This window comes from Telopea speciosissima, chromosome 8 (genome assembly GCF_018873765.1).
Source record: "Telopea speciosissima isolate NSW1024214 ecotype Mountain lineage chromosome 8, Tspe_v1, whole genome shotgun sequence".
NCBI classification, from domain to species: Eukaryota; Viridiplantae; Streptophyta; class Magnoliopsida; order Proteales; family Proteaceae; genus Telopea; species Telopea speciosissima.
In genome coordinates, this window is record NC_057923.1 from 11,782,178 (window position 1) to 11,910,677 (window position 128,500).

General features: G+C 39.0%; 9 protein-coding genes across 18 annotated transcripts; 5 read left to right on the top strand and 4 right to left on the bottom strand.

Moving 5' to 3' along the window:
* Positions 1 to 373: 373 nt before the first annotated feature.
* On the top strand, positions 374 to 31,130 carry LOC122671662 (serine/threonine-protein kinase BLUS1-like). 4 transcript variants are annotated; one of them, XM_043869020.1, is made up of 21 exons: positions 374 to 483; positions 727 to 934; positions 3,387 to 3,641; positions 4,139 to 4,263; positions 4,420 to 4,464; positions 4,567 to 4,648; positions 4,719 to 4,787; positions 4,868 to 5,038; positions 5,139 to 5,204; positions 13,875 to 13,943; positions 14,071 to 14,214; positions 14,957 to 15,030; positions 15,285 to 15,554; positions 22,906 to 22,994; positions 23,128 to 23,201; positions 27,428 to 27,556; positions 27,636 to 27,678; positions 27,770 to 27,825; positions 29,813 to 29,874; positions 29,966 to 30,017; positions 30,610 to 31,130. In XM_043869020.1, exons 2-21 carry the CDS (start codon positions 767 to 769, stop codon positions 30,670 to 30,672), a joined length of 2,106 nt encoding a protein of 701 aa, XP_043724955.1. In that variant the 5' UTR covers positions 374 to 483; positions 727 to 766; the 3' UTR covers positions 30,673 to 31,130. The 4 variants fall into 4 exon arrangements, with proteins under 4 accessions (XP_043724955.1, XP_043724957.1, XP_043724956.1 ...); XM_043869022.1 differs by having other exon boundaries at positions 29,966 to 30,005; XM_043869021.1 differs by having other exon boundaries at positions 27,779 to 27,825.
* Positions 31,131 to 35,172: 4,042 nt separating this feature from the next.
* LOC122670510 (probable inactive poly [ADP-ribose] polymerase SRO2) lies at positions 35,173 to 39,172 on the bottom strand. Of its 2 annotated transcripts, none has more exons than XM_043867416.1 (5): positions 38,546 to 39,172; positions 38,169 to 38,410; positions 37,911 to 38,047; positions 37,707 to 37,802; positions 35,173 to 35,637 (listed from the first exon to the last, which is right to left on the bottom strand). In XM_043867416.1, exons 1-5 carry the CDS (start codon positions 39,148 to 39,150, stop codon positions 35,590 to 35,592), a joined length of 1,128 nt encoding a protein of 375 aa, XP_043723351.1. In that variant the 5' UTR covers positions 39,151 to 39,172; the 3' UTR covers positions 35,173 to 35,589. The 2 variants fall into 2 exon arrangements, with proteins under 2 accessions (XP_043723351.1, XP_043723352.1); XM_043867417.1 differs by lacking the exon at positions 35,173 to 35,637 and adding an exon at positions 35,680 to 36,079.
* Positions 39,173 to 55,531: 16,359 nt separating this feature from the next.
* LOC122670482 (proline-rich receptor-like protein kinase PERK12) lies at positions 55,532 to 62,380 on the top strand. 2 transcript variants are annotated; one of them, XM_043867376.1, is made up of 9 exons: positions 55,532 to 55,646; positions 56,808 to 56,884; positions 56,976 to 57,446; positions 57,550 to 57,636; positions 58,821 to 58,891; positions 59,014 to 59,090; positions 59,553 to 59,700; positions 61,067 to 61,228; positions 61,684 to 62,380. In XM_043867376.1, exons 1-9 carry the CDS (start codon positions 55,606 to 55,608, stop codon positions 61,933 to 61,935), a joined length of 1,386 nt encoding a protein of 461 aa, XP_043723311.1. In that variant the 5' UTR covers positions 55,532 to 55,605; the 3' UTR covers positions 61,936 to 62,380. The 2 variants fall into 2 exon arrangements, with proteins under 2 accessions (XP_043723311.1, XP_043723310.1); XM_043867375.1 differs by lacking the exon at positions 55,532 to 55,646 and having other exon boundaries at positions 55,907 to 56,884.
* Positions 62,381 to 63,465: 1,085 nt separating this feature from the next.
* On the bottom strand, positions 63,466 to 64,553 carry LOC122671882 (transcription factor ABORTED MICROSPORES-like). 2 transcript variants are annotated; one of them, XM_043869353.1, is made up of 5 exons: positions 64,531 to 64,553; positions 64,276 to 64,456; positions 63,950 to 64,168; positions 63,651 to 63,839; positions 63,466 to 63,545 (listed from the first exon to the last, which is right to left on the bottom strand). In XM_043869353.1, the coding sequence occupies exons 2-5, from the start codon at positions 64,420 to 64,422 to the stop codon at positions 63,489 to 63,491; spliced, it is 612 nt and encodes a 203-aa protein (XP_043725288.1). In that variant the 5' UTR covers positions 64,423 to 64,456; positions 64,531 to 64,553; the 3' UTR covers positions 63,466 to 63,488. The 2 variants fall into 2 exon arrangements, with proteins under 2 accessions (XP_043725288.1, XP_043725287.1); XM_043869352.1 differs by having other exon boundaries at positions 63,651 to 63,827; positions 63,935 to 64,168.
* A 16,869-nt stretch (positions 64,554 to 81,422) lies between these two features.
* On the top strand, positions 81,423 to 82,233 carry LOC122672028. The gene has a single exon (XM_043869537.1). The coding sequence runs from the start codon at positions 81,688 to 81,690 to the stop codon at positions 82,231 to 82,233; it is 546 nt and encodes a 181-aa protein (XP_043725472.1). The 5' UTR covers positions 81,423 to 81,687.
* Positions 82,234 to 86,524: 4,291 nt separating this feature from the next.
* Positions 86,525 to 90,412, top strand: LOC122638327 (universal stress protein A-like protein). Of its 3 annotated transcripts, none has more exons than XM_043831233.1 (4): positions 86,525 to 86,792; positions 89,223 to 89,344; positions 89,633 to 89,751; positions 90,135 to 90,412. In XM_043831233.1, the coding sequence occupies exons 1-4, from the start codon at positions 86,606 to 86,608 to the stop codon at positions 90,241 to 90,243; spliced, it is 537 nt and encodes a 178-aa protein (XP_043687168.1). In that variant the 5' UTR covers positions 86,525 to 86,605; the 3' UTR covers positions 90,244 to 90,412. The 3 variants fall into 3 exon arrangements, with proteins under 3 accessions (XP_043687168.1, XP_043687171.1, XP_043687169.1); XM_043831236.1 differs by having other exon boundaries at positions 90,179 to 90,412; XM_043831234.1 differs by having other exon boundaries at positions 89,262 to 89,344.
* A 12,327-nt stretch (positions 90,413 to 102,739) lies between these two features.
* On the top strand, positions 102,740 to 104,277 carry LOC122670578 (dof zinc finger protein DOF5.6-like). Of its 2 annotated transcripts, none has more exons than XM_043867518.1 (2): positions 102,740 to 102,924; positions 103,057 to 104,277. In XM_043867518.1, the coding sequence occupies exons 1-2, from the start codon at positions 102,874 to 102,876 to the stop codon at positions 103,984 to 103,986; spliced, it is 981 nt and encodes a 326-aa protein (XP_043723453.1). In that variant the 5' UTR covers positions 102,740 to 102,873; the 3' UTR covers positions 103,987 to 104,277. The 2 variants fall into 2 exon arrangements, with proteins under 2 accessions (XP_043723453.1, XP_043723454.1); XM_043867519.1 differs by having other exon boundaries at positions 102,741 to 102,925; positions 103,064 to 104,277.
* A 5,853-nt stretch (positions 104,278 to 110,130) lies between these two features.
* On the bottom strand, positions 110,131 to 114,086 carry LOC122671345 (serine/threonine-protein kinase ATM-like). Its single transcript, XM_043868505.1, has 4 exons — positions 114,016 to 114,086; positions 112,036 to 113,959; positions 111,060 to 111,855; positions 110,131 to 110,878 (listed from the first exon to the last, which is right to left on the bottom strand). Exons 2-4 carry the CDS (start codon positions 113,887 to 113,889, stop codon positions 110,307 to 110,309), a joined length of 3,222 nt encoding a protein of 1,073 aa, XP_043724440.1. The 5' UTR covers positions 113,890 to 113,959; positions 114,016 to 114,086; the 3' UTR covers positions 110,131 to 110,306.
* Positions 113,924 to 114,957, bottom strand: LOC122672029. Its single transcript, XM_043869538.1, has 4 exons — positions 114,835 to 114,957; positions 114,361 to 114,546; positions 113,985 to 114,315; positions 113,924 to 113,943 (listed from the first exon to the last, which is right to left on the bottom strand). Exons 2-4 carry the CDS (start codon positions 114,541 to 114,543, stop codon positions 113,924 to 113,926), a joined length of 534 nt encoding a protein of 177 aa, XP_043725473.1. The 5' UTR covers positions 114,544 to 114,546; positions 114,835 to 114,957.
* Positions 114,958 to 128,500: the final 13,543 nt, after the last annotated feature.

Sequence of the window (128,500 nt, forward strand, 5' to 3'; positions counted from 1 at the left end):
GAGATTTTGATCGTGGCCTATTACTTGATGAAGCTCACTGATTCTAGTACATAACCTTCATTCAATCCATTTGATATACTGAAATTTCTTTGCAGTCCCATGATTAACATGCTGCAGAATTCATATTGTTGTTTTAGTAAGATTATTACTTTTATTTCAACCTTGTTTTGTTGTTATTAATATTGAATGTAACTTGGTGTCATGGACAATGCTTTCTAACTCATGATATTCTTTGGGTTGTAAAATAAGCCACTATTGTTGTGCCTGTATTGCTTTGTCAGCTTTTGCATGTCCTTAACATTCATTTATGTGTCTATCTGAAGGAGATTTAGAAATTCAGAGTTGGATAAAATTGTTGCGATGATTTTGCAGATTAGATTGGAGACTCTACTGTGTCTCCCTTCTCATGCATCCAGTTCTCTGCAGAATGCTTCCTGAAGTACTGAATTATGCTGGATGATGTTCCTTCTCAGGACATGCCTGGTATGATGGTTAATCAAATTCAGGATAAATAGATGGCTCAGAGTATTTTCAGAGTATTTTTGAATGCTTTGGCATGAGAGAAGGATATAGGCGGAGAAGATCAACAGATGGAGAAATAGTTTCATATTTTTTCTTTTAATTTTGTTTTGAATGGAGGTAAAATGCTATCGTTTTGGCAGAGACCTCATGTTAGCTTAGCTATAACCTCATTTTTTACGGTCATTTATGTTTTTTAAAATACAGGAGTACAGAGACAGTTAATGATGTGCTATAAAAAGGAAACATGGAACATATTTCAGACAAGAGATACCCAGTCAATGCAAAAGATTACAAGTTGTATGAGGAAGTTGGCGAAGGAGTCAGTGCTACTGTGTACAGAGCTCTCTGCATTCCATTCAATGAAATAGTTGCTATCAAGGTTCTTGACCTGGAAAGATGTAACAATGATTTGGTATGTGGGATTTTTTGCGGCTAGTAACTTAAGATATTTAATTTAAACATGCATTTGGTTGGTATATTTTTGTGTAAATTTTGTTCAAATACTGGTTTTCCCATATTGATTAATGTTTACTGGCTCTTATTTTTCTTCTTTCTATATTTTCATGCACGCTTTGTTTATAAAGCAGGCTACTGCTCATCATTGAGTTGCTTTTCGTGGTAATTATTCAATCACCCGATTCACCCCAAGCTTTGGGATTGCAATACACTTCCTGTCGCAGTGTTGATTAAGTTATTAATGCAATCTGAAAAATCCAGATTATGGATCTCAGATGCAAGCAGACGATAATCAAATTTGTGATCAGATCTGAGATAAAAGAGGCAATTGCCTTGTTAAGGATAGAAATCATATTGATGAAGGGGAGGGAGGAGAGATGAGATTGACCATCTTGGGATGAAGAATAAGAGACGAAATCGGGTATGTGATAGTGTGATACCAATCCCAGGTGCATTGCTCAACAACACCAGAACTCTTAAACTCATATTCTTTACTCAAATCATCTCTAATTCATGTGGTTGGTATTACATATATAAGGACCTAAAATTCCTAAATTGTCTCTAAAAAGGAACTCCCAATCACAAGCACACATTCAATAAAATAAATTAACTCAAAACAGAATTCTATCTAGCTATTAAGTATTCTAATTCAACTCAAACACTTAACTTTTATCCCCACTGTATGGGCCTAATTTTTAGGCCCATTATAATGAAAATCAAAAATAAAAAAATAAAAGGCCCAACCTATAATATAACTTCCCGAAGGTCAATTTTAGTCCATTGAACTGCCACCGGCATCTTATGGGCCTCTCAAGTTTGCTTATAGGCCTTCATACAAGATTACATGGAACAAGAACTCGGCTAGATCTTGTAATACCTTGCTTTTTTGGAAAGACGAGACACGATGAGTGGCGAAATGGCGGGTTTACTTATCTCGGCCGAGATCTCGGTTCACTTATGTTCTTGGCCCATATAAAATGTGCAGATATCGACTGAGTCCAGTTGAGATCTCTCTACTCTTGCTGGTCTCGACAAAGAACCCCAAAAAACCCAATTTGCATGGTTTTGATCCCATTTTCCGCCGAAAATTCGTCGGATTGCATGGAGTAGCTTCATCCAACATCAAATTTGCTACATCTACAACAAATCCAAAGAAGCTCAGGATGAGGACATGAGTATGAAGACCATGCTTGAAAGTTCCGGAAGCATGAGTATAAATACTACTAGTGAGCATCAGTCATGGCATGCATCTCAGTCTCAGTATGACTATGAGTATGACCATTAGAGCACCGGTTCCAAATATAGTGGCTATGGTTAGTTTGGGCAGCCAGAGTTAGTGCACTCTGCACATGAATTCGACAGTCGGAGCATTGGGTCAGGTTTTGTGGACAATATATTCATAGTCCCAACCCAGCCATACATGCCAATAGTAGTTCAACAGTCTAGTGGCAGTAGCAGTGGATCGATCTATCGTCACTGCCTCTTCTATAGCCTAGGATTGGTACCTTCTGTTAGTTGATGACAACACTTATATGAATTGTGTGGAAGACTATGTGCGACTCTTTAGCAGCACTATGACATGGGAATCCTATGTGGCACGTTCAAAGGAATACTTCATTCGGCAATATGGCTTGGGATGATAGATGTATATCTTGAGATTGATGTATTTTACACTTTTACATTTCTAATGCTTATTTAAGTTGTTTTATGTTAATTGTATGCTTTGATTGCTTTCTATTACTAAATTATGTATAGAATAGGGCCTAGTAGTACATCGTAGCCTACCAAACTAGGGTCCGAAGTCAAACTCTTATTTGGATTTCGATTTTAGACAATCTGATTGTGCCATTGTGTTTAAATGATCCAAAATAGGCTGTATACCAAGTTTCATGACCAAACTTGGTCAAAATCCACCGAAAGCATCTACCAAGTTCAAAAAAAAAAAAGCACCTACTCACCGAGATCTCGGTCCAACTTGGTTTTCTGGCTGGGTGAAACCAGTACCGAAACTGAGTTCTCGAATCATGCTGGATTAATAGCTACTCCAACTGCATCAGTTTCTGTTGGTTGCTACACTAATTTAATGTTTGCTTCCTATTAATAGTGGGAAAGTGTTCTTTTTCCCACTCTTGAGTCAATATGCCATGCTTCTAAAAGTAATTACTTGGAGAATCTTGCATCTCTCTGTAGATGAGAGAGAATATTTATTTCACTAAATCTAGTAACAAGCGCATGTATTTTATGTTTATTTCTCTAAATCTAATTTTATGTTTGCTGCCTCTTGATTCACTCAGATAATCAGATTTCAATTAATATCAACTTTAATGTTACAATTAGTGGATGCATAAAAGATGGTTGGCTTACTAATAATGGTTGTTTCATTGCTTAATTTTTTTTAATTAATACAGGATGGCGTTCGTCGAGAGGTACAAACCATGAGCTTGATTAATCACTCGAATTTATTAGGAGCACATTGCTCTTTTCCTAATGGTCGAGACCTTTGGCTTGTGATGCCATACATGTCTGGGGGATCATGTCTTCACATAATGAAATCTGCTCATCCAGAGGGTTTAGAGGAACCTGTTATTGCCACACTATTACGTGAAGTTCTTAGTGCTCTTGTTTATCTCCATGCCCACGGGCACATCCATAGAGATGTTAAGGTATCACATCTAGTTATTATGTCATGATACATTTAGTTTCTGCATTTCATCATCTTAAACTCATAAGTAATTAGTTGGGTGTTGGTCTGCCCTAAGAATGTCCACGTCTGTTTTGAACACTGAAATTTCATGAGGGGAATGTACCCAACTTACAGTGTGTGAAAGGAAGCATTTTTTTATATATAATATTGAATGTGAAGAAAATATTTCTTTGGCTTTTGGGAGATCATTTTTACCATATGCTGTTTCTTGTGAAGTTTAAGTTTTTCTTGAATAGGAGCCCATTTTGCTTTATGTTTCCTTGTTTAGGATACAAATGTTATGACAAGTTCTGTTGGCGGTGTGTACCTGAACCTGGCATTTTGAGATACTTTAATGTCATTTGTAGCATATGGCGTTCTGTGGTTATCAGAAGTTCCTTCTTTCTTCTCTCTTCTATTTTGTGATGCATTCCATTCTCTTTATTTGTTTTAACCTTTGAATCTATACCTTTGCAGGCTGGAAATATATTAATTAATTCTAGTGGTGCTGTCAAGTTAGCTGACTTTGGAGTATCAGCATGCATGTTTGATACTGGAGATAGACAACGCTCAAGAAACACTTTTGTTGGAACTCCATGCTGGTGCATACATTGTTATTTTTGTCTCCCCCACCCAAACTTTTCTGCTTACTAAGATCCTATTGGAGCCATGATGGATGCAGATTTGTTTAAATTAAACTTGTTTTGACAATTGACTTGCTTCCCCCGCCCCCCTCTTTTGGTAAATATCTTTTCTAGGATGGCCCCTGAAGTAATGCAGCAATTGCATGGATATAACTTTAAGTGAGTGGGTGACTCGTCTGATCTGTAATCATTTTACCTTTATTGATATGACAAACTTGTTATTTGTAAGTACTCGTTTTAAGATTAGCTTTATGTAAACAGAGCAGATATTTGGTCGTTTGGAATAACAGCCCTTGAACTTGCTCATGGTCATGCCCCATTTTCAAAGTATCCGCCAATGAAGGTGAATCTCTAGCAGTTCTCCATATGCTTATTGGGGGAGCTCAATAAAACTTAGTCCCTTTTCTTTGCAGGTGTTGCTGATGACATTACAAAATGCACCACCCGGTCTTGACTATGAAAGGGACAAGCGGTTCTCAAAGGTTTGGGGTTTTCAATTGAAAGTTGAAACTACCTCAAAGAAAATTATGAGTATTGTTTTGAAAGTGTTATGTATTTGCAGTCTTTTAAAGAGATGGTAGCTGCTTGCTTAGTGAAGGATCCAAAGAAGCGTCCCACTTCAGAGAAGCTTTTGAAGCACCATTTCTTTAAAAATGCACGTTCAAATGAGTATCTTGCACGGACCATTCTTGATGGCCTTGCTCCACTTGGTGAACGTTTTAGAATGCTGAAGGTGCTCATACTGGTTGTAATGTCTGATTGATAAGCTCTTTTCATTTCCCTAGTTTATAACTCTTATGCGTGCTATGGTTATTTGGACTATGTGTTTGCAGGCAAAAGAGGCTGATTTTCTGGCACAGAACAAGGTGATGAATGGAGATAAAGATCAATTATCACAGGTAAACAACCCAATCTTCTCCACGATTAGTTGTCAAAAAACTCACTTTGCTTAAGAAAATTGTATTAGATATTTCTCCTTCATTCTTTTAGCATGTGTGGCTTATGATTGTCTTCGGTTTGGCTGGTGGGTGTCATTTTTTATGATCTCTGTGTATCGTTCCAGCACTAATGCATTGGATCTGTGAGCGATTCTCATTTGTCTCTCAAATGAAAAATAAACAGGTAAAAACAAGAGAGACCTGCCATTCTCCCCTGACCTTATTATATTAAATGAATTTCCTTGCCGTAAAATCTGGACTTTGAAATGTAACAGAAAGGGACATGCAATTGAAATTAATCTTGAATCAATTTGCCTGAACATCATGCGAGATGGCCTGTTGCATATGTCAAAAACATAGTTTAACTAATTTAAGCACAGGTGTCCTAATTTCCGTTATACCAACAATTCCCTTATATAAGATTTGTAGTGCCAAGAATCTAGTGTAAGACTGAAACCAGTCCCAAAAAAACCCGCAAAATACAGAAAAGAACTAGGCCAGAAATTAGAAGGTTTAGGGTTTAGTCAAACCAGCCAACAGATGTACACCTCCTTTGGATCGAAGGTAGAGAGTGCTAAGGAAGAGCTGCCTTCAAAGTTCGAATCGATTCTGGTGGCCTGATGTGAGGATATCAGTGAAACACCAAAATAGAAGGTTAAGGAAAAAACCTTCCAAAATAGGCTGTGGATGTTCCCAGCTGCAACTGAAGGTAATATTTGGTGTGGTGACTCCTTCCAGCAAGTTTGGGTCGATTGTGATGGGTGGATTGATAAATGGAAGGGTGGAATGAAAACAGAAGGTGAAATCAGAAAATTAGAAAGTGTGTGAGAATGAAAGATTGAGACAGTGAGATGGGAGGAAGATGGAGGTCGATTGATGGTGCTGGTAGGGTGAATGTGTTCTCCAAAAATCAGCCTAAGTTGATGGCTGTTGGGAGAGTTAAGGATTCCTCAAGTATAGCTTCAAATCTGGAAACACTGGCAGCAAGGAGAACTTGAAATCTGCAGCAGAGATTCAGCAGCAGCAGCAACAATAAGGGTTCGAATGGTCTTCTGAACAAGGAGAAAGTCTTCACAGGGGCTGCAGTAAAAGAACTCGAACAGGGAAAGGAACAGAGGGATAGAAGGGGAGAGGGGTAAAGATAATTTGGCACTCTCTGCCAGGTCCCTCGACCCTTCAGTACTAGCCTGAGAAAAGACTCAAATTGCTGAGCAAATTGCTGAGAACAGCCTGTAAATTATATAGAGGGCAAAGCTTGCTCCTCAAGAAAAAACAAAAAATAGAAACTAACTTCTTAGAAAAAAAATTGACTTATTTAGAAATAGTACCTTCTAAATACTGGCTACTAATTTTAGGAAATAGAAACTAGCTAGCTAACCAAGTGGGGACCACTTTCAATTACTAATTTGGCCCTCACTGGTATTACAAAATCTTGCCATTGACTGGACAAGTATGCCCCCACGATTCTGGGTTTGAGAGACCCAGCAACTCCTAGCCCAGTTGGGCTGGCCCAACTTTAAGTTGGTTGGCCCTATGGCCCATTGGGTTGTTCCACCGTTTGGTGAAGTGGACCAGCCCTTCTCCCATGCGTCCCCCTCTTGTACTGCTGGCCAAACAGCTTGGCGCTTCTGCATCAGCTCCCCTCCTCTTAGAAACATTCATCTCCGATGGATGGAGGAAGGACATGTAGCACTAATATAGTTCCAGGTCAAGGCGCTTGAAATCATCCGCGTCGACCCATGTGCTGTCCTTGTTTGGGCGATTCTTCCACTTGACGAGGAAAGAGTAATAACCCTTACCACCCCTCATCATAGTATACTTGTCATCAATTACTTCTTCAATGGCAATCTTCTGTAGGGGAGGCAAATTGGGGCAGCCGTAGAGCATGGGCAGAATCTCCTTCGTCTGAATGATGCCCAAGATAGAGAGTAAGGTCTGCCACGTTGAACACGTTGCTGATCTTCATGTCGAGTGGCAGTTCTAGCATATATGCATTGGTTCCAATGCGCTTCAGTACTTTAAACGGCCTCGTTTTTCTTGGGTGCAGCTTGTGATTAGCACCTGGAGGATATCTTTCCGCCACTATGCGCACCATGACCATATCACCTAGTTGAAACTCAACATATCGACGATGGCGATTGGCGGCAGCTTGGTACCCTTCATTGCTGATTGCGATGCGGCGTCGAACTGCTGCTTGCACATCTGTAATAAGCCGTAGAAACTCATCAGCCTCAATGCTAACTCTCGCTTGAGGTGGCAAAGGCACTAGATCCACTGGTTGCTTGGGCTGCAATCCAAGGACTATCTCAAATGGTGTTCTTCCAATCGTCCGGTTAATAGAGTTGTAAGCAAACTCAGTTGTGCCAAGGATAGAGGGCCAAGTCTTCTCATGATCACGAACTAGGCAGCGGAGAAGATTCCCTAAGCGCCTATTAACTACTTTGGTCTGTCCGTCCGTTTGAGGATGGAAGGCTGTTGAAAACTTCAACTTGGTGTTTGTTTTCAGCCACAAGGTCTTCCAAAAGTAACTCATGAACTTGACATCCCAGTCAGACACAATGGATTCAGGCAGGCCATGAATACGCACAACTTCCTTGAAGAAAATCTTTGCTACGTGGCTGGCATCCATGGTCTTTTTACAAGGGATAAAGTGTGCCATTTTGGAGAAGCGATCCACCACGTCAAAGATTGAATCATATCGCTCATGGGTAGGAGGTAGACCAAGGATGAAGTCCATGCTAATGTGCTGCTAGGGAGCATGAGGAACATGCAATGGTGTGTAGAGGCCGGTGTTCTGCTTATCACCTTTGGCTACTTGGCAAACATGGCATTGCTGAACAACATGCTGCACATCACGCAACATATATGGCCAGTAGTACAAATCAGCCACCAGTGCATAGGTTTTATCTTTGCCAAAGTGTCCACCCATGCCGCCACCATGGAGCTCACAAACAAGGTGCTGCAGCATAGAAGTATTGGGGATGCAAAGGCATGTCCCTAAGAATAAATATCCGTCATGCAAAGAGTATTTAGCATCTTGTCCACCTTGCTGCAATTTCTGAAAAATATTAGAAAAATCATTATCAGCAGAATACTCATCTTTGAGATGCTCCATGCCAGTGCTGTGGGCTGCAAAGTTGTTCACCATAATGACTTTCCTGCTTAGCGCATCCGCGATCTGGTTTTCTTTTCAAGCCTTGTACTTCCAGTAAATTCTTGAAGGTAGGAGATCCATTTAGCATGGCGATTGGTAATGGAACGTTGAGAGTGAAGATATTTCAAGGCCTCATGATCTGAAAATAGAATGAACTCCTTGCCAATCAAGTAGTGTCGCCAATGCTCTAGGATAATGAATCTCTGGTAAAAAGAAGCAAGGCCATGAAAGCTGCGAACTTTGGTCAGGGTCTTGGGGATAGGCCAATCTACCACACTTTTAATCTTCTCCGGGTCAGCTTCAATGCCTTTTGAAGAAATAATAAATCCAAGGAAAATTACCTTGGCGACGCCATGGCGTCCACTCCGTCCAGGCTCCTTGGTCGCCTTGGACGCCTTGAGCGCTATGGTGGTGTCGCCTTGCTTTTTGACCCTCTAAAACGCCATGGTCGCCTTCCCGCCTTGATAACTATGGGCAGCATTAAAGAGCATTTCTTGAGGTTGATGTAGAGCTTCTCATCGCGTAGCACTCTCATAACTCGCCTCAAATGTTCAAGGTGCTCTCCTTGGTTGCAGCTGTAGATGAGTATGTCATCAAAATACACCACGAGGAACTTGCTGATGAAAGGCCGTAGGACTTGAGTCATTACCCTCATGAAAGTACTTGGCGCATTGGTGAGGCCAAAGGGCATAACCCTCCACTCATATAGCCCATTTTCCACTCATCGCCAGGACGTATACGGATTTAGTGGTAGCCGCTCTTCAAATCTATCTTCGAAAAGATAAAAGCTCCGGTCAACAAGTCCAACATGTCATCCAATCGTAGAATGGGGAACTTGTATTTGACTGTAATTTTATTTATGGCGCGGCTGTCAATGCATATTCTCCAAGATCCATACTTCTTTGGCGTCAACAATGCCGGAACAGCACAAGGATTCATACTTTCAACAATGAACCCTTTGTGTAGCAGCTCATCTATTTGTCTCTTCAACTCCGCATGCTTACTTGGACTAAGGCGATAAGTGGGCAGATTTGGTAGCACCAATCCAGGCACTAAGTCTATCACATGCTGGATACCTCTCATGGGTGGTAACTTAGGCAGGTCCTTTGGCATGAGATCTTCAAAATCAGTCAACAGGTCCTTTATAGGTTTAGGAACCTTCACTTCTTTTGCTGGTTCCACTTCTGTTGCAACAATAGCTAGGATCAGGCCTGTCTCTTCACTTGTGGATAGGAATTCACTGTGGGGAAGTGCCAAAAGTTTCTTCTTTCCAGCCTGCTGTCCATTATTTTGATGCGCCTCCTTTTGTAGTTCTTCCTTGGGTGGCTTGGTGGGGACTTCAAGATTTTCTGCCTTTTTATTTGGGCTGCTCTCAACTTTGGTTTCATCATAGGAATGTTAAGGGGGTTTAATACCAATGGCTTCCCTTTGAAGTCAAAGAAGCATTGGTTCTTTGTGCCACTCACCATAACATTGTTGTCATACAACAGCGGGCATTAAAGCTGCATATTGGTGAGCACCATAGGAATCACGTCGCACCAAACATCCTCCTCGTAACCTGAAATTTTTAGAGGAATAGAGCAGCGTTGGTTAACCTCTAAAGTGTCACTATTAAGCAAGGATACCTTATAGGGCTGTGGATGTGGCTCCACTTTGAGTTGTCCCTCCACCACAAAGGCTTGTGAAACAACATTTACACAGCTGCCACTGTCGACGATGACCTGCACTGTGGTTGGCCCGCTGGTCATAAGTGTATAAAAGATATAGTGGCGCTTCCAGTCCTCACCCTTCTGTTCAGCAACCAGAATTCTTGTGACTACATTAACCTCATAGAGGTTGTCTTTCCCTTCATCATCCCAAAGGGCTTCATCATCGTCCCCTTCTTGGCCAGCATCGGCAGCCCATATGTGATCAATTTTGGGCTCACAAATAAGCATCTCAGGGTTGTTCTCAATCTCTGAAATAACAGTGTTTGTTTTACTCTTCTTGGGGCAGTACTTGGCAACATGCCCTATGCCATCACAATGAAAGCAACGTGTAGAACTTTTTTCCCTATTAAGCATAGGGGCCTTGCCTTTTTCTTGAGCAGTGTAGGTCGTGTAGGCTGTCCACTAGGCCGTGAAGGTGTGCAGGTCTTCTTTAGTTTAAGAAGCTTGTGCATTGTAGCGTCTTGGGCTGCTTTCAACAAATCCTCAGCTTCAAGGCCTTTCTCAAAACAGTCATTGAGACCAGTGATTGGTACTACTCCAATTTTGTCAGGAATTTCAATTTTAAGTCCCAATTTGAAACAGGACAGAAGCTGCTCCTCCTCATCAACTCCAGTGCAGGAAACCAAGTTATTGAACTTGTCTATATACTCCTCAACTGACATGGTTTCTTGTCGAAGGGTGTTGAGCTGATCGTGCAACCTTCTACGGAAGGTGGAAGGTAGATATTTTGCCCTTAGATGGTCCTTCATCTCCTCTCACGTAGTAGGCTCATTATGTTGGCAGTGCAGTCTGTCTTCGGTGTTCCTCCACCACTCCCTTGCTGGTCCAATTAGCCTTGTACGGACCAGCTTGAGCTTACGTTCCTCCGTCAACGTAAACCAATCAAAGTAATCGTCAAATGCACATAGCAATCGTAAAACACAACAGGGTCAGATTTCCCGTTGTCTCGCAGCTCCAGCTTGACCTTGTGTTTGTCGTCTCGCTGTCTAGCACCATAACCACCAGCTTCTTCATCATCCTAGTATTGGTTGCATGGTATTCTTTGGGGCAGACGAGGGTAGTTAGGATGAGGTGGGTGTCTGCCTATAGTAGGTTGACCTGACTGTTCTTTCATCTCCTGCATATCAGTTGTCAATTGTAGAGTAGTCCTCTTCAAGGTTGCCATGTCTGCGGTCAACTGTTGAATAGCTACAGCCAGTTCATTATCAGTCAACGGAGCATGGAGAGGATTGTTGGAACTCCCCTCATCACCCATAGCTCTGATACCACGTACCGTAAGATTGAAGCCTGTCCCAAAAAAACCCATAAAATACAGAATAGAACTAGGACAGAAATTAGAAGGTTTAGGGTTTAGTCAAACCAGCCAACAGATGAACCCCTCCTTTGGATCGAAGGTAGAGAGTGCTAAGGAAGAGCTGCCTTCAAAGTTCGAATCAATTCTGGTGGCCTGATGTGAGGATATCAATGAAACACCAAAATAGAAGGTTAAGGAAAAAACCTTCCAAAATAGGCTGTGGATGTTCCCAGCTGCAACCAAGGGTAATATTTCTTGTGGTGACTCCTTCCAGCAAGTTTGGGTCGATTGTGATGGGTGGATTGATAGATGGATGGGTGGAATGAAAATAGAAGGTGAAATCAGAAAATTAGAAAGTGTGTGAGAATGAAAGATTGAGACAGTGAGATGGGAGGAAGATGGAGATCGATTGATGGTGCTGGTGGGGTGAATGTGTTCTCCAAAAATCAGCCTAAGTTGATGGCTGGTGGGAGAGTTAAGGATTCCTCAAGTACAGCTTCAAATCTGGAAACAATGGAAGCAAGGAGAACTTGAAATCTGCAGCAGAGATTCAGCAGCAGCAACAGCAGGGTTCGAATGGTCTTCTGAACAAGGAGAAAGTCTTCACAGGGGCTGCAGTAAAAGAACTTGAACAGGGAAAGGAACAGAGGGATAGAAGGGGAGAGGGTTAAAGATAATTCGGCACTCTCTGCCAGGTCTCTCGACCCTTCAGTACTAGCCTGAGAAAAGACTCAAATTGCTGAGCAAATAGCTTCAATCTTCATTCAATAAATCGTGGGGATGGCTGAGATAATAGAAGAGTTGGTAATGTCCAAGCAGTTTTAGACTGTAGTACGTGTAATGAGGCGTGGCTGGATCAGTTTCAGAGGTGCTACCAATGAGTCCTTCTTTGGTGCTCGTCAGATCATTGTTTGCCATATGTGATGATATTCCAAGGCCAAAAAATACTTTGTTCAGAATGCAGCAGTTTGGGGAAGATCATGAAGACATTTTGAGGTGGTTCGGATCTCTTATGATGTTCCTTTGAGGGGATCTCCTATTTACGTTGTGGTTGGAAAATTGAAGCAGTTAAAGGGTCATTTAAAGGCTTGGACTAAAATGGCTTTCCCATATGAAGATATTGCAGTAGTCAAATCTAAAGTGGGTCTGGAAGATATCTAGGAACCTATTAAGATTGTAGCTCTTGCTAGTGTGCTATTTGACATGGAGTCTGTTGTCCGATTTGAGTATTAGAAGGTTTGGGCTGAAAAGTCAAGAGTTAGATGGTTAAAATTTAGAGATTGCAATTTAAACTCAAGGACAACCTTATCTGCAATACCACCGTTCAGCAACTCCTGGTCTGAGTGCAGCAGTCCCTTCTGTTGGGTTAGCTTCTTGTAATAACTTGAATCAAGCGCCAAAGACACTTCATCGTCGAGGGACATGAGTTTATCATCTCCTTCTAATATGGGGCAGACGGACTTGAGTGATTCGGCAAAACCCTTGTTGATGTTTTGGTCATTGTAAATTCTAGAGTGAAAATTGGTCCACCTTGCAAAGCCGATGGTGTGTGCCCGTCATATATGGCTCACATAAAAATAGTTAACAACAAACCAAACCAAAACATGCATATATATATATATATATATGGTGGTCTGAGTGAGTAAATATATTATATACCTGATAGAGCCACCATATCAGTCAAGGTTAGGCCTTTCACTTGGAAGTTGGAGATGAGTTTCTCCAAACTGAAAGATGGGCCAGGCAAGTCGGACACTGCTCCTGAGACATTGGCAAATGCTGAGTCCCTCCTCCCTAGAAGTACAGTCCACCTTGGTCCACCCAACTGAAACAAACACACAAGAAGAAAATAATATCATTGTTTAATGTTGATAATACTATTGAGCTAGGGATCAATATCAAAACATGAAAGAGAGATGTAATTAAAAAGATAAAACTTACGAGCGCAACCGATTCTGTTGCAGCAACAGTGAATATGTCGGCACAAGATATGACACCTGGACAGAGAGACTCCAGCTGTTCTTTGATATTGTCTATGACTTCAACAGATAGGTTGCTTTCCCTCTGCATTGGGCATGTGACAAATTATGGGCACACATCAATCCATTGACTCACCATTTAGTGAATTATTCCTTAGAATTTTCAGTCATTAAAATCAACTGTTTAACATTGATTTTTCATCCTGCTTTATAACTTAAGTGAAAAAATTCTTTTGCTTACCTGATGAATATAGGCAATGGTGTAGACATGTCCACAAATATTTGGGCACCTACTTAGCCGCCTCATAGTAGACTTGAAGGTCATGTAGATGAGTTTATCTTAATGGTTGATGAAACGAACACTTGTCCACAAACGAATGCGCTTTCCTTTTTCTAACAAATTCATTTAATTTTTACCTCTGATCATTGTGTAAAACATGCTTTGCACCGACTTCCTACTAGTCCATAAAAATACATCTCTTGGTCACCTTGCAGCAAGAATATATACGAGGAATCAGTGAATGGAAATTTAATCTGGAAGATTTGAAAGCTCAAGCTGCTCTTGTAAGTAGGTGTATTTCCTAGTTAGATGTTAATCAATTCAATCAATGACTAATGGGTCAAAGATGTTTTCATTGGTAACAATGGCATTTTATTTTTTACTGTTTCACTGGAACTGGATTTTTTGCAGATTGAGGATGATGATGGGATTTCCAATATGAATTATCCAGATGCGAGCAGCAAACAAAAAGAAGGATATGATGATGCAAGTTCTATGCCAGAAAAGCCATCACCTGAAACTGTGAACCATTATAATGCTACACCTGTTCAGGAGGTATGGTACTTGTGTTCATAATAGGCTTTCACCTACGGAGGGTGCTAATTTCAGAGAGAGTGACCATTAGGAGTGCTGGAGATCTGGCCTGAGTGAAGCCCAAGCAAAAAAGTTTTAACCCTGGGCCATGCTCAGGTTTATGAAAACTTAAAGGGCGTACCCAGTACACGAGGCTCCCGCCACTGCGGGGTCTGGGGAGGGTCATAATGTACGCAGCCTTACCCCTGCTTTCGCAGAGAGGCTGTTTCAGACTCGAACCCGTGACCACTTGATCGCAATGGAGCAACCTCCCCGTTGCACCAAGGCCTGCTAGGGTTTATGAAAACTATTGAAAATAATTTCTGGAACCTATGTAACACGCATGTGGAGAACTATCATACCTGTCTAAAGTTAGAACTATTATCCCCCCTGAAAAAAAATCTGAAGTTCGAACAATAATGTCCTGAAAAATCACAAGATATGTATGTAGAATTACTTACTGTTTGTATTGTTCGTCTCATAATAGAAGTCAATACTATATTCATGTATAATTTCATATTTAGAAGATTTGGAAGGGTTCAGGTGACCTAAGACCTGAATGCAAGTCAACCTGGAGTTTTGTTTTCTTCACCTGGCCCTCTTAACACCTGAAAAGTCCAGCCAAAGCACCGGTTTTTTGGCCTTAGGCATGTTTGGGTAGACTAGCTCAAGTTTACACCCTGATTCGTAAATGGTAATATAACGTCTCCCTTGTATGTTCCAGGACGGGCTTAATGATCTTCAGGATGTGGAAAACTCACTTGCTTCATTTCCTATCCGTCCTCTTCAGGCACTTAAGTATGTTTATTTTTTTTCATTAGTGTGTTATAGATATCCATTTCTTGGATGGAAGTTTTTTTATACTTTACACAATAGTCTCATGAATGATTTGTTTTGATGAAAGTAACTTGATATGGTCTTCTATGATTCTGTTTGGGTATTTTTAATAACACACTCTGCCAGTGATTCAAGACATGCATATGGATGGGATAAGAAGAATCACTATCTGAATTTTATGCCTATTTTATATTAATGTTTATTAATTTATGCAGAGGTTATTTTGATGTTCGTGAGGATGATATTACCACAAGCAGCCCAAAATGGAAAGATGCTATCCAATCCAATTCTGATCAACAGTCTCAAGTGCAGTCATCATCAAGGGCAGAGGACCAAGATAGTTATAAGTGTGATGGTGAGAATCTGGAAAGAAGTAGTTTTTTACCAAAATATGTGATTCCTGGACATCAGAAGTTCTTCAGTGGTTCTATGCTTCCGGACAATGTTCTTTCCCCCCATAAAAAAGTTAGTGGGGATGGAGACAGGTAATGTTAGTACATTTGAAGATCCACTGTTGCAATCAGCAGTTGTTGTAATCTGTGTACTTATTATTTAGTTTTTAATTGTTTACAGCAGATCATTTTTTTTTTGGGTACAGCAGATCTTCAATTGTTGACATGTTGAAGAACTAGTGATCATGACTTGCTTTATTCTTCTACCCTGATTCATACAGTCATTAAAATCGTTCACTTGCATCCTGTGCAAATGCAATAGAAAGAAAAATAAGTGTGAAGCCAGTCATTTTTTTTTTTGGGTGAATTATAAAATGTATTAAAGTCCCAAAAAGGGAAATAAAAGTCCATAAGGACAACAATACAAGCCCATAAGGCCAGCAAGAAACTAGATGACAAAAGCCCACATGGGCATGTCCAAAGCAACACAAAAGCCACCCCACATGGGCAAGACCAATGCAACACAAAAATCCACATGGGCTTAAAATAAGAGCAATGAAGCCCGAAAGAAAGAAGAGGGGCAACAAAGATAATTCCAGTAGGGTCCCCCAAACCCTAGACAACTGATCTCAACACATCTTCTTCCTAGCCGCCAAGAGAAAGTCAGGAATCACCGGCAAGAAGGCAACCAAGGAGGAGGGGCGCTGGCATTGCGGAGGGCCACGGCCAAACGAGCAGCTGGCCTAGCGAGGGAGACCGCCATGACGGAGGCCGCCGGCCTTGCGGAGGGCAATGACGAAGAGGCTGCCAGCCGAGCAAAGAGGCAGCCTTGTGGGCTGTGGCCTTGCAGCTGGCAGTGAAATGGCCGAAGGCCGAGCGAGCCAGCGGAACCAGCAGGAGGGAGGCCAAGCGAGGCTGGCGGATGCAAGACTGCAGGCCAAACACACAGGAGACCGATCAGCGAAAGGTTGCGAGCGCTGGTGATGCAGACGACGACGGCGGAGGAGCTGACAAACAAGGGAGAAGCAGGGTCGAACAAAGTTGACGGAGAAGCTTGACCAGCGAAGCGGATACCAAGCGGGTGCTGCCAAATCGAGCTTGGGATCCAAGGGAAACGGCAGGCCTAGCAGAAGAGGCGACCTGCAGGGCGGCGACCTTACAAAGCGAGCGCCCAGAGACAACAGTTCGAGAGACTTCAACTTGCGCAGTTAGTACCGAACAAAGGAAGAAAAGTGAAGAAAGGGGGAGGAGGAGGAAGAAGAAGAGAGTGAGGAAGAGAGAAGGAGAAGGGAGAAGGTGGGGAGCAGCCCAGCCATACAGCCAAGCTGCTCCAAAGCGGCGGCCAAGGGTTTAGAAAAATTCTCGGAGCGTTAGGGTTTCCTGCGTTCGGAGGAAAGAAAGAAAAAAATAAGCCAGTCATTAATCATTATATCTTTAAATTAAAATTAAGAAAGTATGCTGATTCAAACCGATTGATGGAACCTTGTTAAGCAAAAATATTGTGCTATCTAGATCCATTTTACCCTCTTAAGGTTATCATGAAGCCTCATGCATATTTCAATGACATGCTTTCACTTGTGTAAGAATGTTTGCTGATTCAAAGTTGTTGATGGAACCTAGTTGAGTAAAATATTGTGATTTCTAAATCCATTTTCCCCCTTGAATTTTGTTTCTTTCTTAGTTTCTGTTAGCATCATGAAGCCTCATGCGTGGATTATTATTAGTCCTCTCAATTGCATGATGCAAGCGGATGAGCTACTGATGCAAATCACGTCCGGTGGAAGGAGTTGAATTTTCGGATTTGGGTTTCGTTCAGTTTTTTTTGGTCAAGTTGAATCCGCAGTTCAATAAGTTAAGTCCCCAATGGGTTGTGGGCTAAGTAATTTTTAGTTTTCTATTGTAACAGGCCTATTATATAAGCCCAAATATTAGGGATTTAAGGCCTATACGAGATTAAGTATTTAGTTTTGTTTTCTTCGTTTCTAATTCCATGTAATAAGTTACTTAATGGTTAAGATAGATATTAAGTAGAAGTTTCTAATTTTGTTACTTTCTATTTTGTAGGTAATAACTATTGATCCTCTATAAGGATTCCATCTTTGTTTCTATTTTATATGCTTTTTATTTTCCTTGTAATAGCTAAGGATCCTTTCCAAAAGGATTCCTTTTTAGTGTTTGTTTGGCAGCCAAGTAGCAAATATAGTTTCTATTATTTTAATTAGTTCATTGAATCATTGGTCATTATAAATAAAGAGCAAAAAGCACACTAGCCCACAGATTTGATGTTTGAGAAAATTATACTCTATGTGAGTGTGTGCACTGTGGTGAATCAGTCACAGCCATAGTTAAAATCTTGTTTCGGTAGCCGGTAGGCCATTTCGGCCTGACTGAAATATCCGAAATACCGAGATTTCGGCGAAATTTCGGCGAAATCTTGTCCTTTTTCTCATGATATTTTGGTTGGCCGTTTCGGTGGGTTTTTTGGCCAAATTAAGGCTTGATACTTCATGGAAACCATATTTTAGGCTATTTAAACATATATAAATGTTCATATTGCAAAAACAGTCACCCAAAGTGGTGTTTTGGATTTGCAGCCTTGATTGGCAGTATACGGTCAAATCCTAATGTTTATTTACACATTGTCTAAGTAATAGAAGATATAATAAGCAAGTTAAACAAGTAAATAATACAAATATATAGTCAATGAAAATAATTAATTATTGGCAAAAAATTATGTTCGACACCGTTAGGCCGTAGATCGGCCAATGGTGTTTAATATATATTTAATTGATCCCCATCCAATTTACATAACCCCTAATTTTTTTTTTACAGTTTTGTTGTAGGAAAATAAAAAATTTGAAGCAGAAAAATAAAAAAAATAATATATATATAAAGAAAAAAAAATTCGACACCGTGAGGTTGTAGATCGGCCTCCGGTGTCTAACATATAATAAATTCATCACTAACCAACATGTATTGATCATATGTTTTTTCAAAAGACATTTTTGGAGAAAGGGGTTTTACCTGAAATAATGGAGCATGCTTCAATGATGTTTTCCCAAGTGATTCCGGCGTTGAAGCGGTGAAAAATTGAAGAAGAAATCACAAAACAGCAAAAACAAGCTCAAAAAGTCGAAATGGGAGCAAAAACCAGTCTAAAGAGCTCCTGGTCGAGAGTCACGAGACTTAGTTTTTTTATACTTGGAGTTTGTAACATCTGTCCGAAATTCGGTGAGATGCTACAAACATTTGAAATTTCAACTGAAATAATGCATTTTTCTATTTCAACATGACATCTTGTCTCGGCCTGGCCGAAATTCACAAAATTTCCGAAATTTGGCTGAGATTTAGCACTATGGTCACAGCCCTCGTGGTGAAGCCTTGGAGGGAGGGTGGTGATACCCAACCGCAGGCCATAGGTGGTGATACCTGTTGATCATATCCTTTTCTTCTTTTCTCCCTTCTCTTTTGTGTTTTCTTTTCTGTCATACACTGTTCCGGCAAGCATTCTAGCAGTCTAATACTCTAATTCCTACCGTGGGTATCCCTAGGTGAGTTGCAACCTTCTACTTTGTTAGTACTTAATCTCTAACACTGCTACTTAGTCCTGTCATATTCTGTTAGTTGGTTCCAGCACTGTTATGTCTGTCATATTCTGTTAGACAGAAACCTAATTTGAACTTCAGCCGATAGATTGCAAGAATCTGTCCATCAGTTTGGGTTTATATTAAACTATGTTACTCTCCTCCATCCCTACTCCATTCGACATAAATCTGGTGTTCATCGGATGGCTGGTTAGTGAGTTATCTCAGTTTTCTCTACTTCTATTTTACTGTTTTTGTGACTTACTAATTTCTGTCCATGTCATTTTCTCATCATCCATCCGTTAGAGTCCTTTGTTATTTTTACCACCTAAGCAACCTCATAGACATCAGATTCATCGTTTTAGGGTTCTATTTAATCAAAATTTCTGTTGTGTTTTGGTTCACTGCGATTCTGTTTCTGTAGGTTTGTTAGCGTTGATTTGTTTTGGCCTACCATACCTCATCAGCTATTTTGTAATGTGTTATATCCTCTATTCATGTCTATCAAGGTGAACTCAGGGTTGAGGGAGACTTTCAATGAGAGGGAGACTAGAGGTGGGCTGTGGAGACTTTAAGTTGCCACACTTTCCTGTTGACAATAAGGGTCTGAAGATTTCCTAGTAGGAATTAAGTGACGCTGTCGAGACTTATGATGTCTTACACCTTGCTCATTTGACTTTGGATTTTCCCTAGATAGTGGCAATGAATAAGCGTATTCGTTTGAGATAAGATGCATATGTTTCATTCTTTTTTGTGATGTTTTATTTCTTTTTATTTTCATCTAAGAAGGAAAAGAAACTAGAGCAGCTTCTGCTTGACTGTGGTTAATCTATTATATTGCAGCAAAAACTTCACATTGGGATTTGAATAAGCGGGATCAAGTTTCTCCTCTTATAATGGAATCAATTGAGCTTAGTCCCTCCTAGTGCAGGTTCCACAACTTTCAGATGCTGTAGCTATAGGAACCCTCTGATGCAGGTGCACTATCTTGGGCCGACCCAAATGCATTTGGGTATCCAGATGGAGATGAACCAGGTCCAGTTTGAGTTTTGGATCTAGTAGGATTTTAGGAATTTACGTTATTTAGGGAAATAATGTCTTTTAGTTTATTTTATTCTGTTTATTTAGAAGTTAGCTACATAGGGTATTTGGTTTCCCAATTGTTCTTAGTTTCCTTATTTGAATAAGTTTCCTAGTTAGAGAGTTAGTCTTTATTTTTAGGAGTCTTTTATTTCTCTTTATATATGGTGTAATCCCCCATCGTTGAATAGATTGAATAGAATGGAATAGTGAAGTGTTTGTGAGTGCCTGCGTGGCCAAAAGTGCTTGTCCGATCTTCTTCTTTCCCGCTCCCTTCTTCTTGTCCGTTCCTCTCTCCCCTGCAAATCTGATTTCTTCTCAGATATTCCCTTCCTCCACTGGCCCTCCACCAATTTTGGTATCAGAGCCAAAGGATCCATCATCCTTCCCCATCAATCTCTTTCATTGCATTCCCATTAATTCTGTTTTTACTTTACCAAGAATTGAAACCCATCCCCTTCCTCTATACGATCCATTTCTTTTCCCCTGTAATCTCTCCCCATCGATTCCCACTGCAACAACACCCCACCCCTTTTGTTTTCCCTGTTGTTACAGCGAACAAAAAGACAAAAAAAAGTGGGAACTTCGAACCACTGAAACCCCATCCCCTTCCTGCAGCAACCACTTCCTTTTCCCATCTATCGCTGAAACCCTACCCCTACTCATCCTTTCAATTCCCAGTTTTCCACTTCACAGTAGTTTCGTTTAAAAAAAAAATCTACTGTTGGAAAAACAGCCTCAACCCTCCCTTTGGCTCCAGCAGTTAACCCCCCCTCAATTCCACAGCCCATTTCTTCTTCGACAAAACCCAGCAACCCAAAAAAAAGAGAGAGAGAGAGCGAGAAGAGAAGAGAATCGTACCTGGTTGCTCCTGGATTCCCGCCTCTACTCCCTCCTGTTTTCCCTTCGTGTTTTCTCCATCACTAGGCCTCTTCGCATCGCCAATAGCAGCGCCTTCCTTGCAGTCTCCCTCTCTGGTTCGACAGAATCAGACTCCCAGTCAAACACGGTAAACTTTCTTTTCCCCTTCTCACGTCTGCCTTTCTTATCGATTCTACCTTGTTTTTTTTTTCCTTTCTGATTTACCCTTCCGTATTCTGGTTTACTCCTTTTTTTCTTTCACTTATTGGTTTCCAAGATTACCCTCCATCCTTCTCTCATACATATTACTACCCCTTGTGTTCCTTTTTGAACTTCCATATTACAGTTTTGCCCCTATTTAGGAACTTCTACTTATTTACAATTCTGCCATTATTGTCATAAACTTCATCAATTTACTGTTTTGCCATTAACTCATGATTTGATTATCCTTTTATTTGTGTACCCTTACCGATTCCGAATACAAACATGGCCATGGACTCCTTTGTGTTCAAGTTTAGAGTGCACTTGCCCAATGGAAAGCTTGCTATGTTGTTTATTGATGAAGGGCAAAGCTACAATTTCGTCTCACGATCTGTGGTGGATATGTTATCGAAGAACGGCCAGATCATTATTCACTTTGCGGATTATGTATTCGTCAAATTCTTCGTTTCTTATTATTGTGACGGTGTGTATTATGATTTATGAGGTGTTCGATTCTCCTCAGCGTATTATTAAATTGGGTCGAGAATAGTTGGGAGAACAAAAAGGCATCGTTGATCGTGCCGGAAACTTTGCACCCTACATCCTTTTCACATACCCCAGACAGTCATTCTTCATGGGTTAGTTGATGATGTTTGTTCCAAGCCAAAAGAGGCAGCACTAGGGATACAACCTCAACCCGAACAACAGATGTGGCAATAGAAGACGAGATGATTGTGGATCAGTAACAATGGACTCCAGTGCAGTGAAAGCTATTCCACATCATGAGTTCGTACTTCCCCATGATTTTTCAGCCATGGATGCACCCCCAAAGCTTCATATTTTGGATTTTCTTCAAGTTGTAGACTTGGAACCTATAGCCCCCGCTTGTGAGCTTTTATTTCTACCATTCTACAAAAGTCGCCCACGAGTTTTTCTCAACATTGGGGGAATTGATCCAGGTGCACTACCGACCCAAATCCATTTGGGTATCCAGATGGATATGAACCGGGTCCAGTTTGAGTGTTGGATCTAGTAGGATTTTAGGAATTTATGTTATTTGGGGAAATAATGTCTTTTAGTTTATTTGAAGTTCGCTACATAGGGTATTTGGTTTCCCAATTGTTCTTAGTTTCCTTATTTGAATAAGTTTCTTAGTTAGAGAGAGTCTTTATATTTAGGAGTCTTTTATTTCTCTTTATATATGGTGTAATCCCCCATCGTTGAATAGATTGAATAGTGAAGTGTTTGTTAGTGCCTGCATGGCCAAAAGTGCTTGTGCGACCTTCTTCTTCCATCCTCCCTTCTTCTTGTGCGTTCCTCTCTCCCCTGCAAATCTGATTTCTTCTAAGATATTCCCTTCCCCCACCGGCCTTCCACCACTCTCTGCCTAGAGAGAACTTTTGCTCCTATTCTAAAGTGAATATGATGGTGCTTGAAATGTGTCTTACTAATACCTCATTCTCTCCATGAAAAGCCTAAATGTTTTTTTAATGATCCACGTAGTGGTATTTTGATAGTTGATAATTTAGTGAGTTGTCTATTTTTGTTTCTTTAGAGGAAAAGCTTTTAATGCATAATGATACCATCTAAACAAAAGGGCGTACCCAGTGCATGAGGTTTCCGCCACTGCAGGGTCTGGGGAGGGTCATAATGTACGCAGCCTTGTCAACTGCTTTCACAGTGATAACATCTAACTTGGGTCTTGAAAATTTTGCAAGGGAATATGGACATCTGAAATCTCAAACTGAGCGGAACTATAGTGGTCAATTATATCGTCAAAAGAGAGACATGGATAACCTTCCATATGGTACGTCATACTATGTTCATTAATCAGAAAGTAATTTTCGAATCTTGTCTCATTATTATCTCATTTATTATAGATTATTCATAAATGATAATGCATAACAAATATATTCCTAATTGTACATCTATGCATTCAGCGGAGGATGCACCAGGAGCAGTCGTCCAACGTAAGGGTCGGTTTAAAGTAACCTTGGCCGATCTCAGTCAAAAGGTATACTACCTGAACTGCTGCATCAAATGTTAGAATGCTTATCTATAGTGCTAGAATCACGTTCAACATCAGCATTAACATTGCTTAATGCACTTGTAAGCCATGGTTATTTAGTTTTGTTAAGATTGGTCCTGCATGGAGTAAAAATTCATGGCGGGTTAATAATAGCTAGTAAAGAAGGCCCAGCTCCAAGTTTTTCAGGAACAGTGGCATCGACTCGACCCTTTGCCTTAGGATTAGTCAGTTCTATTTCTCAATGAGGGCAGGGAAGGGATATAACTCAGCAGTAGAGTGTCACCTTGACATGCTGGTAGTCATTAGTTCGAGCCTGATTATCCCTAAACCCAATGTAAGTTTTTCTATTTTGACTTGCTCCCCCGCCCTGATCGAATGATAATGGATAAGACCATAAGAGGATTCTGAACTATTTATTATGAATGTCAGTGATATGGTAATCCTGTAACTTCTGAGATGATGATCATAGTTGTCAAGGCGTCCTAGGTATCCAGGCGCCTTCAGGGTGTCAAGGTGATGCCTCACCTTATTGGGTGTAGGTAAGGCGATCACCTTGGCCACCTGGGCTCACCTTGGTCTGCCTTGGTGGCTGGGCAGGCGCCTTATGCTGTTTTATGTTTTTTTTTTTTTTTTTTTTTGGTTATATAATATAGATTCTTTTCCTAACCTTTGTATTTGCACTTTTGCAGTGCACATGATTATAATGTTGCGATACATGGAATCATTGAATCTTAAACCTTGTTATACTGTTGTATCTGGTTATGCTGTTATATTTTCATTGCTAGTTCTCTACTAGAATCAATTCTGATCCTATCTGATATATCGAATATCATTGAACTAAATTACTAAATATCTTTTTTGTTCAATTTATATTTAACACTGGTTTTTACTGCTAGTTTGTTGTCAATGACCGGTCAGTGTTACAACAGTTTTTTTTTTTTTGGGGGGGGGGGGGGAGAATGGAAAATTAATTGAGAAATTTTAAAGCAGAGTACAAAAACAGAGCCAAAAGGCAGGACAAATATGGGACCCCAATCTAATCACCAAAAACCAGCATAAATGATGATACATAAAAAAACCGGGATGGGGAGAAAACATCAATCAAAGGATGATACATCAAAATCCGGGGGAAGTAATGATTGGCAAAACATAAATAATGATGAGAATTGGTAAGACATATATAATGATGAAGCATCTCACAACGTGCCTATTCACGGGAACGGTCCAAAAAAATCTTCCTATTGAATTGGTCACTTGGGTGTATGCCACATAATGAATTCATACCATAGGGAGGGGGGAATCATTGGTTAAAGAGCTAAGCATCGTATGTTCTTTTCTTTGTACCAATGCTGGTCAGAGAAGAACAGAGCGGCAAAACATCAATAAAAGGATACACTAAAAGCTAGGGTGGGTGAAACACCAATCAATGGATGTTAATTTATATGCAACTCCTGGTTTCTTTGGTTGGCTGTTAATTTATTATGATGTTTATGATGTGTCTATACTAGATATATGGAATAGGGGGAAAAACACTAGGGCGTTTCGGCGCCCTTCCACCGCCTTGGTTGCCTTGGTGCCTTAACTATGATGATGATGACAATGATAATGGTGGATGATGGTAGTATGCTTGCCTAATTAAAAGTCTTACATATCTGCCTTATGTCACCTTGGATGGTACCTGAATTTTGTGGAAATTTTGTACACCTCACCATCTAATCTGGTAAGTTTCAGCCCAAATGGATTTTATTCATTTTGCAATCTTGCCATATGAAGTTGCTTGGAAATGGCTGAGAAGCAAACTTTGGAGATTTTGGTTAATGGCTAAAAATACAATGGAAAAAGTTCAATATATTGAAGTCCATGATTGAGGTAGGGTCAGGGAATTGTTACATGACCAACCCGGTGCATAACCTGCTTGTCTAACAGTTGGTGGACTTTGAAGGCAAACTTGCTTTCGTTAGCCATGCAAAGGTCGTTTCCCTAATATAATAATAGTGATAAATTAACGGGGTGTTTTCTACATGCCTTGTGTAGTAACCTTTTCCAAATTCAGTTTTCATGTTGTCAACATCGTCATCTAGTCATCTTGATGCAGCTCCAAGAAGGAAGAAGAAGAAGAAGAGGCCCTGAACTAAGGGTTTGAATAGGGAGCCGTACGTTAGGATTTATATTTTCCATACTTAGTTATTTTTCTGTTTTTTGGATTGAACCGGTTTAGAATTGGTTGCATCCAATTGGTTCAATGGGTTTAATTTAAGTGAAGTGTTCCTATTGGTTAATAGGTTCTTATATCCTATTGGCTAATATAGAATCTTCTTTTAAATTAGTTGTTTTAAGTTAGATTCTTTTATTTTAAGTTAGTAGGGGTAGTTAGGACATTTTATTAATTTAAATTAGTAATTTGAATGTGATTAGATCCCTTCCACGATTTAGGTGAGGAGGAGGTTAGAATGTATTAGGATTTGGCCTTAGGCCTTTATTATAAATAAAGTGGATCGTGGGAGGCTCCCCCACATTGAGATTTGAATTAAAAAAAAAGACTTTCTGCTGCTGGCCGAGTGCTACTGCTGCTGCTCCTTGGAGTGTTGCCTTGTGGATCTATCAAGGCCGAAGGACGGGTGGATTTCCTGTGACTCCTTACGCCGTGACGGCTGGGAGGTTCTCTTTGTGAAGGTGGTTCTATCCTTCAATGGTAGATTTGCTACCGTGGATATCTGCTGTAAGTCTACATTTAAATATCTGTTCCCATTCTTCTTTCCCCCCATTCGATCCCTCTTGTTTTTCTATTTGAAATTCTAAAACCCTAGATCATCCAAGTCATACCCAGCCATTATCCTACATCTGTTTCACACCAAAAATCAGATCACAGCCTCCCCGTACCAATCCCTCCACTCGACCAGACCTGCAGCCCATTCTAATCTGTCCAAACCCTAAAATCCCCCAACTCCATTAAACCCCCAAAACCCTAAATTTCCAGATTCAGCAATTCTAACCATCAAAACCCTTCCCTATTTGGATCGAACCTTCCCCTCCCTATTTAGTAAACTCGATCCCATTAAAAACCCTAGTTTTGGTTGTTTTTCCTAATTCTAAAACCCTAACCCTAATTCTACAGGAATTTAAAACTGATCCAAATCCAATTCTTTTTATCCTATAATGACCCCCTAGACCTGCAGACTAAAACCATATAAAACCCATTCCCAAATTCCCATCCTAAACCCTAAGTTTACCCTAAACAGCCCCTAATCAGCCCCAAACAGCAGGCTTAGCCAGAACCTGATTCTACTTGGCTCCTAGTAGGATTATTCCCTATTCTAGGACTACATTACATGTGTTTAATTTCAGATCAATATGACTTCTCTACATGTCATTATAATGCTTTGATCAAAATTTTTGGGGTTCCTTAACCAGTATATATTATTTATTATTTTATGATCTAGATTATGGATGATAGCACCAGTAAATTACATCTAGATAAGCTAGAGAAATATCAGTTTTTTTTCATAGTATTTGATTTTGCTTCCCCCCCCCCCCCCGCCACCCCCACAAATTTTATTTTTTTTTTAAATTTTCTTCTTCTCTCATCTTTCCCTTGTGTTTTTTTCTTCTCAGTTTAACCATGTAGTGAATGAGATTATATATTATAATTACAGAAAATGCATAGAAATATGAATATTTGGTAGTAGCATATATGCTTAGTTTTCTTTATTTTTACTAGAAATATTTCTTTAGAAATTCTGGAATCTTAAAACACTAATTTGTATGAAGTTTTCAAATGAAATATGTTCAGGGAATACTTTGGTGCTTTTGATTTTGCTTCCTTCGAATTAAACTCACTTGTACCTTTTTATTCAGAAAAAAGTAGTAAAATAAAGCATAATGATTAAGCCAGCTACTTCTGTTTCCTGGTTTGCTGCACTTCATTGCATCTTGTATGTGGGATAATTTACCTTGCCTGGACTATATTTTGCAGCCCTGGCCATTACTTTAATTTGCACTTTTTCAACATGGTTTATTGCATGAATTGAATTACTTTCGTATATTTGGGTTGTATTTGATCTTCTCCCTGGAGATGTAGCAGATTCATCATCAGGATATATCTGTATGTATATTTGTTATCTTTCAGATGCTGTCAGATGGGGATTATTAGCTCATTGTCTTTTACGCAATTGCTTTGTAACCATTGCCACTTTGTTTCCCTTCTTGTTCAGAATGCTTCTACAAACTGCTTGGTTAACCCAGTTTGTGGAGTTCCAAGCAGTTCCATGACCCCTACTGTTTCAGCCACTTCAGTTTGTCCGACGTTGCAATATATGTTGCAGCAGAACACTAGGCAGATGGTGTGCATCGACAAACTCTCCTCTCTATTTATTCACTTGATCCCTGCAGTTTACTGTGGTTTCTGGTTGATATTTACAGGAAGAAATAAATAAATTGATGAAATATGTGGAGCAATCATCTGGTAATTCTTGTCTTTGTGTTTTTGTCTCCTTCAAATCATTGGCATATGATCTTCATCTTAATCTTGGTATGTCTTTGTGTGCTTGTCATGCTCTTCACAGGCCATCAAGCAGAGTCTTCTGATGCAGGCCGTACTGACCTCCTACAGGTATCCACTGCTCTCCATGCTTGAGAACCAATAAATAAATGCTTCTACTATTTTTGTTAAGGAGCATTAGTTTGCAAAATCTGTTTGTTAAATGAGATTAGTGAATGCGATGGCTTATATTTCAAACCATGGTACTAAATCTCGTTTCGTTTCGGTGTTTCGGTCTGACTGAAATTTCCAAGATACCGAAATTTCATCGAAATCTCGGTCGAAATATGGTATTTTTCTGTGGGTGTAAAATGCCAAATGTCCGAGATTTCCGAAATTTTCGAAACGAGATGACCGAAATTACCGAGATTTCCGAAACAAGATGACCGAAATTTTCATCGAAATTTCCGAAATATTCGAAATATTGCATTTTTTCATTTCGGACTTGCGTTTCGTTTCGGACAGGTCGAGATACTTGAAATATTCGATATCTCGACCAAAATTTCGTGAGTTTTAGTACTATGTTTCAAACTATGGCCTTCCACTCTTTTGTATGATATGTTTCCCTCTTTTGAGTGTACAGTTATGTTCTCTGCGTCGTTAGCGTAAAATGTTCACCTAAGAAAAAACTGACATCACATATTTTAGTGCCTGTTAAACTTCTCTCTCTCAAATAAATAGAAGGAGGATGGAGCAAAAGTCGGGGATAGGGAGAAACAACAAATAAAAAGGATGATACATCAAAACCCGGGGGTGGGGGGAGAAATAAGAGGGGAGATCCCAAGAAGAGTGAAGATGCCTATTTCTCGGATTGTCTGGACTTGCAGTACGAATGGGCAGAAGCCTGTTTTGAACCTCAAAGAAATGGCTTGCCAGATTTGCTTAATAGTATGAGATAAGGATGCCCATCTTCTTTTATTTTTTCCCCACCAAACATGATGAATCACAACACCAAAGGCAAGCTTACCAATGTAGTCACAGGTTGATTTGCCACTTAAAATTTTCAAGCTCCACTTACATTCACTTTGAATGGGAATGATATTTCTATGATGGGGCCAACACTTATTGAGGACTCTTTTCCAAACTGATATCGAGAAAGAACAAGCGAAGAAGAGATTTCCACATTTTCTTGAGAGTCCCAGCAAAGGCAACAAGTGGAGATTGACAGGTTTCTTTTGAGAAGAAAAACTTGAATAGGAAGGGAAGAAGTCGATGCTCTCCAAACAGTCTAACTATGCCTAGGAATATTTGAGCTAAACCATACTAACTTGCACCAAGGAACTTTAGGAGCTTTGGATCTAATCAGATTCCAAGCAGAAGCAGAGGTGAAATTCTTCGAAGTGTTGGGAAGTCATTGGACAAAATCACCTCTACCAGTGGGTCTCAACAGGGAAGGAAAAAGATGAGGTTGAACCTGCTGATATCAGCTAGCCATGAATCCTGGCTGATTCATCTGAGTCATTAATGTATTTATTAAAACAATGGGTGGTTTATGGGCTAAGGATGCTTAAACTCATGAATTCCTTGAAACTAAGATGACAAGGTAATTGACTGCTGTTATCATTCTCAGATGAATCTTGGCTGGCCTGAGTCATTTATGTATTCTTATTAGAGAAAATGTGTAATGCCAAAAGGAGACTTGACATGAACTGTTGAAACTAAAGCCGTGTTTAGCAACACTTTTGTTTTGCTGGAGCACTGCTGCAAGAAAAGAGTATGTTGATAACCAACGGAAAAGAGAGAGAGAGAGAGAGATCAAATGTGGCCTAGAACGACTAATTGCTTGACCATTGTGCTGCACACTGTTTTATGCTCATAATTTTATTGCACAAGGTTTTCTGGACTACTGTCCTACTAGGCTTAGCAGGATGGGTGCTCAATCCGTGACATTGGTCAGATAGTGCCTGAAAGACTGGGCTGCCTGATTTGAGCTATGTGGAGGGCTGATATGATGAATCTGAACCAGTGGATTGATACCCTCTGGATTGTGGATTGGTTTAGTTTTCCTGTAAACATCTGACTGCTGTTAATATTATTTTTTTTACTACTGCTAATGCAGATATTTCCAGCTTCTGCTAGGGAAAAAGAATTACAAGCTCATGTGATTCATCTGCAGCAAAGGTATGAAATGAGCCCTTTTTCTTTATATTTTTTATTTTGCTTACCATTAGTTGGATTGCTCATCTTTACTGAAATTACTCTTCGATGTCAGCATGGAAAGTCTAGTTGAAGAGTTGCAGAGACTGAAGATAGTAAATGCTCAGGTTTGCTTCTCTCTGTTAGTGTGCAATTAATGAGTTTCATTTAGTGCTTTCCTAGAATGGATCAACGCTTGCTCTCTCCCTAAGTAAATGATGCTCATTAGTCTTCTCCTTCATTGGGTGGCTATGCCCTGCCACTTCAATGTTGAAAGCTAATTTTTATGTCACACCTGAGTGCACAATCCTTACCATCTTGTTGTGCGTTACCTTTGGAGATCAATAGAATCCTGTGCATTGCTCTATAAAAGGAATTGGAAATAAACTGCTCGTTGGGATGGTTTTTTGATGCCATCTGCCTGTCCCATAAATCAATTTTGGCTAATCCCAGAAACCTTGGTTCCTGAACAACTGAGAACATGCCATCGTTCAGAGAGGGTGCTAGGTCCCACTTTATTCACTCTGCTACGAACCATTTGAAGCAAGAAGCATAATGTAACATTGAGAATATTGTCATATTATGTCATTTTCTCCCTGTGTGTTTCTGTCATGTCTTTTCTTTTCCATGATTGGAAGTGTTCCCAATTGACTTCAGTATCCTAAGCTTCATGAGACATTTTAGTTGATGAAATATTATATGAATGCCTTTGTTTTGCAGTTAGAAAGACAATTGAATGCTCTGCAGAAGAAGCAGGATAAGAGGAGGATTGAGAAAGCATGAAGAGCAGTCATGAGACTCGTGACACTCCCAATCAATTTTGGTTTCCGGAGCGGCATGCCATTGATCCATCCAACTTTTCATGACATTAACTAGTCTTCATGCTCTGAAATTAAAGCTATCTACATCCCTGTGGTTTGCACAGCTAGAAAGACAGTTGAGTGCTGTGTAAGAAGCAAGAACGGGGTTGAGAAAAAGAAGAGCGGTTAGGACACTCTCAAGTCCCAACCCATCTTTCGTTCTTTTGTCGGAAATATCTTATTTGGAAGGGAGGGGGAAACCGAGTTGGTTTTCCAAGAGTCAGGCTTCATTTGCTTTAATTGTATTTTTATTGTACAATATAAGATCTGGGTGAAGTTTGCGCCCCCAAATTTTGAGATTGTATTTTGGTATCTAAAAGCTCCACATAGATACCCTTTGTAATTTAATGACTAATTATTGTATTTATACTATATTTTGGGGCAAACTCTCAATTCCCTCGACCCCCACTCCAATAGGAGAGAAGGTGTTGTGGGGGGGGGGGGGATTGGGAAATCCTTTGGATAGAGTATTTACTCTCGCGGAGAGGATCCGTTCTCTGGTGCAGAATCTTCGTGCGGATTCTTAGGCTCTGTTTGGTTACATGTGAGGTTAGTTAATTAAAATATGGTATGAGAGGAATCAGGTGGTCTGGGAAAGAAATGTTGTCCTATTCAGATCCTAGACAAGTTCAATTCTTGGACCTGTGAATGCAATTCATCAGTCAACCCATCACAGACCATAGTAACTTGTCTCATTCTCCTAATGACAAGATAACCCTCTCCATTGATAGGCTGAAACAGTTCCTTGATAGCTTGTGGACTTTAGATCTTGATAGAGATTGTGGCAAAGAGAAACCTATCATCATGGAAAGCTGGATGGTGTATTCTTCTTTTTATTGCAGGCAAAATTTAGCTTGAAGCTTGAGCAGGTTCAGGAGAATGTAGGTGCGCTATTGAAGCAGAACTAAGAAGAATCTGTCTAGCTCCTGAAATGGTGAAGTAAACAGAGTTTGAACATTTGTTAGTGGTCTCGGATTTTCCAGAAGGCCATTATTTCTCTTAACATTTCAGGAATGAGAGTGGTCATGGTCTTCTTCTTTCTTCACATTCAGTGAATCACAGTCACCAACGAGGACTTTTTTCCTGTTTAATAACTCCTCACTGTCTCACTTTTGTTAAAGCTACAATAGATGAAGGAAGCCACTGTTTCGCACGTCAGCTCTTCATCCAACCATTTTGCTTTTGATTTCTATGCACTATTTGTTGGGTACTGAGATTTTGGGGTGCTCACCGTAGGTTTTTTTTCCTCCGCATCCTCGCTGTCTCCTTCGTGCTTATCAACTCTGAATTTCTCGACACACTCCAAAAAAAAAAATAAAAAAATTACATGATTAGCTACTTTTGGATTTTCATCTACAAAACTGTCCACCCTATGTTTGAGTTAACATAAATATACAAAAACAAGTTTAGTTTTACAAAACTAGACAAAACAGTGACTCTCCTTCCTTCTTCGGCAGATCCCCTTTGAAAAAATCTCTTTTATTTTTCCTCTGTTACTTGGGGTAGCAGAGAATGGCGGTGGCTGGGACAAGGGTAGGGTTGTAGGGAACGGAGGATGTCAGGGTGAGAAGGCAATGACAGGGGTAAAAATATCTAAAAAAGTAAGTGTGGGAGGGAGAAACACTATTTTGTCCAGTCTTGTAAACTTTAACTTGTTTTTGTCTATTTTTGTTAACTCTAACATAGGGTGGACAGTTTTATAAATGAAAATCCAAAAGTAGCTAATCATGTAGTTTTCCCAAAAAAATATATACATATATATTTTTGTTATTCAAACATAACAATATATAGTGCTATGGGAAAAGGAACGCTAACCAGTCTGCAGCATAGCCGCAGCGCGTACTTATGTGGACTCGGCTCCTGTGCAGCACCCTGCTCGGGCTGCACGTGCAGCGCCAGAAACAGCGAGGCATGAAGAGACCAGGCAGGGGTGAGGCGGTCTTTTCATGTCTCGCTGTGTGCGGAATTGCACTTGCAGCCCCGGCAGGGTGCTGCACAGGATCCTTTTGGTACTTATGCACAGACACAGGCACGTAATCCGGTGCACCCCTGATCCTTTTCATCTTTTCAAGGGTGTTTCGATCATTTTGTGCACGACTGTGTCTAGGTGCAGATACACACTATGCTGCGCAACCGGTTAACATTCTTTAGCCATATTGTTATACACCGGGAGCCTAGTGCATTGGGCACGGCCATTTTTACTTGTCAATCCAAACCGCATTGTAAGAACTTGACCTCCAGAAGTGTAGGTGGAGAGGGCTGTTCCACAGACCCGTAATAGCCCGATTGGGCAGGCTGGTTTTCATGAAGGCTCTCGGGGGGGATGCGAGGCTTTATCCTACCAGTAATAGTTCGAGGCTTGTGAAAATATATCATTTCTTGATATGGAGCCCACAAGGGGGTCTTGGATATTACTGTCCCAACATCAAATGCTGGATATCTCACGCGTAGGCTTATTGAAGTAGTTCAACACATTGTTCCGTAGAACAAATTGTGGCCTTTGGGCTACGGGCAAGCTCCACTCTCCCGTGGCTGATAGCACTTCATTATTGGAGGGGTCCTATATAAGCGGTGGAGCATGCGATTTAATTCAATGCAAAACGAAGAATCTTACCAGGACTTAGAGATGTCGCGATTTTAGCTTTTTAATGGTGATTTTCCAAGATAATGTCAAGTTTGCAAGCTCTTTAATTGTTTTTTTTTTTTTTTTTTTTTTTTTTTTTTTGGGTAAAGAGTTTGCAAGCTTGAAAAGTAATATTTTGTTGTCTGAATAACTAATAATCAGGTCATGAGAAATGCAAAGACGGAGATAGTTTTAGATTTTTCTATGAGCTTGGAATGGATAAAGAATATGGGGAATAGGTGATGAGCTGAACAAAAACATTAACAATCTTCAAGAATCTAGATAAATCTTCAAATAAGAAACTTATGGAAAAGTCCTAAATTGTTATCTTGAAGGGGAAATGATAAGCACCGGGCCTATCCAAGGAATAAGAAAGGGAATAACATAGCAAAAGATGGTTTTACAAATAATCTATTGATAAAATCACCTATGCTACTTTGATATTGACAATGATAATCTGTACTCCTGCCTTTCCAAAGCAACCATAAGATAGTGAAGACTAGAATAATAATCCTATACTCAGACCATTCTATTCAAGGAAGCTCCTGTATATAATCTTTTGCCCTTAAAAGTAATCAAGCGGATTAGAAAACCAAAATAGCCTTAGAACAGTTGCATCCAAAGAAACAAATTATTAACAGTTTCTTCAGTTTTAATCTTAGAAGACCTCTATGATAGCTCAGCCCGAATGGGTAAAGCAGCAGTTAAGCATGTCCAAATGAAAATCTTAACTTGTTTAAGCTTCCATATTGCTTCCAGATGTGATCCATTTTCCCCCTTATACCCTACTTGAATGTTGAAAATTGAAACGTATCTGAACTCAATCCATCTATTTAACTTCCATTACTACAAGCACAGAATTAGACATTAGAAGGTGCCAGCTGATCCAGTTTGATTGTACCTGAATTGCACCCTCCTCTCCTTAGCAGCTATAGTTACAGCCCACCGTTCCCATTTGTATTAATAATCCTGCAGAAAGCAGCACCATTAAATCATCTCTTAAACATGTGAAATTGATGTTTAGAGAAAAAAAATTGAATGAGAATGAAGACAGTCAGTTCCTAAGCAGATTCTGATTTTATTTAAGCCATGGTTTATATCTTCCCACCATCATATTCAGGTGTTTTTGAACTTGATGAGTACTCAGTCATGTATCCTTAGGAACTTATTGGGCATTCACACCCAATCAAATAGTACTGATTGGGTCCCGAAAGCAGGACATAAGCAACCATTGCGACTTCCTTTGGGTGAGAATTTCCATCTTGAAGCAGATTCAGATATAACAAGAACTGTACAAGACTGTGGAATGGCGGATATACACAACACACACCAGACTCACACCCCCGATGTAGGACTAAACCCACACACCCCGTGCACATAGCATGATTTTTAACAAGAACCGTACTTGGAGGATCTATTAGCAAATCCCACTTCTCTGCCCGTCGTAAACACAAAACCAGCAACACACTTGTTCATTGTCATGGGAGCAGGGAACATGTTACCCTGGTTTGCAAGTATCTCTCTGCCAAATTATTTGTGAGAATGGATAGGTAGCCGCTACTTAGATTTGTCTATACACATCAGTGATTAATGTATTCTTTCATTGTATGAGGATCGGTGCCCCTCTATTCTTCCCACCAACTTTACAATCCTGCTTTGTGCTAGGATGCAATCAACCAAAGAAGTATAGGCATCAGCTCCATTTATGTCAAAGGAAGAAACCCCATGGAAGGCGGATATCAGTTTGTTCAATGAAAATTTCTTTCGAAACTTTAATCCTATTTAATTGTAAAAAAAATGTTACTCTGGAAACAATTCATTTCTTGGTGTAAAAAACCTCCAAATGGAGAGATTTGACATAACAGAAAATCCCCAATAGACAAACACCACCACTTCTGCTACATCTTTGGAACAAGATGCAGTGAAATGCCACTCGGGCATCAGCACTGCATTTATGTCAAAAGGAAGAAAAAAAAAAAAAATTTCCCCACCACAGCCCCCATTACATCTTCAGAACAAGTCGGAGTAGAATGCCCACTAAGGCACCTGCTTCCTTAAGCTGTTGTTTGTTAGCTGTTTAGTCAAAACTCAAAACCTATAGATCATTTCATTTGGCTGTACATGTAGCTGCCTTTTCTTTCCTCTTCCAAAAAAATTGTTTGTATTGATATAACAACAACCAGCCATGTTTCATGTGTATTCCAAGTGTCTTCCGCATTACTTTGAGCTCCTGCTTGGTGAACAGCCTCCTCTTGCTTTGAATTGCTGGAGTACCAAAAAAAAAAGAAAAGATATTGATCAACTCGCTTTGAAGTGTCAAGGAATAGATAACTCCAGAAATAAGAAAACCAAAAATTATAGTTCAACCGAAACATTAAAAAAATTATCACAACATATATATATAGCCAGCTAATCCTAAGTAGAGCTCAAACCTGTAACTGAAGATCTAACCTTTTTACCAGTAGTAATTCCTATTGGCAGGATCAGAAGGTCAGAACTAGCACCCACTGGATCACAGGGACTTAGGACTGTACTCTATCTAAATGAGGTCACCACAGTCCCATGTGTCACAGAGGACTTGGATCAATTCGATAACTGTATATTTTGTTGCCATCTTGAGACCTTAAGACACAATATGAAGCCAAAGTGGAGATCCAATTCACCTAATCTGAGTACTATGACCTAAGTATGACATCGGAGTGTCATGCTGCATAAAAAAAATTAAAGATCTACGCATGGAATTAGAAACCATAAGCTTAAGGGAAAAGCAATGTATCAAGCGCTAAGCTAGAAACAGACACTAGGAATAGAAGAATGTTAAGAGGAGCAAATGGAATGGACATATATGAATTCCAGCAGCATCCAGACCTGCTATCTTCCAGACTCTATGCAACTGGAACAGCTTTCCAATCAGAATACCCCCAACACACCATCACAGCATATTCCTCATCATCTACACTGGGAAATTAATATCCCTACATTATGATGGAACTTGGAAATCCTTTCCTACAGTTATATATATATATATATATATATATATAATTGGATAAATTAACGAAGTAATGAAGAAAGAAGGATCCTCTGGCTAAAAAGGCTGGAAAAAATGAAAAATACAGTAAATAAATTGCCACTGCTACAACTATTGAAAGTGGGATCTCAAATCAAACCCACCTACAAACAAATACAATTTCTTTGTTGAAAGGACACAGAATTTCCAATCTAGAAGCAAGTGGCATCACAATCTCAATCTAAATGAAAAGGGTATTTTCCCAAATTAAGTTGTCAGTACCTAATGACAACTTCATAAGATATGGCTCTTCTCATGGTTTGGTTCCCCCCCCCCCCCCCTCTCCAATTCTAGGAATTACATCACATACTGAAATTTAGTACTGTTAACCTGTAGTAAGAACGGAAAGAAAATTTATCAACCAATATTGAAAATCCTTCTAGCCTAGTTAAACCCATCCTATTTGGACACATGATGTGGATCGAAGCATGAAGAAGACCCCTCAAAAAAAATTACTGTTCATGTGAACAGTACCTCGTGACACAATGGTTTGGGGGCTGATATGGACTGCTGGCTAATAGTTATCAAGGCGACCAAGACGTTGGAGAGGGCACAAAAGCTAGGTGACACCAACAAGGCAGACCAAGGAGCCTGGACGCCAAGGCGACATGGCTGGCTTAGAGGAGTTGATTTTTGGTATTATTTTTATTATTAGACAATTATTTAGTTTCCTATTTGAGTTGTAATCCTAATTGGGAACCCTAGTTAGAGTCTAGTTTCTCTTTTATAGGTTTTATTAACTAGTTTCTTACTTAGATTAGGATTGGTTTGTTTAGTTATAAACACATGTATGTGGCTGAACAGAAAAGAGACGGAGATTGCAGAGAAGAGTTTTTGATAAGCTGTGAGATGCAGCAACGGTGAGAAACTGTGGGGTGAGAAACCGTGGGTGAGAGGATGATGGGCTGAGATAGCTGATCCTATACCCCCCCCCTTCTACATCCCTCTCTTCTTCTTTCCTAACCTTTGAAGTTCTTCATTTGTAAACAGAAAATAGCAATAAAAAAGAGTTTTAGTTATTTAATTTTATTCCTTTATTGTATTGGTCCTGCTGCAACTGATCTCCCGTTGGTTTCCTTGGTTCAAGGTCAATTTTGCATTAACACATCAATTAAATCACAGTTGCTACCAAGACAGCCAAAAGAGAATCCATAACCTAAGACAAAGTAGGTCCAGTAGAGAAAAATCATGCTTCATATCCATCAAACACACTGCAATTGAAAAACAACTCAAAATGATAAAGAGTGTTTCATGATAGGAATTAGACCTTGTTTCTGCAAGTTTTGATTACTGAAACAAGCAATTTGTCTCCAGCTATTTGCCTCACTCGCTGTATCAGATGCTGCCGAGTGATCTTCTTCTCCTGCACCAAACATCACAACATTTAAATACAAAAAAGAGAAAGGAGGCAGGGGACAAGTATTTTCATGATTGAAGACAAAAATGAAAATTCAGATGCGCTTTTGCTTACTCGGTATTCGTTGTGATACTTCTCAATGAAAGCAACGGAAGTGGGAGGCAAGAACCTCGAAAGTACAGATATTAAATTCGGAAATGGCATCCAAGCAGATGTGGGTTTTACCACATGCTCTTGTGTCCTTTGAAAACCTACACAGGCGGGAGTTACATACAAGATGAGCCAAAATGAACTTCTAAACCTTCAGAAGTTAAATAGGAATTACATTACATTCTAAACAGAGTATGCTACCACAGAGGTCCAACAACACACCTTTCAAGCAAGGAGGAGCCCTGAAACTTATGACGTATTCAGGCAAGATATGACTGTTCATGTGTGTACTCCAAATGATATATCTCTTCGGAGCCGACAGATTATCGACTCCAGAGTCAAACTCCTCAGAACTAGGATGGAACTGCTCAGAACCAGGATGGATTTCCTCCATATTTCCCAAGATCACACGACAAAGAATCACATGTCGCAAACCACTTTCATCTAGAACAGAGGCCATCGCACTGTGAACAGAGAAATAAATCAAAACTCGTACGGTAGGATTTTCAATTGGTGGTAAATGAAAAGGAAAGAGAACACATAGAACAAGTAATGGGGAAAAGATAAATTTGAGTAAACTCTGTTAATTTAACGCGTACCTCTCAATAGAAGAATTCTCCGGAGAAAGATAAAGACCACAGTCATCCAATCTGCTGTTCTCAGAGTTTCCAAAATGATCAAATCCATCGGAAACGATCCTATGAACTCCATTCCTCGAAGTTCCATACCAACCATATTTAATATTAGCATTGCCATTGCATTTCAGAGACATCGCTTCCGAGAAGATCTTGAACGATTGAAGTCGAGCTTTTCTGTGAAAACTAGAGAACAAATTCTTGTGTACAGAGACAACCTTAGTATGTCTTCCAAGAGATCCCAAACCCAATATGAATTTATTCTTGATAATGTCGTGCTCTTTATCTCCTTCTTCCAACTTGATCAGTCCATTTCCTGCGAAGGATTCGAATTCCGGAACGGTGGAGGTGGAACCAAAGACGCCACTTTCAGAATCCGAAACCGATATATCCTGCTCATTGGTGGTATCCGATACCGAATCTCCGATATCTTTTTGATCCATAACTTCATGTTTCCTACGTCTTCTAGAATGGTCAGAAACTGAATCCCTACATCTACTACTCTTAAACCTGCCATTCCTTCCCACAGCAAGAGGTGATAACTGGCATTTTGTTTCGCTAATCTCCATAACACAGCAAGAAAGGTAACTAATGAAAACCAAAAGCGCTTACTCAATCTTGAGATCCAAAAAAACAAGAACTAAAGCCTAAAAAGCCACAGAATTCCTTGGCATCTGAAAGCAACAACAACAAACAATAGAGAATCGAATGTAATTAAGTTTATCCAAATCAGATTCTTCACCAAACAATGCAATATTAATCGAAATACAAATCAAACTCGAAGAAATCCGTACAACAATTAAGAGATTCACGGATATCAAAACTCGTATAAACAGAGATCTGATTATAAAGCGAGGCTATAAACAAAACTAATATCAAAAGAAACAAGAAAGAATGAGAGATGGAGAACAGAAGAACATCTACGAACCTGTAATGAAGAGCGAAAGAACGAGAGAGAGAGAGAACAAATTCTGATTACTTGATGGTTAAGAATTTAGTTTTTTCTGAAGAAGAAGAAGTAGTAGAACAAGGAAGGAAGGAAATTGATTAGATAAGGAGGAAAAATAAAGAAAGAAAGAAAGAAAGCCGTTGTTATACAGTATAAAAACCGCCTCGCTCTGCCGTAGGGTTTACTTTGGCGGTGCGGCGCAAACTGATTTCTTGCCGTCGTTTATTTGTAGACCCCAAAAGAAAGAAATAGAAACAGAGAGAGAGAGCGAGAGAGAGAGAGTCGGTCGTTGTGACTCAGAATCAGACGTGGTTGGTAATTGGTTATTAACGTTTTCTTAATTTTTTGTATGGATAAGGAGTTTACTTTTATACCCTTGAGAATTGAAAGATAAACGAAAGAAGAGTTTCCTTAATTAAGGAGGGTAGGGGGTGGATCGGGTGGCTGACGCGGGTCAGAGGTAGACGATGACTTATTCGTGTTTAGTTTAAGGGTCAAAAGGGTTTACTTGGGAAAAGGTAATCCATTACTTGTCAGGCAAGTGTTTGGCGTGAACTGGAGAGGGATTTGGAGATGGAGCGACCGTCCATTACCCGTTGCCACCTACTCCTTCTGTCGGTATAAGTCAGCCCATGGGTTCACGTAACCGTCTTTTATGAAAAACATGTGCGTTGTGGTTAGTTTTATTATTACAACTAATTTAATACGTTAAAGTTTATATAATAAATATGAAGATTCACGTAGGTTGTGGTGTATTCGAACTGTCAGCTGTTAGATTGGAATCTCATTAACCCAATAATTATATATGATTTTATGCCGGATACAGACAAGGGTTCGTTCGTCTGGAAACAAGTAGTAAGTGACCGAAAGTAAGAACAAGGGAATTGGAAAATGGGTGAGAGATCGGAATCTGGTCGTGTAGTGCCTGCATCAGCACGGAGTTCAATGAAAATGCTTGCATAAGTACCACATGAGACATGATCGATTTTTATTATTGACCATCCATTAATTAATGTCTTGAAACTTCGACCCTCTCACATACATGGCTTACATAGTCGTGTATGAAAACTTTCTCCTTTATTATTTTATTTTCAATCAAATGCTCACTACGAAACTTCCGTTTTCTTTTTCATAATATTTTATTTTAGTTTAATATTAATATTTTATTAGAAATTGTCTTTATTATTTGGGTGACATTGAAAATGTCTTTCTTTCAGCCAGGGTGAATGGAAATCCATTCATGGGTTTAGATGCATGCAGGAGGTATCGGAAGATATTTTTTGGAACATACTAAACAATTATGAGAGGTTTCTTAACTCTAAGATGGTGGAGAGAAACTTAGTCCGTATAATATTCTTTTAATTGTCTTGTTTTATTCTGGAAAGTTCAAGAAATCAAGGTGAAAAAAAACATTAAATAAACTGAAAGTGTACTTATTAATATGTCATTGTTTTCCACATTTTCCGACTATACATGTAAATTAGTAAGATTTTACATTCAATGAAAGAAGTGTATTATATTAAGAGGGTTGCACACACTGCCAATATACCACAAGCTAGTGCCCCTTTTCTCTCTCTTTGAAATGACTTCCCTACCCCTCCTGTCTGATGCCCGATCATCCCATGCCCATAATGGTTTCACTCGTTAGATTATTGCATGTGGGTGGTGTGCCTTTCCCTCTCTAGTAAAAACAAAAAAAGAGAATTTTCATCCACCATGGGTGAAGGAGAAATTTATTTCACTTTAATATTTTATTGAAAATTGTCTTTCTTATTTGGATGACTCCGAAAATTGTCTTTCCTTCAGCCACGGTGAATGGAAATCCATTCATGGGTTTAGATGCGTGCAAGAGGTATCAGAAGGTATTTTCGGAACATACTAAACACCTACGAGGGGTTTCTGAACTCTAGGATGGTGGAGGGGAACTTAGTCGATATAACAACATTCTTTTAATTGTCTTGTTTTATTCCCAAAAGTTCAAGAAGTCAAGGTGACAGAAAAAAAATTTAAATAAACTGAAAGTCTATTTATCATTATGTCATTGTTTTACACATTTTTCGACTATACATGTAAAACAGTTAGATTTTACATGTAATGAAAGAATTGTATTATATTAAGAGGGTTGGGTACACTGCCAATATACCACAAGCTAGTGCCCCTTCTCTCTCTTTCTCTCTTTGAAATGACTTCCCTACCCCTCCTGTCGAATGCCCCATCGTCCCATGCCCTTATTGGTTTCACCCGCTAGATTATTGCACGTGGGTGGTGTGCCTTACCCTCTACAATAAAACAAAAAAAAGGAGAAAATTTCCATCCACCATGGGTGAAGGAAAAGTACATCCATCTAGGCATCTAGCATCTTAATAATTCTACTACTCCCTTATGCCCATCCCAAGGCAATGATACCCATCAATGAAGAAATTCATCCTTCACTACCTTTAGAAAATACAATTATAAATTATTTGACTACTTAAAGATTGTTAATAAGAAATTCCGATTATGATGATCGATTAATCAAATGTGCTCTATCTATCCGATGATTGGATTGGTGCTAGTCTAGAGAATTTTTTCGCTACAATTATGATGAAAAAGAAAATTGAATTTGTATGGTACAATTATGAATTATGAAGATAGTTTTCCTTAACCAATGGTTGTGGGTGCCTTCCGATGGACAAGAGGAACAATGAGGATAGGAGATTTTTTTTGGACTTTGTACAGTAGGGAGTAATAATAATCTTAGATGAATATATTTTTCTTGAGAAAAAGATCTCTGTCCGGGAGTGTGGCTTATGCCAGTACTCCCATGAGTCTATTTTTCTCCTTCCCATGTGAAAAGACACATCTATCCCCTTGTTTTAAGGAGGAGAGAGATAGACACATGTGAATGCTGGCGTAGGCCACACTCCTGGACAGAAAACTGCTTCCTATTTTTCTTCCACCTAGTGTAGAGGAAAACTTTCTCCATTTATTTTTGACAATAAATAATAGACCAAGTTTCCCTCCACCCAAGGTGAATTGGATCTAAGGGGCGGGAGAGGATAGTAATGAGTAAAGAAGAGTATTTTGGAACATACAAACACCCTAAGAAGGGTTTGTAAATCCTACGATGATGGGTGAACCATCCACTACAGGTGGAGGAAAACTTTGTCTGTAAATAATTACAATTTATGACTGAGAGTGAAATCAGAACTTTACCTAAAATATAGTTACCCGATTAGGTCTTACCTCCCCCAAAGGCCCAAACCCCTAATCCCCCACCAACCCCTAAAAAAAAGTTTAAGGGATCCAGAGTCACATGAGGTGAGGCTCCACATGCCTAGGTCACCTTGAAATGGTAAATTACTAACCTTTGAACAGTGTCTGCTTTGACTAATGCCATCTTTAGAACTCGCCCATTAAAACCAAACAGCATTGGAGGGTGGGACACAGTGAACCTTTAACCTTCTATCTTGTCCAGCTATTCTAATGGTGATGGATGAAAAGAAGCTTGGCCACTGTCCCATTTCCAAAGTCTTGCCTGAGAAACTTGACAGCCTGGATGAGTTCTCAAAATGAATTTTGAAAATTAAAAAACAGGTCTAAAGCTGTTTCACATTAAGTTTTGAGTCTAGAACGTATTTTGAAACGAGAAAATAAAAAAGAATTGGATTTCAGAATGCATTTTAGATCCAAAATCCATTTTGAATGCATAAAACACCGGTGAAGTACATTTGATTCAAAAGCCATTACAAGTTCCAAATGTGAACACAGATATTCAGCTAGTAAACCTGAAACTTAGCCAAACCAATTCAATTATTAGGTGCAGGTAGACTTGATAATCAGACTTGAATCGTTACAATTCATCAATAGATAAATGCAATCAAAATCACTTTATGCAATAAATTCAATTTATTGACAAATATCAAACATGGGAATTTCTTATTGTCACTCCTTAATCCTTAAGCCTTAAGCCTTAAGGTGTTAAATAATTTATAATTGTACTTTTTTGCCCTTTTAGTATAAGACAGTTTAATTTTTTTTATTTAATAAGGGTAAATACTGTTATTGTACATGTGTATTCGAAAAATGTGTGAGACAATGATAATTTTTGATAATGATATGATGACAGTTTTCATACACGGCCGCATAAGGCAAGTATGGGTCATGATACATCAAATATGGGGGGCATTTGGTCATTTTGACCCTCTATTGTGAGAGGGGGCATGACTGTACAAGTGTGCACGGTCATGCATGAAACTTTTGCCCTAATGATATAATGATAAATAATTTTCAAATTATTTTTGAAGAAGATTTTTTACCCTCGACTTAAAAACCGTTTGGAAATAAAACAATGAACAATCAATAGAAGGTGTCAAGTCTTAAATACCCCAATGAAGGTATCATTTAGACAATCCCATTAAATATATATATATATATTTTGATGCTATTTAGATACTCTAAGTATTTGGAATAGGTAGGGTCTCTTTTGGAATCTGGTTCATCCATATATAGAACTTTTGGTCAATCTCAACCATAGTTCCAACTTTCCAGGTTCAGATGTACGTGGAGATATTTTGGGGAACATACTAATAAAACCCTATAGGAGTTTGTGAACCCTATGATGGATCCATGGTAAATGGAAATCTATTCACTACGGGAGTTCAGATGTGTTGAGGGGTATCAAGAGGGTATTTTGGGAAATATACTAAAAGCCTATAGAGGTTTGTGAACCCTATGATGGTGTTGCGTGTGGAAACCTCCGATGCTTGGTTCGCCCACGGATGAGCCTGCAAAGACCAAGTGATGAGCACAAGAGAGCCGGTGTGGCTCCGGCCTAGGACTCTCCGATGCTCAAGTTAGATCACCAGTGCAACAGCGTAACAGCTAGTAAAAGTGAGATGAGCCATAGAGCTCCATACCTTAGTATTTATAGAGGGAGATGAGCCGGTTGGAGGAGTCCTAATATGGTAAGAGTCCTTGTTTGGTAAGGCTCTTCCAGCGGAGCGGAGTGAAGTGGAGAGTTTCTTTCGGGGTCGGACTCTTGTTAAGGTAAGAGTCCTCATGGGAGTGTGATTCGGTATTGTGATGAGATCGTGACTTGATTCTTATCCCGTGATTCTCGGGTGGTGCTGACGTGGCCCCGCGATCCCTGGTGGGATGTTATGGTAGCTTCTGTGGAGGAGGGCTCGGCCTGGGAGGTCAGCCTCAAAGCTCGGCTTAGGAGCTCGGCCCCGGCCTGTATGACCTGAGGGTCATCACTAGTTGTGTGAGCTTGGCTGCACTATGATGCTCCAATCAATACCGACCTGAGTAGGCTCGGACCGTGGGGTCTGCGGGCATGCTGCTCAGCCGCGATGGGGGATCTTTGGGTTGGTACTGGTCTGTCATACCGTGCGGCCAGAGATTGGCCGAAGAGCTCGGCCTACTAGGTCGGCTTCGTCCGACCCGTACGAGTTTGGCTCAGCGTCCGGTTGACTTGGATGTGTCCGACGAGCTCGGCCAAACAGTAAGGTTCGTCGAAGATCGGGTTGGCCCGATTTTCCACTGAACTCGATTCGGCCATGTGACAACCTCTGATTGGTGAGGTGTTTTATGCCTTATCAGATGGTGTGGTGAACCATCCCATTCTCCATTAATAATTGTCCACAAGATATGCTTGGATTGAAACTAACATATGAGAATGATGTGGCCATGTGGGCATCCACAAGATGTTCTAAGGACCTATCAAATGTCAAGTGGGAGCACTTAGAGATATGTTTTTTGGTAAATGGTAGCTTGAAAAGATGATTAATTAATTTCCTCAAATGTACACAAGGGAAAGAACTATTTATAATTATTTTATTGTAATTATTGTTGTGGTAAAAGTTTTTCAAGTATTATTCTTGAAATATTTCTAAGAAAATTGGACATGCACACCGGTGAGTTGAGTTCTTCTGTACATACGTTCACATACACATAAGTGTCAACACCTGTCTCTTTTGCTTCCATAAATATGCGCCATCTCGCTCTCTCTCTTGTACTCCCATTCGTTGGACGTGAAGATTCTATTACACGCTGATGGGCTTGACAACCTCCTCCACTGTTTTTATTAACTTTAAAGTCATGGAGGAAATGAACGTGGGAAGTTTTGGGCTTGATAAGGAAATGAGGAAAACCCACTAATGATGAAAGCGAACAGTAGTTTGTCAATAAGGGGCAAAGAGGAACAACATTATCAGTATCAAAAGGAGAGAGAAGATGTTGATGTAGATCGATTCCGCCCAAAGAACCTTTTCCCTCAAGGTATTTTAAGTATGGAAGTGGGGATAAGAAAGAACCCTCTTTAACTATGTGGGTTCTTGTCTTGGGGAGGAAGAAAACAAATAAAAGTGTACTGATAAAGGGAGGGGGGGTGTTTGGTTTGGTTGTGAAATGGCCAAATCAATCCTACAGAAGGAAGAAGATGAAAAATAAATTCTAGAAAAAGACTTTGACGTGTACTTTTGTTCTTTCTTTATCTTTGTAGAACTATATATATATTCCTTGGTGGGCTAACCCTACCGTATATTATATGTTCTAATAGATGATAATAAGCGACTCGATGCCCATGCGTTGTGGGTTCTGACGCATGAGCATATCTATATATGGATGATGAGATGGAAGAATCATTCTCTTTCTTCAAAGTTCAAACCCTACTGTGATTCAAAAGGCTCAAAAAGATATAGGTAGGGACTAGAGTCAAACCATACCAACCACAACGTCCACCGTCCGTCTTCACCGGATAACCTCCTTTAGTGGTGGAGAGAATGTACCTCCATGGTTTTAGTGCATGATATCGGTATGGGTATTGGTCAACTTAAAAACCGATACAGTATCGGATTGGCTGTATTAAATAAATTTGCCTTTGATCCTCTTTTAAAAATAGGTTTTTTTGACCGATTTATCCCTTATCCATATCGTAAAACCGATACAATATCAGGATTGACACGATATTGTGCAAAATCGATACGGATTGCCTGATACAGATGATCGGATAGCGATACTTACAAGTTACAACCATGCGTACCTCTGAGTAAGGGTATTTTGGCAATATATGAGGAATCCCTTTTTTCTTCCGATATATTTTTTTTTTCATTCTTTGGGCATTACACATCGGTTTTTATTTATTATGATTAATTTTATCCGAAATTTTACTTATTAGTGAAAAGAATCGCCACAACATCATAGTACTATATGCCTCTCGACATATGCAAGTTGATCCGGCATGTTTAAGGTGTGCAGATGCTATAGAATTAGGTGACCATTGATTTTCCATTTGCAAGGAGTGTGTGGTTTGGATGTCCATTACAATAATCCCGTCGATCGACGCTCACACTAGTTGCGCAGTTGGAGTGATCTATTCCGTCTAGATAAGAGGAAGACGCGTGATTCTCTATCTAGAGCTTCTTTTGTCTGTTGTTATCTCTGGCGAGCGCGTAACAAGCTAGTATAATGGTAAGTTGTGGACTCCATGGGAAGTTATATCAATGGTAGAGAAAGCTTACCTGGTTTCTAGCAACTCTAATTCGTCTGGAGTAAGTTTCCCATGCCAACATTGGGAGCTTTCATCTATTGGAGTTATAAAGATTAACTATGACGCTGCTTTAACCAAACAGTTTTTCAGGAAGAATCAGAGTAAACAAACAGTTTTTCAGGAAGAATTAGGTCACAGAATCAGGGTAACCAAACAGTTTTTCAGAAAGATTCACGTCACAGAATCAGGGTAACCAAACAGTTTATTTTTCCGAAATACAAATCCATAGAAAGTCCATCTAGAGATCCTCATTCAAAATCAATACATGCTCCCACAGATTTACGCAACCAAACACAGTGTTATGGGTCTCAACGGAAAGCTGTTTCAATTCCCCCCATCGACTTGGATCACTCACTCAAGGTGAAGTCCTAGCGATTCGCAATGCACTAGTGATGGCCATGGAAGCAGGTTTTACCCAAGTTCAAGTTGAGACTGACCCTTAGAGATGCCGTGGATTTTATTTTTGATATCTGATGTGCAAAGGCTCTCTTCTTCTTGCGCCTCCATTTCTTTTTCATATAGTCCACGGGCTTATGAATATTTTAGCAGATACCCTTGCTAGGAAGGCCTTGTCTCTTGTATATGTGACAGATTGGCCGCAATCTATTCTGTGGCTTCATGATCTTTGTGTAAAAGAAGCTATTGGTTGTATACACTTTCCATTTCAGTGAAGTCTTATTTTACCAAAAAAACAAGAAAAAAAAACACAAAAATTTGCATCACATGAGATTCTTTATTATTCTCTCTCCTATCAGATCATGTGGGCGCATATTGATGATACCATTCTTTGCACCTACAATGGTGGGACATACATATTCCCCCAATTGGATTCATGGGAAACCCTATTTATCCTTTTTTTTTTTTTTGGGTAATTAGGAAAACCTTATCCCTTTATGGGAGAAAGAACGCTACCAAGTTGCGTGCGGTGCGCGGCCACTACACTCAGACACAAGACTGCATGAAATGAGCACCGCACCCCCATAGAAAGGCAAAAATTCTTTAGGGCACGACGGTCATTTCGTGTGGCTTTGTGTCTGGGCACAGTGGTCACGCACCGCACGCAACTAGGTAGCGTTCTCTTTCCCCCTTTTTTTTTTTATTTCAAACACCATTATCCCATAATTTTATAGGAAGAAGAATATTGCTAGTTGACGTGAACCCTGCACTAGCGAGGGGCCAATGAGAGGATGCGCATGGGTGTCAACTATGGGCAATTTTTCTTTTTGTAGGAGGCAGGGTGATCATTTCAAGGTGGTTGTGTCTGGGCACAGGTTGCATGCGACCGGGCAACATTCTTTTTCCCTAATTCTATTTTAGGAAAAGAGAAGCACATGCCTCTAGAGTACAGATTCTAATACATAAGCTGTGGTGTCCAGATTGATATTCTCGATACCTGGATCTAAGTTTGAATCATGTATCTTCTCTTTTATTCCTAGAGATTTAAATGGCATCGTCCATTCCCTAGCCTGGAAGGCGCTCTCTTTGGCATGTAAGACAAAGTAGCCACTTTCCAGTTCCTGGCTCCAAGAAATTTGTTCCCAAGAAACCTCATGTTCCACATGCCCCCTTCAATAAATATTCTTTTTTTTATTTTGTGGTCAAGTGCCTAGTGCACTTGGTAGCTAGTGGTGCGTAAAGGCCCATTCCTACTAGGAGGTCTTGAGTTCAAGTATCTTGGTTCATATCCTACATCCCTCCCTACCTATCAAAAAAATATATATATTCTTTTTACCAAAAAAAAAATTGATATTCTCAATTATATGGGTGGGTCTCTTGTGAATGATATCATTCTCCAAACTCCCATTGCTACGATATACAAATTCTTTCTTACATAGACATGGTGGGAAACTATCTCCCAATTATTTTTTGTAAACACCCTTGCTCCTTACCCTTACCTTAACAGGAAAAAAAAAAAAGTATTTTCCTTAACGGGTTTGGTTTGACCAATCCAGTCCATAATTGATTTGAACGCTTATTGTAAAGCCCATAACCGCGTAGTTGGTAAGCGTTATGTAAAGCAGTGGTGGGTTGTGGGTTGTGGGTTGTGGGTTGTCGGTTGTCCCCCTCCTTGCTTGCTGGCCTCACAGAGTGTGTGTTGGGGTGGCTTTATTATATGCTTACCATCCACTTTGGATGGTGGATTCAGGTTTGATGGTTCAAAATATTGGAATCAGGTATTGGTCTTCATCGATTCCGATTCCGATTTGATTTCGATTTATAGGCGGATCCATTGATTCCATTTTGATCCTTTTTCTCTTTATGCTTGACTAACTTTTTTTCTGAACTTGTTCCTCCGGAATAGCACATCCACTTTTTGCTATGTTGTCATGTCAGAGGATTTTAATCCTTTCCAATTTGTAGCAGTGCTAGGTGGAGATGTTGACACCTGGTAGCTGTCGCATCTAACGATTCAAGCTCATTGATATGGACCATTGGATGCGACAGCTGTCAAGTGTCAATATCTCCACCTAGCATTTCCGCACTGCCACATTTTAGGAATTGGATGGGATTAAAATCCGAGGGATGCATGGACATACATAGGAGGGTATGTCATTACAATGGAGAGTAAGTAATTAACGAGATTGAGTTTTTTTTTTTGGTCGTGTAGTGCTTCGCTGTGTCAATCTCTCTCCATTTGCAATAGAAAGCAAATATAGCATTTCAAAGGAGGAGAGATAGGTGTTAGTATATACTACGCAGCTTGACAATGTTCTTGTTCTCATGATTAAATTTGAGTTTGAAATTTTAAATGTAGTCAATTCAGGCCATACCCTACATATCTGGAATTTAGAATTTTCAAATCACCCATCCACATGGCAAGAAGTATGTGCTTGTCCATAAAACCATTTGGATGAACTTGTCTAGAAGCCATTATTCAATCAAATTACTCACCTTGTATGCACTCATTACCTTGTATCTTGTACTTGTTTATAAATGTTGGGATTTTCTACCTGTCACCTCTTAAGGTATCAAATAATTTATGATATGATTTTTTGCCCTTATAAGACATTTTTTTTCAATGAAGGTAAATCCTATCATTTCATTTGTATACTCGAAATCTGTGCAAAGACAATGACAATTTTTTGATAATGATATGATGATAAGCATTTTATTTTTTTTAATATCTTTTTTACCCCAAAACTAAAGAACTTTTGGAAATAAGACAAATGGTCAGTCAAAAGAACACCACAAATTCTAAAAACACCTATAGAGGTGTCATTCAGACAATCCCATAATTGTTCATATGATTTCATTTATTTTAAAGGCAAAGGCCTTTTAAACTATCCAACTAGGAAGGTCTTCCTCCATGGTGACTTACTTTGCCATGTCATAAGGTGATGTGGTAATTCCAACCATTGAATAGATAGAACATTATGTATAAATTGACCACTGGTCACATTTCAAAACAAAATCCATCTGAACAATACTCATCTGTTTTGTTTTTTCACATATATTTTCAGTTGTCCATATGTTTTAAAAAATTACATATTTTCACGTATTTTGCAAAAGTTTCTTAAAATTATATTTTGTCACATGGGAAATTTCGTTAAAACTAAAATTTGATATGTGAGCAAGGGATTTTGGGCCTTTATTATTCACAAAACATGGGCCTAATTTGAACTACTACATGACAAATATTAGGGCTGTCTAGAAAGATCATCCTGCGTGGATCATGTAGGGCAATATAGTCTTTCGCTTTAATATGTAGAAGAGACAACATGTACTCAAACTTGACACATAAGTAGGATAATATGAGACTTTGCTTATTACTGGAATTGTAAATCATGCTTTTTGCACCAATAGAGGGAGGGTGACGAAGGTATGAGATCATGGGTGACATGCGAAAAGGCATACCCGAGAACCTGCACACTAACGTCGTGCGCTTCTTTTTCCTATTTTATTTTAAAAAAAGTCATGAAATAATAAAAGGTAGACTAAAGGGAGAAAACAACTTTATGAAATCTCTTTTATACGCCTTTTTTATCAGCACACGATGCGATAAATGTCAAACTACATCTCAAAAAGGCAAAGATTAAAGCTTAAATCTAGAAAAAAAGATTTTAGAAATCCAATCTATTATCCTTTCCTTGCTTACCACTTAAGTATGTGGTGACATTTTACCAAAAAAACAAAAATGTTGTGACAATACACACTGCATTTCTTTCTTTTGATACTCTATCGTTTGAAATACCATAAGGGATGGGGAATTTGTAAAATTAAAAAGACATGTGTCGTCATGAAACCTTACGTAAGCCTTCATATATAAAGAGCTAATCTGAACTCAAAAAAAAACTTCTTCCATGGATGGATGTCATGATCAGCCACCTTAGAAGATCCAAACTCCAAAATGGTTCCTAGACCTATTTCAACCGAGTTTTAAGGGTGATCAGTGAGTCAACTATGATTTTGTCCTAACAAATCTCAAGTCAACTCGGTCGATACGATCGATCTGATCTTGATCCCTAATTTTATAAGTCCCTTAGATTAGATTAGCTGACTCAAATGTTCTCGTAATATTTTCCCATTATTTTCTCAAATTCAATTTTGTGAAATGTAAGAAAAATTGAATATTCCCTCAAGTTTAACTCTTGGATTGGGCCTCAACTTTGCTTTCTCTGGTCCTAGGTGAGGCCCATGAATATTTCCTTACAGGCTGAAGCTAGGGTCCAAGCCCAGCCCATCAGAAGACCTTTGCATGCATGGCAGTAAAAACTTTTTTGAGCTAGCCCATTTAAAATCATATTTTGCTCAACACTTCGAGGGAAGAACCAGGGTTTTAAAAATTGATTGGAAGCGCTGAAATCAGCCGATTCAAGTCCAACTGAGTTCGGCCATGGTTTAAGGTATCGGAAATTGGATCAGGATCGGGATTGGTCTCAGTCGATATTGATCCAATACCGATTTGGATCACCTTGAATTGGTCCGGATTAGATGGAATCACCTCTGTTATTTAATAATTTTTTTCAAGAACTTTTTTACCCTTGGATTGTACCAGTGGATTGATGTCAAATTGATCAATATTCGATATCAGCCCTCGGCTGATACCGATCTATTTTACAAGTGTGCTTGTGTGTATTTTTTTTTCAAGTACACATGTAAAATGATTGAATTTTATCTTCATTAAAAAAAATGTATATTACATTAAGAGGGAAAAAAAATGATTACAAATTAATTGACACCTTAAGGGATGTCTTAAGGTGTCAATGAGAACATTCCAAAATCATCGGAATAGTTTTTATGTTTGAGCGCATCCTGCGAGGTGGATTCCAGGAATCCAGATCCGGATTCTGAAATGAATGTTTATTGTTATGTATATGCATCATATAATATAATAATTAAAGTCTATGTATTTTGACATCAAAGCTATGTTATGAATTTATAATATCTGATGAAATGACATCAATGCAAGTGAAGACATTGAGGCACAAAAATGGTGTTATGAGAGGCGTTGAGGCTTCAGTCAAAAAATGACCTGACACTAAAAAGGGTGTTTTGTGAGACGTTGAGACTAAGAAAGATAAAGAACATGTAACTTATGAGATGATGGAAATGATAAAAGAAACATGATTATTCATGTACAAAGGCAAAAGAATGAAATCTCATAAGTTATACATGTTGAATGAAAATGTTATGAATGTTAAACATTGAATGAATGACATGATCATACACCAAAATCTGATTCATATAATTTTTTTACTTTCTTATAATATGCAATATATGATAATTATACTTTAAATTAAACTACAATATATGGATCATCAGGATGCAGAGAATGCAACTCCTGTCTTATAGACTCTATATATACTTGCATTGTGCTTAGTTGATAGCTAGATAGAAAGGACCTCCCCAGTTGCCTTGACTAGTCTCCCCAAAACAGCACGAGAATCACCAAGGTTTGGCTATATAGAGGGTGTCACGGCATATTACACCAACCAAGCGGCAATATCCAACAGATGCAATTTGTGGTTTCATTGGCCACTGTTTGGTAACAAGAGAGAAAAACCCTTTTTTCTGTTGCTTGAAATCCCTTCTGTATCACATCTACTGACATGGCTTGCTACTCATAAGTAAACCTTGAAGGATAACCAATCCTGTAATATAGGATTGGTTATCCTTCAAGGTTTACTTATGAGTAGCAAGCCATGTCAGTAGATGTGATACAGAAGGGATTTCAAGCAACAGAAAAAAGGGTTTTTCTCTCTTGTTACCAAACAGTGGCCAATGAAACCCCAAATTGTAGCTGTTGGATCTTACTGCTTGGTTGGTGTAATATGCAATGACACCCTCTATGTATCCTATGGACTTGAAAATCTTAGTATTTTAATGGGATTGTTTGAATGGCACCTCTATAGGTGTATTTAAGAAAATGTAATTTTCTTCTGATTCCGAATAGATCTTTAATAAATGGTGAAAAAAAGTTAAAATAATTTGATAGTGATTTACCGTCATGCCATCCTCGAAAATTGTCATCGTCTCACATGCTTTTCAAGCACACATGTAAAATGGTAGAACTTGGGAGGTTAGATTTTATGTTCACGAAAAAGAAAAATGTATGTTATAATCAGAGGCAAAAAAAATGATTACAAATTAGTTGACACCTAAGAGATCGTGATCGTCTATGGCGCGCTGCCCGTAGCAGTCTGTGCGGCCCAAACACATTGTCGCGCTCATTGTCCGCCTTACCCCTGCCTCACACCTTGCCCGAGCAGGGGTAAGGCGGACATTGCGTGCGGCGATGTGTCTGGGCCGCACAACCGCTACGGGCAGTGCACCATAGAGGATCTGAATTGCACTTTAAGGGATGTCAATGAGAAAATCCCTATTTTACCCCCCCCCCCCCCCCAAAAAAAAAAAAAAAGAAGTGAAAATCCCTATTTTAAACTCTAGCGATTCAAGTTAGACAACCTAGATTTCCCAATGATCTAGATATGATTACGAACAAACGATGACGCTATCTTATGTGATCTGTGATCTTAGCCAAAACCCCTTTTTTTAAGGGTATCAAAACCTAGCCCGAACCGTTTAGACCGATCGAAAAAATCCAGACCGAACAGATCCGATCCTTATTGGATTGGTTTTGGACTGGGGTATTGCAAGATCGGCTGAAAATCGAATCACACTAGACCGACTAATAACAAATCGAAAACCGAACCAAATGAAACCGACAAAAAAAAAAATTGAATATAAGGTTATGAATAGGTAGATTGATTATCCATTGATTTCAATATTAGTGAGTAATCTTTTGGTTGTAAGGGGAATTGTTACAAATCAATGAGCATGAGGTTATGAAAAAAAGAAAATTGATTTATAACCATGCTTCTTCCATTGATCTCCTTGTTTACTATACAAAATTAGTTGGTTATCAAAAAATGATTTGATAGTAGGGTTCTTTTTGTGATTTTAATATTAATTATTTTCTCAGTGACTATTCATTGATTTCAATTTTAATTGTTTTTCATTTACAATTAATGATAAATAACTATATGATTTGTAACAATGATTTTGCTACAAACTCTATTTATCTATTGATTTAAATATTAATTATCTTCTATTCTTCTCCATATAATTTATTCTTCTTTGTTTAGATTACAGCATGAACTGATGAACATATCAAATCAAATTTTATTTTTTTTGGTTGTATACTTTTTTCGTTACTTGAGAAGGTGAATTGAAGTGTTTTTATTGAATCTTTCCTCACTACAAATTATAAATTTAAGATTTCATTATGGCTCAAACCTGAAAACAAATCGATTTAAACCGGTATTAACCTGATATTAAAAACTCGAAATAAATCAAAACCGCACCAAATCAAAACCAAAACCGATCGAAAATTGAAGTTTCTTAACGATTTGATTTTGATCTCACCATTCTCCCCAAATCCCCGTGATAATTTTTATGTTTATAGGTATGTCAGCTTAAACTACTGGGGATAAATTCGTCATTTGAAGTACCAACGGATCGTTGGAAAGAAAGGCGCGGTGTCTCAACGGTACGATCATTCAAATATTTAAAAAAGTAGTTATTTTGTTCCTTTTTAGTCAGACCAAAAAAAGAGCGCGAAACTATAACCGGCATTTAATCCAAAAAAAAAAAAAAACCAAACTATAACTGGCGCCGGGTGCGCACAGACGTGTTGATACTTGATACGATGATTACGTGGCCGCAACAGAAGGAACCACGCGAATTACACGCCCCCGCGCACTATAGACAAACTGTGATGAGACTTGGGAAGTTTGAACTCTTTAAGATTTATAAATCCTCGTAGCTTTGCGCGGTAAACCGAGAATTGAGGAGAGAACATTAAAAAACATACAAAGGAAGAGAGCGGCGGTTAGGGTTTCTGATTGTCATAGCTAGATTTAGAAATGGATAATCGAAAGGAGTTTGTTGGGTTGTTTCTAGTGAAGATAGACGCATATCTGGTGGTTCCGCCGGTTCTTGATAAGGTTACGCGAATAATTCTGAATGGGAGGCACCAGTTTTGCCGGAATCTTCAGGGAAAGGGAAATTTCGTTTGATGATGATGACGACAGACGATATGCGATGCAGATTGTGGGAATGTTAGCTCATACTACTTCGACCAGGTTCTGCATCTCATAGCAAAACAACTTAATTCTTGAATTTTTTGGATGATTAGAATTTCAGTTTTGGAGTTAGAGCTTTCCATAATTGTTCGATGATCTACCTTAAAGAAAATAGCGATATTTCTGTTTCCCAGGGTTACTTGGTTTGTTCTGTATGCCTCATATGTAGATTAAGAACTAAAAACGTAGGGAAAGATTCAGAAAGATGTTAGATAGCAGGGGAAAACTATAAAAAAAAAAAAAGAAAGAAAGAAAGAAAGAAAAGATGGAAAATCAAAATCCAGGGAGAATGTTGAACTCGGAAGAATCCTCGGGTTCCAAAACTGAAACTTCTCCTTCTCCCAATCAAAATTCATCCCCAGAAGATGACAAATCTCCACCTACAGATTCGCCTGCTCCACAAAAGTCACCGCCACCCGCCGAGGAACAGAATTCTCCCCCGCCTGAATCACCAAAGGCCACCCCTCCACCAGATAGCCCTTCATCTTCGTCGCCTCCAGCATCTACCCCACCAGCCGATTCCACCCCCTCACCACCATCGGATTCTAGTTCTTCACCACCTCCCCCAGCAGAGAGCTCAAGACCTCCAGCATCTCCACCCCCAGAAAGTTCAGGCGGCTCTTCAAAGCCTCCACCTGCATCGCATCCTCCCCCACCACATGAGTCTCCTAATTCACCAGTGCCACCTCCGCCGGTGCAAAATTCTGCTGCAGCTCATCCTCCTCCAGCTTCCCCTCATCACTCCCCTCCTCCGCCCAGCTCTCCTAATTCACCTGTGATTTCTCCTCGTCCTCCATCTAATTCACATAATGCATCCATACCAACCCCACCTGCTTCTAATGTACCTCCTCCACCAGCTGCAGAAAACTCGGGATCACCACCAGCACAAATAACCCCCCCTCCATCAGCTGAAAGCCCACCCAAGGCTGTCGCATCCCCTCCACCACCTGCAACATCAACCAAAACTCCCTCTCCCTCTAGTGTCCCATCATCTAACTCAACTACTCCAGCTTCCCAAACTCCAAATCATGTCCCAAAACTATCCCCTCCTAAAAAATCATCCCCTGATTCTTCCACCTCTTCCCAAAGTGGTGCCATTATTGGATTCACAGTGGCAGGAGTGGTGATCTTTGCGTTCTTAATATTCTTCTTTGTGGCAAGGAGGAGGAGAAAGAAACGAGAAGAGGCTTTTTTAGCCCAATACAAACCTGCACCCAATAACTTCTCTGGACAACCAGGTAAAACGCTGGCCATCTTAAGTTCCCCACAAACCTCCTCCCCCCAAATTCATGATTTTGATGGTCTAATGTTCAAGTATTGTTATTGTAGATGGGTATTACTATCACTCATACAAATATACAGGGGGGGCTTCTGGACAAACAGATCCCTACTTTGGTGGAAAACCCCTGGCATCTCCTCATGCACCAGGAAATAGTTATATAAGCAATGGAGGATATAGTCCCGGACCTCCAGAAGCAAATGTCATGGGTGCTAAGTCATCGTTCAGCTATGAAGAGCTAATGGAAATAACAAATGGTTTTTCTCGGAAAAATATTTTGGGTGAGGGTGGGTTTGGATGTGTTTACAAAGGTTGGCTACCAGATGGGAGAGTAGTGGCAGTGAAACAGCTCAAGGCTGGTAGTGGACAGGGGGAGAGGGAATTCCAAGCAGAAGTTGAGATCATTAGCCGTGTTCACCATCGGCATTTAGTCTCTTTGGTGGGCTATTGCATTGCTGAACATCATCGATTGCTCGTCTATGAATTTGTTCCAAATAATACTCTTGAACACCATTTGCATGGTAACTTGATTATTGCTAAAAAGAGAAATCTGTTTTTCCTTACCTGATATGTAGGTGTTATACTATCCTTTCTTATGAAATGAAATCAATGCATGCTTTTCAGGAAAAGGAATCCCTGTGATGGAGTGGTCTAAAAGACTTAAAATTGCACTTGGAGCTGCTCGTGGGTTGGCTTATCTTCATGAAGACTGTGAGTGACACCACTGCCACCATTCACCCGCCCTTTTTATAGTACTTCCTATCTAATGAGGAAGCTTTGTCTTTTCATATCATAAGAACATAAGGAATGCACTCTATACACTTAATGCTAAAGGTGTTATGAAAATATTATGTTGTTTTATTTAATTTCTGTAATGTTTATCTAGAAATTGCATATCCTATATAGGTAGTTCATTCGCTCACATCCTCAAAATCAGATGTGGCTCAACAAATCATCAATTTGGGGTTTCAATCAGGAATTGTATAGTTCAATCTGCCAAAGGATATATGAATGAATTTTACTTTGATGAATATTATTCTATTACAGCCGCTTATCCTAAAAGCTCGAGCTGTTACACAAGGGCACCAACAATGTATATCAACACCTCCTGCACGTGCAAGCCCACATATACACACCTGGCTCTGTATGTGACACTATCACGTGGTGGCCCCATCATGTGGCACCAAGGGTGCAAAGCGTAGCGGAACAACAACACACAACACAAACCCCTCATAGTTAACAGTGGTCGAACATCCGATCTCCTAGATCTGATACCATGTTATATTCCAACCAAAAATCTCAAACCATTAGGTAGATGGACCAACATGTATATGAAGTCACACCCAAGGTCCCAGGCAAACGATGTGGGACAGTAACTCTATAACTCCCAACACGTCCCACATGTAGGTAGAATGAGACGAAACCATACACGTGGAAAGACGCACGAGGGAAAGACAGCCAAGAGATTGCTCTGATACCATGTTACAACCACTTATCCTAAAAGTTCAAGCTGTTAAGTACATATTTGTTAAGGCGCCTCGGTTGCCTTGCATCCAGGCCCCCACCACTGGCTTGGGTTGCCATGACAACTATGGTTAACTAAGGGCAACAACAATGTATATCGACAATTTCTCATGATTAACGTGACTGTGGACTATGATTTTTCTTCTTTTTTTTTTGGGGGGGGGGGGGGGGATGGTGTGATGGAGTATAATACACCCTGTCTACAGATATTCAAATATCAATATATTTCCAATATTACTATGCAATGCAACTCTATATATGTTTTCTATGTAGGGTTTCCTAGGCTTTATGTTTAGTTATTTAACCATATGTAGATGCTAACACAACCTGATATTCTGATTACTTAAGCTGCTTCTCCAATATTTATGTAGGTCATCCAAAAATCATCCACAGAGACATCAAATCAGCAAACATACTGTTGGATGATGTCTTTGAAGCACAGGCATGCATATTTCACTGCGCCTTTTTTTTATTTATTATTTTTTCATTGTATGTGCTTCTTAACATGTTGTTATGTCTCAAATTTCAATTTAAATATTTGACCTGACACCATTTAAACTGCAGGTTGCAGACTTTGGGCTTGCAAAATTAACAAATGATACTAATACACATGTATCAACTCGTGTTATGGGGACATTTGGGTAGGTTACAGATTGTTTTTCAATTAGTACTTAAAGTAATTTTAATTGGTAAAAGCTACATTCCAAGTGATATGAATGATAACTAGAATAAGCATACAGAATACTGGGATATATGGCACTCATGCAGAGGGATAAAGGACCAACCAGTAAAATAGATCTCCCCTCGAGTTATAATAGATTAAAATATCATATAATTTGTTTGCAATCATCCAGAAAAGTTGGTTTTAAACTAGGAAGATCTCTAAGGAGAGACCCATCAAATGACAGTTCGTGCTCCACCTGCAGAATGTCTTTTGGTATTCCTGTTATTGATGGTAAATCTGGTTGTAATACAAAGAAACAACCTGTACTTTTTCTCTTTCCAGTTATCTCCAATTAATGCTTAAATAAATAGATGAGGTTGGTACTTTTTTCCAATTTTCAAATTGGCTCAGTTTTGCTTACCCCAAAAATGTCTTTCAGGTACATGGCACCGGAGTATGCGTCAAGTGGCAAATTGACAGATAGATCTGATGTGTACTCATTTGGAGTTGTGCTTCTAGAGCTTGTGACAGGGCGTAAATCTGTTGATACATCTCAGCCTATGGGGGATGAAAGTTTAGTTGAGTGGGTATGGCTAATGCAAGCAGTCATGCACAAGCTTGAATTACTCAATAAGAATCAAAACTGCACTTAACTCTAACTAAGCATAAAATAAGATTTGTAATACATTTAGCAGAGAACCCAAGATAGATGATGAGAACCCATTTCCTGAAAATGGATCCCCATGTCCGAAACTCATGATGGATATTGTCAGGAGCATAGTTTAAAAGCTGGACTGGATGTCAAATCAGAAAGAGGTCCAATTCCTTTTTTACCCCGGCCAGTTCCTTTTAAATGGTGCTTGACTGGTGGTCCAGTCTGTTCGTTAAAACTATGATGACAAAGCTGTGTAGTTTTAATCAATTCACCCTTTTGAAATGAACATTTGGATAAAAGAAAATTAATAAACCAAAATATTGTTCTTGTCATGTTATGCTGATATTATAAATGCAAATGGTACAGTTCATGTGTGTTTCCATTATCTGCACTTGATTTTAAATATTTCTTATTTTGCCTGCCAATTTTTTTTCCCCAAAAATATAACTATTAGTTATGATTATTAATTTTTTTTTATAGAGTGATAAACTTAAGTGATAAGGAGAAGCAATTTCCTTGAAATAGATCTCCATGCAAACTTCTGGGGGCCATGAGTGTTTTGATCAATGTTCCCTTTGACATGAGTATTTGGAAAATGGAAATGAATTTATCTTTTTTTTTTTTTTTTTGTGTATATTTGTAATGTGCTTCCATTTATTAACAGTGTTTTGCCTGTAAAAGTAGATGTATTTGTTATTTTTCATTCCAAGAAATATGACATCGGGTTATTAAAGTCTTATTCAAATAACTGAGACAGTGTTTTGGTAGAAAGGTGCTGTTTGCAGCCAGGAAGGTCCAAGAAGAAGCATGACATAATACCCTTGACTACTGATCCAGGTTCCAATTTTCGAAAGAGGATCTCTGAGTACTCTCTTGTACATCCATTTAAGCCATTTAAAACTTTAATAAATTCTTAAGCACGTTATACCCTAGTTAGCAAGTGTGCATATCATTTATTTTATTATAAGAAAACTTCATGTTTCATTTTAAAACATGCTCCATGTAGAGTTGGCTATTATGGTTTTTTATAGAAAATAAAAAAATATGTGACTACTACGGAACTTCAATTATGCCAAATCTTTGATATTGAAACTAAATTATATCTTATTTTTTCCCCTTTGATATTCTGTTATGTGCTGAATTTCCTACTGGGCAATCCCCTACATCTTTCTGTGTCCAGCTTAATTGCAGAGAAATAATTATCATTCAGCACGTACTTGGTAGTGATTTTTTGAACTACTTGTCTCCTACAATTCTACTTTTCTTCCTTTGAACATCTTTCATATTGATTTTGGCAGGCGAGGCCACTATTGAACGATGCCCTTGAGTCTGGAGATTTTGAAGAAATTGCAGATCCAAGGCTTGAACATAGATATGTGGAGAGCGAGATGTTTAGGATGATTGAGACAGCTGCTGCTTGTGTACGCCATGCTGCTCAAAAGCGACCCCGAATGGCACAGGTGATAAAAGCATATTACTGTTTTCAGCTTCGTCCTTTTTAACTTTGTTTGCAATTTTTTATTCCTGGCATTTAGGATTTGAAAGGAAATAAAAACCTATGAGACTAGCATACTCAATGTGCAATATGCAGATAAAGCTTCGTTTCAGCATTAAATACGTAAGGCTTGAATAAGTAGATTCTCCATGGCTAATCAGAATTGAAAGAGTGATTACGAAAAGCTGTAGTAGTAGTAGAGTGGTATAATAATAATAATAATAGTAATTAATATTTTATAATAATAATATAGTGGGATTGATAATAACAATGATAATGAAAATAATGACAACAGTGGCCACTTTGCATTTCAACTTGCTTTCCATTCACTTCTATGGTTCCTTCTACATTTTCCTTTTCTTTTGGCTTTGATGTGCATGAATTGGTTGAACTAACGGTCTATTTGTTTCCTTCTTTCAGGTTGTGAGAGCATTGGACACTGAGGGTGAGATGGGAGATATCTCCAATGGTGTGAAATTTGGCCAGAGCACAATTTTAGAGTCGGGCAAGCACTCAGCAGAGATTCAGAGATTCCGCAGGATGGCATTTGGTAATGGTGATAGCTCTGAATATAGCATATACAGTGGGGAGACCAACTCTAGAGAGGTGCCACACAAATCCCAAAGTAGTGCTTCGAGTGAGTACTCCAGTGGTGGCAAACTCATGCCATAAACCAACCAAATGTGTGGTGAGAAGAGTTCCAACAACGCACACTCCACCAATGAAGCTGCCATACTGCTTCTAAGATTCTACATCTCAAGGGGTACATACATTTGTGCTGTCCAGTTGCATCTGATTCAGGAGGTTCCTTGGGAGCAAGAAATTCTTTCCAGTAGCTAGAATTCTGGAACCACAATCTTCATCTCAGCATGTTGGATGTTCACAACAACCAATTGCTGTAAACCCAACTCACTTGACCTGATTAGTATGAGGGTTCTTTTCTCCAAACCTGTCTTTCAGCATTCTTTTTTGTCCTACCTGATTATCAGAGGGGGGGGGGGTTTGAGCTGGTAGAGTGGTTTTTTTAATTGTATTTATGAAAAAGGTGGCCATTCATTGTCATTTTATATCAGTGGAATATTATGTTTTAGTAAAGGAAGACCTTTTTTTTTGCTTCTCCCATTTGTTGTCTTGAGAAAGTTGTGGTGGTGAATTTAGTGTTTTCACTATGATTTGGTGGTACTGGCCTTGTCTAGTCTAACTTCCATTGGCTGATGCAGAAGCATATTATAGTTCTTAAAATTTCCAATTTGATTTTTTGAGGATCACTAACTCGGGGGTTGCTGTCAGAGTTTCTTGCATTTACCAATAACTGAGCCTACGCAACAAGTCATCATCAGGTAGAAGATTTGGTGCCCACACGATATTTGAAGATGGACAATATGTGGAGTTTAGTTTTATTGATGTCAGGGATTAACCTTTGTTGTTCACTTCTTACATTGTGAAATGCAGCCTACCTCCTGTGCCATCCAGTTTTTCAATGGTGGTGACAACAAAATGCAGGGATAAAGCATCTCAGAGCCTCAGGCCGTTGGTAGGTAGGAAAAAAGGAGGGGTAGGTAGCTGTGGTTGTATTCAGGAAAGAAAAAGGGCAAAACAACCACAGATGATTATTTCATGTCAATGCCTTCATCTTGGATGCTTTCTCCTGCCCCTGCTTTGGTGTGGTACCAGATGGGAGGTTTCTAAATACACTACTCCAATTTGTTGCAAACCTATTCTCTTCCTATTGCAAAATATTTCTTTTTTAAAATTGGGATTTGTTTTAATGACATCTTTATGTGTGTATTTAGATTTGTAAATTTCTTTTGATGGCCCCTTGTTTTATCATTGGGAGAGGATCTCCAGGACACCCAGTGTCGAGGGGGAATCTGCACGTCACACTAATGGCTGTCCTAAAAAAGGTATCATTTACATGGGGTCCATATATTCAAGAGCAGAAGAAGAAAACAAAAAAAAATATCATGTAAGAGGAAAATTGCATTCTCAATCTCAATCTGGGTTACAACCCCTTCTAAAGAACCAGGGGTAATACAAGGTCACAATTTTCTACATAAAGGATCTGATTAAGAGATTTTAACTCGCTCAAAATCAGCTCAAAACCAATGATCTATAGCCAATAAAAGAAATACCCAAAAGATTTCTGTCTTTAAGTTGAATCCATGGAGATGGTAATGCTGCCTCTGTAAAATGCATTCCATCTACCTACCTATTGGGACTGCATCTTATAGCTTGAGCAACATTTCTCTCACTTGGTGTGCTTGAATTTCCTCAGACTTTGCCTTACAAGTAAGAACAGTAGCTAACATGTCAGTTTGAGAACCAATTTTAATGGAAATCATCTCATCCCAAGGTGTTCTTGTAATAAATTTTAGACAAAATTTTACCTCTGCATTGAGAACACTCGAAACCTTGCCTCTGAGGGAAACAACATTGAGATCTGTTATCAGAAAACCTAACCCATTCATGGCCTCCATTAGCCTACCAAACCCATCTTTTCTCTGCTCGCAGCACACCCTAACATTGAACTCCTTTGCCCCTATTTTCTTCACTTCCACTTCAACCTGAGCACGATTCTATGAAAAGAAGCAAAAAAAGATAAGAATTTAAGATAAAACAGTAGCAGTTAGAATGATCAATTTTATGTGTTTCGTTTCAAAATATTACTAACTCGCTGATCTTGGGCTGGCCTTCCCATGACCTTTACACTTGAAGAGCCATGAGAATAATGATCATTATCTTGAACCCTAAGCCCAGTTGAGTTTGGGATCTGTAGATGTAAACTGCTTTTGTTGTCTTGCTGCTTCTCTTCCAATTCCTTCAACTCATCATGTAGCCTATTCACTGTTCCCTGTAATTCCTCTATGTAATCTATTGCGTCTCCCAGGATTGAGGCATTATCCATCTGAAAAAAAAGTGGAAACATTGGCATGAAATATACTATAAGAATCAATACCATTAAACCCATGTCACTAAAATTGAAAAAAAATAAGAATCAAATGAAGTGATAACCTTGGTGATCTTGGGAACCAGAGCCCGTAGAGTGAAGAGCCTATCTTTGATTCTGTTCCTCCTGTTCCTTTCTGTAATGAGGTTCTTTGATGGGTATGGTTTTCCTTCCAATCTCTTGCAGGCCTTCAATCTTCCTTTCTTATCCATAACTAGTTCACTTTTGGAAACCAAAGAATATTCAGCAAAGCCAAGGGAATGTTGTGTTTTGTTGAGCATTAATCCCAATTGATACTTCGAAAGCGCCTTTGTAGTTGGAGTCCTTCAAATAGCTAGCGGAGGAGTGCATAGGAGTAATGGGATAGTAATTAAGGTGGCCAAATGTGTAAAAGCTTCTGGCATGTACGTTGTATGGTACTGTACAAGCATGTTCTCTTGCTCAGTTATCCTCGGATTTGGCTCCTCTACGGCTCAGGGGTGCGCCGTGCATCTTGTGGCACGGCACAACAGCTCATCATGTGGGCGAGCTCCCCTTTGGACGGTCTGGATTGAGCAGGGAAAGCTGAGCATGGTGCACATGCAATGTACAAGAGGATTTCTGGATTTTGAAATCCAGATTTCCAGCTCAATCTAGATCGTCCAAAGGAGAGCTCACCCACGTGGCGAGCCATGGTACCGTGTCACAAGATGTGCGGCGCACCTATGCATCGTAGAGGAGCCCGATGCGTTAGTTAGCCTCGGCCCAAGCCTCTCAGAAGCAAGGTTTTAGGCATCGCCGCATCGGTGCCAAATTGTATCAATATACCGATATGTATGGTTGGTATCAATCACGAAAGTGTTTTTTTTTTTTTTAATTTCAATTGATTCCAATGATAAGTATTGGTACCATATCAGTTTTAGAACTACCCGATACCGTTCCGATATTGTGAAGTAAAACCCTACTCAAGAGTTAGGACACCGAATCAAAAATCCGCAGCACTCTATATTTCTTTCAAGGGTTTTTATAATGTTTAACCAAAAAGAAAATGAAAAAAGGTTGCATAAACCGCCGGCATGCACTGCCCTCTCACCGAAATGTACGCCTTTCTATTGAAAAACTGTGCCCCCTCCCATACGAATAATTATCTCCTCCAATTTGTGGGCACCTCCAATTCCTCTAATAGGGGGGAGTGGACCCCACCTTAGGCAGTGTTTTTGGGCAGGGGGTAGGGTGGTCATTTCCGCTCCCATGTGAGGAATTGGAGGGGATAAGGATTCCTCCCATACCTCCATTAGTTGGGCGTGAGGATTCCATGAGAATAATAGTAACGGGTTAATCTGAAGTTTGAACCCCACACTTAGTTTTGCCACGTGAAAGAGTGTTGTGGTAACTCTAATTAAAATATAACATAGTAAAATTTCATTTTCGAGTTCGAGTCTCCTGAATGGTACCTTCCCCCTCCCCCTAAAAAAAGTAAGATATATATATATAAAAGCTCCCAATCCCAAAAAATAAATTTCGATTTCAAATTCAATTATTTACCCTCTCATTTGTTATCATCTGATCATACCCTCTCATATATGTCTAAGCAACCTTCTTGATTGTCTTAAAATTATCAATTCCTTATTTTTCCACTTGACAAACTCAGATTAATTTGAAATTTGATAGATGAGCAAGGATAATGAGGTCCACCTATTCACAAAATTTCAGCCTCATCTGACCTGCCATGTGGTAGATCTAAGTTCCCATTGAAGAGATTTTTTCTTAATGTCAGAAAAACCTTGCCCCTCATATGTATCTTGTGGTTTAAAAGATGAGGCTTTACATACTATAAAGCAAAGGTTTTAGATCTTAAGAAAAAACTACACATCACCTAAAATCAATACTCATATAATCATATCCACTTGTACATTATTGTACCTCACTCCAATCAATGGGAACGGTATTCTTGGTCTGATGGGTTCAAAAGAAAACCTCATAACATCTACCACATGGCAGATTAGATTAGGTGAGGCTAAAATTTTATAAATAAATTAACTACATGATGACGAAGTCTCTTGTTTATATTTCAAGTTTCAATCCAAATTAAATTGTCTACATTTCATAACAAAGTATTTAAACATATAAGAAAGGAAATGCTAATACATGGGAGGGAAAGGATAGGATATGATTAAATTTGAATCTGGGAAAGAGAAGAAGATTTCAATTTTTCAAGGTGAGAAGTTAGAGAGAGAACAAGAAATAGGCCTGAGGGAGGAGTACTGATTCTTGGCTTCCATCACCCTAATCCTTGGCTCTTGTCAGAGCAATCAGAAGGAGTCATCGTTAGGCATTGTTGCACTTTTTTGACCATCCAGTACACTAGAAAAGCCAGGGGTAACATGGGTGACAGTTACTTGTAACCGCATGTACAGGACCGCCCTTTTCAAAGACCCAACCACTGTGTCTTTAGGATAGAGTTTTCCTTCACCGTCACCAGATGAAGGTTCACCACACACCATCTAGGGTTCACAAATTCCTATGAGGTTTTAATATATTTCTCAAAATATCCTTTCATGCGCATAAAAAATACGATTTAATTCTAATACAATTTAAAAACAAAAATCAGGAACCAAAGCAGTGAATTGGCTGATTTTGATCAGACATTGATTCGAACAAAAATCAGTCATAATTTTAAGGGGAGAGTTTGAATTTAGCTCGTCTCCCGGGAGACGTGCGCCCAAGGTGCTGCCAAGGGGTATCCAACGGTTGAGCTGTGCAGTACATATCTCGGTGAATGCATAGGGATATGTGCCCAACGGCTGGCAACACCCTGGGCATTCCCTACTCCTTGGAGACGATCCTAATCCCTGTTCTATCCGGTAACATGGCAAAGTGATCATTTTGTGAGGGCCTGTGCTTGGGTGCAGGAGCCACGTTGCCAGACAGGTTCCTTTTTTCCTAATTTTAAATATCGGTATTGGAATTTCTATTAGTTTCAGCCAATACCAATATGAATCGTATCAGTCCGTTTTGCTTTCAAATTTCTTTAAACAGATGATTTTTTTGGGGACAAATTTGTCCTTACAATGAACTGTAACACTAATAGAGTATCGACCTCAATCAATACCGATATTTATCTGCTGATATAAGATACCAATGTTTGAAACCATGGAATTGCCAGACATTGATTCGGATCAGAATCGATAAAGAGGTTTTTATTTTACCTTCAAACCAAGTGATTTTCTGGATGAAATTTCTCGGCTAACCTTTGCATAAATCAACTGAAATTTGGAGGGAAACTCACTCTTAAATTACATCTACTGGAATCGATTTTCGGATTACTATTTTCAAAAATGGAATCAAGTATTAGATCGATTAGTATAAATTTCATAATCGGCCCAATCCATACCATTAGTAGATCAAGCTCACTCGATATCAAGAATTTTCACCTCCTACAATCCATTTGAAGTGAGTTTCAATTTAGCGAGTAAGACTTCGAGTTTAGCTGTGAAAATTTAATATGTTGTATAATACACCATAAGGATCTCCAGTTTTTATGTAGAACCCAACTTCAAATTCATAATATTTTGAAAAATGAAATAAATTGACCATAAAAAAACGCTAATATTTACTTTTTCAGAAAAAAAAAAAAATTATGAAAAAAATATAATAAAATAGGAAATAGAAATCTATATGTTAATTTGATTAAAAAATATTTTTTATCATTAGCATATTCCAAGGGGCGATTCCGATTTTGATCGATTTGTATCAGAATGGACATTTACCGATTCAACCCTTGATTTCATTTTTTTCATAACCTTGGTTCTAACCTAATCAGGCCTGTTTGGTTAAAAAGGTTTTTTTTTTTTTTTTTTTTTGGGGGGGGGGGGGGGGGGGGGGGGTGGAGCTGGTTTAGTGGATAGAAGGGTTTTGGTGAATGAGGAGTGGAGTGGAAATGAGGAAATACGTAAAATTCTCAATAATTTGAAAAAGGAAAAAAGTTTTGTACAATGCCGATTCAAAAATGAAATTACGCACCCCCTCACATATCACTCTCTATTCATAAGAGGAGTGATATATCATTAATGCCCTGCCCCTTTTGTCATTACCCTACGCTACTAATGATGATTCCGCCATTTGCTCCTAATGGCCTTGATTGTCCAATGGCAAGGGCTCACGACAATTTTGTTGGTCTTCCCTTTACCAACAATGAAGAAATCGAAAACCAAAACTCTCTTTCTCTATAGGTGTCTTTCTCTTGGACTTCTCTGGATCGTTGGAAATGGACAAAATATTTCTATATGGACAGATAACTGGATTCCTACCTCTAGGAATTTTAAAGTTCTTTCCTTTAAACCAGTGGATTGTCCTTTGGAGAAGGTATTTGAGCTGATTGACCATAGAACAAGGACTTGGAAAATTGATCTTCTGAATACCTTCTTTCTACCTACGGATATAAAAGAAATTCTCAAAATCCAACTTAGTCTTTATCCACAAGAAGATAAGTTGGTCTGAGGAGGCTCTAAAACAGGTATTTTTTCTGTGCGATCGATGTATCATCTTCTTACTAATCGCAGGGATTTAATATCTCAAGATAAGCCATCTTCTTCAACAGCTACAATAAATAATCAGTTGATGGAAGACTCCTATTGGAAATGAATTTGGAATGCTCAGACTCTTCCTGAGATTAAAATGTTCTTATGGAAGAGCTGTGCTAATGGAATTGCAACAGGAGAAGGCCTTCTGAAGAGAAAAAACCCTATCAATCTGTCCTGCTTACGATGTGGTTATCATGTTGAATCGGTGGGTCATATTTTCCTTTCATGCCCTTTCTCTAGAGCAGTATGGTTTGACTCTTCTTTGGCCCATTTAACTCCACAAATTGAAAATCCTTCTTTAAAGGAATGGTTTAAATGTTGGGATACCATATTTCGGGAAGACAAAAAGCTGGCTCAAAATCAATTTTCGCTAGCATCTTTTATCTTTTGGTATATTTGGAGAGCTCGTAATGATCTCATATTCAAAAAACATCATTGGTCTCCTACTGAAGTTATTAGAGTTGCAGAAAAGGCTTTTCAAGAATTTTGGGAAGCAACAATTATGGTTGGTAATAATAATCATCCTTCTCTAGATTGCTCTTCAATTCAGCAAGGTTTCTCTAGTTCTCCTTGGACTCCTCCACCATCCAATGCTATTAAAATCAATTATGATGCTGCCTGGAATAGTAAGGCAAAACATGGAGGAATTGGTATTATTATTCGGGATGAGTTCGGCCTTCCTATTTCAGCCTACTCTTATGGTCTCCAATGTGAATCACCAATTATTGGAGAAGCATGCGCTATTCGGTCTGGACTTCTTCTTGTGGCTACACATGGTTTCACCCGCGTGATGATTGAATCGGATTGTCAAAATCTGATTAATCAGTTATGCGGTAAATCACATGTGGAGACTGAAATTTATAACATCTGCCATGATATTTTCTGTTTACAAAAGTCCTTTGTAGTTTTTCTTCTGTTCCAAGGTCCTCCAATTCTGTGGCAGATTCCTTGGCCAGGGCGGTCCTATCGATTGAGTCTCCGATTATGTGGCCAATTACCTCTCCGTGACTTTTGCAAATTTGTAACGCAAATGCTACTGCTTTTAATGACTCTTTTCATTAATAAAATTTCCTTCTACCAAAAAAAAAAAAAAAACTCTCTTTCTCTCTCTAACATTCTCACCCAACCAAACGAAATGAGATATAATGTTACATTAATGTTCCCTCCATTTTTTACTTTCCTTGTTATCCTTTCCCACTACATGTGTAATCCACATGTAATAGGATGGGATAACAGATGAAAGGAAAAGGAGGGAGAATTATTGTAACATCCCACCCAATTTCGTTTGGTTGGATGTGAAAGTTCCTAAATAAGGAAATGATGAAATGAAGAGAGAAAGCAAAATACTCAAGATCATATCCTTTAGAAACTAGATTTTTATCTACTAATTTTCCCTTTAAATTCTCGACACATGACATGTTTAAATCCTATGATTAGACTTGTTATAGCATTCACCCATTCAACCCTAACCTAATCGGAGTTACTCTCTCTCTCTCTCAAACGATGACAACCAATTTCGACAAAAACTTGAGACAATTCCCTAGGGGTGTCAACCGGTCATAGTCCTTAAAGCCTGCACGGTGATCGCCTGTTTAAATAATCGGGCTAGGTCAGGCTTCGGGCTATAATCGGGCTAGTGTAATCAGGCCTTAAACGGTGCAAAACCGAACTATGAGCCTATTTAAATTTAAACGGTGCAACCTTAATAACTATGAGTGAAAAAGAAAACCCTAGGATACAAGAATAGAAATGAGTGGAAAAATGCATTGAGAGCAGTATCATTGACTATGGATCTATGTTTGAATGACTATCAACAAATTTGGGGCATATAAGAATCAAAATATGTATGTTCCAAGAGTTTTTTTTTTTTTTGTTTGGTTGATATTGATTCATGAATGGTTGGTAAATGGATTAAAACAACAGATGGGTTTTCTTCAATGGTATGATAGAAATCAGAAATAGGATCCCATGGAATGAATCATGTTGGAGCAAACAATATTTACATTTCCAAACTTGATGGTTAAGTTCATTGACCTTTGAGAATGAGTGGCAAAAAAGTCTAAAGGGTCCGGTGCCCAAGATGGGCTATAAGACCCCACATCGAAACCGCCTGATTACGTGCCAGGACAGGCAGGGCTTTAGTTGGACAAGCTGATCAGTTCTGCCGAGTCGGGCCTGGAATTGACATCCCTACAGTTACGCCACTTCGTTCTTCAGAAAAGAAAAAAAAATTTGAAAGAGAAGAAGCCCTGCAATTCTAGTTGGGAAAAAAACCTAGTCATTGAACTGTCTCTGCAAAAATCTATCTAAAGAACCCCAATTGTGGTAGAGACCCAGTTGTAGATAGCATCTTCTTCTTCTCATTTTATTATTATTTTTTTCTCAGTTGCAGATAGTTGTATATCTACCACTACCACTTTTCCATTCCTGAACCCCCTTTTTTTTGGTTTATCTTCTCCTACCTTACCTTACCTATCACTGATCCTCTACACTTTCTTTCAATTTTTTTTCTCTTCAATCCACTGGGGTTCGATCTCAAGTGGTCGATTCTACCAGCGTTTAATCGAGTACAACCGTGGAGAAGATCTATACCTTGCTCGTCCATGCCTTCAATGCGGAGAATAGGGAAGGGATTCTGAATCTGAGCTTGGCTGATGGGTCATGTGGTTGAACCGATGGAGATTCTGTTTGGAGGAGATTGATTCTCTCGTTGGCATCACAAGACGATGGCTTCTTCTTATGGACCGACAAGGAGTAACTCAAGGATTTGCAGGGTCCTTTCTGCCTGCGCTGGTTGTCGTCATCTCCAAGAATCACAGCAAAGAGAGAGAGAGAGAGAGGAGAGAGGGAAGAGAACGAATGAAAATTTTAGATTAGTTTAAATTCGGGTTGGATGGGTGAATATCGTAGAATTTAAACATGCCATGTATCGACAATTTAAAGGAAAAATTGACAAAAATGAAAGATGTCAGAAATGTAATCCTTCAAAATCCGCAATTCCTGGATCATATCCTAGCAACTTAATTACCGACAGAGATTGAGAAAGAGTCAACCATGGGTGAAAATTGTGTTTGGCAGCCCTTTGCAACAACATGGTTGAGCTTTTGGCCATGGCCTGTTAGTTATCAAAAGTCCGATTGATTTCATGGGCCTTGTGAAAAAGTGGGATGGAAAAGATACGGACCCAAAGGGAAAACTTAACGCACCCAGGTTTTTGATTTTGTTTCCAACTCATTGTATCCAAATGTATGCATTTTGCCATGTTTGCGGGAAAGTCCTCATTGTTCATTTCCACCCCCAACAAACAAACATGGCCTAAGTAATTTTTATTAAAGAGAGTTTTTTCTTCACCGATGGTGAATAGTTTCTTGGAGAATCAATGGTAATAATTACTTTCATTGTTGTGAAAAATGTCACCAAAATGCTCAAATTCTACTCAAGACTCCCATCCAAAGGCCATAAAGGTGGTGGGTAAAGAGAGAGTAAAAGAAAACTAAAAATAGATCCAATTTTCCTTCATGAGTCACCTTTGACGGTTGGATAAAAGAGTAGCCTTGGAGCAGTGTCAAAGGCATTTAGACCTTCAGCAACAAGGGGAGTAATATTATGTTATTACACTGGTGGGTGAAAGTTCACAATGGGAGAAGAGAAAACTCTCTGAAAAAACTTTAAAAAAATAAAAAATGAAGTTTTTTTATATCATGAGTAAAAGAAAAATACACTCATCTAAGATCATTATTACTCTGCCTCCTACTAGACGTAGTCGAAACTATCCCTCTTCCCTCATGGTAGAGAAAAATTTTCTTTATTTTGAATTCAATTACCTTTCAACTATAATGAAGCACAATCTCTTGACCTCAAGTCATTACGATAATGATATATGTATCATTATGAGGAGAGGGGAGGGATAGTTTCGACTTCGTCTAGTAGGAAATAGAGTAATAATGACCCTAGATGAATGTACTTTATCACCATTTTTATTACTCAATGTGTTTCTTTGAACAAAACATTTCCACGAAAGCTTCTCTCTCTCTCTCTCTCTCTCTCTCTACATTCTCAGTCACCACCATGGTTCTAATCTCGGATCGGATCAGTATTGGTCAAGGCCGATCCCGAGATTAGACCGATACAACAAGGTTTGATTGGATCGTTCCCTGGATCAGCCAATCCGATTGAATTTTTTTTTTTTTTTATATTATCTTGATCGATACTGACCTATCCCAACTAATATTGACCGATCCGATCCAGATAATATCGGTCGATCCGATCCCAAGATCAAAACACCCACCAATTTTGGCCGATACATGACCGGATCCATAAAAAAATGATTTTGGGAGTTTTTTTACCGATACCGAGTCCGATACCTGGATTTTGAACCTTGGTCACCACTCACCATTCAGATCTCTTTCATGGGTAAAGCTGTTTGTAACCGAGGTGGTTACAACAAATTTTGTAACCTCTCTTTTCTAACCCTTGCTTCTCTCTTTTGAGCAATTTAAAAAAAGGGATAGATAAGTAATTTCACTTTTGGCATGACTAGGCTTAGCTTGGATGAAGGCTCAACTTGTGTCAAAGCCACTGGCTTAACTTACTTGAGCCAAAACTTCGTCTTCTCTACATACGATCCAATCAAACATGACTGAGGTTCATCTTACTCAAACTTCCCCTCCCCAACCCTTTTCTTCCCCGGCACCCTCCTCTACCACCAACAGCACCCCTGCCCCCACCTTTGTTCTCTCCTCTCATCAGCTACTGTCACATAGTTCTTCCTCACCCAATCGATGAGCAGCAGCTCATCTTAAGACCACGTTTTGATGGGCCTCCATCAAAACATCCAACCTAAACAGACGCACCGGCCCCTCTTTCATTTATCATTAGAAAACTAACAAGAAGAGGGCAGGACAGTAAAGAGATCATAAAATAAATGAAATAGAGAAATTCACCTTTGATGAATCCTCCTCTTCGTTCAAAACTCCTAACGAAGGAAGATGGAAACAAAGAAACATAAAAAAAAAGGGAAGTAAATCAGTGAAGGTTAGAGAGATTGCAGGTTACCTCTGAGTTATGAAAGCCAGCTGCTAAAAATCCCCTTAACCATCCCCCCCACCCCCACCCCCACCCCTGCTGCAAGAAGAAACGAACAAAGAAAGCAAATTAGTTGTTTCCGGTACTCTCATCAAAACCAGGCAAAACATTTCTTCCAAAGAGCAAAAGTGTAAAAGAAATTGAAATTTCCATGGGAAAAAAATAGACAACGAGAGAGAAGAGCAAAAAGGTAGTAGTTTTAGCAGACGTGTTAAATCGAGTTAAATCCTGCAATTGAGCAAAGGTTAGCAAGTACGAATGGTCCTTCTCCAAAACCCTAAACATTTGTCTCCTCCAGATGAACAAATTCACCTAACCTTTCCCCAAATCAGATAAGTCTCGATACAGTAAACAAAACAGCTTTATGGTCTTTGAAGAGAGCCATTCCAGTAGTTTCTAAAAGCAAATGAAACTTAAACAGCGTTAGAAACGGAGAGAGCGAGAGAGAGAGATTTGGAAATCTACCTTCAGGCTTCAACCATGACACCAAGAGAGACAGAGAGCGAGCTAGATTTGCTGGATTTGCAGTGAAACACAACGGTAATTAATGAGTTCTTGTGCTGTGCTGTGCTGTGCTGTGCTGAGCATTGTTATAAAAGAGGTTGCTTTTCAGAAGCAGAGGAGGGTTGGATCATGGACTCATGGGTCATGGGTGGGGTAGATATCGAAAACAAAAGATTTTAAAGATTGAATTTTTATGGTATAGGGCCTGGTACAGAGAAAGGACAGAGAACACTTGATGAACACCCACACGCCACATGAGTTGTCTCTTTCGGTTTCGGAGAAATTCCAACGAAAAAGAAAATCACTTCATCTTTAAAGGAGATTTTTATAAGAATTTAAAAATAGATTATTCACTACAAAAGCAAAAGCAAAAGCAAAAGCAAACGTATTAAAACTAACGAACACTAACACATTATCCAAGATACTTTTGTCTCTCTCTCTCTCTCTCTCTCTCTCTCCAGTCTCCCTCGTCTTTTTTAAATTCTTCTTCATTCAACGATCCCATGTTTGTTCCCACTAGGCCTAAGGTCAGGTGTAAGTTTTGTCTTTGAATTTGAACCCGCCCTGAGCAAGGATTGGGCCTGGACTGGGCTTTTCATCCCCCAGGGTAGGCCTGGGTTTGGATTTTGAGGCCCAACATCAGCTGTGTCAGACCGATTCGTTCTTAAATTTTATAATTATATATTAATTATGGGAAAATAATGTTACCTGGTCATGTGTAACACACAGCTCCTACGCCTAGACATAGAGTTGTATAAAATGATCACCATATCCCATGGAAAGGCAGAAATCCATGAGGGCATGACAGTTATTTCGTATAGTATTGTGTCTAGGCGCAAAGCTGCGTGCCGCATGCGACCAAATAGCGTTCTCTTTCACCTATTAATTATTAGTATTGTAGACCTTAGTGCAATAGGAAGGTTGCTCCATTGCGAATTAGTGGTCTGGGATTGGAGTTGGGAAACAGTCTCTCCATGAAGCAGTTGTAAGGTTTGGTAAAAATCCTCCAATGCGGGCTTGAGAGCTTTACACGTGGAAGATGCGACATCCAATGGTGCCAAACTCGAGAAGAAAGAAAAGAAAAAAAAAATGCCTTGCATCGAACTCGCATCGTTGGATGAAGCTTTTTCCATGTGTTGAGCTCTCAGGCCCACATTGTAGAGGATTGTAATCCGGGTAAGCCCGTAGTGACGCGAACCTTGTGCGCAAAGTATGCCTTTTTATATACTAATTATTATATATTACGTTTAAAACTTTAAGCCTTTAGGATTATTTTTAAGAATGATTAATATCCCAGAAGCAGAGAGATACACTTCAATATAGAGACTTAGAAGATCTACGCCTCCAGCTCCCCATTAAGGAAAGGAATCTTATCAATCCTTGATACATAGAAGTTTGCCTAAAACAGACTCTCCAAGAATAGTTCCCATTCCTAAAGGGAAACTACTAAATCAAGCTAATTCCATATTATAGAAGAATCCTCTTCTCCAATCCACACCACCTAGGGATGTAAACGGATCGAATTCGGTCGGATAGTGGCATTATCATATTCGTATCCGTTTATATTCGGACGGATTCGAATAATTTTCGGATAATGATTTTTTGAATACAGGTTCTCCTAAATGGATATGAATAGAGATCGAATACGATTTTTCGACTATCTGTTGACATATTTACCGTTTTATGATGCAGGTTAGGTTTGAAACTTGAGAGTTCAGTTATTACCCTTTCTTCTACTCTTCTTAGTCTTTTATTCTCTTACGTTTTTTACTTTTGATTTTTAATAGATATGTAATTCCATGTAACACATTGCATAAAATAATATATATAAACCAATAACAAATCTAGAAAAAGAATCACATTATCTTAATTTATAAATTTATAAAAATAAGATAACAAAATCCAATAAGGTAACTTAAAAGGATAGACAAACACAGAGTTATATTTCAGATATTTTATTACCGTTGGACTGCTAAACGAATCGGATTATAATCGATCGGATAGGGGGATTATCATATTCGTATCCGATTAGTTTCGGACGGATTCGGATTTTCCTAAACGGATACGAACGTTGATCGAATACGGATTTATAAATATCCATTTACATCCCTAACGCCACCAGGTCATCAATATAAATAGCACTCTCCTCCAAGGGGGCAAGGTGTGTTACAATTCTTACTTCACACTCAGAGGAGATTGCTCTACTATTCCCTTTAGCTGTGAGGAAGCTAACTTAAGCATCGGAGAGTCTTTATTGGGAACAACCCAGCCCTCTAACGGTATCTTTTTCTTCCATCTTCCACAGGTGACGATCGAAGAGCAACTCATGACTACGGAAAGTCAATTTTCTGCCGCAACAGCAACAAAACAAGGATAGCTAGGATCAATCAGAGTCAACACGCCCTTGGCAAAAATCAGGGCCAACCCGACCGGCTAGCTCAATCTCAAGATTAGTTAGGGCCAGGCGGGGCTGACAAGATTGGGCCTAGTCTAAGATATCTCAACCCAATCTCAAGCTTGGATTGGACTTGGGTTGAGCTAAGAGGACTCACAATTGGGTTGGGGTTTTAAAATACCCAACCCTGTTTCAACCCTAGTTCCCACATTACAAATCTCTCTCTTCTATATTTAATCCCTTGTCTCAAGTCCGAAGAGTAAGGTTAAGGGACATTTTTTCCAACAAAAAAAAGGTTATGGGACATTTTGAATTAGTCAAACCCTCAGTTCCTCTCCTTTTTCGTACTTATTTCTATCTTCCTTGTTTCAACCCTACTTCCCACATTACAAATCTCTCTCATCTATATTTAATCCCTTGTCTCAAGTCCGAAGAGCAAGGTTAAGGGACATTTTTTCCACTAAAAAAAAAAAAAAAAGGTTATGAGACATTTTGAATTAGTCAAACCTTCACTCCCTTTCCTTTTCCATACTTATTTCTTGGTGGGATAAGCAGAGTAATAGATGCTTAGTGATCAGTAAAATATTATTAAAATAAAGTGCAATCAGTAAAATTAAATAATCTATAGAGAATAGATTCCAGTCAGTGTCGGAAAGCTCATTTATATTCATGATGAATATTATACTTCTTATTTAAACCCCCCCCCCCCCAAAAAAAAAACTATACTTTTTATCCACTGGTTATTTATTTATTTTATTCTACCCAAAAAAAATATTATTTTTATTTTTTAACAATCCAACTAGTTTTAATTTATTGATTAAAGTTTTGATTCATATGCAAGTAAGTATCTTGTCTTAGGTATCTGGCCTCTGCTGTGCCGTTGGATGTGCATCATCGTTTCGTCGGTACGGCAGAAAATCCTGTTTCAAAGATATTCTTAAATAAAAAATTAAAAATAAAGAAAGAGGAGAAATAAGATAGTCAACAGAGACCTGGATTTGCATGCCCATATAGTTTTGTGACATCAAGATCTAGATCTAAAATAAAATAATGAAATTTGATATGTTGGTTTTTGATAAGATATTGTGGTTGTTAAACCCATAAGAGCTTCCATGGATTAACCAGCTAATGAGATACATGGAATGATGATTTGATAAGATAGAAAACATTTAATAAAAAAGAAACGGTTTGAATAGATTACATGTCAAAATTTATAGAATACCTATTTCAAAGTTTATATTAACACATAGCTAATTTTGATTGAGTTTAAATTTGATAAGTAATTGAGTCGTCGCATGATAGATATTAGATCTGACCACCTATAGCATCATATGGTAAAATAAGCTATCAAAGGTCTATTAGAGTTTAAATGTATGAAGAACTAGTAAATCAAAATAACTTATTAAGGTATTATACACTATTTAATAAACACTTAACAATCATAACCACTCCTACTCAATTCTAAAATGTTTAGCTTCATAGGCTAAGTAGAGATTAGGCTTGCCACAAATTTTATAATAGATCCATGAAAAGAGAGCTAACTTAGCTTGTCTCTTATAATCAACAACCTAAATTGGATTTATATAAGAATTAATGAAGTTTACCACATTCACAACGACAGACAAACATGAAATTATTTTACCAAATGTCACATGGCATCTATTACATCACGTGGACAGATGATATATCCCTTTTCAAATTCTAATGCAATCAAATACCTCATTTTGTGGGTTCAAGTCGGGAAACAGTCTCTTCTATAGACACTCTCCCAATTTTTAGTTGGAACGGTTTAGATTGAAAAAATTGTAAAAAAAGATAACTCTGATTTATCTTGTGATTTTCGAAAACTTCAATTTTCTTTGTTACGCGGAAAACTACCTATTTAATTTATAAATAAATGGCTTAATTTAACATTGTTGCATCAATGATTAAGTACCTTGCAATCTCTTAGATAAAGGGAGAGATTTTCTGAGCAAGCGCAAAGAGGAAGTGTGATAAAATGGTATCACAATTAGTTGGAGAGCACCGAGGTCATTTCATGTGAGGAGATAATAGACACAGAGGTGCTATTATACCATGCCTCGGTGGCTCAGAGAACCTATTCTTTAACATAAAATAAAAGCTTGAGAGCACTCGAGGATTTTAAACTTAATATCAGGAGTTGAATCGATCCCCACGGATGGCTAGAATCGATCTCAAAAACCTTAGTATCAGCCCCTCAAATCTGAAACCCAGTGATCCACTCCTTCCTGGATGGACCAATTCCCATTTTCGGATCAAAGAACCCACTACAATGTGGTTTAGTTGGTTCCAAACAAGGCTTTAGGTATTGGTATCGAATTAACAAAAACCGAACTACTATTTGGCAAATACCAGAGGATTGGGCTCCTCTCCTGCACAGCATGGTGTGCATCACACATCATGCAGTGGGGGAAGCCTTGATCCACATGCCAACACGTCGGGATGTGTGCTGTTATGTGGATCGGAGCTCCCTAGCCACACGATGTGTGTTGGAGAGGAGTCGGATCCAATACCAGATCGGTGATATGGTACAAACATTTTCAACATACGGTACGATACCTAACTCGGTCAAATCCAATACCTAACACCCTAGTGCAGTAGTGCCTCCAAAGTTGTAACATGGTCCCACTCATGGTTTGATGTATCGGTATCATATCATCCGTATCGGGTGATACATACCACTAATCCCGATATCATATCGGTGACACCATACGGACAATTAGTAAAATGGTAAAAAAAAATCCATTTTTACTAAAGAAAAATCAAGAGTAGATTTGTGATTTATCCGATATAGTCAATCCGATCCATGTCATGCCGATACCATATCGGTTTCGGGTTGACCCCGATAGCCATGGTCCCACTTTCACTTAAAACTCCCATTATGAATTATGAAACTCAAGTTGTCCACTTATGCTTCAGTCCTCCTCACGTAAAAACAGGTGCTCACATGTGCACGATCCCTCCATTTCACTACGTTACAAGAGTCTATGCACGTGCGTGAAGAGTCGAACGACACTACGGCACAGTCAGCCCCACGTACTACAAAACATGACAGAGAGAGAGAGAGAGAGGGACTCTCCGACTCTGTCTCTCTCTGTGTGTGTGTGGATGGGCCGTGGGGATCTCCGATATTCGCTGCCATCGGGAATCATGAAACCATGGGTATCGGAGTTCTCTATTAATCTTCTTCTTAAACAAATCTTATCTACCAAATTTAACTATATCTCGTTAACCTCCTCCACTAATAATCCTAATAATAATTAGTATAAACAAACACAAATTTTTTTTTGTCACACTCGCACCGAGAGATTGAAAGCGAGAGCGAGAAGGGGCTAGTCTTTGTGGGTGGCGGAGATCCAGAAATGCTAGAAAACGAAAGCGACATCTCAGATCGGATCCTCCAAGGTCCTGTTCGTTACTTCACAGGGAGATAGATCACCAACAGTTTGAACTCAATTTCTCTTCTTCTTATTCTTCTTGGATTTCAGATCAATCATCAATCTAGTAGTTGCAGAAGAAGCTCCGCCCCAACATTAATTAATTCACTAGAAGACCTTAACTCTACTTCCGCTCAATCTCTCTCTCTCTCTCTCTCCTTCTCTGTTAATTACTTTCAAAGGTAACCTTTTTTTTTTGTTTCTCGATTAACTTTCTCCTTCCAATATTATTTCACTTAACCACTTCTTCTTCTTCACCATTGATTCTCTTTCTCTTATTCTCCACAAATCGAGTAAATTAGGGTAAATTGGATCCAATCAAATTTACATGGTTTGCCCATTGGTTTGACCATTGACCTCGATCGGTCGAACCATCTTTGCTTGATTATTTGTGAATCACAAAATTTAATTCTCACGAAGTTCAATATAACTGGGAACTGCTTCACTACCCATTTCCCAGGAGAGAACAAAAAAAAAACATTGGTGATACCTTCTTTATTGCTAAGATGGACTCGAATCATTGATTTGCGTCACCCTTTTCCAATTGAAGAATGATTCAAGAATCAATTCCACTTTTCTTCCTCCTTTGTTCAGAAATCAGAATTTGAAAAGCTGGGGTTATGGATAAATCCACTGTAGAGTGTAGACTGTAGAGAACGAAACTACTGATGGTACCCTTCCCCTGTATATTACTGAGGTTTTTTTCTAGTCAGAGGAACTGAAAAACGTCAGTCTTCTTGAGTCCTATCTTTTCTTTTCTCTACAACATTGCAATTTACACATGGGAGAGTAACAGAAGTGGTAGGGACGATGGTTTGTAGGTAAGCCGATTTAGGTCAGGCATGAGAGATTGCCCAAATTCAAGAAAATGCAGTAAACAGAAAGTCTTTCACAGATTTGGGTTTTAAGCTTTCTACTTCCAGGTGCTATTTCTGATGTTTCGGTGCTTTTGGTTGTTTTCTTTGTTCCTTTCCGTCCTTCCCTGTCATTACTGTCCTCCTCAGTCCCTGACCCTCTGTGCATACAATACCTTTATTCGATAAATCATTCATAACCCCCTTCCCTTTTACTTGCTACACAACCTGCTTCTCTGCCTCAATTTTGCAAAGTGGAGAGTTATCATATCAATTGCCCTCTCGTCCCCTCTCCCAATCCTGTAAGCTTTCATGTCCATTAACAGGGGAAGCACACCTTCCTTGTTGATGGGCTAATTTGTCTAAGCTTCTGAGTTTGGTTCTCATGGTGGGATTCATGTCATTCAATTCATTGAAAACCTAACGTTGTCAAATTTCCTGATACCGGTGGTTTCTGCTACAGTACCAAAACAGACAGGTTTCTTGCTCCACCCCTTCTTCCCAGAACAAATTCATGAAATTTCTCACTCACTCGTTTATAGGAGGAAGAAAGAACGAGTCTTTTTAAGTGTTCGATCAATAGCTTGATTTTGCAGGTCGGCACAACTCAAGAGATTCAATGGGTGAAAATCCAGATCGCTTTTCCCGTAAGAACCGGAGCACTGAAGGGTCAAATGGCGGAGATACGAGGAATCGTCATCTGGTTGACGATGGGGCTGGAGATGTGATCAAGTGTTCTGGAAAGTACTGTAGATCGTGTACAGCCAGTTTCATGGCGGACTGTGTTGCCATCTGCTGTTGCCCTTGCGCAGTGGTAAGCTTCTTGGCGCTTGCGTTCGTGAAGGTGCCTTGGATGATGGGTAGGAGATGTTTGGGGTTAGAGAAAAAGAAAAAGAAGGGTCACGAATCTGAAGGGAAAGAGAGAAGGGAAGGGAAAGAAAGGGATGGATTGATTGAGAGAAATGAAAATTTGAGAAAAGAAAGGGCAATGGAAGAGGGAAAATGTCAATTCCAAACCGATGATGAAACAGAGCAGAAAGAAAATTTCTGTGCGGGAATTGAAGCTGAGAGTGTCTGGATGGAGTTGTACCAGTTGGGTCATTTGGGTTTTGGTAGAGTTTCTTTCTCTGAAACCAAGGAGAGAAAAACTGTTTGTAAGAGATAAAAAAAGGAAGAAACAGTCTTTCTTTCTCTGAAAATCCAACTGTTTGTAATAGAACTATAGAACAGAGAGGAGAAATTCTGGAAAAAATAATAGATTTTCTGCACTGTCTAACTTTTCTCCTGAGATTTCGTTATCGAATATCCACGAACTGGATATAGAGGATTAATTAACTGTTCAAAATTTAATTTCGTTTACTTTTATTTTTCTGCAACTAGCTTTACTTCAGAAGCCCTTCAAATGCAACTAGGATTTCTGCCTTGCTCCTATTCATTTTGACCAGACAGTGGACCAATGTACTGTTCAAACCGAGCTAGTACTGTTGCCTAACTTGATAGCCAATTGTGGTTCAAATGTTGTCCATGCTTTGCCAAAAATAAGTTCCTAGAAACGATCATGTGGTCCAAGTAGTTTTAGTTTGGCCAGAAAGACCAGGTGCGCCACCAAGTTATGGTGTTTAAGGGGATAGACGCCCTAAGGTTGGTACTACAGCCAAGGGTGATTCACTTATAATGGATGATGGTTAAGTACTTATCATGATAAGTACTTTGGTTTACCCTTTTGGGAGATTCAAGAAAATTCTTTTCTCATCTATTATGGAGAGAAGCTTGGACTTGGTCCTCTGTAGCGTGACCCAGTGTTGGTGGTGTGTTGGGTTGCATGCCTAAGCATTGTGGGCCATCGGATGATGCGCTATACACTGTGTCACACTACAAAGGAGCCCCACGCGGGAAGCTTGATGGTGGTCTTGATTTTTGGGATTTTGGAGTTTTGATATTGCTTTACTTGCTAGACAATGTTGGTGCATTTTAAATAATTCTGAGGCTTTTTGGGTTAAGATCATTAAAGGAAAATATTTTCCCTACCGCTCATTCCTTTAAGCCCCCTCAAAGCCCTCCTCTTCTTGGGTTTGGCCTAGTTTATTGAAAGCTTGGGACCTCTTATCAAAAGGGCTTTATAGAAGAATAGGAGGGATGTAAATGGATCGGATTCGGCTCGGATAGTGTTATATTCGCATCCACATCCGATTAGCTTTTGGACGGATTCGGATACTGCTAAACGGATACGGATATGGATATGGATCGGATATTTTGTCCGTTTACATGTAAATATAGCTTTTCGGATAGCTATAGCCTATCCGTATCCGCATTCGTTTAGTTTTCGGATGGATTCGGATAGTGCTAAATGGATACGGACACAAATACGGAAATGGATTTCGGCTATTCATTTACACCCCTAATGGTAATTCTACTAGTATTTACTTAGATGCTTGGGTCCCTTCTCTTGTATATGGTAAGATCTTGAGTTCTCCTACTAATGGATTCTTTCTTGTTTCTGATCTCATTGATTCCAACTTTGTCTACTGGAAGGATAGATTGACAAATAATACTTTTTCTTCTGTTGAAGTCTATGCAATTTTAAGCATCCCCCTTAATTCTTCCCTTGAAGCTGACTCATGGTTTTGGTCTACCTCTTCGAATGAATGTTTCTCTATTAAATTAGCTTACTATTTGATTCTCCATCTCCAAAATTTATTTGATTATCCAGACTCTGGCACTACGAGAAATCTATTTTGGAAGCATCTTTGGAAACTTGAATTGATTACTAAACTCAAAATTTTCCTTTGGAAATATTGGAATGGTCCATATGATCTAAGGATGAGGAGACGTTTATAAATGCTCTATTTCACTGTGAGTTTGCTTGTACTTGCTGGAAGGCCTCTCCTTTCAGAATTGAAACTAGTAATCTCCAGGGTTCTACTATGATTGATATGATTCAACATTATTTGAATGCATCAGATCATTTTTCAAGCCCCAAAGATGCTATTTCTCATTGGGTTTCCATTTTAACCATATTAACCTTTCTCTCTTGAATGTTATACAGGGTTTCCTCCATATTGCCTATGAAGGAAAGTTGATGTTTAATAGGAATCAGTTTAAGTATCATATTGATCCTCCTACGCTATGCAGCCGGACAAAAAACTCAATCTCTTTTTTGGGAGAAAGAACACCCACCGATCGTATAGCGCACGCCGCCCTTGTGCCCAGGGGCACACGTAATGATCGCCACACCCCATGAAAAGATGGAAATGATCAGGAGTGTGATGGTCATTTGCTCGCCCCTATCTATTTAAGTTTTTTTTATTAGTTTTGGATTGACTACGGAGGAGTTAGATAGATTTAGAGTTTGGGTTACAAGTTATTTCAGCTTCATAGTCTAATTGGCCAATAATGGTTTGGCGAATCGGTATTGGATCGATCAGATTGGTATTGATGGAGATCGATATTGATTCTTGACCATTTCTGTATCAATGGATTAGTATGGATAGGGGTAAAAAAATTCATTTTTTTTCAAAAGAAACAAGGGTAAATCTGTTCGATCCAAACTGGTATCAATCGAGACCGATAGCTATACCAATACCAACACTAACACTTTGTGGCCAGTTGTCAAACTTCGAGCCCTAATTCAATCAGGTCTATCTTGGATTTTTTATCTTAGCTAGTATTTTAAATGGTATAGAATTGTTTAAAAAATTGTGTGGGTGTGTTTTTTTTCTTTTCACTAGTTTTTTTCCTCTTTATTTTGATTTTTGATACTTGACAAAGTCAGGTACGGTTAAATTTTTTTTTTTGGGTAGAAAGCAAAGTTCATTATTTATAGGGTGAGAAGAACGCCTGGAATCTAAGGTACAAAGCTTAGTTAACTAAGGACTGATAATTGGTCAGCTTGTCTCACCAGAGCAAGCAAGAGCCTTCCTGGCGAGGGAGTCAGCCACGTTGTTAGTCTCCTTGGTACTAAAAGAGAAAAAAACTTCCATGAAATAAGACTTTGCCAAATGGCAAATATCCTTTACAATATGGAAAGATTCTAAAGGGGGAACCATAGTAGAGGGGGATAAGATGTAAGAGATCAATTTGTTGCTACCAGTCTCCACCTCTAAAAATTCAAAACCTTCTACAATTCCCAAGAGCATTCCTGACCAAAGAGCAAGAGCTTTAAATCCTTGGTACATGAGTATAAAAATGAACCGAGCATCCCCTAATCATAGACATTTAAATCCTTGATTGAACCCAAACTAGATATTTGTGAGCTGGAAGTTGTGACCATGAACAATAGGGTGTGGAATTAATGATGTACACAAAATCCAATCATACGGTCACACCACTGGTGGAAAAAGAATTCTTCTTTTTTCTATGTATGAATTAAAATATTGGGAAAAAGTACACTATCTAAGGTGGTGTGGATTGGAGAGGAGGATTCTTCAATAATTTGTTTTGCATTTTCTTATCATTTCTTAAGACTCGTTTGATTAGATGTGAAATGAAGTCAAGTGATGTAAATTTAAAACCTTAAAAAAAAATTTGAAATTTTTTTGTAACAATTAATAGAACACATTTTAATAAACTAAAAAGTTTTATATATAGCAATTGAATTTTAACATTGTCATTAAAAATTTCAAATGATATTCTGAATTAAAATGTTAGGGAAGTAGATTTATGTTCGGGAATGTGACTTACACAAGCACTCCCATGTGTTTATCTCTCTCCTCTTCAAAATAAAGGGGCAAATGTGTCTTTTGATATGAGAAAGAAGGAGATAGACTCATGAGAGTGTTGATGTAAGCCACAATTCTGAACAGAGATCTTTTTCCCAAAATGTAATTACCATATTTAATATATATAAGATTCGGGTTCTTTACTACCGCTACCGCCTGCCCGTGCAATCGGCATGCAACCTCATATAGATAGGTGCAAAATGACTGTCCTATCCACTGCCCGAGCACCTTGCCCAGGTGGGATCCACACCCTGCCTTTGTGAGGCTACATGCCACTGCACAGGCAGCGGCATCCAAGGATCTAATTGTTTGATATATGGCTGAGAGATCATTGCCTAGTCGGTTACCAAAAATAATCACTGTCTAGTGACTCTAGTTGTGTTAGCCCCTGAACCATTGTGCGAGCCAATGAGAGTTTAAGTAGGGGTATATACATGGAAGAGATTTTTTAGTTCTCGGGGGTGGAAGGGTAATTTCAGTCCTCCTGAGCTTTAACGTCAGACGTCCAACTTCTATTCGATGATTAAAAAAAGATCATTTCTGTGAGGAGGCAACATTGGAAGCATTAGATAGGAATCTTATCATTCGCATGAATTGACATGGATCCCATCTGTCGGCAGAAACCCAGAAATCTCCCTCTCACCGCTCCACGTCCATGCTGTGGTGCTCGAGAGAAAGAGACAGAGGCGGTGAGGCACACACCTTTCAAGAGCCGAGAAGCTGTAACTGTCCAGCAACCCTGTAAGTACTAAGCAGAAGCATCGACTGATCGATCAATTGATCCCTTGAGAGAGAGAGAGAGAGGGAGAGCAATCAGCAATGGAAGGAGTGGAATCGGAGCCCACTCGGATAATGATTGCAGTGAACGGGTCTTCAATCAAAGGTTATCCACATCCGTCGATTAGCAGCCGCTATGCATTCGACTGGACTCTCCAGAAGATCGTCCGCTCCAACTTCTCCGGCTTCAAGCTCCTATTCCTCCATGTTCAAGTCCCTGACGAGGATGGTAAACTCTCTCTCTCTCAATTTTTCATTCATGTTCCTTCTTTTTCAGTTTTTTATGTTGCTCTGCTTTTCTGGATTCTGGTTTTTGGTACTTTGGATCGATTGTTTGGGTCTTAAAAAATGTTCTTTTTTTCACTTTTATTAATTTCTTCGTAACTTTCTTCGAGAACCCTGAGCCTACCTTTCCTGATTCCTGAAATATATGTTCTTTTTTATTGGGGTGAGGGGGGTGGGGGAGAGGAAAGCCTATGGCATTATTTATGTACTTATTCTGGAAAAGCAGATATTAGTGCGTACCTAAATTACAGTTTGAATTAAATCAGTTCTACAAGCACCATCAATTGGAACCGTCTGATCCACCTCCTGTAGATCAGTAATCAATCCATTTAGTTGGATGTCCATTTCCTTTCTGATCAATCTGAAGCTATTGAACCTTATTAAAAAAAGTTCTGAATGGATGAAATTTCCTGAGAGTAGCATGTGCTGTATGGTTAAGGTTCATCTTATGGTAATCCGGGGGACTTGTTTTAGGATATGTGAAAAGTTTCTATACACCAGCGGCTTAGAGGGTACCCTTAGGATATGACCCAAAACATTTCATTTCTTATTTGGTTTTAACAACAATTAATTGGCTGTCTTTCCCCCATTTATTTTTCATCTCTTGTTTCATCAGCTCCTCCTTTTCAACTCGAATCTTTTGATGGGTACAACTTGTCTACATTGTTTATGCTGAATGAGACAAACTGATTCATTTTCTAATTGTATAACTGTATAAGGTTCAGCAGGGTAAACCAGCTAGTTATTGGTGATAATTATTCTTGTAGTTTGGTGGGTGTTATAAGTGCTGACATTAGATTAATAACATTTTGGAAGGGAATTCATGGGCTATTCTGAGAAATTTGTGGTGGGAGATCTTGATATTTAGTGATGAAAAAAATTGAAGATGCATGCCAAATTCAGTCAGAATTTGGCTATTTAGTAAACCTCACCTTTCACATGGTGTATGGGACTATGGCACCAGTAATCATGACCACCTTTGATGGATCTTTGTGTTGTTACTCTTCTAAATCTTCTTCAAGTAATCGGTCTTTGTGGGTTTTGTTGCATTTCAGCGGATAAGTTTTAGATTTTGAATTCTATTCTATCCCCACAATTTCATCTCCCTAACTATTCTAGGAATCAGAAAATAATGGACCTTTTTTCTGTTTTATTGAGAATATCAATTGGAAATATTGCTAATTTAATCCAAATATGTGCTTAAAGAGTATTATCACCTTTTGCACATCTAATTCTCTTGAGGTCTTGAATATCATTTCAGATTGTCGAGTGATTATTTGGGGCCATATTTTTTTTGTTATACTCTTAGCACTTCCCATTTCATGTGATTTGCTACAGAAGTTTGTTGATGTTTCTAGTAGAGGTCTTATGCTGATGTTATGAATGATATAGGATTACTATAGGTGTATGATCTTCTTATCCACCCAGGTTTGGGTTTAGCTTAACTCGGGCTGTATCTTTTGTTTATTTATACTTTTAAGGCTTGATTACCAGTTCGGTAGGTTAAAAATAAGGTTTTGCAATGTTAGAGCCCTTGCACGTACTATGATCGTTATATATTGGATTTATCATACTAATGTCACATGCTAATTATCAAAGGCAGAACTAACCAGATGTTGGTTTTGAATCTTTTTCTTATACCCTATGTGGTTGGCTAATGTGATCTACCGTGGAAAGGGCTTCATGTTTCCTCATTATGCTGTGTTACCCAGTCCTCTGTGGTAAACAGTAAGAAAAATGCTTGCGTGCTTTAAGTCAAATGTGATCCATAGGAGTCAAAGAGTTCAGATATGTTTTGGATAACAGCTAGGATTCTCTTTCTTGGTGTGAATGATGGGGAAGAACAGCAGAAACTAGGTAACAATTTGTTCTTCCTTGGTATGGAAGCTTATTGAATCCCTTGATCTCAAGGTTGCAACAAGAAGCACCATTGGCTTCCTATATTGTCATGATCCCTTTGTATTCCTTCTTTCATTAGGTTTGCAAAAGATAGACTGACATGTATCATCTATAACTTCATACAACAAATTTTGGTTGTCTTGCTTGGTTGGAATAATTCTAAACAAGCTGCTCCTAGTACTCCTCCCAACCATAACCCCCAGTTATGGTTTTCTTATTCTATCAAATCCATCTTTAGTCTCACCAGTTTTATAGTCTGTAGTTTTGTTCTCCTTGTACAATGAACTTAAGATGCCATTATTCCTAATTGTATTAATATAATTCCGATATGAATAGTTTTCTTTTTTTAAATTTCAATAAATTGCAATGTATTATTTATTTTTCCTTTCTATTAGCTTGTTCCAAACTTATACAATTATGATGATAATTTTGAGAGAATTACTAGTTAATAGTGTATTGATTATGTTTGTGCTAGGATTCGTTGACATGGACAGTATTTATGCATCGCCTGAAGATTTCCGTGATATGGAAAACAGAGACAAGATTAGAGGGCTTCACTTGTTGGAATACTTTGTCGGGAGGTGTCATGAAATTGGGGTACTGAAAAAACATCTTCCCTGAGCTCATATGCTGATTTTCGACCTTTTTTTTTCCTTTTCCACTTCATTCATATTATAAATTGTTCATTAGAGCCTTGGACTTGCAATGATTTTACACTGTTTATTTTCCAAATATTATAGAGCTGCTTGTAGGATCCTTTTTTGAATCATGGTTCAAGAAAAGGTGATCCCAAGGAAGTGGGTCTGCCGTGGGTTCATTGGAATTTTTAGCTTCAATCGTTTCAAGCTGTCTATTAATTTTGCAATATTATGGAACTGTTTATAGGTTCCTTCTGAATCATGGATCAAGCACGGCGATCCCAAGGAAGAGATTTGCCATGAGGTGAAGCGAGTAAGGCCTGATCTTCTGGTTTTAGGAAGTCGTGGGCTTGGCCCTTTTCAAAGGTATATTTGGGGCTTGCTTCATCTACATTCCTAATGTCCATTCATCAGTCCAATACATAGTTTTCTTTTTTACCTACCTCTGTTTCTATGTGATCAAGCAGATGGAAGTTGCCAATATGGCACGTTTGATACATACACACACACCCATTTCTTTCATTTGCACAATTTATTTTCTCAGATAAATTATCTAAGAGAATATTTCTGTTGAATTTGATCATAAAAAACAATAAATAGTAGTTTGGTTTCACTAGGGAGAAGGAAGTGTTTTGGTTTATATTATTTCCTAGTTGTTTGGTCATGTTGATCTGTTAGATTGCTTACCAGGAAAGTTTCTGATTCAGAGCCAGGTTATGGTGATCACTTTGTTGATTTTCTTTGCACAGGGTGTTTGTTGGAACTGTGAGCGAATTTTGTGTAAAGCACGCAGAATGCCCTGTGGTTACGATCAAACGCAAGGCGGATGAGACCCCATCAGACCCTGTTGATGATTGAAAGTTCCCAATCTTTACTCAAATTTGTAATATTTTTAGACAATATTACATGTTACATGACAAACACAACCATACATTTCAAAAAATGAAAAACAGAATAGAGCTTTTTGATGGAAAAAGCTACAGATCGGTTTCATGAAGAGTGGCATATGAAGGAGCTTCTTTTTCTCACTTGTCATCCCCTTGTTCTAGGTGCTCCATTTTCTCCAGCTTTGAAGCCTTCTCTGGTTTCGAAACTGTAACTTGGTATAGAGTCCTTCCTCCCTCCTTCGAAATTATAACCTGGTATGGAGTCCTTCCTCCCTCCTTCGAAATTATAACCTGGTATGGAGTCCTTCCTCCCTCGTTCAAAATTATAACCTGGTATGGAGTCCTTCCTCCCTCCGAATGTATAACCTGGTATGGAATCCATCTTCCCTCCATGGATAGCTGCTTTGGGTGCTGAAATACCCTTCTTGAACCCAAATTCCAGGTCACCACCTTCTGTTGGGTTGAAGGTATGGTCTTGTGACTCTTTTCTGGGCTTTGGGTGGGTGTGGTCTTGTGACTGGCGCTTATGCTTTGGACGGGAATAGCGTCGGTTGCAGAGTCGACCAAGGAAGCAAGCAATGGCTGATACAACAACGATCACAGCCAATACAATGAAGACTGCCCCAAACGAGCCCTTGGAATTGGAAGAAGGAGATGGTGTGACAGTATTTGGGTAGACAAACAGTGGTGGTGGAGGTGGCATAACAAGCGACATTTTTTTGGTTTTGCCTCTTGGAGTGTGGGTGTATGGGAGGGTTAGAGAGGGAGATGATGATATAGGTAAGAGGATTCTTTGAGTATGAACAGAGGTGATTCTGAAAGGATTATAAGACCATAGAAGTAGCAAGTAACACCGAGAGCTGCGAGTGGAGGAGAGTTTAAATGAATAAAATTGAGTGATTAATGGAGTTTTTTAAGGTCAAAAGTGATTATGTGGCTCCTTCATCTTTAATAAAGACAAAGGCAAAGATATTCCTTTCCTTCACTTTATTGAAGGAGAAGGTGGGCGTTGCAATAGCTTGGGGACAAGAGAAAGGAGGTTTTTGCAGTCCTTTGGACTTGTACATCACCTCCAAAGATTGTGAGAGGAACAAGTTTGATTTTTTTCTTTTAATTTTATCACCTAAATGGTCCATGAGAGGAGGGAAGGGATGAACTCTTATACAAGTTTTCTTACAGAAACAGAACAGAAACAGAAGTAGATTGATTGGCCACTTATGGTGGAAGCAATTATGTTAGTGGGACCTCTCTATATTGGGTATAATGTGTGATGCTTGATAGACGGTTCCAGATGATGGGTGGCACTATAGATTAATGATTACTTATATGATGGTATGTATATTAGCCTTTGATTCTATTCTATACCCCCCCCCCCCCAATGACCCCAACAAATATTTAAACACTTAGCTTCAATGATTTGAAAGCAGGAGTTTCGTTGGGATTGCCACCTTCAATCATAGTGGGTTTGTGTATCTTATCTGATTCCAAGAATGATCTTTGGTCTCGGTTATGGGGGTTGGGGTTAACTACAAATCTTTGCTTTTGTTTCAAATTTTTCTCTCTTTTATCAAAAAAAACGGCTCTCTCATTCAAATCCTAATCTAAGTGCTACTTTGCCCAACTCTTTGTCTCCTAATTATTTGCTATGTCATTAGTTCATTACTACAAATCTGTCTGAACAAATTCTTCTTGTTTTATGTTTAGGCTTGGAGGGTATATTTGCCTACCAAAAGCCAGCTTCTAGGAGGGGAGAGGGATCCAATAGAATGTGTCAGACTGGAATCCCTTTTTTTCCCCTATAGCTCCAGATGCCTGTAAAGGGTTAGGGGAGAGGGCTTATTGGTTTCCTATACTAGATAGAGGTGGTAAAGATTTCAAATCAAAATATTTGGTTGGTCTCGCATTCTTGCCTCATTAAAGTTGGCTTTTAAGCTGATAAGAACGTCTGGTTTTTTTTTTTTTTTTTTTTTTTTCAAGTTTTTCGATGGCATATAAGGTATAGGGAAAAATGAGAGTATTATGGCAGAATATTTAGATTTGGGATTCCATTCTCGTACGAGAATGGGTGTGAGCTGCCTAGATGGCATCCACCATGTGGGTATCTAGGCGGCTCACATCCATTCTCGTACGAGGATGAAAACCCAGTTTGAATATTTATGACCCTTAATAGATGTATTTTTCTTGCATTATGAATTTTTTTTTTTTTGGGTGCAAAAACTCCTAAAATAGAAATTTGTGACAGAAAGGAGGTTACAATAGGCACAGAGTCATCTAGAAAAGAAGACTCGCATAGCCCTGCTCGAGGAAAATAATTTGCTTGATACCGAGAAGGATGGTTGAAATTGTTCGACTTAACCATCTCTACTCCTCAGTGTTAAGCAGTTTTCAAGCCAAGTATAATTGCTAAGGTCTCACCAATTATTGTTGGAAGTAGGATAATGATGCTCTTTCATCAAACAAAGAAGCTGCTTTTTCTTTTTTTTTTTTTTGTCATTTAAAAGAATGCACCATAGCCCATTGCCTTTATCTTAGAAGAAAAGGTTGCATCTCAAAGAATAGAATAGTGTGACATCCATTAGGGAGATCAACCAATGGTTTGTGCTGGGAGTCAAGTAACTGAGCATCTAAAGAGCTAGAGATAAGGGATAGCACTTCCCCTACTTAGGCTTTGTGTATTTTATGGAATCCTACCAAAGTATGGATCCAAGACACACCTTGTAGGGTTTATGTTTGGTAGAAATTCATACATCTCTTCTAGGTGTGTTGTAGAATGAGTACTTGAGAGAAGAGTTTCTTTATGGCCACAAAGAGGTTTCTACACAAGTCATATTGTTGGATTATTTTTCTTGATCAAATTTTCCAAGTTTTAGTAGCACCAGCCCATGGTGGCAGACTGACTCTCACAAATTTCTCGTAGAGGTAAATAAACAATGAGCTCAGTCAAGAGAAAACCGGAGTTTATGGAGCCTCTTGGGCTCTCATGATTCGATTGGTCTAAAAGGGCACAACACGTTACGAGTCATCAATCTAAAAAGAAAGGGAGAGGATTCCCCACAACACTAGTGTGGAGGGCAATCCGTATGCCACACCAATTGGACTCACATGGTTTGAGTAAAAGAGAGAAAATAATAAAGAACTCCATGTGAGAGAAAAATAGTACTCTAAGCATCGTGAGAGACTTTTTCCAATAATAATAAAATGTTAGAAGAATCTACGAGATCACGAGTTTGTGGAAGCTTCATACTATTGTGATTCCTTTCTAAGAAATGTTAGGAGGATCCTACGGTCACCTAATAAACACCTAAAATTAGATTGTGCTTCATGATATCTCTAGTTTTCTTACATCTTTTCAAGGAACTTTTATTCCATGAGGCCCAATCCAATTTTTATTTTTTTATTTTATTTTATTTTATTTTATTGGGGTGGGGGAGGGGGGGGGGGGTTGTCCTATGGTCACTGAATTATTTCCTTTTCTAAATCATTCCATATTCCTTGTTATGTACCTAGTCCACAACATGGTTGGTATCATTTAGCTGCTACTAAGTCATAATTTCTTGCCAAATTGCAAGCATATGTGGTTTCATGTGATAGAAGATTTCACACTCGTGTCAGTGATCAAATTCTAGCCCTAACTAATTAAGAAGGGAAAATTATAAAAAAGAAAGTAAAAATTTTACAAAGTTACAAGAATGTCATTTTATATTAGTTTACATTAAAAGAAATTTCATGGAGGAGCATTAACACCATGAAGACACAATACCTAATTCTCTCTCTTAGTCGAAATCCCTTACCGATGAAGACCACGAAATCAGAGTCCCTTTCAAGTCTTCTTTCTCCCCACCACCCATCTATCGCTACTTTTGCTGCTCAGACAAAGAAGGAAACAAGGTCATGCATATATCCTTGGAGAAAAAGTTTTACTTAAAATCAAACAGTCTAAATAGACCATGTGTCCAATTTCAGCTTCAAATCGAACCATTTAACCTCTCATATGAACTCTAATATGAATTAAAATCCTCTGCAATTCGGGATTGAGAGCTTGACACATAGAAGATGCTTCATCCAACGGTGCGAGCTCGATTGACCCACTTTTTTTTCTTTTTGAGCTCAGCACTGTTGGATGTTGCATCTTCCACGTGTTGAGCTCTCAAGCCCAAACTGCAGTGCACCGCAAGATCGATGCACTATAGAGAATTTTTTTTCCCTCTTATATTTCATTTTTTTTTTATATAAACATATGCACTCTTATATATCCACACATCCCTTGTAGTCTCACGCACCTTCTTGGTAGTTCCTGAAATCTTTTATGCTTTGTTTTGTTTAATAATGTACTTTGATTAAATTGAAACTTGACAAGTGAGTATGAGACCTCGAAAACTATTTGTCCATTTCAGCTTTACATGATAGTTTTGCCCTTGATGAGTTGCCATCTACCAAAACCGCTCCATTTGGTTTCTGACTCGTCACTACTCAGTACTCACTCAAACCCAAAAGCTTCACAACTGTCGCGTAGTCTCCCTCACCTCTAAATCCATATTCACACGTGCAGTTCAACATAAAGTTGCCAAACTCAAATTGAATTCCTCGATCACAAGTTGATTGATAGAGAGGACCCGGCTGGGCCGGCCCATCATCCCACATTCTTCCAAACATGACATATCTATCTCACTCAATGTATTAAAACTAGGGTGCAACTGGGTGTCACGTAGTCTCTAAACTCTCTCAATCCGCATTCACATATGTATTTTTATGGGTGACTAGCGCAAAGTATATGAATTACAAAGATCAGACAACCAAAGAGTGAACATATGTCAAACTGTCATTATTAATCTCTTTTGGTATGTGATGAAAAGAAATCGAAGTAAACAAGTGGTAAGATGCCCTTCTACTCAAGTTTCCAACCTTATAATTGGGGATTGATTTTGGCACACTCCAATTGAGACAAAATTGTTATCACACAAACCACACACACCAATCCCAAAAGATTGATTAACTTTTAGGACTGTAGAATGACGGATATACACAACACACAACACACGCAAACACCCGATGTGGGACTAAACCAACGCACCCAGTGCATATAAGGGTGTCAAAACCAAACCGAAACCAAAAACGTAACCCAAAACCCAGCCGAATTAATCGAGCCAAGCCGAACCAAATTAAATCGGTTTGATTTCAGTTTAAATGTATGATAATTTAATTCGGTTTGGTTTGGTTAGGTTTCGGTTTCATGTCCAGACCCGTCGATTTGAACCGAAACCGAACCGAATACCCATTTATTCCCAAACCGTATATCTTTTAATATCTTTTGGGTAAATGATAATTAATAAAGTAAGTAAAGTAACCAAAACAGTATGCACCAAAATCAAAATGATAATATCTTTTAGAACAGTTACTTTTGATGTGTTTCTCTAATTATGATTTTATTGATGTGTTTTCTTTTGGAATTATAATTTTGATGTGTTCCTTTAAGGTTTTGTGAACATTTATTTATACAAATGGAGTTCCTTGAGAACATAGCAAAGCAACAATAGTGGATGAACTAGCAGCGTATAAAAAATGGAACCATATTTTAAAAACAGAATTAAACCTAAATTAAAATCATTTTTTGAAACCGAATTAGAACCTAGACCGAACCGAATCGAGGTGTTTCGGATTCGGTTGTTAGTCCCAGAACCGACTCGGGTTTCAGTTCGATTTCGGGTCACACCCACAAGGCATGGAACCGAACCGAAACCAAACCAAATACCCTAAACCGAGCCGATTAACACCCTTAAGCGCATACATCCTTTTGGTCTATATTTACTCAAACTTCATTATCCCAATTTTTTATTTTTATTCCCATAGAAAAATAAACTTTCACTCTCTTTTACCCTGATAGTTCAACATCTCTAGATAGTTCAATATCTACCTTAGATGCTCGAACGATCAAGAAAATACCCATGTTCAGTGATCTCATTCCAAAATCTGTTATTATCGATCTGTTTGGCATCCCTGTTTCATTTCCGTTTGTAGCTTGTAGGCACTTTTATAACCAACGTTCCACAAATTGTCAAGTTGGAATCAGATCAGTCAAATCAGGAGATTTTGGATGTTTCGGAGCGGTTGATTCTAGTATCTTTAGGACTAGATCGTTCATTTTCATATATAAGGAGCCGATTCTAAGGTTTTTGGGATTGATTTCGGTTCTCTCCATCTCTCTCTCCCTCTCATACACACACATCAAACTTGAATAAGTTGGCTTTGTAAGTATGGACTGAGCAGCAGGATATTAGGGATGAGAGTAATCTCGGCCGTATCTCCAAACGCTTGTATTATGGCCCGAGAAGAAGGGATTTGGCTCCTGTCCTGCAGTGGCGGGAGCTGGAGCGTCTAACCTGGCTAAACGATAGCAAAAACAGGGGTGGGGTGGTCATTTCACAGGTGGGTCCCACCTGGGCCGCACATGTGAAATGACCACCCCACCCCCTGATTTTAGGTGGCTTCCATGGGCTGGACGCTCCAGCTCCCGCCACTGTAGGACAGGAGCCAAATCCGAGAAGAAGACTCCTACCATCAGCACATCATTTAGTCAATATGGTTGAAGTTCATGGGAGGAAAAAATGATGCTATGGGGTGGGGGAGTGTGTGTGTTGCACAGCAGAATTGCAGACTCTGTAGCACGAGAAGACGACGAGAGGGCGTGGGTCTTAACACTTTATGGCTTGAGAGACTCGGTCGTTTCTGGTTTTCATTCAGACATTGTTATCTTTTTTTTCAAGTCTTTACATCGTAGCCAAATAGTTTAAATTTCATAGATTTAACCTCAGATTTGGTATGATTTCTATTACTAACTTCGAATTGATTTCATGAAATAGTCAAGAAATTGAAATTGTTTTGGTTGCATCAAACTGAAATATTTCAAAAATAAGAAATTCATTTGGTAGTTCAATTTCTGAAAATAAATTCTCTATATTTTTTTAGGAGAAGGTGGCAGGGGTGGGGCCGAGGCCATAAAGGTGGCGGTGGCAGTGATAATGGTGAGACCATCACGAGAAGAAGAAGGCTGGTGTTTTATTTTTAACACAAGAATTATTATTTTACACCATCAAATTAATCATGTGCTCAATATAATTGGAAAATCAGGTTTTGAGTGGGGCAACTCATCCGAGTTGAGTCAAAAATTTTGAAAACCTGGTCAAGCGTTATGTAGACTAGGTTGGAGTAAAAAAAAGACAAGAATCGGTCGCAACTCATCCGAGTCAAATGAGATTTGATCTTTCATCCAAATCACAACACATTTGACGAGTGCAGTCATTTAAAAAAAAAAACCCATTAATCTATTCCACTTGAGTTAAATGGTAAAAACCCTTGAGTCCTCCAATTTGATAGCTCTTTAAGGGCAAATGAAACCCTAAATCCCTCTGCAATTTATTGATGGCTAACAACCGTGAGACTTTTGCATTTGATTATCAAAATATTTTTAAACTAAATGAAGTAAAGAATGGACTTGTATAGAACTTTAACCACAAGAAGAATACGCATCTATTTAATCAATCACATTGTCCTCATGAATGAACCCCACCCATTTTTTTGGGTGAGGAGGAGGATTCCATTTCTGTTTTTCGTTATGAACAACTACACACTTTTAAACAACAACAATAACTAGAAAAAAAAAAATAAAAAATTGATGACCAAAAAATTCATAATATATATAACATAAGCTTCAAGAAATTTTTACCAAACTTTTCAATGAAGAATAGTAAATTAACTGCAATAGATTTTTTGCCTTGTATTTTTCTGATGTTTTCATATTTTTTTTATTTTTTTACTAATTTATACATATTTATTATATTTAGAATTAAGAAAAACATGACTCATCCAGACTAGGTTTGACGGATTATTATCCTCTCCAATTCCCTATTGGTCGGCAGTGCGACAGTGTCAATGTAGATGTCCAACACGTGGTAACTTGGACATCCAACGGTCTAAGCTCAACATAGTCAATGAGCTCGGACCATTGGATGTCTGAACTGCCATGTGTCAGGCATCCAAATTAGCATTGCCGGGCTATAGGGAATTGGAGAGAATAATTTTCTAGGTTTGACTAAGCCGAAACACCAAGTTTTCTAAAAGGCGAGTCAAGTCAAGTCAGAAAATCTAATTTTCAACTATGAATTGCTCGTTAAAGAGCAAGAGTGAAATGAATTTCAATTTCAAAATTGAAAGAGGTCCTCAGTTATTTCATAATTTTTCTACTCTATCTGATTTCTAATAATTAAAATAAATTACAAAAATCAAATTAAACAATTTCTAAAGTAGAAATCATCCCATGAAATTGAAATAGAAATAGGAATAGAAATCATACCAAATTAGGCCTACAATCCTACATTAGCTTAAGATTTTACCAAAAACTACATTAGCGTATATTTGAGAATGTGGGGGTGCACCCAAATCACTGCCCCCCTCATTAATCCATCTAATAATCCAACTCAACCACAACCACAGTAAATTGAGCGGAAAAGAGCGGGGGGGGGGGGGGGGGGGAAATAAACAAATAAAAACAAAATCAGATATTTTGTCTGGTTTTGGACTTTCAAAGAGACAAACATACACCACCAGAAAGTGGGACCCATCTCCGGTAGGAACACAGCATAGAGAGAGAGAGAGAGAAACCAAACAACCTCTGACGGGTGGTGGTTCTCTCTGTCGGCTAATGAATGACTCACCAGGTCCCACCGATGCCACCGTTGTCCGAAGTGGGACCCACTTCCATGACCCAAATTCCAACAAAATGACAGAAACAGTAATCATTACAGCATCACAACAATAACCAGCTTTGATTATAATACAGTTTTATTACAGATCCTGTCCACCGCCCTCCCAGATTCGTTTTAGAGATTCGTCCATTCCCACCTTGGAACAACCTTAATTTAATTAATTTCTTCCTCATATTCCATATCATATATAGTTCCTCCCTCGTCAGGTAGCCGCAGTCACCATTTTTGAATAAACCTTACTTCCTTGTGTACACTTTGCACGCGTTTGAGGATTAATTCTTCTTTCCTTTAATTTAATCACAATTTCATTCCACAATTCTTTACTATTTTGTATGATTTTATTACACATGGGTTATTAAACGAATCTCACCAACCCACTTAATCTAACCTGGGCGTATGTGTTGCGCTGCCCCTACACTCAAACACAGGGGTATACAAAATAAAATTTCACTTTTCTACGGGATCACGGCGGTCATTCACATGCTCTCGTGTCTAGGCATAAAAACAACGCATTGTTAAAAGAAAACATTTTAGATTTTAAGCCTGAAATCCTAACTCCACAAAATGACCTAGAACACACATATATAAATCCATAATATAGAGGTTGGGAGTACCATTCACCTTTTCTATGTTGAAGACGATTGGACTATCGAATCCCTTGTTGTAATACAGTCGTCAACGCTTAGACTTGAGTCTTCCACAACCTTTCGTTATTTTTTGAATCTCTTCTTTATAGGAGAAAGAGAAGAAAATATGACGAAGACTGCAAGACTGAAGACAAGTATAAATAATACTGTCCCAATCCTAAACTCATTTCCAGAGTGAGTTGGATTGGCCTATCTTAATGTATGACGAATTGAACTGATTCATACATAGACTCACATAAAGTGACTAACTTAATAATAAATTAAGCCCATAAATAAAAACTTCTAACATGCATGGTATGGACCCAAGTAGCATTGTTTATTCCATTCATTATATAATTAGGTAATCATAAACATGATTATTATATATATTTAATTATTATAAAGTTATAGGTAGCTAAGGTGCTTGGTTCTACTCTAGTCTGCCATTTCAAGCTTTTTTGACCGATTAATGGAATAGTATGACTAAAATGGGGTACACTACACTCCCACTCCCACTACTAACAACATATGCTTGAATTACAAGTTACCTCCAGCTATATTATATTATAATAATTTCCTCAAACGACGTGAAGCTCATGACTGAATCACTGTTTTTGTGTTTTTGAAGTTTGAATTTGGAATGTTTTGAGAAACCGAGGTTGATATTGAGTGGGTCCCTTCCTGATCATCGTTAGAAGAAGAAGAAGAAGAAATAGTACTACTACTACTACTAGGATAGGCTACGCTAGGCTACGAGTACTTTTTGATCGAATCCTTCTTCTACTTTCAATGATGACTTATTAAATATGATTTAACTAATAACATTGGCGCAAAGCCAACTTCAACTCTATGAAAGAAAGAAAGAAAGTAAAGAAGTATCACATTTGTCACCTTTCTGAACTATTGTTCCCTTAATACTTCTTGCATTGTTGCAATGGTTTTAGCTTCTGATTGAATCATTACATTTCAATACCTAAATCTCGTATGTTCATTTGTTGTCAATCTATAATTGTAAACTGGAAAAACGGTAAAACAGTAACTATTATAATACATGTTTGCCATCTTATGGATTTCAATTCTAATTTGTTCACTGGTCTGCCATTGTAAGGGTTGTAAGATTAAGATTGTTTATGAGATTTCAATTCTAATTTGTTAATGTTAGGAATTAACAATGCAGTAGAATGATAATTAACAAAAGAAAAATCGAACAAAGAGATCACACAAACACAGATTTACGTGGTTCAATGATAATCAGAGGTTCCACTATTCTGATGAAGAAAATACAAAATCCGCACACCTCTATCTCCTTACAAGATCAACCCTTTAGAACATCTCAAAATAATGCATGAGGCAGATAGCAGCGAATTCTCAATGGTGCCAAAATCTCTCAATAAAGCAGCTAGGTCGTATCGCCTTACTCATAAAGGGGACTTTACCCTCATGCCAGATGGCGCAAGTAGTCTCCGCAGCTATACTATATTGAAAGTACAAAATTACCCATCAGTATAAATGACTCCTAAAATTTTGATTCCCCAACCTCCAGCTCACTTTGCGATGAGTAAGATTCTCGATATTGGAGAAAAATCAATAATATACTATGTGCCTAATGAGACTCAATCTAGTATATGAGCTAAGGATGTCAAAACCTAGGCCTATCCGATAAGATCGAGTGAAATCGATCGAAAAAAACCTGGACCAAACCAAACCGATCCTTATTGGATTGGTTTTGGGATAGGGTATGACGGGACCAACTAAAAATCGAACGACACTGGACCGATCAATAACAAATCGAAAACCAAACCGAATGAAACCGATAAAAAAATCATTGAGTATAGAGTTATGGATAATTGAATTGATTTCAATATTAGTGAGCAAATTTATGGTTGTAAGGGGAATTCTTACAAATCAATGAATATGAGGTTATGAAAATAAGGAAATTGATTTGTAACAATGCTTCTTCCATTGATCTCCTTTTTAAGTGTGGGGCTAATGAAATATTTAATGTAGTTGAAAAGAGAAAGAAAAGAAAATAGGCCCAAACCAAACCCAACCCGATACCAAACCAAATCCAAACTGTTATCATAAATCGAAACGACACAAAATCGAAATCGAGCCAAACCCGAAAAATCTTTATTGGTTTGGTTTTGATTTCCCTAAACCGATTGACACCCCTAAATTATAGATCGTTAAATTGAGGCAGGCTACTATGAACCCTAGGACTTGATTTAACACAGTACCCGTTAAATTGAGATCTAAATGGTCTCCCTATGAGATTTGTTCTTACCAACAAAACAAAACAAAACAGAGAATTGAAATGTCATCAAGTTTGTCGCCATGGAGGAAGAGGGAGAAGAGATGCACGTGCCGCCGAAGCAGCCGTCGAGAGACACGCGGGAAGAGAATCTATGCCTTGCTTGTAGATGGAGGAATGTGAGAGAGAGAGAGAGAGAGAGAGAGAGGGGGCAAGGTAGGTCCGTCTCTGTCTCTCTCTGTTCTTGTTCTTGTGCTTGTTATTGTTCTTCTTCTTCTTCCTCCTTATGTTATTGTCAGTGAGGAAGTGGGGTTAGAGGGTTGAAGGAAGGTGGTAGGCCCAAAATTGAGTGCTCTTTCGGTTTGCTCTTTTTCGAGGACCCAAATATTCCCACAATTCTGTCAACAACAACTAAGTAGTGACATAAGACATCGCCGTGATTTCTGACGTGCTCTTCCAACAAAATTAAAGAATCTAAAACCAAATCCCACGCCCACCACTAATCCATCCCCCCCCCACAACCAACGGCTCACATTTTAAGTCAATCCAAATAGGGTCTTACTGTCCCCACTCACAAACCAAAACTCTGGACCCATTTAGAAGAGCCACCGACGAACCAAATACCTCTGTAGCATAGACTTGTCACTTGTGTATCTCTTGTGTTTGTGTGATTGTGTGTGAGAAAAAGAGAGAGAGAGAGAGAAGACTAACTTTTTCTTCCTTCTTATTCACAGCTCCTCAGCTATCATACAAACCAATCCATTCCCACTCATTGTCCTCTATCTTCATCCCCTCTCTCTCTCTCTCTCCACTCTTCATTTCTTCCTTCCTTTCTCTTCTAATCTTTGCCTTCTCTCCCTGATAACATCAAAACCTTAGCTTGTTCTAGAAAATAAAATGAAGTGACTTTGAAGAGACTAAAGGTCTGATCATTAGTGCAGTGTTGATTTTGTCTTCTTTGTTGAATGGGCATTTCTTCTCTCCAAGTTTGTATGGACACCTCTGAGTGGTTACAGGTACACACCATTCATTTGTTTTCATTCCTTACCAAATCAAGAAAAAAATTGATCACGGGGACCATTTTCTTCTCCTTCAAACAATTTGCCTAACTTTATCTCACATTTTGTTCTCTTGAAAATTAAATTTAGGGCATGACACAGGAGGAAGCAGGAATGGATTCATCTTCATCACCTTCTGGTGATATAATTGCATGCTCAAGGCCTTTGATGGAGAGGAGACTAAGGCCTCCACATGACCAAGCTCTCAAGTGCCCTCGCTGTGATTCAACACACACCAAATTCTGTTACTACAACAACTACAGTCTTTCCCAACCTAGATACTTCTGCAAGACTTGTAGGAGGTATTGGACCAAGGGTGGCTCTTTACGCAATATTCCGGTCGGCGGTGGCTGTAGAAAGAACAAGAAGGTGTCTGTCAATAAGAAGGCAACTGATAATAATCAACCACATAACCAACACCCCACAACCCCTTCATCCTCATCATCTTCACATGATGCCACTGATCTGCACTTGTCATTTCCTGAGTTTCAACTTTCACAGTTCACCAATCTTTGGGGTCACCCAGCTGGGAATCTTGGGAATCCTGTTCTAATGGATAGCAAATATAATGCTCTGTTAGAAAACCCTCCTAGACCTGCTGTTGATTTCATGGAGAGTAAGTTTGATGCCATAGTTGGGAACCCTAGAAACCATGATTTCATGGGAAGTAGTGAGTTGGGTCTCTTAGGTGGCCTTGGAGATCATGTGGGTCATGGGTTCACACCTTCTAATCTCCATGGTTTATGTTCTTCATATGAGAATGGGCTTTGCCTAGATGGGATCAACAATGCCAGTGTAGTAGATACTTGTCAAAGGCTAATGCTTCCATTTGAAGCAAATCATCATGAGGATCCAAATGCAGTAGAAATGAAGCCAAACAAACAGCTCTTGTCACTGGAATGGCAGGATCAGGGTTGCTCTGAGGTTGGAAAAGATTCTTTTGGGTATTTGAACAATCTTGGATCATGGACTGGTATTATGAATGGATATGGATCTTCTGCAACAAACCCATTAGGTTAAATTAATCCATTTACTTTTCTTACTCTATTTCCTAGAAGCATGACTGTTTGAAAGAGACGGCTGTGGAAGGAAATGTCTCTCACTCAGTCGATGTTTCTCTGATGAATTTTTTTTTTTTTTTTTGCTGAGTTCTATCATTAAATGATGAGTTGTGTCTTGGATAAGACATTCAAAGTTGTACGGTTTTGTTGTAATACCGAGGAAGATATAATATAGCTTTGAGAAGAATGATGTGTTTGTTGTATTTCTAGGAAGGAAAATTCTCTTTGAATGTTGTGTCGTTTCATGTGATTCTCATGTGTCCTTTGTTTGTGGGTGTCTTTTTGGGTAAAGAGAAATCTATTCAAACTCTGAGCCATAGAGTGAAATTTAGTCAAAATATCTTGGTGAGTAAGAAATCTACGGCTTTGGATTCCGTAGATCAGGCTAGTTAACTAGTAGTAGTTAAAATTGAAATGTATTATTTGAGTTTGGGATCGAAAAGTGGGCCAAGAAGTTTTCTTGCCTCAGTATGAAATTTTAGTATAAAAATAAGGGGAAAGTTTTCATACACGGCTGACACAGCCGTGTATGTGAGAGGGTAGAAGTTTCAAGGCATTAATTAATGGGTGGGGGTTTATGATTTTTCCAACTCTTTGTGAGATGGGATACGATCGTCCATGCATGCACGATCATGTATGAAAACTTCTCCCTAAAAGTAAAATATTTTTATAGATAGGACTTAAAGAGAGTTGATTTCATGACCTCCTAATTGTGAGTTGTTAGTGTTTGCTAATTGAGTTGCTCCATTGGGATCATGGGAGAAACTTATTCCAACTTGGTACAAATCCTGCTTGAAATCATCTATTGCACCACCACACCATGTGAACCAAGCATGGATCAAGGTATTGATATTGTATCAACCGATATGTATCAATATTGCCGATACCTGATACTGATACAGATCAAGAGTACTAGACAATAAAGTAGTTCATTTCTTGAATTTACAATCAATACGGCTCAATCCATATTGTATTAGTATTGGTTTCGACGGTGACCAATATGCCACCAGTACCGATACCTATAACCCTGGGACCAAGGGCTCTTGTTAGTCAGTGGGTGAAGAACCCTCGAATCTAACAATTAAACTAGCAAGTTATAGTAATGTCTTAGCATCTTAGGGGAACTGCCCTCTTAGGTGAAGGATTGTGCTTGTTTGGATTAAGCTGTATTTCTAAGGCAGTGTTTGGTATGTATTTTTGGAATGCATTCTAAGTTGATTTCGCATTCTTGGATGATAAAAATAATTGTTTTTAGCGTTTGAGAATGCGAAATCGACCTAGAATGCATATCAAACACAGTCTAATATGGATAAAATTTTGCATAGCGGTCCAATTATCTGACGTGTTGTCCATGTCATCATCTTTCCGCCTAGTAAGCTTTGGCCCATTTCAATTTTAGTCATGTAGAAATAAAGTATTGAAAATTAGTTGAAATTTCAATTTTAGCAATGTGTCGGAAAAAGGAAATTAAGGGAGTCAAAATGAAATCGAAACCGTTTATTGAAATCAAGCTGAGTAGTTTATATCGAAACCGTGAAACCGTTTAATAAATGGTTCAGGTTGATTTTAAAATTGAGACCGTTTAGTTTAACGGTTTAAATCGAATCGAACCGTTTAAATCGGAAAAAGAAATAGTAGTAATATATAATGGATTAAGCATTAATGGTAACAATAAATAATTAGTAAATATATAATGATACAAGTAAACAATTATTTAAACAAAAACCATAAGATTTCAATTCATACTTCCATTTCAATAAATAAATATAAAAGACATGTAATTAATGGAAAGTAGACATTTGAATATAAAAAAAAAAAATTTAAAACCTTATAAACCGTTTAAAACCGCAACCGTTTATAAATGGTTTCAGTTTCAATATGTGGAACCGTTTAGTAAACAGTTCGATTTTGGTTTCACCTAAAAAATTTGGACCAAACCAAATTGAACCGTTTATATCGAAACTGAACCGTTTAACATCCTTAAAGGAAATAGAGAAGAGAAGTAGGGACGATCTGAAAATTTCAGGCAAAAGGTTCCATGCACGGTCATGTACTGTGCCTGTCCCTCTCTGACAGGAGGGGGCATAAATGACAAATAGCCCCCCATTTCACAAATTCATAACCCCTTTTCCCCTCATGCGGCAATGCATGAAAACCTCCCCCTAATATGTATTTGGAGTCCCACCTGAATACCTGATGGTAGGGGTGTCAAACAATCGGTTCGGTCTGGTTTTGATAAGGCTGAAATACTTTCAGGTTTTATTTCGGTTCTCTCTTATTAGGCTTTTATCAGTTTGATATCGAATCGGTCTGGTTCGGTTTAACATGTCTATATAAACTAATATAAAGAAAACATGGCTTTTCTGGTTTCCGGTCTTTAATTGGTTTTGTATCGGTTTCAGATCAATTTTCAATTTCGGTGCAGTCTAGTTTTCAGCCAGTTTCATGATACCCTAAACCGAAACTGACCCAATAGAGAATCGGTTCTGTTTGGTTCAGGTTTTGCGATTGGGTTATTTCTGTTTGACCTATTCAATTTAGGGCTTGATACCCCTATCTGATAGCCAAAAAGGGGTTGGTGAGGAGATTCACGCTTCACCATAGGATCGGGGAAACTTGATCCTATTTGAAAAGTCAAATTCTCTCACCATCCCCTCGTGGTTGAATTAACTCTGATTCTGTTTTGATAAGGAAAAATTGAAAGAAAAATCGGTCGGTCTACTGCTTGTGAACTCAAAATAAGTCAAAAGGACAAGGAGACGGCCAAGATTTCACTTGCAGGAATGAAATAGGTTATTAGTGGTCCAAATAACCAAGTCATGATCTATTAAGAAAACAACACCCAAAATGACGATTTACAGAAGAAATACGAAAAATAGAGAAGAACAAGTACACACACAAACACACAAGATTTACGTGGTCCACCCCAAGATGGAAGCTACATCCACGGCCGAGCAACAAAACGAATTTCACTATTCTCTGGAAATGTTACAAAACCTCTCTTGTAGTCCTCTTAGAGATAAGAACATTATATAGAGAAGCCCTAACTTGAAGAAGTACAAGAATACCCCTGGACCTAGAAATTGCCAAACCAGACAGGGTCGGACCAAAACATAACGTATATCCCAAAATATACCGTTTCGAAGATCTTGATGAACCCAACACAACACCCTATCTCTGGCAAGAATGTATGCCATTTTTCGACAATCCAAGATCGTTTCGAGGCCGAAATGGCCCTCCAAAGATCTCAACCGTACATTCTGGACCAAAAAATCAGGCTTCACTAATAACATGATCTAGGTCCCTACTTCTACCACGTGGCAGGTTAAATTAAACTGAATTTTGTGGACTGATAACCATAGGTCCCCTGCGGACACGTCAAGTTTTATCCAAAGCAAAGTTGATCAAGTGGCATTATATTATTATGACTTTTTAACAAATGCCTCTTTTAAAAATACCCATTTGTCCAAATGCCCCCTACAACTTTTCTAATTGCAAACTCCTTCTAATTTCAAAACTTTGTATCAATTTAATCCAGTCTAGGTTAGTTTTAGAGGATTTAATGACCAAAATGCCCTTATGATAAAAATCAACCAAAATTAAAAAGTAAAATGATCAAATTGCCCTCATCGTCCCCAAATAGTTTAGGGTTCAAATTGAAAATCGAAAAAAAAAAAACCCTAAGACCAGAACCGTATGTGAATCCAAAATGGACTTTCAGATGAACAAAATAACAATAAGTCAATAACCAAGAAGGCCTTAATAACCCGATAAAGCCGAGATTCAATCCTCGAAGGCGAATACGATTTGATTGTCCGATTGTCAGTCTGGATAAGAGAGACGAATCCATTGGTGATCCAGATGAGACCATTGAAGGCTTGTTGGAATTTGAGAAGATAAACACAGGAGAGCCGACGAGCGTTCAGACTACGGTCTTTCTCCACCGAAGTATCAGCAAGACCGATAGGACTACCGATCTCAACTGTTGACCAGTTAGGGTTTACAGATTCTAATTAAGAACAATGCGTGATTCCTCTCTTTCTCTTTGTTCCAGCATTCCTGAAACTCGTAATTGGGTTGTGGAGACATAGGCAAACGAAGCAATTCAAGATCTCTTTCTCTTTCTCTTTGTCTGTGTAAGAAGCATTTCAGTCTGTGGGTATATGTGATTCTGTGGAATCCAGTGAACGGAGAAGGAGTGGGAGGAGAGAGAAACAGAGAGGGAAATTGGAGGGATGCGGTGTCGCTAAATTTAGAAAGAGCCCACCACATTTACCGGGCATTGTTCATTTCTCACGTATTATAATACGGTTTTTTCTAATTTTTAAATTTCTGCTAAGAGAAAGTGGTGATTAATGCCTTAATTGGGTGAGAAAAGGTAGCAATAAAATCCAAAGCTAAGCTTTGAGTTTAGTTTAGTTAAGAAAGAACCACCAAATTTAGCAGATCTGCAAAAAGATGGAGGGAAAGAACAGATTGGATTCAAATACGGTTCTGAACATTTCTGTTAGGGTTTTTTTCAATTTTAATATAAAACCCTAAATTATTTGGGGAAGATGAGGGCAATTTGGTCACTTTACTCTTTAATTTTGGTTGGTTTTTATCATAAGGGTATTTTAGTCATTAAATCCCCCAAAACTGACCTCTAATGTTCCAGACTAACAGACTGGACCAAAGTGCTACAAAGTTTTGAAATTAAGGAGAATTTGCAATTAAAAAAATTGTAGGGGGCATTTGAACAAATGGGTATTTTTTATTTTTTAGGGGGCATTTGTTAAAAACCCTATTATTATTATTATTTGTTTTTTTTAGCGAATTACATGCACCCCTCCTTGTTTTGGAACCAATTACAAAACAACCCAACTCGTTATTTGAACAATTACATCCATACCCATAAAGGTTTACGGTGTTAGTGAGGTATTAGCTTTGAAATGTAAAGACCATTTTTACCCTTATTATATCTTGAACTAAAATGACAAAATTGAAATACCATTTTTACCCATATTACATCCTCCAAACCTAAGATCCCCAAATTGATTTTCAATTAGGATTTGCTACATACCATCTCCGGCGAAGGTGAAGAAGATAGAACTCTCCCACAGACCTCTCCTTGCCCAGCAACTCTCTGGTGAATGGTGTACCTATCTTCTTTCTTCTTTTTCTTCTTGACTTCTTCCTCCTCGTACAACTCCGCCCCCACCCCTGCTGCCGGTCCAGCCTCCCATCCCTGTCCCCACCCATTTTTTTGGTTCCACCATTATTAAACTCCAACGAACTATTCCCCAACCCAAGAAGGGGAACCTATAACCTCAAAATGTCCAAGAAATATTTAAAACCTAGATGGGGTACATCTCAAAGACAAGAAAACCATGACAACCCATTTGAGGTGTAGTTCCAATATTTGAATGATGATCTGGTCCAAAGATCGATCGAGGTCTCTCCTAGGTTAGCTTTGATGATTCCCAAATTATTGCCCTAATCTAATCGATAAATTAAAAGTAATTAGAAAAGTAAGATTTCTGGAATCAAGAATTGCATGTTTAAGGTGATAATTAAGTAGCTAGCAAACAACAATTCAGACAGCCCCAAACTTCTGGATGAGTGTAGATCCTAGACAGGGCTTTGATTTCCCAAAGTCTTGGAGAATTCAGATTATTGACTCAGGTTTAAATTACATATCAGTATATATTAAACTAGGACATAAAACAGAGCAGCTGCTGGTTTGATGAAACAGACGGGGCTTACTTATAAACCCCATAATAATCCAGGGGAGGTCCATGTAAATGTCCAAACAACAGAAGGTGTTCTGTAATTGGTTCAAACACGAGGGGGGTACATGTAATTCTTTTTTTTTATTTGTTGGTGGTTGTTATTAATAAAAAAAAAAATTGCTTGAGAGATGCATAGGGGGTATTGAAAAAGATTGGTTTCTCTCTTAGAAAACAAGAGAAGGAAAGCTCAGCAGTCCTACAAGGTTTTCTGGTTCAAAGCTTACTTGATATTGCCTTTGAGACTCTTGGAAAGTGTCAAAGGACTGATGGTGTATTTCCATTACAGAAACTGTAAGCAATTGATTACAGGAAATAGATCACAGAGACTAGCATGCTAAACGACCCCAAAGAACCAAACAAGTATTCCTACAACTGAGTACATTCATGTTATAGCCACCCTACAAAGGAACAGAGATTCCTACTAACTCTATTCCACAGCAGCCTAATGGGAATAAATAAAGGAGAACATGGGTAGAAGGCAATGGCTCCATATAATACAGACTTTGAACTAAGACGAGAAAGATTCATCCATTGTGCTTAACTTATTCAGAAGGCATTTAATCTCACCTTCCAAGTTTGCTTTCACCTTGGGTGATAGTTTGTCTCCTGATTTCTCCAGCATAGATGTCATCATCTCAAGATTTTGTTTTATAAAAACGAGAGGCGGAGCTTCACCAGCTGCCGGCATCAGCCTCGAAGTAGATGGGTTTACTGAGGGTTCATTGCCTTCAATGAGCAGAGGGGTTGGTTGCAGATGTGAGCTCCCATCAAGTTCTACTGCCCCAGAAATGGCTGATGAATAGTGAAGACGGTAATTGACCACTGCATGTCCAAAGGGACTGACCTTTTGGGAACTGTTGAAGGCTTCTTCTGCATCAGAGCTTCTCATGAAGGCAACCCGAGCACAATTTGAATCTCTCAGTACTTCCGTTTCTTTCTCATTCAAAGATCCAAACCTACCAAATATCGTGATCATATCATCCTTGGAAGGTAAAGAGAATCCCGGGGCAAATGTCAAGAGAAGAGCTGCTGCTGAAGATTCATCTTTGGTTTCCTCTTTGTTAAGATCCAGCTTCAAACCTGATGTGACAACAACTTGTTGCAATTTACTTTTGGCATTCCGTGAAACAGTTTCCCCTGCTTTTCCCCTCTTTCTTTTAGATTTTGGTTCAGAAGATGGATGAACTGTTGCCTGGGAAGCTCTGCACTGCTGCTGAAGATTCATCTTTGGTTTCCATTCTGTTAAGATCCATCTTCAAACCTGATGTGACACCAACTTGTTGCAATTTACTTTTGGCATTCCATGAAAATGCTTCCTCTGCTTTTCCCCTCTTTCTTTTAGATTTTGGTTCAGAAGATGGATGAACTGTTGCCTGGGAAGCTCGCACTGCTGCTGAAGATTCATCTTTGGTTTCCTCTTTGTTAAGATCCATCTTCAAACCTGATGTGACATCAACTTGTTGCAATTCACTTTTGGCATTCCGTGAAACTGCTTCCACTGTTTTTCCTCTCTTTTTTTTAAATTTTGGTTCAGGAGAAGAATGAACTGTTGCCTGGGAAGATCGCACTGCTGCTGAAGATTCATCTTTGGTTTCCTCTTTGTTAAGATCCATCTTCAAACCTGATGGGACATCAACTTGTTTCAATTCCCTTTTGGCATTCCGTGAAAATGCTTCCTCTGTTTTTCCCCTCTTTCTTTTAGATTTTGGTTCAGAAGATGGATGAACTGTTGCCTGGGAAGCTCGCACAGCTGCTGAAGATTCATCTTTGGTTTCCTCTTTGTTAAGATCCATCTTCAAACCAGATGTGACATCAACTTGTTGCAATTCACTTTTGGCATTCCGTGAAAATGCTGCATCTGTTTCTTCCCTCTTTCTTTTGGATTTTGGTTCAGAAGATTGATGATCGATTGCCTGGGAAGCTCGCCCAGATGAACCTGGATTACTCTCCAAGGACTTCCTTCTTTTACCAGTTTGATCAGTTGCCTGGGAAGCTAGCCCAGATGAACCTGGATTACTCTCCAATGACTTCTTTCTTCTACCACTTTGATCAGTTGCCTGGGAAGCTTGCCCTGCTGCTGAAGATTCATCTTTGGTTTCGTTTTTGTTAAGATCCATCTTCAAACCTGATGTGACATCAACTTGTCGCAATTCACTTTTGGCATTCTGTGAAAATGCCTCCTTTGTTTCTCCCCTCTTTCTTTTGGATTTTGGTTCAAAAGATAGATGATCGGTCACCTGGGAAGCTCGCCCAGAGGAACCTGGACTATTCTCCAAGGACTTCCTTCTTCTACCACTTTGATCAGTTGCCTTGGAAACTCGCCCAGATAAACCTGGATTACTCTCCAAAGACTTCCTTCTACAACTTTGATCAGTTTCCTGCGAAGCTTGCCCAGATGAATCTAGATTACTCTCCAAGGACTTCCTTTTTCTACCACTTTGAACAACTAGCTGTTCATAGTTCGATTCATTACAATACACAGAGCTCCTAAATCTGGAAAAGAAACCCTTGAATGTATCAAAACGTTGACTCCCATCTAGATAAAAAGGATCCAAAGCTATGGTAAGGAAGTCTGAGAACATTTCGTCTATAAATGTATTGTCTTCCACGAAAATATTCTTGTAATTGACACTGTTCGGTGTTCGAGGGCTTAAGTTACTAGATGTCTTGCGTCGAACACCACTCTCCTTAGAGAGCTTTTTCTGAGAAGTCTGACCACTACACCTTACAGTTGGAGGGGTCCCAGCAAGCTGATCTGTAGCCCTGCGGATGCATTCCTCTACGGAGGAAACCATTTTATCCTTCGGAGACTCTGTTTCAGAATCCTTTGAAGAATTCAAGCTTTTGTTTACCCAGATTAGGTCAGTGTAGGGAGGCGACAAGTACTTGCTCTTCTTCCTCATCCTTGGGGAAGAGCTCACCCCAGCTACTTTGGCCCCCGTGTCATCGTTGTTAATGCTGGAGCTTTCCTTGTCTGCAGTTGGGGGAGATACTAAAAGCTTACTTTTGTTCAGCTTCTTATTTTGAAGACCCATATAATCACCAGTTGAATCTTCTGCTGCTATATTAATGTCATCTTCAGAGCTCTCCCTCTTCTTTTTTGAAGTTGAAACCGGTTTACCTGAGAGAATTTCCCCAGCAGCATCACTCTCACCATTCCGATGTTCAACATCGACTTCACCCGCCAAAAGCTCAGCCATGCTTTTTTGCTTCTTTCTTTGATATAACTTATCATCTGAAATACCTGGCCACCTCTGAGATGAGGTTTGGCATGGTTTGATGACCCCATGACTTGCTGGTGATGAAAGCCAGTCTACTTCAGTTGGCTGCAAGATTAATTCCTCCGTCAGACCATCTACGACGGTTTTATGCATTTCTTCATTTACAGCAAAATCTTCAGTACCAGAGACATCCTCGCCTTCATAGTACATGGGCAATTGCTGGTAACCTTTAGCACGGAAGAAGGCTGACAAACGGCTACGTAACACTGTAAGCTCCAGTATACTATTCACTGAAACAACCTCTGCAAAATCCCTTAGAAGGGCAAGCAATTCTGCAGGTTCGTATAGAGTGACTGTGAGTTCACCAATCCCACCGTCTGGTACAACTACTCCTTCCCTAATTCCAGCATTAACAGCCAATGGTCTTGCAATTTGGTTTCGGATTTCCTCTGGTACACAAGTGCAGGTCATCTCCAACTCTACGCGCCTGCCAATCTCATCCACAGCCTCCTCGACAGCATTTAGGAAGCTCTTAGAATTGCTTTGATTTGACATAAGTTCAAAGTTCTCCTCAAAAGGCTTTAACTGAGACGGATAACACCAAGCAAAGGTGCCATCGCCAAAGTATCCCACCAGCAGACGGTCCCTCCGATGGAACTTTGCAGCATACTTTGATGCATCTGAAGGATCATAGATCTGCCCAGGCCACCATGGGTGACTTTTAATTTTGGCCCATACAAAATCACCAATAGAGAACTCATGTTCTTGATCATTTGCTACCTGCTCCTCTTCTTCTCCTTCATCTACTTCTTTTTCTTCCCTGCCTTCCTCACTGTTATTCTTCTTGGTCTCCACCATGGGAACAGACATTCCTGAAATTTCGTCGCCCGGATTTCCTCCATTATCAGATAACAAACCCCCTTCCTGCTTAAATTCGGTGTTTTTATCCCCATAGCCCCTCTCACTCGCCTCGCATGAACCATGAGTCTCTACAACAATCGGTTCCCCTGAAAGTTTAATCTTCGCAGCAGAGTCGCCACCGTTCCATCGCGAAGAACCTTCCTCTCTCGACAATGTCTGGTCACCACTGTCCTTCTCATTTACTGCTAAACTGTCCACTCCAAGAGTAACATTTCCCTTCACATTCTGGCGAGCAAAACCAAACTCTTTCCCATTCTCTTGGGACTCTGAAGAAGCTGCAGTCATCCGACTTCCACCATCTCCGAGCGCATGACCTCCCAAAGTTCCATCTTTCTCCTCCTTGTCGAGCACCGAAGTCACCCCTCCACTCGCATCAACCGTTCGAGCCGTCACATCACCGTCCTCACCTTCGATATTGTTAACAGAAACCCTAATACCATTCCCTTCAACTCTGTCCAATGGAATCTCCGACAGCAACTGTGATCCGGTCAGGGTTTCATTCGAAACCCTAGATCCAACTTTGACGATCCCTTCTACTAAGATTTGAGCTTTAACTGGTTCCAACGCAACACTGCCCTCAGCTAGGGTTTCTGTGTTTTCCATTCCCTGGAAAATGTTTCAAAGTATCTCTTAATTTCACCACCAATCTCACATGGATTTCACAATTGTAACAAAATTAAGAGAGAAAAAAACTAAAAAGAAATAATTATTCTCTTATCTGTTCCGAGGGCTTCGATTTTCATGGAGAAGTTTGGTAGAAATCGTAATAAAGAATCCATTAAAAGTAAGAGAGAGAAGAGAAGCAACCAAAAACAAAAATTTTCCCTTCAATAAAATACGAGAGAGAGGGGGACGGTAGTGTGGAAAAACGAGAGACGGAAGCAGAGACAGTACCTGAGGTCCTGAAGACGAAATTGATGGGTTTTGCTCCAGCGATCCAAACTTCCGTGGAATCTGCGAAGAAATCGATTCATGTAATCAGAGAAAAAGAAGGGGAGAGGGAATTGGAGCACAATAGAGAGCAGAGACAGAAGAACAGTAGAAATACGTAAAAGGGGGAGTGAAATTAAATTATCGTCGCCTCATATCGCGATATATCGACGATAATTGCTGAAAATATTGGAATCGTTAAAGCTCATTATGTGTCTCGTTGTATGTCTTTACTGGTGGTTTCCACGTTTGCAACAAAAAGTATTTATTGGGCACATTCATTTAGGATGAGACATTTAAAGCTCGTAGTGTTGGATTGGAATCTGACTTGTATTAGTGTTGATCGTAAATATCAGTTGCATCCCAATCCAACGGTTGAATTCATTTGCCTGTATTCCAGCGATACCGATAGGTGACCAAATTAGTAAGAGTCATACCGAAGAAAAAATGGGAGTATCGGTATCAGTCAATATGTTGATTTAAATTCTTGACTGGAGGTGTAGGGGTGTGTCGGTTATTTCGTGTTTCCTGTGTCTAGGCTCTAGCCGTAGGGGTAGTGTGATTTACACGATTGAGAGTCTAATCCAACGAAGCAAGGATAGTTTTGGTCATTTCATAGGTGGGCTCCACTATGAAATGACCAACCCCCTTTGTTTTTTGGTTGTTTTTGCTGGGCTGAATCCTCCAACTCCCGCCACGATTGGAGGTAAGGGTGTCAATCGGTTCGGTTTCGGGTATTCGGTCTGGTTTCGGTTCGGTTTCATGCATTATAGGTGTGATCCAAAACCGATTCGATTTTGTACTTGCAACCGAATCCGAACCCTCCCTCGGTTCGATTTAGTCTCGGTTCTATTTCGATTTCATAAAATGGTTTTCATTCGGGTCTCATTTGGTTTTTACTGCAATATAATTCGGTTCTTGTATATGGTTCCTTTTTTTTAATGGAATGACAATACCATCAAACCTTCAAATTGACAATACTACTTTGTTTTTAGTAAATTTCAAAATGTCTTGTCGATTAGATATTTGGATCGTTCGGACTTAGGAAAAAATGGAACATTTGAATTTGAAAGAATTGTAAGATTAACTTGAAGTAAAAGAGTAAGACTAAAATAAAAGCAATAAAATAGAAAAGGGAATATGAAAAACCAATCGGTTAGAGAATTAGAGTTATAATGATAACAATTACCAAAAACCAAATATGGTTTTAATGACTTACTTACTTTAAATCTTTAATTACTTAATTATCTTATTAAATATCTTTTACCCAATTAAAAGAAATAGGGTTTGGGGATTAAATGGATATTTGGTTCGGTTTCGGTTCAAATCAATGGTTTTGGACATGAAATCGAAACCGAACCGAACCAAATTAATATATCCAATATTTGAACCGAAATCAAATCGAATTAATTCGATTCAGCTCGGCTCGGTTAATTTGGCTCGATTTTGAATTCGGTTTTCGGTTTCGGTTAGATATTGACACCCTTAATTGGAGGAGAGCCATATCCCCCAAACACAGATTATTTTCCCTATGCACAAATATTTTTACCATTTACTTATTTTAAATATTGGACATAGGGAAAAGTTTCTTCAATTGCCTTCTAATAAGGAATCTGTTGAAGGTGAACCTCGTTTTGCCACATGGAAAGAAGATATGGCAATTCATATCCAAAAATATCTAGGGAATGTCTAGATTGATAGTTTTGCTCAAATTATGTTATGGGAAAAAGTTTTATGTCCGGGAGTGTGGCCTACACCAGCACTCTCATGAGTCTATCTCTCTCCTTCCCATATGAAAAGACACCTCTACCCCCTTATTTTAAGCAGGAGAGAGATAGACACATAGGAATGCTGACGTAGGCCATACTCCCGTATAGAAAACTGCTTCCCTTATGTTATATACATCTTTATGTATGTCCATGCTATTAAAGGATGGGGGGATGCCAAAACAAAATTTGATAGTTGGAAATGCATTCTCGCATTCGTTTGGGTATTTTTCAAAATTCAAAAGCGAGTTTCAAATTATCTTTGTTGTGTCACAAACACAAAATCTCTAAAAGTTCTCAGCATTTGTGCATGTTTCTCCACTCAACAATGGAGTCTTCCTTCTTCACCAATGGATGCTAAAGTTCAAAACCTTAGGTAGGAGTGGAGAGAAAAGAATTCAAAATTTAATTGTAAATGTACACGAGTGATTTCTCTTCTATCCTTAGCCTCATTATAAAGAGAGGAGAAACTTGAATCTCAATGAGGCCCACTAGACAAGTGTGGGATCCTATAGGGTGATCCATCTAGGGTTGTTGCCATCCACTTCTTAATTACTAGAATATATTGCAACTTAAGTAATCAGCAAACTATTTACCAATTGTTTATCCCTAAGTGGGCGGTAATATAATACCCATATAGTGACTAAAGAATTTACCTCTTGGTCTCTCCGTTTAACAATATCACCTGGCAGATTAATGAGCATGGACTATTAACATCGTTAAAAACCCTAAGCAGTCGAATATATTTAAGCAGGGTATCTCAACCGTGAATTGGACCTAAAACTTTGATAAATATTTTTAAATAAATTTATTCAAATAATAATAATAATATTTTAATCCATTTGTAAACGATTTATAAAATTATACCATCAAACTCTGAATTTTATCCAATAGCAGTCAATGGATTTCCACTTTATATTCTCCCTGTTTGGGAAAGAGTTTCCTTATTGAAAATCTATCTCATTCACAGATGAACATCATAAATTCAGTGCACTGGTGTTTACCCAAAAAAAAATAAAAAATTCAAGTGCATATTGATACATCCAATATTCACCGGGCCAATCAACGACCGCCACGTGTCATAGGCGACCCGCCCCATAGCCAAGGGGAACGAACCGGAGTCCCACACCATTCGGGGCGGCCACTACTCGGCGCGCCACACATCGGCGCGGCCTCACCCAGGAGCGGCCTCCTCACCAGGGCGCGGCCTCCTCACAGCCTCACCCAGCGCGGCCTCACCCAGGCGCGGCCTCCTCACACCTCACCTAGGCACGGCCTCACCAGCGCGCCTCCTCACCGAGGCGCGGCCTCACCCAGCGCGGCCTCCTCACGCCTCACCGGCGCGGCCTCCTCACACCTCACCCAGCGCGGCCTCCTCACCGAGCGCGGCTTCACCCAGCGACATCATGGGCACCGAGGTGGGGGCCACCCATCTACGACCCCGATCGTATCGCTAAGACTCATGTCACTACCAGGACTCTAGACCCTTAGAGGTCACGTCATCCAGACGGATTCAAGCACCAAGGACGTTATCACCACACGCGGATATCTATCCACCAAGGATCCCGATGCCACAAGGACACTCCCTCCCGCGGGAGATGGCCAATCAGGATAGAGCCCCGTTACCCAGGGCCTCTATCCACTCAACGGCACAATCGTCAATCAAACGGGGACTCTCCACACCGCCATATGCTACTATAAAAGGCAAAGGTACACAACCCCATAGGGGACATAAAAACTCATACTGAATAATCACTATTCATCTGCTTGCGCCAGGAGATCTAACTTTGGCATCGGAGAGCCCTAGGCGGAACCACACCGGTTCTCTCTGTTGACCCCTTTGGTCCACTTGCAGGTGACGGCACTCGCAGGACCGCTCGACGATTTCTTGACGCAACACATATAATTGTCTATTATTGGTAGCCTTAATCTTTGGTACGCCAAAAGGCACAACACCCACCTACAACAATGAGAACCTCAAGTTTGGAGAACAACGTACCAATGATGAGAGTTTGTGAAACTTTTACAAGAGACGGTTTTCCATGTAAGACTCCATAATGATCTAGTTCGATACATAGAACATATGAGTATGCATAAATCTCATTCACAAGAAAATATACAGTGTAACAACCTTATGAATTGAAAGTCTAGTTTAGTCCCAAGTTGCAAATAGTTTAAAGGTCTAACTTTAAAGCACAAACATCACACATGATGAAAATTATATTAATTAAACAATTAATATTGGGTTTGATAGGCCCACATATCCAACACATGCATCCTTTTTGTACTCCCAAATCTTTTAATACGCTACTATGTTATTTTGGAAGCTCTGTTGGTTGAAACTTGACATGTGAGGGACTTTGGGGCCTACCCTGACGGGCGATGCGCAAGTAATTGCATTCAACTATCACATATAAAAACTATAGCATAAGGAACTTGATGAACACATGTATAACAAAAATCTTTTTAGGGTTTCATGGATACCTAGAACGAACAAGTGGCACACTCCTCCAAAGGAATGTAGTACGAGGTCGTGAACTCTGTTATGACAACACCTTCAATGCTCTAAACCCTAGCTTGAGGAAAAAGAAAATTTTTTTTCTCTTAAAAAATTCACTCTTAATTGTGATGCGCAAGTTAGGATTTGAGCCTAATCAATTCTTTTATAGAGAAAGCTTAGTTAGAGGATTCCAATCTAACAGACATTTTTGTGCCAAATGGTATGATCATAAAAGGTGACCCTTTAAGTTATCAATAATTGCACCAAATGACATATCTACAAAAGGCGTAACTTAAAAACCTCAGTGGTAGAAAAGTTTCATTACACTTAACCCTGCGCACTCACAACACTCACAATAGGCCTCGCATGCATGGAATAAAAACACTGCCATGAATCCTAATTCATCATCCTTAAAACCGTGAGTATCAAGGTTATTAACCAGGTCAATTTATTTGAAACATCCTTTAAGTAATAATATTACATATAATATTACCCAAGACTCGGATTCCAACCAATCAAAATCTGACAACTCACATACTTGGATGTTCACCCTAAATGGGGTGCAAAATCTTTATTGAGGTTACCCCTATTTGCATTTATACCCTACACGTGAGTGTATGGTGTAAAGTCAGTCCTATCGGTAGACATCCACCATTGAAACACGGCGCATAAATATACACACAATAGAAAGTGACTCTCAAGTACGAAGCAAGGTTCTAAAACTCGAGTTTCGACAAGGTTTCGACCAGTCAGAAATCGAGTTCGTCTCGGTTTCGACCATATCTCTGTCGAAACCTCGGATTTTTTCCCATTGATGGGGAAACCAAGGTTTCGACCCCAAAACAAGGTTTTTTAGGTCTGATTTTTTGCAGGTTGCCTATTTTTCACATTGTGAACATAATCCATGAATTATATTCACAAAAAAATCACTGAAAATGGTAATTGTGGTTATTAACCCAAGTTTACTAACGCATGTGCTAATACGATGCATTTTAGATTGATTTCATATCAATCTTATAATACAAAATCGGCATAGAATATATTCCAAGAATATAAAACAAACACAGCCTATATGTACATACAGTCATGTTGACTTGATGTCTCCTTAGACTAAAAACTTGACAAATGAGGAAATGATGTCATACATAATATTAGAATCCCAACTGAATTCTTCTACATACCATTAGATCAAGGACACCCAAATTGAGAACCAATTTTCTGTTTTCAACCGTAAAAACCCTAAAACAAATGAAGAAATAATAACCAACACAACAAAATAGTTTCTTGTTCTATTTTCTGATAAAATAACGATGTGCACTATGGTGTATATAAAACAATATGATGATACTCTTGAAATGGAAGGCGAGAGATACGTAGATATCATAAGCCACAAAAGTATATTAGTAGGGGTAACATGGTCAATTCACTATTGTTGGCTTATATCACCACATCTATGTAGAACCGTACCCTCAAGAAACTTTCTAGGTTTTATTAATGGGGCCAAAAAAAGAGAACGATAGAGAAGTCACAGGTTTGTCTTGAAAACACCACCCTCTTTGCTTTTCTCATAATGGGGTCAAAAAAAAGAACAAACAGGAGAGGAAGAGAGAGGTAATTAATTAAGTCACATGTCACCGAGCAGCTTATGAAGTCTGATGATGAGCTCTTCTTCTTCTTTGGAAACGTTGTCTCTGTTGAAATCTAGTCTCAGGTAGTTCAACCATGAACCATCGCAGCCTGCAACTCTTCCCGCATCGCTTCAAACCTACAAAACCATGACAATAAGCTTCATATATATATGTAGTGATGAAGAATAAAGAGGTGCAATAGAACAAAACAGAACAGAACAGGGAATAGAGAAATTAAAGCTGTGTTTTTGAGGGAGATCTCTCAATTTCCCTTCTCCATGAGTGTTAATGTAGGTAGTAAGTATCCGATCCTCGCGAGCCATGCTCCAAAACATAGGAATGAAGAAGAAGATGCAAAAATACAGAATAGGAGAAGAAGATAGGAAAAGAAGATGAGGCTGTCGTTAGTTTGAATGGGAAAAAGAAAGATAACAAAGTGTAATACGGTTCTGCAGTCTAAAGTAAAGATGCTTGGTCTATGTATTGCTAAAACCAAGGAAAAAGCATATCAATTGGCCCTGATTTCGACTATTTTGACTGTTTTAATCAGGTTTCGAACGAAACCTAGTCGAAACGATCGAAGTCAGATCGAATTATGAGATTTTTAAAAATTCCACTCCAACTTGTTTCGAAGCCTATCGAAACTGAGACAACTCGACGGTTTTGACATGTTTCAATCGAGTTTTCGATCCATGATACGAAAAAAAAAAACTACTAAAAATTCTCATAGTAAAAACAATAGATAGTGTACCATTCGAAAGATTCAACGGATCACTGCTCAACACATTAAAATATCCACATTTATATTTTCCTACCAATGACCATAATGAAAATATGCAATGTGGCAACCCTAAAACATAGTGTCCAATTCCATCAATAGTTTTGAACCATAAGGGTAAAAGTTGACTATGCACATAAATGGAATCACAATAAGCATATGAAATAAAATGTAATAATTAATTTAATTACATTAAATAGGGTTTGATAGACGCACATCAAATATCAATAATTCCAAAATTCTTATAAAATTACAAGGTTTGGGCCCATCTAAGTTACCACATAGTAGAAATTCAAGCTGTCTGGAAAATTCTTCGCCATTAAGGAATCACAAAATTATAAATTTCTTTGGATATAAATGTCAACTGATTGGTTATTGAACGATTTCTACTAAAAATAGAATAATTATCGAAATAAAAGGATTCAAAACTTCATGGATCCATACATAACTAATTATTGAGACATTTTATTTTGGACCTAGTTTTTATGCACGGTCATGTATGTATATGATTGTGCACGTCTTAGGGGCAGAAGTGTGGTCATACATCTCCTTCTCTCCCTCATCCAATGGTTGAAGGCACGATTGAATATGTACATGGTTGAGCATAAAACTTTTGACTTTTTATTTTTTACTCTTTTGATTGCTCACTTTGGTTATATTCATATACGATCGTGCATAAAACTTTTTGCCTTTGTTTTTCACTCTTTTGATTGCTCATTTTGGTTGCATAAAATTTTTCGTCTTTTTTATTTTACTCTTTTGATTGCTCACTTTGGTAGCTTACAGAATCCAAGCCAAACGGTCCACATAGTTATAATCAGGCATGCATTTGTAATTGGTTAGATTTTCTGTCCATTATATGTACGGGGTAGGATCATAATTGTGGGGATTAGGGTTTTTTGGGTTCCCTATATATTGTCTCTATGAGAAAAACCTAAACACAACCAGAAGGGAGATCACTTTGTTAGATGGAGAGTAGTGTACAGAATTTTTCAGATTTAGTGAAAAATCTTTGGTTCTATCAGGTGGATATAAGCATCATGCTGAGCCACGTTAAATTCCTTGTGTTGTATGATTGTTTGCTTAGTTTTTCCTTGTGGTTGCATATTCGTCCCTAACAAGATTGTTGGGTAGGGGTGTCAAAAAAGCCCGCTCGGCCCGAACCCGCCCTGAGCCCGGCCCTGAGCCCGGCCCTAACCCGACCCTGATTTTTCAGCCCGAAGGGCGGGTTAGGGTTTAGAAATAACTTGACCCTGACAGGGTCGGGTCGGGATCGGGTTTAGGCCTCGGGTTGAGCCCGGCCCGGCCCTACCCGACCCTGTATTGTTTTATAAGCATATATATAATATATATATAGATATATACTTTTATATATACAATATTTAATTATATTATATATAATAAAAAACACTCAAAAGCGTCAAAACTGAAAACCCTAAAAGCAATTCTTTTAATTCATCCCCATCTCTCCTCTTTCCCTTTCGAAGAAACCCCATCTCTTTTCCAGCGGACTGCAATGTCACTCTTGAAGACTTTGGATTAGCCTCAATCGTTTTCGTTTGGACTTTGGAGTTTGGAGAAGGCTGACGAGCAGAATTGCAAGGCGAGTTTGGACCAACCAGGTATGTGCGATTGTTCTTCTTCTTCCATAGCTCTCTCTTGGTTCTGTCTCTCGCTCTCTTCTCTTTGCTATTTCTCTTTTTTATTTGTGTTCCTTTTCACTGGCTCGAACCCTAGAAGGGGTTAATCAAAGTTTCAGAGGGAAAAAAGGGGTGGTGGGCATTTTCGTTGGAATCGACAGTGGTTTTTTTTTTTTTTTTTTAAAGTCAAATGGATGGGGTGATTTTCAGTGAAAATTGAAGAGGTTATCTGGTTTGGGGTAAGGAATTGGATGGGAATGACTTTCTTAGTGAACATGAATGGAGTGTTGATTTCGATCTGGTTTGCGGACTTGCGTACATGGTATGGAGTATGCATTTGGAGCCCATGAGTACCCAACAAGTGGAGTGTTTGAGGTGGCCGCCACTAATCCCAATCGTCTCCATCTTCATCTTCTCCTTATTCTTCATTCTGGTTTCACGGTGAGCAATTTTATGAGTTTTTGTTGTGTGGATTTGTTTGTTTTTTTTGTTTAGATGAAACTGTTGTGTGAATTTGATAGTTATCGGTTTAATTATAAGTTTAATTAGCGTTTTATTTTGCTGTCTTTTGATTCATTTGCTAGAATATTTCATTTGATTGAATAATTTTTATGCTTTAGTAGAAGATTAAAGTCAGGGACAGGGTCAATCAGGGTCAATCAGGGCCAACCCGACCCTGGCAGGGTCGGGTCAGGGTTGAGGGTTTCTTGGCCCTGCCAGGGTTGGGTCAGGGTCAGGGTTTAGGTTAAGGCCTCTAGGGTCAGGGTCAGGGTTTAGGCAGGCCCGGCCCAACCCGACCCATTGACACCCCTATTGTTGGGTATTCATGCGTAAAGCAAAAAAAAATAGTTTCACATCAGATATAAAAATATGTCTAACATGAGGGGTTTATAAGGGCATGGGTACCCTTTCCATAACGACTAACTTTTAAAAATGAATTCTACCCTATAAAATCCCCACAAGTGGTATCAGATTCGGGACGTAGAAATTTTCGTTTGGCCAAAGATTCTCTGGTTTAATCTTAGGTTTCACGCCAGCACCCGCGTGGAGGGCACACCGCCCCTTCATTCTTTTCTTAAAAATTTCACATGTTTCCATTTTTTAGTCCAGTGACCCATTTAACTCAGTCTCTATTCTTTGTTCATTGCCTTAATTCTACAAGAAAATCTTCGTCATATCCCTTCATCTATCATATTTTGTTTGTCTGATGAGGATGTGTAAGTACCGTGGTCCTCAGGATGAGGGTTCCTCAGTCTTTTGGCGACAATGATTGGCTTCGATGAATAACGGCGTATCGTTCTGATATATCATCATGGGGATTGGGATCATGCTTTATAAGGGAATGGAGTCGCCACCTAGGATTAGGGCCTAGGACCTAATGGGTGTAGTCCCATCCGGGGTTAGCGAAAAAGGCTACGTGATTCCATATGGTTTGGTCAGAGATTCAGGGTAAGTAGTTAGGTTACGAGGGTGGGAAGGTGTTAGGCACCCACCTCGCCCGGATAAACCGATCTTTCTACTCAATGCTGATTTTTGAATATTCTCCCTTAATAATATATCTTATACTAACATGTAAGGCTAAGTTATGATGCACTAATCATGACAAAGAAAGAAAAATCATTTACTATGTACACTAAAACGAGTTACTTTAGTTGTCTACATTATGCCAAAAATAATGAGAGAAAAAGAGGCAGATACCTGTCTAGAAATGCAAGAAATAAATGAAAGCGCACCGAGGGTAAAATATGTGATGTCCCACAGCTCAGGTGGAGACGGACGATCGACTTGTCTCTCTCTTGTCGGACAGAATGAGGCTATACGAGATGAGTTTTATCACTCAGACTTCGGGCAGAGTAACGACTATATAAGAGATTTTCGTTCTCTGTATACAAACAGAATAACGGCTGTGAAGAGGGTTTTTTCGTTATCTGTATACTGACGGGATAACAATATCTAAGAGCAGAATCGCTCTATGTTTGGATGGATAACCGAAGGATCTACCCACGTCGAAGAACTCCACTCACTCACATACTCATAAGAGAAAGACGGAGAAAAAGAGGGTGAAAAAGGGGCAAAACAAGCCCTGGAGGGTCTCCTTACCAGAGAAAAGCTTCAAAAATGAGGGAGGGAGACCCTCCTATTTATAGGGAGGGGTCCCCTCTCTCTCCTGGCCAGATAAGTCATCCACAGCGCCGTGGAGATGTCCACAGTGCTGTGGGGGACTTTTCCACGGTGCCGTGGGTGACGTCAGCAAGCTGATGTCATACCCCCTCGTGGCGCCGTGGAAATCCGATACACATCCCCAAGGTGCCGTGGGAAGGAGTCTACGGTGCCGTGAAAGGAGCCCACGACGCCGTGGGGGCGCAGTACCATTTTTTCTTATTTTTTGGGTTTTTGGCTCCCTTTTGACTCTTCAAAAAATTTTCTGTCCGGGGGTTCCGCCCCTCTACACTCTCCGCAGGGGGGCTGTCTGCCCCTCCAAACCCCTACGGCCCGCTAACCAGCTAGCGGGACAACCGTGGTGGGGGAGGGTGAGCAGTACCTCCTTTAGCATTTGGTAAAAGGGTCTTATAAGTCATTTTAGCGATGTTAAGGTGATTTGGTTTAGATGTAGGGACAAGAGTCTTTCTTAAGAGAGATACCGATGTCTGTCCGTGTCCTGTTGTCATCATCGCCGGGGGGTAACAAAATTCAGTGTCTACAGGATGTTCAATGGGAGAAGCCTTATCGTATTGTATAAGTCACCCCCGACACTGTTTTGAGTAGTTTTTTAATACACGAATTTAATTTTGGTAATTTGATTAACATAAAGATTGGATTGGTAAATTTGCAAACTCCAGTCCATTTTTGAGTAATCCAATTTTCCCAAAGAAAAATCCACTGCTCAAAAGAAAGCAATATTATCCAAACTCACACACATGGTTTTCTATAGGGGTGTGAATCGGTCGGTTTGGGTCAAATTTGGTTCAGTTTGAGTGGTTTCGGTGTGGAATGGTAAAACCAAAACCAAATCAATAAGGAAAGTTCGTTTCTGGTTTACATCGGTTTGTTATTGAGTAGGTTTTCGTTTCAGTTTCGGCCCAGTTTGGGTTTAGTTTACCATACACATTTGTATAAAACTATAAGAAAAATATGATTTTTAATGGTTTCGAGTTTTTATCGGTTTGGTTTTGATTTTATTTTGGTTTGATTTTGGGATCGTAATCCCCAAACCGAAACAGCCCAATGAGACTTCAGTTTGGTTCGGACAGGGTTATTTCGATTTGGCTAGAGCCAATTTACCCGGTTCAGTCCCAAGTAACTTTGACAACCCTACTTTTTCTAGATTTCTCTATTCTAGCTGTATTAATTATTGTATGGGCCATTCTACTCAAAAAAAAAAAAAAAAAAAAAACAACAATTAATGTATGGGCCATAGAAAGTACATATTCAAAAGACTAAGATTTATATCCATTATTTTTGACGAATCTCTCCTTTGGTCTTCCACCTCAACCACTTTTAAGAATTAAGAAATATTAACCAAAAAAAACAAAAATAAGAAATGCCATCACATGTCACATGTTGTCACTCGATGCTATATCGGTCATTTCATTTTCCTTACCTCAAACAAATAATTAAGAGAAATACAATGCTACCGCATAGCTCCTGTGTCTAGATAGAGGAGTGGAAATTTACGAGTTTGGTTCCTCATATGAGAGTCAAATCATATTTTAACTTTGTTTCTATAAAACCCTTCCTTCTCTTGTAAATGACAAAAATAGGATAGATGGTTGAATCTCACATGTATGTTCATATGTTGATATGTACCGAGACCTGGGTGCACTCTTATCTAATAGTCACGCAAATAATTTTTTATAAGCTCACTTGCCTAAACATGAAAATAAACAAAATTACTATCTTAAACCCATGAAATAAAAAATATCATCTTACCCCTTACGTGATCTCATTAGACCCCACACTGGTGCATAAGTCATGCGACGAGACAGCTTAATCCTCATCTGCCGCTTATGTGTGGTCGGCCGATAGGATAAGGATATTAGAACATCCAGAGCGTCAGCCGTCAAGCGTCAGCCATCAAGCGTCAGCCGTCAGCCGTCAGCAAATAATTCTTCAAACCCTCCCCCAAACCCGCACCATATTCTGGTAGTGGCCATGAAATGAATTGATCTAAATTAGCGAACACGTGAAAATAGAAATATTGGTAAAAAAAAGAAAAGGAGAAGTTTGCCTACACGGCATCTCTAGACTAACAAGAATATCCGTCACAAGTCCCAACACAAATTTGATTCGATAGGGTTCAAATAATCTGAATAGATAGACCCTCAATATCGTAGGTTAATTGACTTTTAGGACCTTGGAATGACGGATATAAATCTTCAATGTCCTTATTTCTTATTCATATGTTAAGTTTTAGACAAAATATAATAAATCAAGAGGAAAAATTACAGATTTGAAATTTAAATGTTAATTTCGCAAGAATGAATGGATGTTTATAGAAGTATATGTGATTATTGAATCCGAATATGAAATTTAATATGAGATCAATCTACATCATTTCTTAAAAATCCAAGTGGGTGAAATTGTCACATCCCTTTTTATGTGTATCAAATTATTGTAATATACTAATGGGAGAATGTTCTCTGTGCCGCAGTGTAGCCTACGCCCAGGCACATGGGCAGGCTGCACTGCGACACAAGGAATAGTGCCCCAAAATACTAAAAATACTCTTAAGACTCTTTTTTTTTGGGGGTAAAGAATACTCTTTAGACTTGTTGATCTAGAAAAAAGTATACCTAGAAATATGTTTGGCTTCACTTAACTACCATTCAATCACGGACTTAGTATCATCTTTGAGAGATGAAAGGTCTCGAATATCCCATTCTTTTTGTCACTCTCTATGGTAAAAGTAATCCTGTGATATTTCAAAGTCTAATATAAATAAGGAAAAAAGAACATTACTTAGTCGCATGGAGTCTACGCCGGACATATGAGCATGTGTCTGCCCTCCATAAAATAAAAAATCTCATCCATGTATATGCCTTTGTGCTGGTGCAAGGACTACGTGACCAGACAGAGCAATCTCTTGCCTAATAATAAATACCTTATTGTACATGGTTTTAGGCTATGATATTAGTCTCAACCGATATCACTTCAAATCCAACAGTTTTACCCTTGATTTTCAATAAAATTTGACTTTAATTACTTTTTTGCCCTTAGTCTGTCCAATGGATCAGTATCTATATCGACCTTTATTGATATTGATACGAATCAACCAATTCAGTTGATTCGATACTGATTCCTAAGACCATGCACATGCA

What these genes read in the sequence shown, in the direction of transcription:
- LOC122638327 (XM_043831233.1), top strand. Translation starts at nt 86,606, where the DNA reads ATGGAAGGAGTGGAATCGGAGCCCACTCGGATAATGATTGCAGTGAAC. An exon ending in GGAGGTGTCATGAAATTGGG is followed by an intron (nt 89,345 to 89,632) that starts GTACTGAAAAAA and finishes AACTGTTTATAG; the next exon opens with GTTCCTTCTGAATCATGGAT. An exon ending in GGGCTTGGCCCTTTTCAAAG is followed by an intron (nt 89,752 to 90,134) that starts GTATATTTGGGG and finishes TTCTTTGCACAG; the next exon opens with GGTGTTTGTTGGAACTGTGA.
- LOC122671345 (XM_043868505.1), bottom strand. Translation starts at nt 113,889, where the DNA reads ATGTCTGTTCCCATGGTGGAGACCAAGAAGAATAACAGTGAGGAAGGC. An exon ending in CCTCTGGGCGAGCTTCCCAG is followed by an intron (nt 111,856 to 112,035) that starts GTGACCGATCAT and finishes CAAGCTTCCCAG; the next exon opens with GCAACTGATCAAAGTGGTAG. An exon ending in ACAAGTTGGTGTCACATCAG is followed by an intron (nt 110,879 to 111,059) that starts GTTTGAAGATGG and finishes TTGTCACATCAG; the next exon opens with GTTTGAAGCTGGATCTTAAC.
- LOC122672029 (XM_043869538.1), bottom strand. Translation starts at nt 114,543, where the DNA reads ATGGAAAACACAGAAACCCTAGCTGAGGGCAGTGTTGCGTTGGAACCA. An exon ending in ATGGTATTAGGGTTTCTGTT is followed by an intron (nt 114,316 to 114,360) that starts AACAATATCGAA and finishes GCTCGAACGGTT; the next exon opens with GATGCGAGTGGAGGGGTGAC. An exon ending in TCATGGTTCATGCGAGGCGA is followed by an intron (nt 113,944 to 113,984) that starts GTGAGAGGGGCT and finishes GAATTTAAGCAG; the next exon opens with GAAGGGGGTTTGTTATCTGA.
- LOC122671882 (XM_043869352.1), bottom strand. Translation starts at nt 64,422, where the DNA reads ATGGATAAGAAAGGAAGATTGAAGGCCTGCAAGAGATTGGAAGGAAAA. An exon ending in GGCCAGCCCAAGATCAGCGA is followed by an intron (nt 63,828 to 63,934) that starts GTTAGTAATATT and finishes AATCGTGCTCAG; the next exon opens with GTTGAAGTGGAAGTGAAGAA. An exon ending in CGAGTGTTCTCAATGCAGAG is followed by an intron (nt 63,546 to 63,650) that starts GTAAAATTTTGT and finishes CTTACTTGTAAG; the next exon opens with GCAAAGTCTGAGGAAATTCA.
- LOC122672028 (XM_043869537.1), top strand. Translation starts at nt 81,688, where the DNA reads ATGGGTGAAAATCCAGATCGCTTTTCCCGTAAGAACCGGAGCACTGAA.
- LOC122670578 (XM_043867518.1), top strand. Translation starts at nt 102,874, where the DNA reads ATGGGCATTTCTTCTCTCCAAGTTTGTATGGACACCTCTGAGTGGTTA. An exon ending in ACACCTCTGAGTGGTTACAG is followed by an intron (nt 102,925 to 103,056) that starts GTACACACCATT and finishes AATTAAATTTAG; the next exon opens with GGCATGACACAGGAGGAAGC.
- LOC122670510 (XM_043867416.1), bottom strand. Translation starts at nt 39,150, where the DNA reads ATGGAGATTAGCGAAACAAAATGCCAGTTATCACCTCTTGCTGTGGGA. An exon ending in AGTATCACAACGAATACCGA is followed by an intron (nt 37,803 to 37,910) that starts GTAAGCAAAAGC and finishes TGTTTGGTGCAG; the next exon opens with GAGAAGAAGATCACTCGGCA. An exon ending in TCAAAACTTGCAGAAACAAG is followed by an intron (nt 35,638 to 37,706) that starts GTCTAATTCCTA and finishes TTGGTACTCCAG; the next exon opens with CAATTCAAAGCAAGAGGAGG.
- LOC122671662 (XM_043869020.1), top strand. Translation starts at nt 767, where the DNA reads ATGGAACATATTTCAGACAAGAGATACCCAGTCAATGCAAAAGATTAC. An exon ending in ATAAAGATCAATTATCACAG is followed by an intron (nt 5,205 to 13,874) that starts GTAAACAACCCA and finishes GTCACCTTGCAG; the next exon opens with CAAGAATATATACGAGGAAT. An exon ending in ATGCTACACCTGTTCAGGAG is followed by an intron (nt 14,215 to 14,956) that starts GTATGGTACTTG and finishes TGTATGTTCCAG; the next exon opens with GACGGGCTTAATGATCTTCA.
- LOC122670482 (XM_043867375.1), top strand. Translation starts at nt 55,912, where the DNA reads ATGGAAAATCAAAATCCAGGGAGAATGTTGAACTCGGAAGAATCCTCG. An exon ending in TCTTGAACACCATTTGCATG is followed by an intron (nt 57,447 to 57,549) that starts GTAACTTGATTA and finishes CATGCTTTTCAG; the next exon opens with GAAAAGGAATCCCTGTGATG. An exon ending in ATGAAAGTTTAGTTGAGTGG is followed by an intron (nt 59,701 to 61,066) that starts GTATGGCTAATG and finishes TGATTTTGGCAG; the next exon opens with GCGAGGCCACTATTGAACGA.